This window comes from Hypanus sabinus, chromosome 8 (genome assembly GCF_030144855.1).
Source record: "Hypanus sabinus isolate sHypSab1 chromosome 8, sHypSab1.hap1, whole genome shotgun sequence".
In the NCBI taxonomy this organism is placed as follows: domain Eukaryota; kingdom Metazoa; phylum Chordata; class Chondrichthyes; order Myliobatiformes; family Dasyatidae; genus Hypanus; species Hypanus sabinus.
In genome coordinates this window covers 51,746,357-51,890,535 of record NC_082713.1, presented here as the reverse complement: position 1 = coordinate 51,890,535, position 144,179 = coordinate 51,746,357, and the positions used below count along the sequence as shown (strand labels likewise).

The following is a 144,179-nucleotide window of genomic DNA, read 5'->3' as shown; positions in this document are numbered from 1 at the left end:
GTCATGTGGAGCATTCTTTGTTCCAAGCCCACGCCGGTCATGTGGAGCAATCTTTGTTCCAAGCCCAAACCGTTCATCTGGAGCATTCTTTGTTCCAAGCCCACACCGGCCATGTGGATCCATCTATGTTCCAAGCCCACACTGGTCATGTGGAGCATTCTTTGTTCCAATCCCGCACCGGTCATGTGGAGTAATCTGTGTTCCAAGCCCACACGTGTCAGGTGGAGCATTCTATGTTCCAAGCCTACACAGGACATGTGGAGTAATCTATGCTCCAAGCTCACACCGGTCATGTGGAGCATTCTTTGTTCCAAGCCCACACCGGTCATCTGGATCCATCTATGTTCCAAGCCCACACCGGTCATGTGGAGCAATCTATGTTCCAAGCCCACACCGGTCATGTGGAGCAATCTATGTTCCAAGCCCACACTGGGCATGTGGATCCATCTGTATTAAAAGCCCACAGCGGCCATGTGGATCCATCTATGTTCCAAGCCCACACTGGTCATGTGGAGCATTCTTTGTTCCAAGCCCACACTGGTCATGTGGAGCATTCTTTGTTCCAAGCCCACACCGGTCATGTGGAGCATTCTTTGTTCCAATCCCACACCGGTCAGGTGGAGCAATCTATGTTCCAAGCCCACACCCGTCATGTGGAGCAATCTATGTTCGAAGCCCACACCGGTCATGTGGAGCAATCTATGTTCCAATCCCACACCGGCCATGTGGATCCATCTATGTACCAAGCCCACACCGGTCATGTTGAGTATTCTTTGTTCCAAGCCCACATCGGTCATGTGGAGCAATCTATGTTCCAAGCCCACACTGGGCATGTGGATCCATCTGTATTAAAAGCCCACAGCGGCCATGTGGATCCATCTATGTTCCAAGCCCACACTGGTCATGTGGAGCATTCTTTGTTCCAAGCCCACACTGGTCATGTGGAGCATTCTTTGTTCCAAGCCCACACCGGTCATGTGGAGCATTCTTTGTTCCAATCCCACACCGGTCATGTGGAGCAATCTATGTTCCAAGCCCACACCCGTCATGTGGAGCAATCTATGTTCGAAGCCCACACCGGTCATGTGGAGCAATCTATGTTCCAATCCCACACCGGCCATGTGGATCCATCTATGTACCAAGCCCACACCGGTCATGTTGAGTATTCTTTGTTCCAAGCCCACATCGGTCATGTGGAGCAATCTATGTTCCAAGCCCACACCGGTCATGTTGAGCAATCTATGTTCAACGCCTACACTGGTCATATGGAGCAATCTATGTTTCAAGCCCACACGTGTCATGTGGAGCAATCTATGTTCCAAGCCCACGCCGGTCATGTGGAGCAATCTATGTTCCAGGCCCACATCATTCATGTGGAGCAATCTGTGTTCCAAGCCCACACCGGTCATGTGTAGCAATCTGTGTTCCAAGCCCACACCGGTCTTGTGGAGCAATCTATGTTCCAAGCCCACACCCGTCATGTGGAGCAATCTATATTCCAAGCCCACACTGGTTATGTGGATCCATTTATGTTAAAAGCCCACACAGGTCATGTGGAGCAATCTATGTTCAAAGCCCACAGCGGCCATGTGGATCCATTTATGTTAAAAGCCCACACTGGTCATGTGGAGCATTCTTTGTTCCAAGCCCAAACCGGTCATCTGGAGCCTTCTTTGTTCCAAGCCCACACCGGCCATGTGGATCCATCTATGTTCCAAGCCCACACTGGTCATGTGGAGCATTCTTTGTTCCAAGCCCACACGGGTCATGTGGAGCATTCTTTGTTCCAAGCCCACACCGGTCATGTGGAGCATTCTATGTTCCAATCCCAGACAGGTCATGTGGAGCAATCTGTGTTCCAAGCCCACACCGGTCATGTGGAGCAATCTATGTTCCAAGCCTATATCGGTCATGTGGAGCAATCTGTGTTCCAAGCCCACACCGGTCATGTGGAGCAATCTATGTTCCAAACCCACACCGGTCACGTGGAGCAATCTGTGTTCCAAGCCCACACTGGTCATGTGGAGCAATCTATGTTCGAAGCCCACACCGCTCACGTGGAGCAATCTATGTTCCAAACCCACACCGGTCACGTGGAGCAATCTGTGTTCCAAGCCCACACCGGTCATGTGGTGCAATCTATGTTCCAAGCCCAAACCGGACATGTGGAGCAATCTATGTTCCAAACCCACACCGGTCACGTGGAGCAATCTGTGTTCCAAGCCCACACCGGTCATGTGGAGCAATCTATGTTCCAAGCCCACACCGCTCACGTGGAGCAATCTATGTTCCAAACCCACACCGGTCACGTGGAGCAATCTGTGTTCCAAGCCCACACTGGTCATGTGAAGCAATCTATGTTCCAAGCCCAAACCGGACATGTGGAGCAATCTATGTTCCAATCCCACACCAGTCATGTGGAGCAATCTATGTTCCAAGCCGACACCGGTCATGTGGATCCATCCATGTTCCAAGCCCAAACCCGTCATGTGGATCCATCTATGTTCCAAGCACACACCGCTCATGCGGAGCATCTATGTTCCAATCCCACACCAGTCATGTGGAGCAATCTATGTTCCAAGCCCAAACCCGTCATGTGGAGCAATCTATGTTCCAAGCCCACATGGGCATGTGGAGCAAACTATTTTAGAAGCCCACACTGGTCATGTGGATCCATCTATGTTCCAAACCCACACCGGCAATGTGGAGCAATCTATGCTCCAAGCTCACACCGGTCATGTGGAGCATTCTTTGTTCCAAGCCCACGCCGGTCATGTGGAGCAATCTATGTTCCAAGCCCACACTGGGCATGTGGAGCAATCTATGTTCCAAGCCCACACCAGTCATGTGGATCCATTTATGTTAAAAGCCCACACCGGTCATGCAGAGCAATCTTTGTTCCAAGCCCAAACCGGTCATCTGGAGCATTCTTTGTTCCAAGCCCACACCGGCCATGTGGATCCATCTATGTTCCAAGCCCACACTGGTCATGTGGAGCATTCTTTGTTCCAAGCCCAAACCGGTCATGTGGAGCATTCTTTGTTCCAATCCCGCAACGGTCATGTGGAGTAATCTGTGTTCCAAGCCCACATGGGTCAGGTGGAGCAATCTATGTTCCAAGTCTACACAGGACATGTGGAGTAATCTATGCTCCAAGCTCACACCGGTCATGTGGAGCATTCTTTGTTCCAAGCCCACACCGGTCATCTGGATCCATCTATGTTCCAAGCCCACACCGGTCAGCTGGAGCAATCTATGTTCCAAGACTACTCAGGACATGTGGAGTAATCTATGCTCCAAGCTCACACCGGTCATGTCGAGCATTCTTTGTTCCAAGCCCACACCGGTCAACTGGATCCATCTATGTTCCAAGCCCACACCGGTCATGTGGAGCAATCTATGTTCCAAGCCCACACCGGTCATGTGGAGCAATCTATGTTCCAAGCCTACACAGTACATGTGGAGTAATCTATGTACCAAGCCCACACGGGTCATGTGGATCCATTTATGTTAAAAGCCCACAGCAGCCATGTGGATCCATCTATGTTCCAAGCCCACACTGGTCATGTGGAGCATTCTTTGTTCCAAGCCCACACTGGTCATGTGGAGCATTCTTTGTTCCAATCCCACACCGGTCATGTGGAGCAATCTGTGTTCCAAGCCCACACCGGACATGTGGAGCAATCTATGTTCCAAGCCCAAACCGGTCAAGTGGAGCAATCTATCTTCCATGCCCACACCGGTCATGTGGAGCAAACTATTTTAGAAGCCCACACTGGTCATGTGGATCCATCTATGTTCCAAACCCACACCGGCAATGTGGAGCAATCAATGTTCCAAGCCCGCACCGGTCACGTGGAGCAATCTATGCTCCAAGCTCACACCGGTCATGTGGAGCATTCTTTGTTCCAAGCCCACACTGGTCATCTGGATCCATCTATGTTCCAAGCCCACACTGGTCATGTGGAGCAATCTATGTTCCAAGCCCACACCGGTCATGTGGATCCATCTATGTTAAAAACCCACAGCGGCCATGTGGATCCATCTGTGTTCCAAACCCACACTGGTCATGTGGAGCATTCTTTCTTCCAAGCCCACACTGGTCATGTGGAGCATTCTTTGTTCCAATCCCACACCGGTCATGTGGAGCAATCTGTGTTCCAAGCCCACACCGGACATGTGGAGCAATCTATGTTCCAAGCCCAAACTGGTCATGTGGAGCAATCTATCTTCCATGCCCACACCGGTCATGTGGAGCAATCTTTGTTCCAAGCCCACACCGGTCATATGGATCCATCTATGTTCCAAGCCCACACTGGTCATGTGGAGCATTCTTTGTTCCAAGCCCACACCGGTCATGTGGAGCATTCTTTGTTCCAAGCCCACACCGGTCATATGGATCCATCTATGTTCCAAGCCCACACCGGTCATGTTAAGCAATCTATGTTCCAAGCCCACACCAGTCATGTGGAGCAATTTGTGTTCCATTCCCACACCGGTCATGTGGAGCAATCTGCGTTCCAAGCCCAAACGGGTCATGTGGAGCAATCTGTGTACCAAGCCCACAATGGTCATGTGGAGCAATCTATGTTCCAAGCCCACACCAGTCATGTGGAGCAATCTGTGTTCCAAGCCCACACCGGTCATGTGGAGCAATCTGTGTTCCAAGCCCACACGGGTCATGTGGAGCAATCTGTGTTCAAAGCCCACACTGGTCATGTGGAGCAATCTATGTTCCAAGCCCACAACGGTCATGTGGAGCAATCTATGTTCCAAACCCACACCGGTCATGCGGAGCATCTGTGTTCCAAGCCCACACTGGTCATTTGGAGCAATATAAGTTCCAAGCCCAAACCCGTCATGTGGAGCAATCTATGTTTCAAGCCCACACGGGCATGTGGAGCAAACTATTTTAGAAGCCCACACTGGTCATGTGGATCCGTCTATGTTCCAAACCCACACCGGCAATGTGGAGCAATCTTTGTTCCAAGCCCACACCGGTCATATGGATCCAGCTATGTTCCAAGCCCACACTGGTCATGTGGAGCATTCTTTGTTCCAAGCCCACAACGGTCATGTGGAGCATTCTTTATTCCAAGCCCACAACGGTCATAGGGATCCATCTACGTTCAAAGCCCACACCGGTCATGTTGAGCAATCTAAGTTCCAAGCCCACACCGGTAATGTGGAGCAATCTATGTGCCAAGCCCACACCAGTCATGTGGAGCAATCTGTGTTCCAATCCCACACCGGTCATGTGGAGCAATCTGTGTTCCAAGCCCACACTGGTCATGTGGAGCAATCTATGTTCCAAGCCCACACCGGTCATGTGGAGCAATCTGTGTTCCAAGCCCACACTGGTCATGTGGAGCAATCTATGTTCCAAGCCCACACCAGTCATGTGGAGCAATCTATGTTCCAAGCCCACAGCGGTCATGTGGAGCAATCTATGTTCCAAGCCCACACCGGTCATGTTGAGCAATCTATGTTCCAAGCCCACACCGGTCATGTGGAGCAATCTATGTTCCATGCCCACACCGGTCATGTGGAGTAATCTATGTTCCAAGCCCACACCGGTCATGTTGAGCAAACTATGTTCAATGCCTACACTGGTCATGTGGAGCAATCTATGTTCCAAGCCCACACTGGTCATGTTGAGCAATCTATGTTCAATGCCTACACTGGTCATGTGGAGCAATCTATGTTCCAAGCCCACACGTGTCATGTGGAGCAATCTATGTTCCAGGCCCACATCATTCATGTGGAGCAATCTATGTTCCAAGCCCACACCGTTCATGTGGATCAATCTATGTTCCATTCCCAGGCCAGTCATGTGGAGCAATCTATGTTCCAAGCCCCCACCGGTCATGTGGATCCATCTATGTACCAAGCCCACACCGGTCATGTTGAGTATTCTTTGTTCCAAGCCCACACCGGTCATGTGGAGCAATCTATGTTCCAAGCCCACACCGGTCATGTTGAGCAATCTATGTTCAACGCCTACACTGGTCATGTGGAGCAATCTATGTTCCAAGCCCACGCCGGTCATGTGGAGCAATCTATGTTCCAGGCCCACATCATTCATGTGGAGCAATCTATGTTCCAAGCCCACACCGGTCATGTGGAGCAATCTGTGTTCCAAGCCCACACCGGTCATGTGGAGCAATCTATGTTCCAAGCCCACACCGGTCATGTTGAGCAATCTATGTTCCAAGCCCACACCGGTCATGTGGAGCAATCTATGTTCCAAGCCCACGCCGGTCATGTGGATCAATCTATGTTCCATTCCCACGCCGGTCATGTGGAGCAATCTATGTTCCAAGCCCACACCGGTCATGTGGAGCAATCTATGTTCCATGCCCACACCGGTCATGTGGATCCATCTATGTTCCAAGCCCACACCAATCATGTGGAGCAATCTATGTTCCAAGCCCACACCGGTCATGTGGATCCATCTATGTTCCAAGACGACACCAGTCCTGTGGAGCAATCTATGTTCCAAGCCATCACCGGTCATGTGGAGCAATCTTTGTTCCAAGCCCACACCGGTCATGTGGAGCAATCTATGTTCCAAGCCCACACCGGTCATATGGAGCAATCTATGTTCCACGCCCACACCAGTCATGTGGAGCAATCTATGTTCCAAGCCCACACTGGTCATCTGGATCCATCTATGTTCCAAGCCCACACTGGTCATGTGGAGCAATCTATGTTCCAAGCCCACACCGGTCATGTGGATCCATCTATGTTAAAAACCCACAGCGGCCATGTGGATCCATCTGTGTTCCAAACCCACACTGGTCATGTGGAGCATTCTTTGTTCCAAGCCCACACTGGTCATGTGGAGCATTCTTTGTTCCAATCCCACACCGGTCATGTGGAGCAATCTGTGTTCCAAGCCCACACCGGACATGTGGAGCAATCTATGTTCCAAGCCCAAACCGGTCATGTGGAGCAATCTATGTTCCAAGCCCACACCGGTCATGTGGATCCATCTATGTTCCAAGACGACACCAGTCATGTGGAGCAATCTATGTTCCTAGCCATCACCGGTCATGTGGAGCAATCTTTGTTCCAAGCCCACACCGGTCATGTGGAGCAATCTATGTTCCAAGCCCACACCGGTCATATGGAGCAATCTATGTTCCACGCCCACACCAGTCATGTGGAGCAATCTATGTTCCAAGCCCACACTGGTCATCTGGATCCATCTATGTTCCAAGCCCACACTGGTCATGTGGAGCAATCTATGTTCCAAGCCCACACCGGTCATGTGGATCCATCTATGTTAAAAACCCACTGCGGCCATGTGGATCCATCTGTGTTCCAAACCCACACTGGTCATGTAGAGCATTCTTTGTTCCAAGCCCACACTGGTCATGTGGAGCATTCTTTGTTCCAATCCCACACCGGTCATGTGGAGCAATCTGTGTTCCAAGCCCACACCGGACATGTGGAGCAATCTATGTTCCAAGCCCACACCAGTCATGTGGAGCATTCTTTGTTCCAATCCCACACCGGTCATGTGGAGCAATCTGTGTTCCAAGCCCAAACCGGACATGTGGAGCAATCTATCTTCCATGCCCACACCGGTCATGTGGAGGAATCTTTGTTCCAAGCCCACACCGGTCATATGGATCCATCTATGTTCCAAGCCCACACTGGTCATGTGGAGCATTCTTTGTTCCAAGCTCACAACGGTCATATGGATCCATCTATGTTCCAAGCCCACACCGGTCATGTTGAGCAATCTATGTTCCACGCCCACACCAGTCATGTGGAGCAATCTATGTTCCAAGCCCACACTGGTCATCTGGATCCATCTATGTTCCAAGCCCACACTGGTCATGTGGAGCAATCTATGTTCCAAGCCCACACCGGTCATGTGGATCCATCTATGTTAAAAACCCACAGCGGCCATGTGGATCCATCTGTGTTCCAAACCCACACTGGTCATGTGGAGCATTCTTTGTTCCAAGCCCACACTGGTCATGTGGAGCATTCTTTGTTCCAATCCCACACCGGTCATGTGGAGCAATCTGTGTTCCAAGCCCACACCGGACATGTGGAGCAATCTATGTTCCAAGCCCAAACCTGTCATGTGGAGCAATCTATGTTCCAAGCCCACACCGGTCATGTGGATCCATCTATGTTCCAAGACGACACCAGTCATGTGGAGCAATCTATGTTCCAAGCCATCACCGGTCATGTGGAGCAATCTTTGTTCCAAGCCCACACCGGTCATGTGGAGCAATCTATGTTCCAAGCCCACACCGGTCATATGGAGCAATCTATGTTCCACGCCCACACCAGTCATGTGGAGCAATCTATGTTCCAAGCCCACACTGGTCATCTGGATCCATCTATGTTCCAAGCCCACACTGGTCATGTGGAGCAATCTATGTTCCAAGCCCACACCGGTCATGTGGATCCATCTATGTTAAAAACCCACAGCGGCCATGTGGATCCATCTGTGTTCCAAACCCACACTGGTCATGTGGAGCATTCTTTGTTCCAAGCCCACACTGGTCATGTGGAGCATTCTTTGTTCCAATCCCACACCGGTCATGTGGAGCAATCTGTGTTCCAAGCCCACACCGGACATGTGGAGCAATCTATGTTCCAAGCCCACACCAGTCATGTGGAGCATTCTTTGTTCCAATCCCACACCGGTCATGTGGAGCAATCTGTGTTCCAAGCCCAAACCGGTCATGTGGAGCAATCTATCTTCCATGCCCACACCGGTCATGTGGAGGAATATTTGTTCCAAGCCCACACCGGTCATATGGATCCATCTATGTTCCAAGCCCACACTGGTCATGTGGAGCATTCTTTGTTCCAAGCCCACAACGGTCATATGGATCCATCTATGTTCCAAGCCCACACCGGTCATGTTGAGCAATCTATGTTCCAAGCCCACACCAGTCATGTGGAGCAATTTGTGTTCCATTCCCACACCCGTCATGTGGAGCAATCTATGTTCCAAGCCCACATGGGCATGTGGAGCAAACTATTTTAGAAGCCCACACTGGTCATGTGGATCCATCTATGTTCCAAACCCACACCGGCAATGTGGAGCAATCTATGCTCCAAGCTCACACCGGTCATGTGGAGCATTCTTTGTTCCAAGCCCACGCCGGTCATGTGGAGCAATCTATGTTCCAAGCCCACACTGGGCATGTGGAGCAATCTATGTTCCAAGCCCACACCAGTCATGTGGATCCATTTATGTTAAAAGCCCACACCGGTCATGCAGAGCAATCTTTGTTCCAAGCCCAAACCGGTCATCTGGAGCATTCTTTGTTCCAAGCCCACACCGGCCATGTGGATCCATCTATGTTCCAAGCCCACACTGGTCATGTGGAGCATTCTTTGTTCCAAGCCCAAACCGGTCATGTGGAGCATTCTTTGTTCCAATCCCGCAACGGTCATGTGGAGTAATCTGTGTTCCAAGCCCACATGGGTCAGGTGGAGCAATCTATGTTCCAAGTCTACACAGGACATGTGGAGTAATCTATGCTCCAAGCTCACACCGGTCATGTGGAGCATTCTTTGTTCCAAGCCCACACCGGTCATCTGGATCCATCTATGTTCCAAGCCCACACCGGTCAGCTGGAGCAATCTATGTTCCAAGACTACTCAGGACATGTGGAGTAATCTATGCTCCAAGCTCACACCGGTCATGTCGAGCATTCTTTGTTCCAAGCCCACACCGGTCAACTGGATCCATCTATGTTCCAAGCCCACACCGGTCATGTGGAGCAATCTATGTTCCAAGCCCACACCGGTCATGTGGAGCAATCTATGTTCCAAGCCTACACAGTACATGTGGAGTAATCTATGTACCAAGCCCACACGGGTCATGTGGATCCATTTATGTTAAAAGCCCACAGCAGCCATGTGGATCCATCTATGTTCCAAGCCCACACTGGTCATGTGGAGCATTCTTTGTTCCAAGCCCACACTGGTCATGTGGAGCATTCTTTGTTCCAATCCCACACCGGTCATGTGGAGCAATCTGTGTTCCAAGCCCACACCGGACATGTGGAGCAATCTATGTTCCAAGCCCAAACCGGTCAAGTGGAGCAATCTATCTTCCATGCCCACACCGGTCATGTGGAGCAAACTATTTTAGAAGCCCACACTGGTCATGTGGATCCATCTATGTTCCAAACCCACACCGGCAATGTGGAGCAATCAATGTTCCAAGCCCGCACCGGTCACGTGGAGCAATCTATGCTCCAAGCTCACACCGGTCATGTGGAGCATTCTTTGTTCCAAGCCCACACTGGTCATCTGGATCCATCTATGTTCCAAGCCCACACTGGTCATGTGGAGCAATCTATGTTCCAAGCCCACACCGGTCATGTGGATCCATCTATGTTAAAAACCCACAGCGGCCATGTGGATCCATCTGTGTTCCAAACCCACACTGGTCATGTGGAGCATTCTTTCTTCCAAGCCCACACTGGTCATGTGGAGCATTCTTTGTTCCAATCCCACACCGGTCATGTGGAGCAATCTGTGTTCCAAGCCCACACCGGACATGTGGAGCAATCTATGTTCCAAGCCCAAACTGGTCATGTGGAGCAATCTATCTTCCATGCCCACACCGGTCATGTGGAGCAATCTTTGTTCCAAGCCCACACCGGTCATATGGATCCATCTATGTTCCAAGCCCACACTGGTCATGTGGAGCATTCTTTGTTCCAAGCCCACACCGGTCATGTGGAGCATTCTTTGTTCCAAGCCCACACCGGTCATATGGATCCATCTATGTTCCAAGCCCACACCGGTCATGTTAAGCAATCTATGTTCCAAGCCCACACCAGTCATGTGGAGCAATTTGTGTTCCATTCCCACACCGGTCATGTGGAGCAATCTGCGTTCCAAGCCCAAACGGGTCATGTGGAGCAATCTGTGTACCAAGCCCACAATGGTCATGTGGAGCAATCTATGTTCCAAGCCCACACCAGTCATGTGGAGCAATCTGTGTTCCAAGCCCACACCGGTCATGTGGAGCAATCTGTGTTCCAAGCCCACACGGGTCATGTGGAGCAATCTGTGTTCAAAGCCCACACTGGTCATGTGGAGCAATCTATGTTCCAAGCCCACAACGGTCATGTGGAGCAATCTATGTTCCAAACCCACACCGGTCATGCGGAGCATCTGTGTTCCAAGCCCACACTGGTCATTTGGAGCAATATAAGTTCCAAGCCCAAACCCGTCATGTGGAGCAATCTATGTTTCAAGCCCACACGGGCATGTGGAGCAAACTATTTTAGAAGCCCACACTGGTCATGTGGATCCGTCTATGTTCCAAACCCACACCGGCAATGTGGAGCAATCTTTGTTCCAAGCCCACACCGGTCATATGGATCCAGCTATGTTCCAAGCCCACACTGGTCATGTGGAGCATTCTTTGTTCCAAGCCCACAACGGTCATGTGGAGCATTCTTTATTCCAAGCCCACAACGGTCATAGGGATCCATCTACGTTCAAAGCCCACACCGGTCATGTTGAGCAATCTAAGTTCCAAGCCCACACCGGTAATGTGGAGCAATCTATGTGCCAAGCCCACACCAGTCATGTGGAGCAATCTGTGTTCCAATCCCACACCGGTCATGTGGAGCAATCTGTGTTCCAAGCCCACACTGGTCATGTGGAGCAATCTATGTTCCAAGCCCACACCGGTCATGTGGAGCAATCTGTGTTCCAAGCCCACACTGGTCATGTGGAGCAATCTATGTTCCAAGCCCACACCAGTCATGTGGAGCAATCTATGTTCCAAGCCCACAGCGGTCATGTGGAGCAATCTATGTTCCAAGCCCACACCGGTCATGTTGAGCAATCTATGTTCCAAGCCCACACCGGTCATGTGGAGCAATCTATGTTCCATGCCCACACCGGTCATGTGGAGTAATCTATGTTCCAAGCCCACACCGGTCATGTTGAGCAAACTATGTTCAATGCCTACACTGGTCATGTGGAGCAATCTATGTTCCAAGCCCACACTGGTCATGTTGAGCAATCTATGTTCAATGCCTACACTGGTCATGTGGAGCAATCTATGTTCCAAGCCCACACGTGTCATGTGGAGCAATCTATGTTCCAGGCCCACATCATTCATGTGGAGCAATCTATGTTCCAAGCCCACACCGTTCATGTGGATCAATCTATGTTCCATTCCCAGGCCAGTCATGTGGAGCAATCTATGTTCCAAGCCCCCACCGGTCATGTGGATCCATCTATGTACCAAGCCCACACCGGTCATGTTGAGTATTCTTTGTTCCAAGCCCACACCGGTCATGTGGAGCAATCTATGTTCCAAGCCCACACCGGTCATGTTGAGCAATCTATGTTCAACGCCTACACTGGTCATGTGGAGCAATCTATGTTCCAAGCCCACGCCGGTCATGTGGAGCAATCTATGTTCCAGGCCCACATCATTCATGTGGAGCAATCTATGTTCCAAGCCCACACCGGTCATGTGGAGCAATCTGTGTTCCAAGCCCACACCGGTCATGTGGAGCAATCTATGTTCCAAGCCCACACCGGTCATGTTGAGCAATCTATGTTCCAAGCCCACACCGGTCATGTGGAGCAATCTATGTTCCAAGCCCACGCCGGTCATGTGGATCAATCTATGTTCCATTCCCACGCCGGTCATGTGGAGCAATCTATGTTCCAAGCCCACACCGGTCATGTGGAGCAATCTATGTTCCATGCCCACACCGGTCATGTGGATCCATCTATGTTCCAAGCCCACACCAATCATGTGGAGCAATCTATGTTCCAAGCCCACACCGGTCATGTGGATCCATCTATGTTCCAAGACGACACCAGTCCTGTGGAGCAATCTATGTTCCAAGCCATCACCGGTCATGTGGAGCAATCTTTGTTCCAAGCCCACACCGGTCATGTGGAGCAATCTATGTTCCAAGCCCACACCGGTCATATGGAGCAATCTATGTTCCACGCCCACACCAGTCATGTGGAGCAATCTATGTTCCAAGCCCACACTGGTCATCTGGATCCATCTATGTTCCAAGCCCACACTGGTCATGTGGAGCAATCTATGTTCCAAGCCCACACCGGTCATGTGGATCCATCTATGTTAAAAACCCACAGCGGCCATGTGGATCCATCTGTGTTCCAAACCCACACTGGTCATGTGGAGCATTCTTTGTTCCAAGCCCACACTGGTCATGTGGAGCATTCTTTGTTCCAATCCCACACCGGTCATGTGGAGCAATCTGTGTTCCAAGCCCACACCGGACATGTGGAGCAATCTATGTTCCAAGCCCAAACCGGTCATGTGGAGCAATCTATGTTCCAAGCCCACACCGGTCATGTGGATCCATCTATGTTCCAAGACGACACCAGTCATGTGGAGCAATCTATGTTCCTAGCCATCACCGGTCATGTGGAGCAATCTTTGTTCCAAGCCCACACCGGTCATGTGGAGCAATCTATGTTCCAAGCCCACACCGGTCATATGGAGCAATCTATGTTCCACGCCCACACCAGTCATGTGGAGCAATCTATGTTCCAAGCCCACACTGGTCATCTGGATCCATCTATGTTCCAAGCCCACACTGGTCATGTGGAGCAATCTATGTTCCAAGCCCACACCGGTCATGTGGATCCATCTATGTTAAAAACCCACTGCGGCCATGTGGATCCATCTGTGTTCCAAACCCACACTGGTCATGTAGAGCATTCTTTGTTCCAAGCCCACACTGGTCATGTGGAGCATTCTTTGTTCCAATCCCACACCGGTCATGTGGAGCAATCTGTGTTCCAAGCCCACACCGGACATGTGGAGCAATCTATGTTCCAAGCCCACACCAGTCATGTGGAGCATTCTTTGTTCCAATCCCACACCGGTCATGTGGAGCAATCTGTGTTCCAAGCCCAAACCGGACATGTGGAGCAATCTATCTTCCATGCCCACACCGGTCATGTGGAGGAATCTTTGTTCCAAGCCCACACCGGTCATATGGATCCATCTATGTTCCAAGCCCACACTGGTCATGTGGAGCATTCTTTGTTCCAAGCTCACAACGGTCATATGGATCCATCTATGTTCCAAGCCCACACCGGTCATGTTGAGCAATCTATGTTCCACGCCCACACCAGTCATGTGGAGCAATCTATGTTCCAAGCCCACACTGGTCATCTGGATCCATCTATGTTCCAAGCCCACACTGGTCATGTGGAGCAATCTATGTTCCAAGCCCACACCGGTCATGTGGATCCATCTATGTTAAAAACCCACAGCGGCCATGTGGATCCATCTGTGTTCCAAACCCACACTGGTCATGTGGAGCATTCTTTGTTCCAAGCCCACACTGGTCATGTGGAGCATTCTTTGTTCCAATCCCACACCGGTCATGTGGAGCAATCTGTGTTCCAAGCCCACACCGGACATGTGGAGCAATCTATGTTCCAAGCCCAAACCTGTCATGTGGAGCAATCTATGTTCCAAGCCCACACCGGTCATGTGGATCCATCTATGTTCCAAGACGACACCAGTCATGTGGAGCAATCTATGTTCCAAGCCATCACCGGTCATGTGGAGCAATCTTTGTTCCAAGCCCACACCGGTCATGTGGAGCAATCTATGTTCCAAGCCCACACCGGTCATATGGAGCAATCTATGTTCCACGCCCACACCAGTCATGTGGAGCAATCTATGTTCCAAGCCCACACTGGTCATCTGGATCCATCTATGTTCCAAGCCCACACTGGTCATGTGGAGCAATCTATGTTCCAAGCCCACACCGGTCATGTGGATCCATCTATGTTAAAAACCCACAGCGGCCATGTGGATCCATCTGTGTTCCAAACCCACACTGGTCATGTGGAGCATTCTTTGTTCCAAGCCCACACTGGTCATGTGGAGCATTCTTTGTTCCAATCCCACACCGGTCATGTGGAGCAATCTGTGTTCCAAGCCCACACCGGACATGTGGAGCAATCTATGTTCCAAGCCCACACCAGTCATGTGGAGCATTCTTTGTTCCAATCCCACACCGGTCATGTGGAGCAATCTGTGTTCCAAGCCCAAACCGGTCATGTGGAGCAATCTATCTTCCATGCCCACACCGGTCATGTGGAGGAATATTTGTTCCAAGCCCACACCGGTCATATGGATCCATCTATGTTCCAAGCCCACACTGGTCATGTGGAGCATTCTTTGTTCCAAGCCCACAACGGTCATATGGATCCATCTATGTTCCAAGCCCACACCGGTCATGTTGAGCAATCTATGTTCCAAGCCCACACCAGTCATGTGGAGCAATTTGTGTTCCATTCCCACACCGGTCATGTGGAGCATTCTTTGTTCCAAGCCCACACCGGTCATGTGGATCAATCTATGTTCCAAGCCCACACCGGTCATGTTGAGCAATCTATGTTCCAAGCCCACACCAGTCATGTGGAGCAATCTGTGTTCCAAGCCCACACCGGTCATGTGGAGCAATCTGTGTTCCAAGCCCACACGGGTCATGTGGAGCAATCTATGTTCCAAGCCCACACTGGTCATGTGGAGGAATCTATGTTCCAAGCCCACACTGGTCATGTGGAGTAATCTATGTTTCAAGCCCACACCGATCATGTGGATCCATCTATGTTCCAAGCCCACACCGGTCATGTGGATCAATCTATGTTCCATTCCCACGCCGGTCATGTGGAGCAATCTATGTTCCAAGCCCACACCGGTCATGTGGAGTAATCTATGTTCCAAGCCCACACCGATCATGTGGATCCATCTATGTTCCAAGCCCACACCGGTCATGTGGATCCATCTATGTTCCAAGCCCACACCGATCATGTGGAGCAATCTATGTTCCAAGCCCACACCGGTCATGTGGAGCAATCTATGTTCCAAGCCCACACCGGTCATGTGGATCCATCTGTGTACCAAGCCCACACTGGTCATGTGGAGCAATCTATCTTCCATGCCCACACCGGTCATATGGAGCAATCTTTGTTCCAAGCCCACACTGGTCATGTGGAGCAATCTATCTTCCATGCCCACACCGGTCATGTGGAGCAATCTATGTTCCAAGCCCACACCGGTCATATGGATCCATCTATGTTCCAAGCCCACACTGGTCATGTGGAGCATTCTTTGTTCCAAGCCCACACTGGTCATGTGGAGCAATCTATGTTCCAAGCCCACACCGGTCATGTGGAGCAATCTATCTTCCACGCCCACACCGGTCATATGGTGCAATCTTTGTTCCAAGCCCACACCAGTCATATGGATCCATCTATATTCCAAGCCCAAACTGGTCATGTGGAGCATTCTTTGTTCCAAGCCCACACCGGTCATGTGGAGCAATCTATCTTCCACGCCCACACTGGTCATATGGAGCAATCTTTGTTCCAAGCCCACACTGGTCATGTGGAGCAATCTATGTTCCAAGCCCACACCGGTCCTGTGGATCCATCTATGTTCCAAGCTCACACCGGTCATGTGGAGCAATCTATGTTCCATTCCAACACCAGTCATGTGGAGCAATCTATGTTCCTAGCCCACACCAGTCATTTGGAGCATTCTATGTTTCAAATCACACCGGTCATGTGTAGCAATCTATGTTCCTTTCCCACACCGGTCATGTGGAGCAATCTATGTTCCAAGCCCACACCGGTCATTTGGAGCAATCTATGTTCCAAGCCGACACCAGTCATGTGGGGCAATCTATGTTCCAAGCCCTCACCGGTCATGTGGAGCAATCTTTGTTCCAAGCCCTCACCGGTCATGTGGAGCAATCTATGTTCCAAGCCCACACCGCTCATATGGAGCAATCTATGTTCCAAGCCCACGCCGGTCATGTGGAGCAATCTATGTTCCAAACCCACACAGGTTATGTGGAGTAATCTATGTTCCATGCCCACACCGGTCATGTGGAGCAATCTATGTTCCAGGCCCACACCGGTCATGTGGAGTAATCTATGTTCCATGCCCACACCGGTCATGTGGAGTAATCTATGTTCCATGCCCACACTGGTCATGTGGAGCAATCTATGTTCCAGGCCCACACCGGTCATGTGGAGTAATCTATGTTCCATGCCCACACCGGTCATGTGGAGCAATCTATGTTCCAGGCCCACACCGGACATTTGGAGCAATCTATGTTCCAAGCCGACACCGGTTATGTGGAGCAATCTATGTTCCAAGCCCACACTGGTCATGTGGAGCAATCTATGTTCCAAGCCCACACTGGTCATGTGGAGCAATCTATGTTCCAAGCCCACAACGGTCATGTGGAGCAATCTATGTTCCGAGCCCACGCCGGTCATGTGGATCCACCTATGTTCCAAGCCCACACCGGTCAAGTGGAGCATTCTATGTTCCTAAGCACACCGGTCATGTGGAGCAATCTATGTTCCAAGCCCATACCAGTGATGTGTTGCAATCTATGTTCCAAGCCCACACCGGTCATCGGGAGCAATCTATGTTCCAAGCCCACACCGTTCATGTGGAGCAATCTTTGTTCCAAGCCCATACCAGTCATGTGTTGCAATCTTTGTTCCAAGCCCACACCGGTCATGTGGAGCAATCTATGTTCCAATCCCACACCGTTCATGTGGAGCAATCTATGTTCCAAGCCCACACCGGTCATGGGGAGCAATCTATGTTCCAAGCCCACACCGGTCATGTGGAGCAAATTTCGTTCCAAGTGTACACCATTCATGTGGAGCAAATTTTGTTGCAAGCCTACACCGGTATCTGTCATCTTCTTGCGCTATATCGTCGACTGCATCGGTGCTGCTTCCTGCACGCATGCTGAGCTCTTCGACTTCATTACCTTTGCCTCCAATTTTCACCCCGCCCTCAAATTCACCTGGTCTATTTCCACCACCTCCCTCCCCTTTCTAGATCTTTCAGCTTCTATCTCTGGAGACAGCCTATCCACCGACATCTACTACAAACCTACAGACTTCCACAGCTACCTAGACTATTCCTCCTCCCACCCTGTCTCCTGCAAAAATGCTATCCCTTTCTCTCAATTCCTCTGCCTCCGCCGCATCTGCTCTCAGGATGAGGCCTTTTCTTCTAGGACAAAGGAGATGTCTTCTTTTTTTAAAGAAAGGGGCTTCCCTTCGTGCACTATCAACTCTGCCCTCCATCGCATCTCCCGTATTTCACGCACCTCTGCCCTCACCCCATCCCCCCGCCAGCCCACCAAGGATAGAGTCCCCCTGGTCCTCACCTATCACCCTACCAGCCAACAGATCCAACGCATAATCCTCCGTAACTTCCGCCACCTCCTACATGATCCCACCACCAGCCACATCTTCTCCTCCCGCCCCCCCCACTCTTGACTTTCCGCAGGGAACGCTCCCTACGCGACTCCCTTGTCCATTTATCCTCCCCATCCCTCCCCACCGACCTCCCTCCGGGCAGTTATCCCTGCAAACAGAAGAAGTGCAACACCTGCCCCCACACTTCTTCCCTCAGCACCATCCCAGGCCCCAGACAGTCCTTTCAGGTGAGGCACCACTTCACCTGCGAGTCAACTGGGGTGATATACTGTATCCGGTGCTCCCGATGTGGCCATTTATACATTGGGGAGACCCGCCGCAGACTGGGAGACCGTTTCGCCGAACACCAGCGCTCAGTCCTCCAGCAGTGGCAGGATCTCCCTGTGGCCACACACTTCAATTCCACAGACCACTCCCACTCCGACATTTCTGTCCATGGCCTCCTCTACCGTCAAGATGAGGCCACACACAGGTTGATGGAGCAATACCTTATCTCCCGCCTAAGTAGCCTCCTGCCTGCCGGCATGAACATTCAACTCACAGACCTCCTTTGATACCCCTGCACTCCCTTACCCCCATCCCTAGCTATTATTTTAGTCTGGTTCTCTTTTTCTCTCTTTCCCCCCTCACTATAATCTCCCCCAGCCCTCCCTTTCTTTCTCTTTTATTTCCCATAATTCTCCACCTTCTCCCTAGCCCATTTCCCTCCAGCCTATCACTTCCCAGCTCTCTACTTCATCCCTCCCCCCATTCTTATCCCCCCTCGACCATCCCATGTTACTTCACTCCTGATGAAGGGTTTTGGCCCGAAACATTGTCACTACCTCCTCCCATAGATGCTGTCTGGCCTACTGAGTTCTGCCAGCATTTTGTGTTTTTATTTATTTCCAGCATCTGCAGCTTCACTCGTGTTGCCTTCCCTGTAGCACATTTATAGGCAACTGTTCAGATAACAATCGAATCCATTAAAATTATAATACGCTATCTTTATTTCCCTAATCTACTTTATTTTGCCTCTGAAGTTATGCACTTTAACATTGTTTTATTTTCTCTCTCTCACCCTCTGGTTCTCAGCCACCTAGGAAGCCAAGCACAGAAAGTCGCCTAACCAACCCCAATACAAATCCACTTGCACAGGTCCATGTGTGTGTGTGGGGTGGGGGGGGTGCACTGGAGGTGAATGGGACACTGGTCAATTGTATCTGCAGCCTGGGAGAAATGAGAGCAAATGCATCGCCCACAGTGGCATTCAATTGAGATCAAGTAATTTAGGTTGTTGAGGTTTCATTTTCTCTCTGGATTGTTTATTCCACTGTATCATTGCCAAATATTCCATTAGTCAGTTGCAGGTGTAACTACAGAAGAAGAGGAAATTGCTCTAAGGTGTTTTACAGCTAGTGAGTAAATTTCAAAAGATAATCCTTGGTGCACTTTGTCGCTACAATAATTCTTTATTGCTTTACATGATTATAATAGGAAACTCATCAGCTGGGTCTAAATTAGCATTGATTGCAAGACTTGCCAATTAGTACTTAACATAACTCAACATACTTATTTGTAACTTGCAAGGAAATGTATCTAAGTACAGTGGCATGGGTTGCCAGCATGGCCTATTTATTAGGTAAGTTACAAACACTGCAAATGACTCTAGAAAGGGTGCAGAAAAGAAGCACCTTCTTAACCAGCCTATTAACTTGCACAGCAACTTTGAGGGGTCTATGGAGATGGGCTCTAAGATCCCTCTGTTTCACCACACTGCTAGGAATCCTACCATCCTACTCTGCTTTCAAGTTCGGCTTTCCAAAGTGAATCACTTCGCATTTCTCCAGAGTGAACTCCATCACCACTTCTCAGCCCAGCTCTGCATCATTCATGTTCTTTTCTTAACTGCCTTCCTGACTTGTGAATAGCAACCTGGCACTGCTGGTGAGCTGCCTCTCCATGGGGCTCTGGAAAGTGTCTCTTCACACTTCTCTTGAATCTTCTAACACCCAGTGAAGGGGCCATTAACACCAGTCAAGGTATTGTCTCTGTACTAGGCTTCATTAAGATTTCTGCATCACCTAGTCAGCCACAACTGTATTTGCATTCTGTTGCTGCATAGCTGGTGTAGCCTGGGCCATTTGGTATTGCAGTACCTCTGTTCATGGGTAAAGAGTGGCCAAGTTAAGCTGTATTGACGAGACTGAGAACAGGGAAGAATGCGTCATTTTGGCTCCCTCTTAACTTCACTAGGCAAATGTACTGTGTATTATTCAATTACACAAACAAGCTGATTTCTAATATTTAAGCTGCTAACTGTACTGAATTACTTGCTCTTAGATAAAGCTATTATGATGGAGTTTCTTCAGTCCTCTAACTTAGGAAGAGTAAATGGAGGATTTAGACCATTAAATGTCCTGATATTTGTGAGAGGTAGCCACTTGGATGAGTGTTAGGTGCCAGCATTCACAGTAGTGTCTAGCAGTGCTCGTGTTTTAAGCAGAGGGTCACATTAAAACAGAAAACTGCTTTTTTATTACTTGTTCAAGTAAATATGTAACTGCTGCAAAAATAAAAAGAGGATTTAGATACTTTTTTTCTATCCATTTTCTATTTTTACTCTACTGTTGATCTGTTGACTCCTGTTAGGTGGAGAGGAAGTCACTAAACAAACTGTTATCTATTATGGGCAATCTGGCACATCCTCTCCATGACCGACTAAATAAGCAGCGGAGCACCCTTTCAAACAGACTCGTTCAGCTCCACTGTCACAAGGATCATTACAGAAAATCTTTCCTACCAAATGCAATAAGCATATACAATAATTCATCTCTGTGCGACAGGAGAACACATATCATGGTACAATAGTCTCTGCTTTATCATTTTGTATATTTCACATTATTGTACATTATTATTGTGTATGTTATTATTCTGTAATTTATTATTAGTTTAGTCCACAAACTGCTGTGTGTTTCTAAATGTTGTTGCTGTAATGTAAGAATTTTCCACTCGAGATCAATAAAATACTTAATATTATTTTTATCACTATAACATGCTGCAGTTGCACTGTATTAGGTGCAAAGACACATTTTTGCAATCAAGTAAATTTTAAATGTTTCCGTTTCATTAATTTACTACTGTACTGCAATTTAATTAAAAATTAAAAATGTCAATAAATGTATTTTCAGCTGGGCTAGGCAAATGTAAGAAGGAATATTTAAATAGCATTCCTTTTCGTACTTCCATTTTAAAATGGTTGGTTCATGGAAGATTTGGCATATTTTACAATGTAGTTGTGTTTGAAGATAAACCATTTAAAAAGTGGACTTCAGACATTCTTAAATCCATATGTAATTACCTCTCTGGGTTGTGGCATATGTTTTCAATCCTTAATTCAGAAGCATGAGCACAAAGATGTTGGGTAATGTATCCATTCTGAAGAAGTCAGGGCTGCCATCTTTCAAGTGCAATATTGCACCATCTGCTTGCTTGGGAGGTAATAAACAATTATTATTATTACTGTATTATTATTATTTGGCTATCTAGCAGTGGGGTTATGCGCTGGCCTGGTTTTATCTCCCTGAAACAGAATGTAAATTAGCTGTCATGTCTTCCTCATTGCAATGTCATGACTGTACCCAGTGGAAAAAGGATATTCAGTGTGGTATTAAGAACCTCCATCCCATGAACATGTAAGTACCATAGTAACAGTAGAATGATCTAACTACCTCAGAAGTTCCCCACCCATTTGCCCTATCCATGGATGAGTGTGTGATTTCCATAATGACCTTATCCAGCACCCAAGAACCCACAAAGCTGGAGTGTATGTATTTACATTTCAGGGCTGCCTGAGAAGAAGATTCAGATTCAAGATTCAAGATTGTTTAATGTTACTTCCAGTACACAAGTCTAAAGGAGAATGAAATAATTGTCACTTTGGGTTCGATGCAGCACAAAAAAAAACCACAATAGGATTAACAATTCTATAATCGAAAAGCAAAATAAATGTAAATGCATAAGATAGCTTATAAACATGGGTTGATTGTATGTCCATAACCCAGTTGCTAGGCACAGGAGTGTCTGCACCTAGGGTGACTGGCAGAAAATGATAAAGTAGTGGTGGGGGGTGGTTGTGGAGGGATGTTTGAGTGGGAGGAGATGTTGATCAGCCTTACTGCTTGGAGTAAGTAACTGTTTTTGAGTCTGTAAATCCTGGCGTGGATGTAGTGTAGTCTCCTCCCTGATGAGAGTGGGACAAACAGTCCACAAGCAGGATGGGTGGGATCCTTTATGACGTTACTGGTCCTTTTCCTGGATCTTTCTGTATATCTGCCCTTGGTGGTGGGTAGACACATGACAACGGTGATGCCTTGGGCAGTTTTGACTATCTGTTGTAAAACCTTCCTTTCTGTCACAGTGCAGTTTCCGTACCATGCAGTGCCGCAGATTGTTAGGATCTTCTCTAGTATTGCGGTTATTTCTGGTCACCCCACTATAGGAAAGATATTGAGGCCTTGGAGAGGATGCAGAAGTGGTTCACCGGGATACTGCCCGGTTTAGAGGGCATGTGCTATCACAGGAAGCTGGATAAATTTAGATGGTTTTCTTTGGAGCGTTGGAGGCTGAGGGGAGATCTGACAGAGGATTACAAGATTATGGAGTGGACAGAGAGTATCCGTTCCCCAGGGTCGCAATGTCTAACACCAGAGGGCATGCTTTGAAGGTGAGAGGGGGTAGGTTCAAAGGAGATGTGAGGGGTAAGTTATTTAAGTGGTGGATGCCTGGAATGCACTGCCTGGTATGGTAATAGAGGCGTTTGGATAGGCACATGGATGTAAGGGAGTTGGAGGGATAGGGGCACGGTGTAGGTGGGGGGGGGGGTAGGATAGTGATTAGATCTTTTTGATTTGGTTTTTAGCCGGTTCGGCACAACATTGTGGGCCGAATGGCCTGTTCCTGTGCTGCACTCTTCGGTGCAAATCTAAGTTACTGCGTATCTGTAGAATGGTGTGAATAGGCTGTAGGTGTGCACAGTCCACGTCTCGTCTGCCTGCTCAGAGAGCGGCATCGGTGAGCTTTCCTGACTCTGTGGAATGTGTTCTGAGACGGAGAGGTTGTGCCAGATGAGCACTCCCTGCAGTTTCCCGGGCTGTGCCGCCCATGTCCCCTGCAGTCGATAGCCATCTCCTTTGTCTCGTTGACATTGACAAACGGGTTGTTTACCTGGCACCAGGCCTTGAGCCCTCTCCTCCTTGTTGGTCATGTCATCGGCGAACTTAATGCTTGGCTATTTGACCCTGGGATGTTTGGACGTGCAGTCATGAGCGAGCAGAGTGTACAGCAATGGGCTCGGCGCACAGCACACGTGCATGGAGGGGGTGGGGGCGCCCTTGTTGAGGATGATGGGCAGGGAGGAGCGGTTGTGCATCCTGACCATCTGAAGTCCGTTGGTTAGGAAGTCTAACAGCCAGCTGCAGTGTGTATTTACACCAAAGTTTGTTCACCAAGGTCAGTGGGACAATAGTGTTGAATAGTCCTGAAACGCCATTCTGACAGGTCTAAGACATTTCATTGATCTTAAATGGCATAGAATGTTCCAGAAGGGCGGTGCCAGCTGTTGTATTAATCTAAACGGTCTTTTATACGTTATTTAGAGTCCTTTTCTTAAAATCTCAAGAAACTGCAGATGCTGGAATCTGGAGCAAAACACAATCTGCTGGAAGAGTCAGCGGCCGAGCAGCAGAATTCCGGCCCGAAGCGCCGACAGTTTATTTCCCTCAAAATACTGTTCAACCTGCTGAGTTCTTCCAACAGATTGTGCGTTTCTCCTCTCTTGGAGTGTTGAGTTAAGACCAAGATTAAAGTCGAGTCATATATTTCATGTTGGGAGGCTTCAAAGAAAACACGGCTAGAAAAGAGAGAACAAAATGGGTCTACCTGAAGAGGATATCACAATTTCTAACCTACTTAGAGAGTAATTGAAGTAAGTCGGCTCGATTTTGTTAGGGAAAAATATTAAATGATGGGTCGAATGACCGAAAATAAACTGTAAATGAATTACTTCAGTTTGTGTTTCAACTAGGTCAAAAGGTTTATAACTTGCGGCGGAGAGTGCAGCCTCCCGCCTTGCCGCGTGTGGCTCTGCCCTGCTGCGGTTGAAATGTATTTTGCCTTGCTCGGGTTTCTGGAACGGTTCCGTAAACACGACGCGGCAGTTCAGTGAACATTCAACATCCCGCGCACTTGATACTGTTGGCCTGGTTGGTCTTAATAATTAACGCATTATCCGACAATGCTTATGTATTTCCGAAACTATTTAAATACCAAGTATTTTTGGACCCAGCAACGCCTAGGGTCGCATTATTTCAGTTTGGCTATGTATTTATGAAAACGTTCTTTTCAAAGATTGAAACTGCTTTTTTATGGTTCATTGGACCTTGAGGCTACATACTCGCTCTTAGAGGAAATTAATTTGATCCCACATTGTGTAAATAAAAGGGTAAATTGTTTTTCAGCTGTGTTTTATTCCGCATTGTTGAACGTCGACACCTTATCTAGACTTTGCCAAAGCGTTCTGTAATCATTTGATATCACCCTCCTGTTATTTATTGATGACTATAAGCCAGAGACAGAGAGCGTAGAAATTTAATCAATGTATTTTCGGATAAACTTATCATTGTGCGAATGTGGTGGTTGATCCAATATCTTGAGGGACATTTGCACTGGCATAATGTCCATCCCAATATATAATGGGGATCCTATTAAAGCCTGTAGGAAAGCTGTACTTTCTCCCTAGTTATAACCCCACGGTAGCCTTTCTGCCAGCAAAGTTACATCCTCTTAGTAATGTTGCCGTTTGCGTTTATTGCGATTCTACCAGCCAAAGCGGCTTTAATGAGAAAAGTTATATCCCGCGTGCGAATTACAGGTTATTTCAGATTTTCAATAACCCCAAATGCTGGAGAACACGTTTATTTTTTTGATAAGTATCTAAATAAAGATTGGCAGGTACTGGGAATGCTCACACTTTCATTTCCACGGTTTGTATTCTTTCATTAATCAATCGCTCTTCTTCCGGTGTGTCGGAGTCACCGAACAAGTTAATCGTTGCGGTCCCACCTTTCTCGGTGATTTTACAACCACCGGGTAACTACAGTAGGATCGTTCAACCTATTATCAAGTGACATCATCCCCAGGTGCTTTGCATCGCTAGAATGACAGCTAACCTGAAGTCTTCCGGCGAATTTGCATATCCAATGTCTACGCTGGCTTGCCGCGGGAAGTTAATATAAGAGGGCAGTGAGCGAGTTAATCTGGAATTCGAGAAATTAGCGCACACAGACCAGCCTAAAAATATTTAAAGGCAATTTTAACTTCACGAAGTTCAGTTCAAGAGTTTCCAATATATTGATCGACATGGAACAGGAATACGATAGTGCCGAGCCTCTGCATTATTCCGTGGGGATTCTAGGTATATGTGCAGGTAAGCGCCAAGCAGTCCGTTTTAGTTATCTGATTCAATGATTTTCTCCCAAATTTCTTGCATTCTTTATAAAACAATGACTCCTGTTTGTCCGTGTGTTAGGTGCGCTATTACTGGTTGTGAACTACTACTCCACGCTGCTGCCGATCCCCAGTACGGCTCTGGGCATCTTACTGCTTATCGTAGCGGCTGTCCTGTGCTATACTGGTAGGTAACCGTGTGCTCCCAGTACTGAAGGGAATCAGACACCGTTGGAGGTACCCCCGTTCCAGTGTGCTAAATTTACAATGCAAACTCGCGTTTCCTATTTAGCTTCCGTGAGCAAGAGCAATGGAGATCGATTATGTTTGTTATTTGGGATAATTTCGACCATTGCTGCATCGTCTAGCCAATATCAATCCAGTTTTACTTACTTACACACACAGACACACACACGGACACGCACAAAAACAGACACACACACGGACACGCACAAAAACAGACACACACACGGACACGCACAAAAACAGACACACACACGGACACGCACAAAAACAGACACACACACGGACACGCACAAAAACAGACACACACACGGACACGCACAAAAACAGACACACACACGGACACGCACAAAAACAGACACACACACGGACACGCACAAAAGCGGACACACACACACACACACACACACACAAAAACAGATACACACACACGGACACACACACAAAAACAGACACACACACGGACACACACACACACACACACGAACACACACACACACACACAAACAGACACACACACACAGACAGACACACACAGACACACACACAGACAGACACACTCACACACAAACACACACACAAACACACTCACACACAAACACACACACACACACACAAAAACAGACACACACACACACACACACACAAAAACAGACACACACACACACACACACAAAAACAGACACACACAAAAACAGACACACACAAAAACAGACACACACACACACACAAACAGACACACACACACACACACACACAAAACGCCTGAAGAGCGCCACCTCGTGGTAGGAAGCAGTTGCGTTGTTAGATTTAATTAAGCGGTCAGCGCGGGATTGTAAAGAACAATTTCTCACTCAAAACCTACGCCATACTTTAAAGCAAGAAGTCACAGATTATTTAAAAGAGCCATGTTGTTTACATCCTCATGAATCTCGAGGTTTAATTTGGTGTCCCGGTATGATCGTCTGATTTACAAAGATCAGGTTCAGAGCCTACGTTTTCTCTTGCTCGCAACATTCGCCATCTATCAGTCTTACCGAACTTCACGAATGGCTAATGATGAAACAATTTTCTCCACAAGGCCTTTTCAGTCTCTTTTCGAGCTTCCCACAAAGTTTGAACATGCACTCTGTTAGGCACTCTGGGAATTTATCCGCCAAGTATATCCTCTCTGGTAATATGAGTGCTCTTCAAAACATTTCCGCTTGTTTCCCCTATCCTTTGAACAATCGTGATCTTCTTTCTTGTAAGCACCAAGGAGAAATATTCACTAAAGATCCTATCCTTCTCCCGCGGCTCAAGTCACAGGCAGTTCTGCTGATCTCTAAGGGGTATTTCCTGTCCTCCCTTTTACTCTTAATGTAAATATAAAGCTTCTTGCCATCTTGGTTAATTGTACAGTATGTGCCAGATCAATCTTAAACCCTCTCTCTGCCCCCCCCCCCTATTTCCCTCTTCTTTATACTCATCCAGGGATTCACCCATCCCTAATTTACTAAATCCAATATATGCTTCCTTTTTTTTTTGACCAGAGCCTCAATATTTCTCATCAGTCAGCATTCCCTAAACTTGTTCAGTTCGCCCTTCACCCTGACAGGAATATGCTACCCCTGGACTCTTGATATCTTATTCCCAAAAGCCTCAGCTACTCTCATTCATTCTTTTCACTTCATTTAGGCTCTACCAATTGGCCTCTGCTAGATCCTGCTTAATTCTCTCAAAATTAGCCCTGCTACAGTTTAGGACCCCAACCTGTGGACCAGCCCTGTCCATTTCCGTAACTATTTTAAAACTAGTCATATTATGGTCACTGGATCCAAAAAGCTACCTGCATAACATCTCTGCTACTTGTCATAAAGGACCAGCATTTCACCCTCCTGAGTAGGTTTCTATACATAACATATTAACTGGGGAAACTTTCCTGGATACAATTCTCAAATTCCAACCTGTCCAGCCCCTTAATATTCTGGGTGGTCTAGTCAATACTAGGGAAATTAAAATCTCCCACTAATACAACTCTGTTAATGAAGTAACTGAGTTGTACTAAAACCAACATACCAGCTGTATCTGCAGGGCTTCAAGAAAGTAGCTGATCACTTTCACAAGAAGATTTTCTGTTATAAATGCTTATGTTCAACAATGTATTTACATTATTCTGAAACAAAATGTACATTTAAGGCAGTTAACTTTTTTGTCATTTACGTACATTAATTTCTAATGTCAAGCATAGGTTGAGGATATATATTGTGCAATTCTAAATGATAAAATAAGCTTGCTTTATCTATCAGTTATCTCTGTAGCCTTTTTGGTGAAGTTTATCCTTATATTCTTGAGTGAGATATAATGCCAGTTAATGGCTGGAAATAAAACCCTAACAATCCAAAAAAAAGTATCCCAAGAATCATTTAAGTAAAAGTTAAGTAAATATAAAATGAGATTTTGTGATGATAATGAACCTGAACGCTTTAATGGAACATAGGGAAACGTCTTACAAATTGTGATAATTTATGATAGAATTAGTATTAGATGTTTCAAGTTTAAATGTGGTGAACTTCAAAGGGATAAGAATAAGATTAAATATTTGGTACAATATAAAAACAGTACATGTTCCTTAAAGTCACCATAGAAATTAAAAGCAATATGTTTCAGAAAGAGAAGCATGAAATGTCCAATTTGAAAAGACAAAAGAGATATTTTATGAATTATGAAAGGAATAGAACAAAGGAGAATGCAAACTCATGAAAAGATGTGCATATGTTTATCTGCATGCAGATTATAAAATAGGAAACAGGCTATTCATGAGATAGAGGAAATAAAGCTTAAAAGACTATTCAGGAAAAAACTTGTTTGCCAAAAGTTAACACTGAGAAATCCCATATCACAGGGAGCTTTAGAAGTAAATGACTCAAATATATTCAAGTGGAAGCTGGGTGAAAGGAAAAGAAATAGTTGCTCATAGGATCAGATGAAATGGAATAGGAGGAAAGCAAAACAGTGTGAATATTGACAATCTAAAATTAAGTTTCATATTCTGTTGTAGAATTATCTACAAAAGGTGAAATTTGTTTCACTCATCAGTAATGCTGCCTGGAATGATTTAAGCGGAAGGATACTTAGTAGAAGCAGAAAAATAATTACAGTATAGACTATCTGGAAAGAATGGTTGGTTTTTGTGAACATGTGTAAAGCTAACAGTTTGTGATCTATTGTATTATCTATTTCTGTATGTTTTTCTGCAGCTATAAGGAAGTGGTCAAGTCAAGCTACACTATTTGTGAACCTGTGCCTGACGGTGTCAGCATTATGGTGTGGATCTGGCCTGATCCACATCTTAGTTGGAGAGAAGGTAGTTCAGGCTAATGAAATCAGAAATGCTCTGGTCCCTGGCTATGCAGCTTTTGTCTTGGTGCTCTTCATCATTGGGGTGGTGGGGCTAATCCAAAAGGAATTGATCCCAGCTGTGATTGCTTTTGCTATTTCTCTTGCTACTGCCCATGAGATAGCTGCACTATATAATCAGTCTTTTGGTTATTCTGCAGTGGCTTCAAATTATTTGATAGTGTCCTTTGTAGGAATTTATTTTGGATTGGGGCGTACTTCTTACTACTTAAGTGATGGAAAAATAACTCTCCCAGGGACTGGCCTGTCCAAGAATAATTCCCGTCTGCAACCTTTATCTACGAGCCTCTTTAAAAATGACACAATAGTTCTGGGGTACATTGCTAATATGCTGTCTGCCAGTGTGTTAGGATGCCGTGTTTTGGGTGTAACCTCCACTCTGTTTATTGGTCAGGTTCCCTGGCTGTGGACAGCAGGAGTCTATCAAATTATTGTTAGTATTTTGTCATTCAGAGCTTTTGACACCCTGAATGCCACATTCTTTGGCTTTACCTCCATTTTAAAGTTTGCAGAGGGCTATGCTTTGCTTTATAGTCTCTGGCAAAATAATCAACCCTTCTTCTCAGTTCCAGTCCCTATTGTTCTTGCTGTGCTATTTTTCATTCTGGCTCTATTTATGACTAGTAAAAGCCTCATTGATGGAATGTATTTGTTGTTCTACGTTGCCTTTTGCATAGCCGTGGCAGCCCGGCCCAGTGGATTTTTCAGTGGTGGAGCACAAGGGGTCAGTGTGGCTATATTTGTAGCATCTGCTTGCTTAACCTTCCTTTACCTTTTCAATGCCATGAGCAACTTTCCTATTCCCACTGGAGAAGGAGTTGTGAAGGCTTTATTCAGTAGGATAAATGTTTTATCACTGAAGGCAGACAAAGACTCCCATAGCCCATACTTGGGGTACTCCAGATATTCAGATGCTGAGATCCTAGCCCTTGCCTGCAATGTTGTGGCTTCTTTTGCTATTTCTGTATCAGTCGATCCTTCCGCACCTTTAACCACGATTGTCCTGCCTTGGATAGTTATTCCTGGGGGAGTCCTGCAGATTCTATGTGGCTCAATCTCTTTTTCGCGGGGTAAAACCCTAGAAAGCTCTGCTTTTATCCTGTATGGTTTAATATGGATAATCTGGGGTTTGACTCGATATGCTGGCCTGTATGGTTCCACGAGAGGGTTTAGCGTTGCTATAGGGATTATTTGCTTCATGCTCTTTAATGGCTTTGTGGTGATAGGGACTTGCTTTCTTAATGCAGCCTGGTTTGCCTTCTCACTCAGCTTTCAGTTAATCCTAATCAGCTTCCTTTTGGATGCTGTTAATGCAATTCCTTTTGGATATGATATTGGAGTCACCATCATTTTTGGTTTAGTTAGTTTTTACTGTTTTCTGGCCACCCTCTTTAACCAAAGCTTCAAGAGCCCCCAGTTACCCTTGGGACGGGCTTGGGCAAGCCTGTGTGGATTTGGGCAGAGCAAATCCGTATGCCCTCATTTGCCTTCAAGAAAAACTACCTCAGTCAGAAAAATTGCAGGTAAGTTTCAGCAAGATGATGCTGAATTCAACATTGTTTTACTCATATCTTTGCTCATACCCTCAGTGGCCACTTTATTAGGTACACCTGTCCTTCAGCTTGTCAGTACAAATATCTGATCCGCTAAACATGTGGCAACAACTCGATGCATAAAAGCATGCAGACATGGTCAAGAGGTTAACTTGTTGTTCAGAGCAAACATCAGAATGGGGAAGAAATATGATCTAAGTGGTTTTGGCCGAAGAATGATTGTTGCTGCAGACAGGGTAGGTTTGAATATCCCAGAAACTGCCAGTCTCCTGGGTTTTCACACACAACGGTGTCTGCAGTTTACAGTGAATGGTGTGAAAAACTAAAATCATCCAATGAGCGTCAGTCCTGTGGCAGGAAAACACCTTGTTAATGAGAGAGGTCAGAGGAGAATGGTCAGACTGGTTCAAGCTGACAGGAAAGTGACAGTAACTCAGATAACCTCGCGTTACAACAGTGGTCCACAGAGAGCAGCTCTGAATGCACTACACGCCATGCCTTGAAGTGGATGGGTTGCAGCAGCAGAAAACCACATGGCCTAATAAAGTGGCCCCCGAGTGTATGTTATAAGGTTAAGAGGTACTGTAGATGTTAGACTCAGATCAGTTCAACTGTATGGTCTGTTCTTGTTTCTAATTTGTATATTGGTATGTTATAGGTTTATCATGCAAACAATAATAACATAAATATAATTACTGGGCTTTTATATTTTAAACTACTTTATTATTTATTTATTTGGAAATGCATTTGTGATGACCATGAAATGATGCAATAGCATAAAATTATTGGGGAGATCAATGATGTAATTGATGTTTATTGTGAATTCGAATAATGTGTCCTGATTTATTTTATTCCACGGGCCTAAACAACATTTTTAATGACTTAGCTGAAAGTTTAGCGCATCAAATTTATGTTTGCCAATGATACAAAATAACTATGCAAAAAATTAGTAGGAAGAAATTCAGACAAGTTATGTGTCAAGATGGGTGGTAGGCGTTTGAATGCATACTGAAAGCGAAATGGAAAATTTTGAAACCGAGAAGTGACAGGAAAATGCCCCAAAGGGCAGATTGAAGAAAAGATTTGTAACAGTAGTGGTGAGGGTACAAAGTCTATACAGTAGTGATTAAAGGGCTAGGCTTTTAATACAACTGTATTATCCAGGAACTGATGTTGTATTTAGAAGAGAAATGTTAAGCCACCATTGAAGTAATATATCCAGTATATCTGTTACAGAAAGAACATTAAAAACAATGGGAACATACTGAACAGTTTAACTAGAATTATGTTCGCAAATGCTTGAAATTCAGGGACATTTTTTACTGCAAAAGAAATTGATTAGATAGCATTAAATAGGCAAAAATGATTTTCAAAATTAAGAGTGTACAGTGCAAAAGGTTGTGAAAAATTCATACAGTGCCTTGTAAAAGTATTCAGCCCCCAACCATTTGTTCACATAAATGAGTATTACAGCCAGGAATTTTTGATCAATTTAACTGAGAATTTTTATTTGTGAATTACATACTCCTTTTCCACATTAAAGCCCCAAACACAGGGAAATTTGTAAAGCATGATAAACTAAAAATTCAAAATCTGAAATTTCAGCAGTTCAAAAGTATTCATCCCCCTTTTTTTCAGTACTCAGTTGAACAACCCTCGTGGCTATTACAAACAGCAGTCTTTTTGGATAAATCTCTATTAGCTTTACATAACGTGATGGAGCAAGATTTTCCCATTCCTCCTTGCAAAATTGCTCGAGCTGTGCCCAGGTTAGTTGGGGCAGCTGCGGTGAACCACATTATTGAGGTCTTGCCAGAGGCGTTCGATCGGGTTAAGATCAGGTCTCTGACTGGGCATCAGTTTTCTTCATTTGAAGCCTCTCCATGGTTGCTCTGACAGTGTGTTTTGGGTTGTGTACTGCTGAAAGACAAACTTCCTCCCCAGTTCAGGCTTTCTGGCTGAATCTAGCAGGTTTTTATCCAGGATCTCTCTGTATTTAGCAGCATTCATCTTCCCATCAATCCTGACCAGATTTCCAGTCTCTACTGCTGAAAAGCATCACCATTAGCATTACAACACACACAAAATGCTGGTGGAACACAGCAGGCCAGGCAGCATCTATTGGAGAAGCACTGTCGACGTTTCGGGCCGAGACCCTTCGTCAGGACTGATGAATTACCATAGCATTATGCTATCTCCACTATACTTTACAGAAGAATGGTGTTATCCGGATGATGTGCAGTATTAGATTTATGCTGCAATGTTCCACTTCAGTCTCATCTGACCACAAAACCTTCTTCCCCATCTTTACAGTATTTTATAAATATTGCTTTGCGAAGACATTACAGGCAAGGATATGCTTTTTTTAAGCCAGCGCTTCTTCCTTGCCACTCTTCCATAAATATCCTTTTTGTCAAAGAGAACCATGAACTTCATCTCCTGTTGCAGCCACTGACTTCTGCATCTCATTCAGAATGGCTGTTGGCATCTCTTACAAAAGACATCATTCTCTGGTGACGAAGTTTAGAGGGGTGGCTGACGTAGTTAGTGTAGCTGTGGTTTCATAATTTTTCCACTTTTCCACAATGGACTGCACTGAAGTCTGAGGTATTTTCAGTGATGTTTTTGAGACGGTCTTGTGTCCTCCCCCAGATTAGTGCTTTTTTATTATCATTTCCCTGGCTTGTCTTGAATGTTCTTTTGTCTTAATTTTGGTTTGGTCTGTTGAAAATCCAGACATTACAGAGTGAGTGGATATTTACAGCATTCTTATGAATTCATTGGAAACAGGCAATCCTCCAATTTTCTACATCAACAAATTGGGTGAATTGGTAAGGTGCCACTGTATATTCCATCTGAGGAAAGTTAGCACAGTAATTACAAAGGCGATGAATACTTTTACAGCCCTCCCTATTTTGGTCTTTAAATTTTAGTAAATTGTTGACAGGGTTTGGAATTTTTCTTTTGAATTTACATGACACGTAGTGTTTTGTAGTTCAGCTCAAAAATCCTACTTCAATGTATTTTAAATTTGGAAAATGAGACAGTAAAATGTGAACATGGTTGTGTGGGCTGAATGCATTTTCAAAGCACTGTAACCAAGGATGCATTTAACTTAAAATTGTCATCAGAAGCACAGAAAGAAGTTGGAATTTTCTTTGCTGCAAAGGCTCAAAATGAATGCTTGTACCCTACTGTGGCCATTATGTTTAAATGTAATTGAATGACTACTTGAAAAGAAAGAATATGAAAAGCTGTGATTAACAGATAAGTAGGTGGATCTGGAATATCTGATTCAGTACAGTCATTTACAGATGCTTCGGTAGTGAAATTCCTGATCTTTCTTATCATTATTTTGACTGATTCCCATTTTCTCCTAAATTCTTTGTTTAACTTGTGCCACTTAGTAGATTCAACTAGAGGAGTGTTTACTAGGCAGTTCCTTTGTATCCTTCCCTCCGATGTCCTCATTGTCTTCTGTTTCTACTTACTGCATCATAATAGTGAAATTATTTTGGGGGAAAATATATGGTGCTTGGAGTTTTCCGTTTGTTTTATGACTTCTTTTCTGCAGAAATTATGAAGGATGGAGGAATATGTGGTATTCCAACAGACACTGTGTATGTGTTGGTGGCAGCCTGCAATCGTCCTGATGCTGTTGAGAAAGCTTACAAGTAGGAATTGTTTTACACTGTGTATTATTTACTTGGGGGGAATACCACAGTCTTCAGTTCTATGGGGAGAGGGGGTTAATCTCACTAACACTCCATCAAGGCACTTTTATTGTACTTGAATACAAAAATTAACAGTTGCATAGTGGGAATTGTTTGGTGATGGATTTGCTAAATGCTCCAATTTACAAACATGAAAGCAGAACTACAGCAAAAATACATCTACTTCCAGAAAATACTGCAAGTATTCAACAGGCCTACAGACTAAAGAAAGGTCATAAACCAGAAACATTAACCCTGTTCCTCTTTCCACAGATGATGCCTGATTTCTGAGTGCTTCCAGCATTTTCTGTTTCTGTAGTTTTAATTTTAATATAACTAATTTGTCTGTCACCTTATTATGAAGCAGTCAACCTGATTTTATTTTTATTAGATCATTATTTACTCTAATGTATCTCAAAATTTAAATATTAACTGTTCAAAGTTGAGTGGATCGTATTTAGAACCTTCAACATATATATATCATATATATAATGTAACAATGTCTATTGTGTGTAAAAATAATGAACAAATACTTATGATGGTACCATATCCATTTACTGCACTATTTTTATTGAAAAACTAATATTAGTAGTGATTCATGTACTCATACAAATAACATGTATTTTAATGTTTTATAATTTCTTCATGTAAGAAGCCTCTGCTTTTTACTCGTTTGCACAGCACCAAGAAACAGGCCAAAGAAAGACCCATGTCTCTGTGGATCTCCAGCTTATCGCAATTGGAACCTGTTAAACACCTGTTAAACCCTCTCTTGTGGGATTTCATGCAGACAGTTTGGCCGTCATCTATCAGTCTTGTCATCCCTAGGGGTAATATGTCTTTAATATTTTCCATATTCTTCTTCCCCCTGTCCTTTCACTCAAAAATGCATTTTTTTTCTCCTCTTCAGTTATATTGTTTCATTTTCCAGTTCAAATGACAGACTGACAATCTGTTCTTGGGTCTCTTTTTCTTGGTGGTATAAAAATGCATTTGGGGAAAAGAAATCACTGAGTGCTTTCTATCTCTTGGTGGAATATCTCATCTGTTTTCCAAAATCAGAACAGAGACATTCCATGAATCCATAGAACTACCTGGTGTATTAACATGCAATTCATTTCTCAAATCTAAGATAAATGAATATTGAGTAATAATGAATAAGTGTTATTTTCATTGGAAGGTGAATGGTTGAAACCATTTGGATTGAAACATGCGGATAAATACATCGGGACTCCTCAGAGCATTGCCATTAGGATTCCAGATTGTACTGTTACAACACATCTCATTGATCAGGTGAGATATTCTGTGGAGCTTTGACATTAATGTGCATGTTTTGCATGTTCTGGTATATTTCCTTGATATTTAGTTGCCCTTGTTTACTTCCAGATTCAGTGGAAGCTGTCATAGTATATCTGAAATAACATTTCTCTCGGGAGAGAAATTGAGTTAAAGGCTTATAAGATCTAGCTGTTTGTTCCATTTGTATTTTTGCTTAATCTCATGTGGCTAAATTGCAAGTGTTTCATAACTACCATTATTATAATGCTGTTTAGCTGCATGTAGAAGTGGTGAAATGCTAGGTAAACTTACTATCCCTCTGGATCTTTCCTGGTCTGAAATATGTATAAAAGGAAATACAAGACACACCTTGGTGAAATACGTGATTTTTAAATTGTGAGAAGAGGGGTAAGGGCGCGTGTGCGCGTGTTTCTGTGTGTGTATGTGCTTGGTTAAACGGTATGCTGAAATAGGGAAGTGCAGAGACTCAATTTTGACTTTAATGTTCTTGGTGGAGGTTTTAAGATTTTGAGCAGAATGCAAGCTTGGTTAAACTCATCTATATCCAAATGAGCATAAAGTGAGGAAAATATCAGCATGCCAATATGCCACTGGAAGTGATTTAGAAAAGGTGGCAATTTCAAAAAAACAAATTCTTGGAAAAGCATGAGTTTCATCTTGAGAAAGCCCTCTCTAACTTCAAGACCTTCAAGAAGTCGATGTGTAACAATCACAAGCAAAAACATTTGCTACTGGCTAGATTGCTAAGATTCATCATGGAACTCTTACTTCCTCCTCAGCAGAAATTTAACCAGCGAAGGAATGCCTTTGTCTACCTAATAACTCATTTTTCTCTGCATGTGCAGGTGGGTCCTGTAGCAGTGACATCAGCAAATCCAACAGGAGAAGCTGATACCACTGACCACAATCAGGTCTATGCCAAACTTGGCAAGAAGGTAATGTTTTACGACAACTTATTCTTTGACTTTTAAATATAATTTGTAAATGTAATACCGCAAGTCATTATTTTTAAAATTTTGTTGTTCCTGGTACAGGTTGATGGTGTATTGTGTGATGGGCCTTCACCTGAGAATATTGCCTCTACTGTTGTGGACTGTACCAATTTAGAGAAGGGTACACTTGGTTTCTTTAGAATTGGCATTGTGCCCAAATCCAAGGTAAGACTAGCTTGATATATTGCTGTGATATTTGCTTTTCTAAAATTATTTTCAAGTTTCCCAATTGGGGATGATTTCATAACAGAAGCAAAAATTATGAAAGTAATTTGAATTAATAAATTCCAGGCTTTCACAGTGAAAGGCAAGCTAATGTGCTGGTCTACTTTTTTCACCTTTGCAGCTCATAATTTGAAATAATTTTTCAGATTCACTGGTTCCATTTAGTGTTCCAAAAAGCTCACTACCCAGATATGTCTTTTTGCATTTGGAGTTTCCTCCAGTAGCTCCAACTAGCTCACTTCATCAATATTCGGATCAATTTTCTACTTTTCAGTTGTCCGTCTTTCTACTTTAGACTGGTTTCCTTTGTTTTAGTGTGCCTTGTCTGAGCACAGCCCATAAACCATGGTTTTCCCACAACATGCCCAAGTACTATCTCAGCTTCTGTTAACTTTCAACCTGCTGATGTCTCTTATGTGTTAACATAATACTTTCTTTATTACTGGTTTTCTTCAGTTGGCCATTATTTAACTAAGTATCTACTTAGAATCTACTTCATTCTTTATTACTATTTATGGGTATTTGTGTTGCTTAGGTTTTGTCTTTTACTTTAATCCTATCTGTATAATCTTTCAAACTCCATGTAACAATAGCCTTGAAACAACCAGATTATTACAAAATAAAGGTTCCTGAATGTCCGTCAAGATATATCTCATCCTTACAAGACTTAGTTGAAATGTTACTCCAGGCCCATCAATATGGTTGACTCCTAACTTAAGAGGAAATCAAGGATGAATAGTAAATGCAGACATTCTCAGTGATATCCGCATTCTTTGAATGAATAAAGATTTGGGAGTAATTGCTTGTTCTGTCCATTTTATTTAATGCACTGTACATTTCATGGCCATGGTATTTCTTTTAATTGAAAGCAATTGTCGTTGTGGAAGATCTCATCCAATTGAGGAGGTACCTTCATTAAAGAGTGACTTAAAGAGCAAAGCTACTTATTCCCTCCTCAAAACTAAATAATAATCATTCTAAACATTTACGATTCTTTCACAGTCTGTGTGTTCTTGAAAGTACAATTATTATCATTATAATAATGAAGGGTCTTGATGAAGAGCCTTGCCCTGAAATGTTGATTATTCCCCTTCATTGATGCTGCCTGACCTGCTGAGTTTCTCCAGCATTTTTGTGTGTGTGTTGCTCTAATTATTTTCAGTGTTCAATTCCTTCTTCTGAAGTTACTTTCTGTTGTTGCAGTGTAGTCCAATGGCCACTGAAAGTCCAACCAATACTGGACTACACAAGCCATTCACAATCAGAGGGAACTTTGCAGAATCAGCCAATCATACCCACATCTACACTGAATAGTAAAAGAAATTGAGAAACTTGGTTATATCATTTTTATTTTTTCAAAATAGACTAAGGATAGCTGTAGACTCAATTGCCCACAACTCCCCATTAAAAAATTTGGTGACTGAGCAATTTATCTTAAGTTACTTAACTACTGTAAATACACATCTATGTGGCAAACTCTTCTACTGAAATCTCCTCCTTTGAAATCATTTTGTAAGTATATATTTGCATTTAATAAATATATTGATGGTGAATACCTAAAAGAAAAAACACAAGCACCTGGTATGTATTGTATCATATTCACACATAAAATTATTTTAAGAGTAATTTAAAAAGTATAAAATTCACTCTAAGTACTGTTTATTATTTGCATGCTAATGACGTATTTATTTTGTGACTGAAGATCCTGCAGCTGTTTGAAGAAGTGCAGAAGAAACATCTAAAAGGCCGCTCTAATAATGGATTCATTGAGGATTTTTCAGTTCAACAGCCACAGGACCCAAATACCTATGACAACGTAGCCTTTACAAATGAGACAGAAGAAGCTGGGAGATTGTAATGTACAAGTATCACTGAAATAACCTGCAAACTAATCAGTATACTTTTGTAAAACAACTACAAGCACGGGATATGATGCCTCAGAGACACAAGAGATTCTGCAGATGCTGGAAATCTTGAACAACACACACAAAATGCTGGAGGAGTTCGGCAAGCCAGGCAGCATCTCTGGAAGGGTTGATGGTTTGGGCTAAGACCCTTCATCAGTTCCCTCAACATTTTGTGTGCTTTGCTCATGATATGTCAGGGAATGGACAGCCCTGTAGATAGTCCCAAGCATCTTCTGAATTATGTCAAATTTCCATGATCTGCACATTTCTCCAATATTTTGCTGTGGTAATTCAAGGATAATCATAACTACGTTGGCAAATTTGCAGCAAGAACAGATTTAACCAACCTTAAAGGGATCAATTGGTTATTTTGTAAGGACATTGTGCAGCCTTCACAAAGAAGAGAAAATGATCAAAGCTACATTTGAACAAACTACCATAAACCAAATGGTTTGTAAATGAACCTTGGTAAATTGAGAGGAAGGAAATGGATAGAATCACAGAAAGGTTACAGCAAAGGAGGAGGCCATTTAACCCATTCTGGTCATGCTGCTGCTTCACCAGCCAGCCACTTCTCTGTCGATTTGCAAACTTTCCCTCGCCAGTTCTTTTTGAGACCACAGTGGAACTTGCCTCCACCACATCCACAGCGGTGCATTTCAGATTTTAACTGTTTAAAAGAAAAATCCTGATGTTATTAATTCTCTTCCCATTCATTTTATATCTGCACCCTCCAATCTTTGATTCCTTCATCATTAAGAGTAGCTTCCATTCTGTGCTGGCCTTCTATCATTTCGTGTACTTCCAGCAGGATTCTCTCAACCTTCACTTAAAAGAAAACTATCCTGACCTTTCACATCTCTCCTCCTAACTGAAGTCTCTCATCACAAAAGCCGTTACCCCTTAAATCTTTTTTGGACCTTATGTAATCCCTTTACATCTTTCCTATAGTGACTTGATGAGAATTGAACAGAATATTCCAGTTCAGGTTATTCCAATCAAGGTTTAGCATAAACTTTTTTATACTCTTGACTTCATTCATAAAGCCCAGAATTGCTGATGCCTTATTAACTATTTATCAGTCTACCTGTCACTTTCAATGATTTGTGCACCAGTAGTCCCAGGTTCCCTGTTCCCACACTCCTTCAGAAGCAGTATACTTCTTTAAATATGGTCAGTCTTTATTATTCCTACCAAAATGCATCACCTCACTTTCCTCTCCTGTGTCTACCCATTCTTCTAGCCAGTTTGCATCTTGCCGCAATTTATCACTATCTATTTGTTACAATTTTAATGTCATATCAAATATTACAAATTAGGGATTGCCCTCCCCCCAACTCCAGGTCTAGCTCTATATCAAAAAAAAAGCAAAGGAGCCAGCATTTGTTCCATGGAGGATACCTCCATTTACCTATACCTTCCTGCACGTTGAGATTACGAACACCATGGCCCTGTTTGGAACTTAGCCAACATCATATCCAAGGTACCAGTGACCCTTTAGGGCCAAATCAAGATTCCTGCCTCCCCCCCCCCTCCCCACCATTTATCCTGTATTGTTGGTCTTGTCAGTCCTGTACTTACTCCTTTTGAATAGGGGAGTAATACTTGCCACTTGTCAATCCTCTGGTAGCATCTCATATCCAAAGTGCATTATGGTCATAATGTCTTTACAATATGGTTATTATGGTCTTTATAATCATAATATAGTTATAATGATTATAGTCATTGCTCCTGATATTTTGATCGCTGTCTCCAAGGTGAACTGAAACTTGGTGCACTTAAACTATGACATTCCCAAGAAGCAGATCTAGCAATGCCTCCTATGAAAGCATAAGAATAATTATAACCCAAAACCAGATAGAGGCTAATGATTTCAATAGAAAGGGGCCTGTTTCAAACAGAGAAGATTATATCAGTGATGGTACAAACAAAATTGTGTGTGTGTCTGTCTGCTTCTGCATGTGTTTGTGGTGAGGGAGGGTATGGGGAATAGGATCTTGTATCACTCAAATTGTCATGAGTGTGATTTTCAAATTGGGAAAAAGGTTTGAAGTCAAAATTCTGTGATTTGCAAAGCACTGATAACAGGATTGAACACCTGCACACTTCACCTGGGAACCGAAACCTCCAATTGATCTGAGTCTAAATCATCATGAATCATTGTATAAAATTAGGTGTAATGGTCACTGTTTTTCCACTTACAGGTAAAGTTTTCAAAATATGTTATTTGTCAATGGAATCATGTATTTTCTATTTCAGATGGGAGTAGATGAGCTGAATGAAAAATCCATTATCATTCTGAATCCACTGATATGTGTACATAATCAAATTGACTTTTGAAGAAAAAAAAGTAGTTGCACTTTATATTGTATGAGCATTTTGTAATAAAGTATCTGTTTCTAATTGTGAGTTGTAACATATTTTCTGACCATTAGCTGAACTATTTTATCTGAAGCAGCTTTTGTTCTCAGTTAAGATTTTGCTGCAAAGCTAAGCCTTTATGCCATAATGTCCTCTAAACCTTAGAATAGTAAGTTAGTGTCAATTATCACTAAGGTCCTCCATTATTTTGTGAGATAGTTTCTTCAGGCTTCTCAAGTTGTTCCACTTTATCCACAGGAGAAGTGGTGTGTTACATCTGACAACGCAGTTGCAACAACCTGTGTGATTTATCTGACGAACGGCAAGATAATTCAAACATCCTTCACTTCACATAACACCCTCCACTTCTGATCTTCTTATGAAGGTCAAATCTTTGACAAGATGGCTGAAAATGACCGAGCCAAAGAGATTGCCCTGCAGAATTCTGCAGTGTTGTTCTTGACTGTGACAATTGATCCCTAAACCTTCAGTACATAAAATGAAGGTGTTAATATAGAATTATATGAAGAAAAATGCAGGTTGGATGGTTATAGGAAGATTCAGCATGGTAAATAACTCGGTTAGCTGCTTACAATTAGTTGTGTGATTTTGATCAGTATTTGAAGAAATTATTTCATGTCATAGTTTCAACATGAAAGGGTGCCATAATAATGCTGTGCTCACAACTGTCACAACTATCACTGAGGAACCTGCGGTGAGATAAAGGCTTGGAAAAATGATTTGGCCTAGACCATGGTTAAAAAGGCTTGCTGGATCATCTCTATACTGAAGTTGAATTGAATTTATTTAAATTTTACATCCATCCTACAATGTGAGGGAGTAAAAATCCTTGTGTAGTGACTGTCGCAATGTACAGACACGTGATTTATAAGTGTAATGGTTTGTAGAAAGAAGCTGTCCCATAACCTGTTGGTCCTGGCTTTCATGCTGTGATACCATTTGCCTGATGGAAACAGCTGAAACATTTTATGGTTGGGGTGACTGGTGTGTACAGTTCAGGTGAGATCTTTGGTGATGTGTATACTGAGGAACTTGAAAGTAATTTGTGGACAAATTTCACATTTTTTCATATAGTGGTGGTGTGGCAGAAAGCAGAAATAAGCAGGGAATGCAGCTCCTCGTCCTGTTTTCATTTTCATGCAGTATATATGCGGATGATGACAGCATTTGTCATGACAAGGTAAATGGAAGGAAAAAAAATACCAGTGCAAGGAAGCCACAACAGTTCTAACTTACAATCTGTAAAATCAGAGTTAAAAGTAGGGGTTACAGATTAGTGTAGGAGAAATTACTTTCAATTCACATGGCACTTGCCAACCTTACTGGGGAATGAGGGAGTTTTGCTTGAGTAGAGCTGGGCATTGGCCGGACAAATTGAATAAATCAGGCTGCAGATAAGGCTGAAAATGAATTAATGGGGAGGGCTGTGAATAGGCCCAGAGGAGGAGGATTAAATTTCAAACATTACAGGGAATGGGCAAAGCAATAATGATAACTTAAATTTCTCATAAAATTCAAATATAACAGCATTCCTTTAATTAAAAACAAAGCAGGAAAAATTACATGTGAAGAAACCAAATACTCTCCATCTGAATACACATTCAAACTGCAGCAAAAGACACAAATAGAAATAATAGGGTGAAATCCAATAGTCATTCCAGAAAGGTGGTTGGAAGATGATCAGCGCTGTGAGTAAAATACTCCAGGATAATTCTGCAAAATGAGAAAGCAGATGGGTCAACCCTTATTTAAGAGTAAGGTAAAGGCTGTAGGAGAGATGGGTCCTAGCTCAGGAGACAAGACGTAGAATCAGTATGATTGGAATTAACGAATAGCAAGGAGTAGAGAACATGGGTATGTAAATGCTGAGATGAGCTTGAAAGGTGTTAGTGTACAGAGAGACCAGGGTGGGCATGTATATATTACTGATAACTAATATGCAGTTTCATCAAGCAAGTAAAAGAGAACAAATGCCATGTTGGTCCTTTTTCAAGATTTGAGCTCAGAAGTAAAGAGGTCTTTGTGCAGTAATGGTCTGAAACTGGGATATTGTGTGCAGGAAGGATACATGTGTTACAGTGAAATGTTCACCCAATTCACTCCTTATGCGATGATTATTGGGAAAGTTTGTACTAAAGTGAAATATCACCTGGTCACCCCACTACAGGAAAGATGTGGAAGCCATAGAAAGGGTCCAGAGGAGATTTACAAGGATGTTGTCTGGATTGGGGAGCATGCCTTATGAGAATAGGTTGAGTGAACTCGGCCTTTTCTCCTTAGAGTCAAGGAGGATGAGAGGTGACCTGACAGAGGTGTACAAGATGATGAGAGGCATTGATCGTGTGGATAGTCAGAGGCTTTTTCCCAGGGTTGAAATGGTTGCCACAAGAGGACACGGGTTTAATGTGCTGGGGAGTAGGAAAAGAGGAGATGTCAGGGGTAAGTTTTTTACTCAGAGTGGTGAGTGTGTGGAATGGTCTGATGGCAACAGTGGTGGAGGCAGATATGATAGGATCTTTTAAGAGGCTTTTAGATAGGTACATGGAGCTTAGAAAAATAGTGGACTATAAGTAAGCCTAGTAATTTCTAAGGTAGGGACATGTTCAGCACAACTTTGTGGGCTGAAGGGCCTGTATTGTGCTGTAGGTTTTCTATGTTTCTATTTCATACAAATTAGAAAGGGATAACAGGAAAATAGGTCAACAGTGAAGACAGCTTAGAGTTCCTGTAGAAGAAGCAGGCCACTACTAAAAGTGGGGAAGTGTTTGTATTACAAGGCATAGCTAGCTGGAGCTGAGATAAATGATATTACAACCTCCATTTGGTTAAATGCAGAACAACTGGTCATGAGGTAAGATGAGTCATGACAAGACACAGTTGTATGGGAATGGGGGAAATAGCCGACTGGCAGTGGAAGCAAAGTCCATTTGTCAGGTAGTTCGAGGCAGCCCTTGCAGAGGTCAACAAAGATCAAACACAGCAAAGAAAATTGGGTTACTGATAAAATTGTGAAATCCACATGCAACTCTTGTAATGAAAATACTATAAATAGCAGGAACATTCTTGGTTAGTGGAGCAACTTTGAGCTCTCACTCAAGCACACCATAACAAGCCTGAATAAACAACTTGTTAGAAGCTCACCATGCTGTACAAGGGATGTTCTTTGTGCGCTGTCCTAAACCGATCTGTAAACCAGAGTAAGGGTACAGATTAAAACAGAAATCCTTCAAATAAACGGGTTTGTCCCATGAGGAATGATTAAAAATAAACTGCACCATACCCTCCAGAGATGAGAAAAATAGAAGATAACCTATGTGAAATTATCTGAAGAAGTCTGCCAGATGTTGATGTTTTCCTAGCCAAGTGTCCAGAATAAAGTTACACAATATCTAAATAATGGTTAAGCTATGCAGGGCAAAGGTGAGAAGAAATGCCTTCGCCCAAAGGGAAGGTAAACCACCAGAATTCTCTAACCAATAATACAGCGAAGGGCCACTCATGGATTATATTGAAGAGAGAAATCAATAAGTTTTTATAATAATTTAAGTGGAAAATTGCACTTCAGTAGAAGATATTGAACATAGGGGCAGGTGTAAGAAGTTGATTGACCCTATACTGCCTGGTTTTTAAATGTCTAAGTGAAGAATAAGTTTACTTTCCCAATTATGTGACTTGATTTGGGAAAATCTTGCCTCCAACATTCAAGATAGAAGGTTATTTTTTCTTCTAATACAGGAACCTTTCATTTTTTTGCAAGATTAATTTTAGGAAGTTTATAGTCTCTAATGTGACTAACTGAAATGTATCTCTAGCCTCTAAGATTTTACATTGTAGTTGTAAAATGTAACTTCCAAAATTATCTTGTATTGTTTTTCTCCATTCTGTTGTGATGGATATTTGCCTTCCAGGGCATAGAAGGCTTATTAATAAAGTCAGAGCATGACCTTTCCAAAGGGTCAAAGGTGTTTTTCAGAAAATTAAACTTCTAACCAATATTCTTTGCTCAGCTTCTTGTTGTAAACAAGTAAACAGTAAAGTCTTTTAGGCTCTTGTTTAATCATTGCAAGACAAAAGTTATGTTAATTAGCCTGTATCAAATCTAACTGCAACGGTTAAGCTATTTTCACCATTGTGATGGAATTCAAAGCTTGCAGAACAGACTGATTTTGTCATCGAGCACATCAAACATAGTCACAGGTATAGTTGATCAAACAATATTTGGAATTTTTGTGTACTCAGAGAGTCACTCCTCACAGGAATAATTTTGGATGTCTGAGATCTCCGTCCCCAGAAGCTTTTAGAACATGTGTGTGAATTATTTTGTCCCAGGAAAGGGTTAGTAAATTGTTGATGACACAAAGATTGGGGGTGTTGTGGATAGTGTGGAGGGCTGTCAGAGATTACAGCAGGACATTGATAGGATGCAAAACTGGGCTGAGAAATGCAGATGGAGTTCAACCCAGATAAGTGTGAAGTGGTTCATTTTGTTAGGTCAAGTATGATGGCAGAATATAGTATTAATGGCAAGACTCTTGGCAGTGTGGAGGATCAGAGGGTCCGAATCCATAGGACACTCAAAGCTGCTACGCAGGTTGACTCTGTGGTTAAGAAGGCATACGGTGCATTGGCCGTCATCAATCATGGGATTGAGTTTAGGAGCCGAGAGGTAATGTTGCAGCTATATAGGACCCTGGTCAGACCCCTTGTGGTACTGTGCTCAGTTCTGGTTGCCTCACTATAGGAAAGATGTGGAAACCATAGAAAGGGTGCAGAGGAGATTTACAAGGATGTTGCCTGGATTGGGGAGCATGCCCTATGAGGATAGGTTTAGTGAACTTAGTCTTTTCTCCTTGGAGTCAAGGAGGATGAGAGGTGACCTAATAAAGATGTATAAGATAATGAGAGGCATTGATCGTGCGGATAGTCAGAGGCTTTTCCCCAGGGCTGAAATGTCTAGCATGAGAGGGCATAGTTTTAAGGTGCTTGGAAGTATGTACAGAGGAGATGGCAGGGGTAAGTTCTTTATGCAAAGAGTGGTGAGTGCATGGAATGGGCTGCTGGCAACGGCGGTAAAGGTGGAAATGATAGAGTCCTTTAAAAGACTCCTGGATGGCTATATGGAGCTTAGAAAAATAGAGGGCTATGGGTAGCACCCAGTTCTAAGGTACGGACATGTTCAGTACAGCTTTGTGGGCCGAAGGGCCTGTATTGTGCTGTAGGTTTTCTGTTTCTATGTGTCTGAAAAAACATCACATGCAGATAGTGTTGACTCATAGCAAAACAGTACAAATGTTAAAAAGTATTGGGGATTGTTAGTAAGAAAATGAGAAATTCAGAAAATGGGGTGACAGAAAGAAGAACTCATTCTGCAACATTCAGTTCCTGCAACAGATGACTCATTTGTCTGCAACTTGTTGATATGTTCATTCACTTCATAAGAATTGTACCTGTGTTTGGACATCATTTGAAGTTTATAAATCTTTTGCAATTCGGAAATCTTTCACAAATCATAAATCCCCTGTGAGTGCCAAATATGTGTTAAGAGTTATTTGTCTAAAATGAAACATGTACTGTATCGTTAAAAGTAAAATAAACTCTGTTTAAATGAACTTCTAGCTGTAAGTATCTCCTTGTTTAAGGTGGGATCCACCAATTTAGTAGTGGGTATTGACAGCTAAACTTTGCTAGAGAGACCAGACAGGGAAGTAAGCTAATCCTTCAAGTTATCTTTCAATAACCTTCCCTTTAGTGAAGGTACCAATAGATACCTATAGGGCTTAAATTCTCCTTTTGAGTTTAGGGCTTTGCAGACAGTGAACCCAATATCATCATGTTATAATTAAATTGTAAAACAAAGGAACACCTAGATATAAAAGATCTTTAGGATAAATTAATTAAATTGTAGTACTTATATTTTCAATATTAATGCTTAACCCTAGCTTTTTAACAAGCGCCAAAGGAGTGAAGAATGACCACCGTGGTTACCATTTCTGAAAAGGAAAGACTGAGTGAATTATGATAAACATTAAGACACATTTGGATGAGAAGTATGGAACACGTGAATTTTAGTGAAGACATGAAAAAGGTGACACGTGAAGTTTCTGTAGAAGATTGGGTAGCATAGAATATAAATGTTATAAAGAGGAACTAAAGTTTGTTAATGAGAAAATTGAGAGTAGCAGTCAGGTATAGTTTTCAAAGATACTGGAAGTGTTATCCACCATAGCTCTTTATGTCTTTATGTCAATGTATTGAACACAGACCTGGACAAGTGGGGGGGGGGACTAATATTAACAGATTATATCAAGGTAATTGAAATGTGAGTAATAGATCATAAAACCATAAGACATAAGGGCAGAATGAGGCTAGTCAACCTATTGGGTCTGCTCAGCCATTCCACGATAGCTGATATTTTATCCTTCTCAACCCCATTTGCCTGCCTTCTCCCCATAACCATTACTGCCCTGACTAATCAATAAATTATCAATCTCCACTTTATATATTGTCAGGAGAAAGCCTAGTTTGAAATGGGGTCCAGAACAGACCCTATGAACTGTGCTGCTATTAAGAGAGAGAGAGAGGGAGGCATCCAGTGCAATGAGAGAGAGACAGAAACTGCTTGAAAGATTGATGTTATGGTTTCTCTGCCAGCTTGTTTACCTTTTCCCTGAGATCACTTGCCTGCTTGTTGAAGTTCCTGAAGAGAGAGCAGGGCAGAGCAGGTTTATGTTCAGTTGGTGTCCAACATGGAGAGATAAAAACCAGGTCCACTGTTACACAGACAGATGCACCATGAGACACACAGTTCAGATGCTGAACGAGCTTTGTTGCACCCACAGGAAGGTGGGTGCTTTGGAGGATCGATTCGGGGAAATTGATCAGTGGCTCACAGTGTGATAAGGTGTGACCGGTGGGGAATTATTTGTGTGCCCATCTTTGCCTGGGTGATAACTCCACCACTGAAGAACGGTCGTACGTATTATGGTCATAGTCGGTGACCACAACAGGATTTCGGAAGACAACGGGAAGGTCGACAGCATCACCTCTCACCTCTCTCTCTCTCGCTCCCCAACGTTATTCAACTAACTACCTCGAACTGAACTGAACTCTCTTCATCATATCGTAAGACGGTACCCATTTACCCCTAGGTTTGAAAGAGCCGAGTTTTATTCCTATTTCTATATATATCATTGCTAACCTGTTCAATGTACTTGCATTTATATTGCTGTATTGCTTAGTTACTAATAAACACTATTAGTTCATAGTAATACCAGACTCCAAAGTGTTTTCCATTTCTGCTGGTTCTTTAACCTGGTCATGGGGTACGTGACAATATACTCAGTGACTTGGCCTCTATAATAGTTCATGACAATGAATTCTACAGATTCACTACCTTCTGGCTAAAGAAATTCTCCTCATCCCTGTTCTAAATGGATGTCCCTATAGTTTATGGCTATGCCCTTTGGTATTAGACCTACGCACTGTAGGAAATACCCTTTCCACAACCACTCTCTAATAGTTCAAATCGTCATTTAATCATACAGGAATACAGCTAAACGAAACAGTGTTCCTCAGGGACCAAGGTGCAAAACACATTACCAACAGTCACACGCAGCACAAGGCACACACACATGGTGCAAATAAGACAGCAGTAAGGTATAGTCAAAAAATATGATAGAATATTACAACAAAAAACTAAAGGAGAATAATACAATAAAAGACCAAAGGTTACTGGAAAAAAATATTGTTGAGTCAAGAAATAGAAAATGCAACTTAAAGATGAAAAGCATCAGGACGTGCATTTTAGTTAACATCTAAAGATTGATGCTGAGGCCCAATCTATGCTTTACTAGGTATTTCAGATTTCCCTATGTTATTCTATTTGATAAGTTACTAATTACCTTACCAAGTTAGACTTCGGTACAAAATCTAGAAAATGAAGCATAGAAATTAACTGGAAGATCATTTGAGGTTTACAGGAATGATAAATCTGTATCAGATTTATCGTATCTCTGTGAGGCAGTTGCAGTGTCACTCATTCAGACTGAAAGCTAGACCAAAACTGGAAAGCAACTTATTTAATATAGAACACAGCAATGAATAATATTCAGTAAAATAATTCTGATACAGTACTTTACAAATATGCTGTTCTTATCATAATATAAGAAAAATAAAGACTTAAAATGCCTTGCAAATTAAAATTGAAAGCAGTTTTTCCATTTATTGTGGAAAACAATATTACCCTCTGATATTGTGCACTTTGCTAGTCTGACAGAAAAGGTTGAATGCTGACCGACTGAGATTAAGTCACACGAATACTGTTCCAAATGCAGAGATGTCCATCAAAACTTTCAGTGAACCATGAGTCCTCCCCTTGTTATAGAACCCATACCTCCAGCCATGACAACTGTAAATAGAAAACCACAATTCCCAGGACATCAGTGACTAGGCTCGTCTTATTTAACCTGACATTCAAAAACAGCGTTCCACAACTTTATAACAATTACTCATTTTAATTGTACAACTATTTCCTTTTGAACACCAATAATCAATGTAATGTGCACATTAATGCCTGTGGATTTGCAGCCTGTAAAGTATATTTATGTACTTGGTAGAGTATGTTTACATCTAAACTAAATCAAACTTAATCTGAACATAGTATAAATTCTAATTGAACATACATAGTATGAAGCTTCTTCATGGAATTAATATCTGTCAGTCAGGTATATCTGGTTAGGTTTGACAATCTTTTCTCATCCTATAAAAATGTATTTGCATTGTAAGAAATTTCACCAGTTCCTTTAAGTGAAAGCTGAGAAATGAAGGATTACTGATCCAAAATTGCTGCAGTATCAGCAAGATAATCTTATCCTTGAAAAGAAGGGAGTGTAATGAAGCATAATTCAAATTATAACTGTAGATGAAGACCCCAAAAACTGTTGGTCATACCCCTTGGGAACTGGACAATATCACCTCTGGAGCAATGAATAACACAAATTGCAATATTAAATTGATATCCTGATATTTATCCTTGAGAGCTGCTGTAAAAAAAATGATAGATTGGATAAACCTCCAGTTTGAGGCAAATTGGAAGAAAAGCCGACACATCTGAGCTCTAGGTGCAGGAATCTTCCTTTTGTTGTTGAGCAGCCCTCTCATCCACCTTCAGGAGGTACTCGTCTATGAACGAAAACAGTTCACTGGGTGTAACGGGCTGAATATAACGTTCCCTGTCTGTGCCATATTTGTCAACTAGGACAACATCAAAATGTCTATCAGTTAAATAATAGACTTGTCTGTAAATGGAACAGAAAAGAAGCTCAGGTTAAATAGGTTGCAAAACATCTTTCATAATTTGCAAATGCAACATTTATTTACAATGCTATTGCAAAAATGATGATGAATAATTTGAAAACTAACACATTTCTTAAAATGCAAACAGAGAGAGGAATATTTTTCCTATTAGTATGCACTCAAAACCTCCAGGAAAATACCTATCTTTTCATTGGGCCTTCCATCTAAATCCCAATTGCCATGGCAAGGACAAGTATACCTGCATATTAAGCTCCAAACATCCTGGTTTACTTAGAAATGGTGGTTTAAATTCAGCAGATTTATTGTGCACACAAGAGCCAGGCTGGAGAAAGCAAGCCTCAGCAAAAGATGTCTTTGGGTGCCCTTGCAATGAGACACAAAACAAGCAGTTTCTGGAAATATGTGATCAGACTTGGGAGTTCCTTTTGTGCTGCATTTGCATCTTTCAAACAAACCTGCACTATGATAAAGATTGATGTTCACTATTACTTCCACTACCTGCCCTTGTACCCCACCACCATCTCCTGCCCACCTACCTATAACCAGAATCTTCAGGAATACATGGAGTTAAAACCAAGGAAATCTGTTGATGAATGTATTTAACTGGGAAAACCACAGTGAGTTCATTGGCTGATGGGCTTTAACATATTGCAGTAAGGGTGATCACTGTAAGCACAAGTGTCTGAATGTAATTGACAGCCAATCCTTCCTTTAGCCATACTTCCGGTTGGCAGCATGCTCAGTCACAGCAGCCTCTCCGGGGCCAAAGAAAAGTGTTTTTGTCTTTAAGTGTCTTTTTTATGTCCGCAAGACACTACTAGACATTAAGAACTTTAAGTACTGCAGGTGTACCCATCAGCAAACTGCTTGCTGGTGGAGGAGTGGGACTTGGTGCAGACCATGTGCAGTCTAACAGAGAGTGATTATCTTGGATGTTTTTGTTGTGATTCCAAGACTCTTTAGGACTACAGCTCAGCCTTTAACATAATCGTTCCTACAGTTCTGATTGAAAAACTCCAAAACTTGTGCCTCTGTGCCTCCCCCTGCAACTGGATCCTGGACTTCCTAACCAGAAGACAACAATCTGTGTGAATCGGAAATAACATCTCCACCTCGCTGACAATCAACACTGTTACACTTCAGGGATGTGTGCTTACTTCCATGACTGTGTAGCTAGGGGCAGCTCAAAAGCCATCTACAACACAATTATTTTTGGTAGAATTTCAGATGGTGATGAGAAGGCGTACAGGAGCGGGATATATCAGCTAGTTGAGTGGTGTCACAGCAACAACCTTGCACTCAACGTCAGTAAGACCAAAGAACTGACTGTGAACTTTAGAACAGGTAAGACAAGAGAACTCACATCAGTTCTCATTGAGGGATCAGAAGTAAAAAAAGTGAGCAATTTCAAGTTTCTGGATGTCAACATCTCTGAGGATCTAACCTGGTCTCAACATGTTGTGCCTTTTTTGTAGTGACATCAACAAAGGCTATATTTCATTAGGAGCTTGTGGAGATTTGGTATAGCATCAAAGACACTGGTAAATTTCTACAGATGTGCAGTGGAGAACATTCTAACTGGCTGCATCACCACCTGTTATGGGGGGCAGGGGCGTAGCTACTGTACAGGATCAAAATAAGTTGCAGGGAATTATAAATTTAGTCATTTCTATCATGGACACTAGCCTCAGTAGTATACCAGACATCGTCGAGGAGTGATACCTCAAAAAAGGCTGCATTCAGCTTAAAGACCCCATTATGCAGGACATACTCTGTTCTCATTGCTACCATCAGGAAGAAGGTACAGGAGCCTGAAGGTACACACTCAATCATTCAGGAACAGCTTCTTCTCCTCTGTCATCTGATTTCTGGCCAGGACATTGAACCCATGAGCACTACTTCACTACCTTATTAAATTTTTTTGCACCACTAATTTAATTATTTTATTGATTACTTACTGTAATTCACAGTTTTTCTCTATTATTATCTATTGCATTGTACTGCTGCTGGAAAGAACAAATTTCACGACGTATGCGGATGATATCAAACTTGATTCTGATTCTGACATTTGTAACATAGAACGCTGAAAGCCTGGTTCATTGGTTTAACAGTGGGAGAGCTTTGTAGTGAGGGTTTGGCCTCATGTCACAGTGTCGCCTGTTGCAGCCGCCACAAACGGAGATGCCAAAGTGTCCATGCTGGATTGGGGACAGGACCCTCCCATCGGTGCTGCTCTCCGGAGTTCACTCGGTGGAAGACAAGCTGGATTGCATGAGATTGTCTGCGGACTGCTGAGAGTTTGTTCTTGCCGACAACATACAGGAGACGTCACGTAGGGACCTGGGCTATATATTTTTTTAAGTGACTGCCTGTTTACCAGTATCTTACATGTGCAATGTGTGCCTTGAGCTGTATATGACTTGGCCCTGCGTTTTGCCCTTTGACCCCAGAGGAACGCGGTTTCATTTGGGTGTATCCATGGGTATTTGTGTGTGGCTGAACAACAATTAAACTTGAATTTGAACTTAGGTTGGATGAAGAATCCTACGAGAAAGGCTTTGTTTAATGGTGCTGTTGGGGATTATTCTGGTATTATGAAATCATGGATAGCATAATTATTGATTATGAACTTGTCTTTGGGAAATTAAACTTGCATACAATTTAATTTACAACTAATAGCCAGTAGCTAGTGCAACCAATCATTGGGTGTGGAACATTCTGATTCAGTCACATTGAAACTACGTAAGAGAAGACAATAGGTGAATGCTCCTGCTATAAGCATATTTTTAAGTTGTATTCCTGTCAACTAATGCACAGTTCAGGACAGATGTGTTTTGTCTCTTAATATACAGTATAATATACAGATTAGTTGTACTGTATATTCCTGCAGCCATCCTTCAACACTGCACAAAAGATGTATATTTTGGGTATCTGTCTTTTGGAACAGTCATCAGTATTGAATATTCAAAGGAGTTCTGCTGGCTGGGATGTGCTGCTAATGTAAATATATAATTCTGTAAATTTACCCAACTATATTCAAAATGTTAAGTTGTGATTAAGTTGTAGTAGTTAAGTAGGCGATTGAAGCAACTGAAACTGTCGTTGATCATTTATCGTTATTTTTATGTCGAGGAAGTATAAGACATGTCAGGAGTATGAGATATTCTTGGATTCTTCTAGACTCTCTCTCTCACGGAGATTTGATGTGTGGATGAAAACTTTTAGATTTCTAGTTGCAGCATCCTTGTTTTAGTCAATCACAACATTCTGGAATTATGAAATTATGGATAACATAATTATGGATTCACTAAAATAAGAACCAGCCATCAGGAAATAGAACCTGTACATAATTTAACTTCCAACTGATACTTTGTGGTACATTTTGATTCTGCCCCATTGCTGTCTAAATAGATTTCTAGATTTCCTAGTTACAGTTTCCACGTGGCAGTTTTAGTCAGTCATCAAAGATGCCAACTGACCATTAGCAGTTTCTGCCTATAGTATCTACACATTTTAATTCTACTTCCAGGAACGCATCTGTCTAGCCAGTTGCATATTTCTATACTAAAATCTAATGCCTGGTAACAAATTGCATCAAATATGTTATTATAAACCATGGAATACAAGATGAGAAGTGACCAGGAGACAAGTATTCCTTTGTATTTAGGAATATGTGAAAATCCTGTAGTTATTCTATTTAAATAATAATGTTCCCTATCAATCTCCCTTCTTCCTTATTAATTAAATTCAACGCATTTAGAAAGGGTACTGATTTTAATTAAGTAGAGCTTTCATTCAGAAAAGCACTTAAGTTACCAAAGTTAACTTCAAATTTTATATAAAAATCAATGTAATGGCACTGACCATCTTACCTGAGTTCATCAGCAATTTCTAAAGAAAGTTGCTGCTCCCTTATACGTCCTACTAGTTTTGGTTGAATTCCAATCAATTCAATTATTGTTATCTGCCTCAATTCAAGTCCACAGGAAGCTTCCTGATTGAGAACAAGAACAATATGCTTAGTTAGGGAGACTAATTAATAATAATTAGTATAACAATGCTAACCTTCGGGTTAATTCAACATTGAATCCCCATTCTCTATGCATGTAATATTTCCTTAGTAGTTTCTGTCTTTGGAGACACTCAGTACAGCAATTATTACTTTATTATGATTGTATAAAATATAAGTATGAAGGTGCTTAAAGATGGCTGTTTTATCTATAAAGTCATTACAGTATATGATAGTTTCTAAAGTTATCTCTGCACTTTCCTCTTAAACAGATGGTTGTGATTGGGAATGATTTACTTTCATTCCATTCCTAAGAAATGGTGAAGGCAAACTGCAGCTCACACATGGTGCCATAAGTGGAACAGGAGGTGATTGACAGGGCAGGTGGATAGCAACCCACAAGGCCATCACCATCAGACACTCTTTATCTCCATTGCTCTGTGATGGCACATGACAGGGAAGGCAGTTAAGATGAGAGAGTGAAAGGCAGTGTGAAGCAGATGCAGTAGGGGGAAAGAGAAGGTGCACAGGGGATCAGAGGAGTGTAACGAAGGATGAACAGCTCTGATGGGCAGAAGGGTGCAGGGTTGTCCATGTCCCCCACCCCTGGGAGAATTACAAACCGTTACTGTTGCCATGCTACTAATGAGAGAGAAAGAGATGGAACAAAAACATACTGGGACTGGAATATCTGCTTCAGACAAGGGAGAGATAACACCGGGAAAGAGAGACTTGTTGTTCCACCATATTATGACTCCTGTAAGACTTATGGCTTCTGAGAAGGGTTGTTTATTTGGTACTATTCTGTTCATTAAAATTCCTCAGTGGACAGCCGGAGTGGACTGGTTTGATGGGCTAAGCCATTCAAAACTGATTGACACCTGAGACCCCGTGAGTAGGGATAAAAGTGAGGTCTGGGGAGACACCCCTCAGACACATCAAGAGATGTACCAGGAGACATACTAGTGAGCACTGCTTAAGTGTTGGAACCCACGAGAAAGTGTGGGGCATCAGAGACCGAACGAAGGATCGGTCAATTTTAACTCACAGTGTTTATAGTGAGGCCGGCGGGGGCTTGTGTGTGTGCCCACCCTTGCCTGGGTGACGAATCCACCATAGAAGAACGGTCTAGCTAAAGGACAGAGGGGTCATACCTGAATGGCCACAACAACACATCGACTGATCAAGAACATAAAGGAAGGTTTGACTGGCTGTCACTGTTTGATCTCTCCCTCTCCCCCTTCCCCCCTCCCCAACAATTACAACACATCGACCAACAACTACCTCAGCCTGTATGAACTGAACTGAACTTTATATACACATATGACAATTCATTATTTCCTAGACATTGATAGAGCTTGTTTATTATTGATTATTATTATACCTACACTTTTAGGTTTAGTATTGCTAATGTGTATTATCTGTATATTTGCATTGTTGATATTGATTTGTATATTTTACTAATAAACACTGTTTTGATAACGGATACTTCTATCTTTGCTGGTAAGACACCCAGTTACGGGGTAGGCACCAAATTGGGGGCTTGTCCGGGATTTGATACCAAATTGAGGGGCCAGTGAATCGGGCTATAAGTCCATTATTTGTTTTGGTTGAATGGGTAACCAGACGGGAAACCGGCAAAGATGGATATAGATGAATTTATAGAAAACGCGACTTTGAAGGCACTAGAGAGTGCCAAAAAGACGGACTTGGTGAATATTGCGAAAGGTTTAAATCTCCCAGAGGTGAAGTCATCAATGAAAAAGTGGGAGATACATAGGGCCATAGCCCAGCATTATATATCCGAGGGTGTGTTCACGCCGGGGGTATTGGAACTTATCCCTGAGAGGAAATCAGTTGTTGGGGTGGTTCAATTAGAGTTGGAAAAATTAAGGTTGGACGCAGAACAGAAGAAAACTGAGTATGAGCTCCAGCTAAAGGAGTTGGAGGTGAAAAGGGAGAAGGAAAGAGCTGAAAGGGAGATGGAGGAAAGGGAAAAGGAGAAACAGAGGCAGCATGCACTGGACATGGAGAGGCTAAAGCAACAGGGAAAAGACCAAGGGGAAGGCTCAAGAGAGGAGAAGTTTAATGTTAGTACGGAGTTTAGGTTAGTACCTCCATTCGAGGAGACAGATGTTGATAGTTACTTCTCGCATTTTGAAAAGGTGGCAGTGAATCAGAAGTGGCCCAGAGATCAGTGGGCGTTGTTACAAAGTGTATTAAAAGGGAAGGCTCAACGGACATATACGGCGTTGTCTGAGGGGGAGTCTGAGGATTATGAGGAAGTAAAGCAGGCTATCCTTTGGGCCTATGAGTTGGTACCTGAGGTGTATAGACAAAAGTTCAGAGATTTAAAGAAACTGTGGAATCAGACGTATGCAGAGTTTGCCTATGAGAAGGCTGTGCTCTTGGATCATTGGTGTGCTGCAAAAAAGGTGGAGGAGGACTTCCATCGTTTCAGAGAATTAATTCTGATTGAGGAATTTAAAGGTTGTATTTTGGATAATATCAGGATGTATCTGAATGAGAAGCCAAATAAGTCTATATCGAAATTTGCTAGGTTCGCAGATGAATATGCCCTAACCCACAAGACAAAGTTTTCCTCAAATAAGAGTTACCAGAAAGGCAGTAGGGATGGTAAAGAAAGCCCACTGGCTAAGGTCGAGAATAAGCCGGGAGCTAGTGGAAAAGATGAGGAGGAGGACAAGCAGGCTGGCAGGAAGGTTCCTGGCTTGACCTGTTATAATTGTGGAAAGGTTGGTCATATTGCACCTAAGTGCTTTGCTCCAAAGAAGGAGACAGGAAAAGGGAAAATGGCAGTCCCTACAGGGTATATTGAGTAGATCAGCAAATTGACGAGGAAGGCAAAGGTAAATAGAGTACGAGAGGGGCGTGAGAAATTTATTTCAGAAGGGACAGAAGCTGTGCCTTTGCATGGGATCATTATAAAATGTGACCTGGTATCTGGACCAGTCGAAGTAGGGGTGCAGTCAGAATTACCGAGAGACGGCGTGGACGTCCTTCTTGGTAATGATTTAACAGGTGGTGACGTGTGTGCAGCAGTGAAATTGACGAGCAAGTCTGTGAGTGCTGAGGACCCGCCCCTGGATTGTAAGATCTATCCCGCATGCACAATCACTCGCAGCATGTCGAGAAAGGCGGCTGAGAAAGAGGACAGTTTAAATGAGTCCAGTGTTGATTTGGCTGAGATGTTTTTACCGACCCTGTACCAAGAGGGGTTAGGGGATGGTAAAGTGGAGAATAGGGAGGTGAAAGAGAGTAAAGGAGAGGAGGTAGACTTACCCTTAGCCAGGAAGGAATTTATAGAGGCACAGAGTAAAGATGAGAAACAGATAAGGCAGTTAGAAGGTCCAGGGTTGGAGATGGATTACCTGTCTGGCTTGACAGAGCAGTTTGAAGTTGAAAATTTAAATGTGTTCCCGATAATGATATAAGGGCAGTCCTAGATGAAAAGGATGCCATTACCTTGATGAAGTCTGCTGGGTTAGCAGATGAAGTTGTTTTAACCCACAGGTTTGAGTTTGCTATGGATGGGAGTTGCCCAGAGAGTAACTGGAAGGAACAGGGGAACTTAGAATTTGGAAAAGGGACTGGTATGGAAAACCTGGAAGAAGTAGATGTCCCGTTTGAGTGTGTTCAGGATGTGAAGGATGTGGAGTCACAGGGTACTGAACCTAGTATTGAAACTCAGGAAAAGTCTGAGGTATCTGATTTAGTTGAAAAGGAATGTAGTCCTTTTGGGTCAGATGGACTTGGTTCAGTGAAGGAAGGGTTAACCTTGGTACCAGTGGAGAGTGAGAATTCTCAGTTGTTTGTGTTAGAAGGTGTGTTAAAAGTCAGTGAGGAGATGAAAGCTGGTGATGTGAATATTATTGAAGGAGAAGGGAAAAGTGATGTTCCTAAATTTAATAAAGAAAATTTAAAGTCTGAATTGGTTTTAGAAGCAGTAACCAGGCTGAAGGAACAATGGCTTGTTAACAAGGTGCCTGTGAATCAATTACCGTTTGTATTGGAATTTAAAGGTAAACAACTTGCAGATGTTAAACTGAAAACTAATAGAATGAAGGGTCCTGAAGATAAAATTAATGACTTGCTCAAAAATAAAGAATTGTGTTGAAGTTCAGAAAATAGGCTAAGTTTGGAAAACATTGGTGATAAGAAAACTCCTATGAAAGGAGTATGTGAAAGCCTATTCCACACTGGTGAGCAAGCTAACCATGTGAGAGTTAAGTGGAAAAGAGGAAAAGGTTGACAAATGCCACAGGATCTGGTTTTGAGGGATTTTGACAAAGCATGTGAAAGATAAAAACATCATGGAAGGTTGACTGTTAAGTTTAAAAGTAATATAGAGATTAGTATTTGCACAAACTTCTGTCATGTACCACAGTATAATCACACCTGTATTAGTTCACATGTTGTAATATACACTTAAGCTAAGATCACAACCCTTTAGTTTTTTTTTGCTGACGAAAGAGGGAAAAATAGGTGGTGATTAAATTGGAGTCTGATGCTACAGGAATTTATTAAAATGCAAGATATTCAGACACAACATATTAAAGGAAGTGACAATGTATTCGCTGACTGTTTATCTAGATGCTAAGTTGAATGTATATCTGTATTGCTTTGTAGTTAAAAACACATCTGTATTTTTGCTAAACTCTGTAATCCTGTAAAACGCTGTACTAGTTAATTTTCCCCTTTGGTGAAAATTCCTAGAAGGATGGGGGTGTTACGAAGGATGAACAGCTCTGATGGGCAGAAGGGTGCAGGGTTGCCCATGTCCCCCTCCCCTGGGAGAATTACAAACCATTACTGTTGCCATGCTGCTAATGAGAGAGAAAGAGGTGGAACAAAAACATATTGGAGTTGGAACATTTGCTTCAGACAAGGGAGAGATAACACCGGGAAAGAGAGACTTGTTGTTCCACCATATTATGACTCCTGTAAGACTTATGGCTTCTGAGAAGGATTGTTTACTTGGTACTATTCTGTTCATTAAAATTCCTCAGTGGACAGCCGGAGTGGGCTGGTTTGATGGGCTAAGCCATTCAAAACTGATTGACACCAGAGACCCCGTGAGTAGGGATAAAAGTGAGGTCTGGGGAGACACCCCTCAGACACACCAAGAGGTGTACCAGGAGACATACTAGTGAGCACTGCTTAAGTGTTGGAACCCACAAGAAAGTGTGGGGAATCGGAGACCGAATGAAGGATCGGTCAATTTTAACTCACAGTGTTTATAGCAAGGCCGGCGGGGGCTTGTGTGTGTGTCCACCCTTGCCTGGGTGACGAGTCCACCATAGAAGAACGGTCTAGCTAAAGGACAGAGGGGTCATACCTGAATGGCCACAACAACACATCGACGGATCAAGAACATAAAGGAAGGTTTGATTGGCTGTCACTATTTGATCGCTGTCTCTCTTTCCAACAATTACAACACATCGACCAACAACTACCTCAGCCTGTATGAACTGAACTGAACTTTATATTCACATATGACAATTCATTATCCCCTAGACATCAATAGAGCTTGTTTATTATTGATTATAATTATACCCACACTTTTAGGTTTAGTACTGCTAATGTGTATTATCTGTATATTTGCATTGTTGATATTGATTTGTATATTTTAACTAATAAACACTGTTTTGATAATAGTACCAGACTCCAACAGATACTTCTATCTTTGCTGGTAAGACACCCAGTTACAGGGTACGTAACAGGAGAAAGAGGGGAAGGGTGCCCAGCATAGGGAAGGAAGGAGGAAGGATTGTGCAAGGGTAGTGGAGGTAAGTGGGTCTGATGGAGAGTCAGGTAATGGGAATCGGTGAAAGAGAGGAAGTTAAGGTGGAATCATGGTGAGAAAAGTAAGAAAGTTGGTGAGAGATTGTGGGGGGAGTAGGAAGGGGGAGGTAGGCAAGATCTTCTGTGCTTGAGACCATCTTGTATGAATGCAAGTGTGTATGTACTGAATAAACTTGAATTTTGTGCTGTTATGTATAGTATATGTCCAGCAGTATGTGCATTAACTTCCAATCTAGAGTCCACTTGGGTCTCCCTTACCACCGTGCTCTGTCATATCTATACTGCAGCTTGGGTACAACAACTATCCTACAGTGCAACAGATCATACAAAAAAAAATCGGAAATTTACTGTCAATTGTCCCAAGACTTCAATAAGAAGATGGGGACCCAGAATATCAGAAGTGTTGCAGGCTGGACATCACCCTGTTATGATGGCTCAGGAAGCCATGGCTTTTCTACTCAGAGTGAGGCGGGCAGAAACTGGGCAGCTCTAAAGAACAAGCTGGTGGCTACACCTTCTTCTGGAAAGTTAACCTAAAGGTGGAACATTGTCCTTGTGGGTGTGCTTTTCCATCAGTGCTGAGTCAGTCTGAGGTCATGTCCCCATGTGGGATAAACGCATTGCTCTGAATCATCTAAGCACTGAACTATCACACCACTATCATCAGGGCGTGTACCTCAACCTTGAAAGCTACAGGTATTGCTGAAAGGGACATTACTCTGGACTTGGAAAACATTTGTCTATATCCTCTTGCAAGACAAACTGATCGTCCCAAGTGATCTTAAAGTAAGAGACACAAGCCTCTAGCAAATCAAGATTGGCAAGAAAGCAATAGAGTCGTCATCTCCAATAGTGTTATTCTCCTGTCAAAATAAATAGAGCACAGTCCTACATAACCAATAACCTGCTTTACTAGAAAAATAACTCTCTGTGGAAACATAATTCCATCCAGATATTGGCATTAGATATTCAAAAGGGATTTTTTAACCATGGAAAGTTAGTTGGCAAACTGCTACTTTGAGATGACACAAATGGTATTTCACTCATAGTCAAAAGATTTTGAATTCTAAAGTGACAAAAATTTATGTGAATTCAACATACAGTTATTATCAGGGAGGGTTCCTTCCTCCTGAAAAAAGACAGAAATATTTGTGGCAATGTTGATTTCAGCCATCCCTGAGCTCACCTGCAGCAAGTTTATCTGCATTCTGTAGTGAGTGTCAGATGCACTCGGAGAGGAAATGATGAGGAGGTGCTGCATTTCATAAAACTGGTCCACGAGAGCAGCTGCTGAGTTCACATCAACGTTAATCTGAATTCCTTAAAGAAAAAAATTGTTACCATGTGATCTCATTCATGGTGTGTTTCATTAGTTGTAGGAAGCTTGTTACAGAAATTGCATGGAGTAAGAGTGGATAGGTGTGTAAGTGCATGGCCATACCTATCTAACCGTTACACATGAGCTATGTCTGAATATCCTTGGTTTATGCAGTTGTGAAGATCTAGCTAAAGTGGAACAATTGCACACATATCTTCCAGTTCAGGGCACATTCAGTTTGGACAGTTCAATGCAATGCAATAAAACACAGAACATTACCCATCCTTAATGACTACAGACCTGCTTTTGCACTGTGGTTATTTAATGATATATTTCCTGAACTGATTAATGGTAAAAGAGAGCAAATCTTACACATGGCTAAAATCAAAATCTCTATTTAAGTGCTGCTCAGGGAAGCCATGTGAGATTAGAGACTGGAGGTGACATTAAAATGACAAGAATTGCCGTCTAATACAACTTGACCAAAATGAAGTGAATCGATAAAACAAGAGTGGGGGCCATCTGATACAATGAAGATGGTCCAAAATACACTTTAGCATGACAAGTGGGAGTCACCTGGGATCTGAAGCAGAGAAAAAAGTAATAGGACTATTTATTGACTATTATAGCACCTGACAGAGATTTTCTCCACCAGTCAATTTGAATCTGATCACAGGCTTCCTACTCCACTGCAGTTGACATTTAAAATAGCAGAAATATGACTGCAGAGAGAGAAAAAAAAGTTTCATTTGGGAAGGAGTAGCAAAAATACTTTGTAAAATATTTCAGCTGCCTAAGGGAAAACTGGATAATCAACTGGGAAAAGTATAGTAGTGACATGGGACACTATTTACTTCAAGTTTCAATATTTAGGTACCTTTGAAGCAAATCACTAGCTGTCATTGCCTCTAAAGATGCTGTTTGTTTTGTATGCATCACTTTTGTATGAATCACTTCCTGTACATAAGCTGTTTTTTTTAAACAAAATATACTTTATTCAAAAATAAAATTATGTACAATAAACTATTCAATGACTCTCAATCCTTTACAAATGCTTCCATTACGGTCTTTACATTTCCACACTTTTGCCACCCAGGTGGCACTCTGTTATTCCATATTTACATACCCTTGTTGAGGGGTATACACCCCACCCCCCTACTAGGGGGAGAAGAACCCTAAACCGTTTTTTACATAATTTCCCATGCAGTTTAATTTGGATTTTGACTTGAAACGCATGGTAAAAAGACATCCATATCCATCCATTTTTTATTTACCCTTGAAAAGCAGTATCTTTTCAGAAGTAGAATCTCTTTAAAAATATTGAAGAAAGCTTCTGACTCAGGTGATTTTTCCAAAGATGTTTAACTCATTGCATGGTTTTATATAGGCCAGTAGATCAACACTTCTGACTAAATTCAAATAAAGACTATTTAAATAATGGCATCAACCTCTCTCTTCAGCACTGCCACCTGCTGGTTATTTTCAGAGATGTTTAAATGCTCTTTTGTCCAAGGCACTCCTAAACTAATTCTTCAAAAACAATTACGTCTTCATTTAGCTTCCTGGTGTGGTGTGCAATATCCAGTCCATTACAAATTTTGTGGAATATTATCCAAAGGATTTTAAAAGAATAGGGTTTGGTTGTTGTCTCTCGTCAATTTCGTCTGAATTATTTAAGACTGGATTAGGGAGGAATATGTTCATAGGATGCACAGATCTGACATAACCATCTTTCAATTCAACTTTGATAAGCAAATAGCCAGAGTTATACACATGGGTATAAACAATCCATCTGGCTTTAGCTAAACCTGCATTGCACTGATGAAATTAATCTATAAAACCCCTAATAGCCAATGAGGGGTGGGGGAACAGGTACATAGACAGACTATGGAAAGGTGCAGAAACAGGGGTTGGTCATCAGGGGGACTTCAACATTTTTTGATGTGTATTGACTTCTAAACTGGGATTTTGCAGATAAATGTCTACACTTCCAAGCAGACCTGTTGGAATTTACTTATTAAATGGAACATGCAAGGTACTTGACACGCATATGTCGACTTTGGAAGATCCAATCTGTAACTTCACTTTGCTACTCAATTCCTCATAGAATCCATTAATGAAGCTCCACCTTGCTTAGACAGATCTACAGAGGAGTTGCTGATACTAAAGTAGGAGAAGGTACATTTCTGTTTGAACTACTTCTGTTTAGTTTAATGTTTTAAATTACATGCTTTTAACTCATTTTAATTATTATTTTTCAAACTATTAAAATGAAACAAACAGTCACAAAATACTGTAGCCATTTCAAAGTGATTGAAAATCCCTCTACTTGGGCAGCTGCTATAGCTGGAAGTAGAGCCCTTTTGGCTTTCATAGCTTTCAAGCACATAGCTTCAATATGAACATCAAGGCATAGCCCTGCTCAGGCAATGTTGCCAGAGTTTAGACTGCTTCAGAATCGAGATCAAATAAGTCTGGGATTGGTGAGATCATAGGTGTTAATTCTGTATAGAAGGCCTGGCTCAGTAAGTTTTGACCATCAGACAGCAACACATATTTAGACCAAAAGACTTAGCTGCAGAATTAGGCCATTTGGCCCATCACGTCTGTTCCATCATTCCATCGTGGATGATTTATTATCCCTCTCCACCCTGTTCTCCTACCTTCTCTCTGCAACCTTTGACACCAGAGCTAATCAAGAACCTATCAACCTCCAATTTAAATATACTCAATAACTTGGCGTCCACAGCCGTCTAGGGCAGGGGGTCAAACCTGGGTTCCATGGACACCTCGTTTGATGGTATTGGTCCATGGCATAAAAAAAAGGTTGGGAACCTCTGGTCTATGGCAATAAACTGCACAGGATCACTGCCCTCTGGCTAAAGAAATTTCTCATCATCTCTGTTCAATATGGATGTCTCTTTATTCTGCAGTGAGTCTACTCTAGACTCACCCACTATAGAAAATATCCTCCCAACATCCACTCTTTTTGGATCTTTCCATATTCTATAGGTTTCAATGAGGTACTCCTCTCATTCTTCTAAACTCCAGTAAATACAGACCCAGAGCCATCAAATGCTCCTATATGTTAACCCTTTCATTCCCAATCATTTTTGTGAACCTCCCTGGAACCTATCCAAAGCCAGCATATTTTTCTTAGATAAAGGGCCCAAAACAGCTCACCATACTCCAAGTGCAGTCTGCCCAGTACCTTATAAAGCCTCAGCATTACATCCTTGCTCTTACAGTATATGCTAGCCCTCTAGAAGTGAATGCTAACATTGCATTTGCCTTCCTCACCACCAAATCAACCTGCAAGTTAACCTTCAGGAAACCCTACAGAAGGAATTTCAAGTCCTTTTGCTCTCACTGTTATAAAAAAAAGTCTATATCTTTATTCTACTAAAGTGCATAACCATACCCTTCACTGTACTATATTCTATCCGACATTTCTCTGTCCATTTGCCCAATCTATCTAAGTCCTTCTGCAGACTCCCTGTTTCCTCAACACTACCTGCTCCTCCACCCATCGTTATTTGAAAACCTGGCCACAAATCCACCATTAAAATCATTGGCAAATAATGTAAAAAGAAGCAATCCTATCACAGACCCCTGAGGAACACCACTAGTCACCAACAGCCAACCACTAAAAGCCCTTTTTATTCTCACTCTTTGTCTCCTACCAATTAGCCAACGCTCTATCCATGCTAGTATCTTTCCTGTAATATCATGGGCTCATAATTTGTCAAGCAGCCTCATGTGTGGCACCTTGTCAAAGGCCTTCTGAAAATCCAAGTACACAACATCAACCAATTCTCCTTTGTCTATCCTGCTTGTTATTTCTTCAAAGAATTCCAACAGATTTGTCAGGCAAGATATTCTCTTAAGAAAACCGTGCTGACTACAGCCTATTTTATCATATGCCTCCAAGTACCCTGAATCCACATCCTTAACAATCAACTCCAACATCTTCCCAACCACTGAGATCAGACTAACTAGCCTGTAATCTCCCTTCTTCTGCCTCTCTCCCTTCTTGACGAGTGACATTTGCAATTTTCCAGTCCTGCGGAACCATGCCAGGATTGATTAATTCTTGAAAGATCATTACTAATGCCTCCACTATCTCTTCAGCCACCTCTTTTAGCACCCTGGGTTTTGTGCCATCTGGTCCAGGTGATATATCTACATTCAGACCTTTTGGTTTCCAAAGAACTTTCTCCCTAGTATGAACAATTTCATGCACTTCTGCCCCTGACACTCTGGACATTCCAGCATACTGTTAGTGTCTTCCACAGTGAAGATTGTTGCAAAATATTTATTCAGTGTGTCTGCCATTTCCTTGTCCCCCATTACTACCTCTCCAGCATCATTTTCTAGTGGTCCTGCAGTCTAGATGTAATGTTGGAAAGTGCCATAAATTTCAAGACCTATCTCCCCTTGTGCAATTAGATCCTCGATTTCCTCAGTTGCAGACACTAGTCAGTTCAGATTGGCGAAAACATCTTCACCATCTCAATCAGCACAAGTACACCACCAGGCTGTGTACTTAGCCCTTGCTCAACTCGCTTTACATTTATGATTGTGTGGCTAAGTACAGTTCCAGTGCCATATTTAAGTTTGCTGATGACACCACTGTCCTAGGCCAAATCAAAGGTGATGTATCAACAGGAGTTAGATTGTAAATTTGACTGAGTGGCGCCATAACAACAACCTCTCACTCAATGTCAACAAGACTAAGGAGCAGATTATTGACTTCATGAGGAGGAAACTGGAGATCCATGAACCACTCCTCATTGAGGGATGAAAGATAGAGTGGTCAGCAGCATTAAATTCCTCGGTGATATTATTTCAGAGGACCTGCCCTGGGCCCAGCATGTAAGTGCAATTACGTAGAAAACACTGCAGTGTCTGTACTTCCTTAAAAGTTTGCAAAGATTTGGCATGACATCTAATATTTTGGCGAACCTCTACAGACGTGTGGTGGAGAGTATATTGACTGATTGCATCAAAGCTTGGTACAGAAATGGAAAATCCTACAAAAAGCAGTGAATACACCCAAGTCCATCACAGTAAAGCCTTCCCCTTCTATAGAGCACATCTTCACAGAGTGTTGTCACAGGATAACAGCACCTATCATCAGAGATCCCACCACCCAGGTCATATTCTCTTCTCACTGCTGTCATCAGGAGGAAGGTACAGGAGCCTCAGGACTCACTCCACCAGGCTCAGGAGCTGTTATTGCCCCCCAACCATCAGGCACTTGAACCAGTGGAGATAACTTTATTCAACTTCACTAGCCCCATTACTGAATCGTTCCACAACCTATGGACTCACTTTCAAGGACCCTTCATCTCATGTTCTTGACATTTATTGCTTAATTATTTATTATTATTATTCACTTTTGTATTTGTACATTTTGTTGTCTTTGGCACATTGGTTGTTTGTCCCCCCTCATTCATTGATTCTATTATGCTCTTGAACTTACGGAGTATGCCCACAAGGAAATGAATCTCAGGATTGTATATGGAGACATACCGTACATATACTTGGATAATAGATTATGCTGAACTTTTCTCCAATGTCTTATTAAATTAAAACTAAATGTTCAGAATTTGTATATATCTTCCTTTGTCATGTATCTGAATAACAGCAATATAATGGACATTGAACTGAAATTTAGTGTGAGTATAACTATGCTTAACTCAAAAAATATTTGATATGTGTAAATGTAATACGTTATATAGTCAAAAATCTGTGAGCGATATAGTCATCACTTTATTTTTGTTTACAATTCATGAAGCTGTAGTTCTATTATAAAATCAATTGTTTATTTGCTGTGGCTGGATACAAAGTCGCATATTCCCAATATCTAATTAAATCCACTTACGTACACAAGATGGGGGTATTCCTGACCAACTTCGACTGAAGAGACACACTCGTTTGAAGATCCCCCGAAGTTCGTAGCCTCCTTCACATGTGTAAGTACAGGTTGCCCCGTAATTATTGCCACCAGATGTACAAGTGATGTAAGCATTGGCAGGGGGCCTCAGAGGAGGGCATCTTCTAACTGTCATAGAAATAAATACTCAAACAATAAAGTGTTTAAAAACAACAGATAGATAACAAACAATTAACAGAACTAAAAGGACTAATTTGGAAACATAGGATTAGAACAATCCACATGCTTAAAGAGTAGCATACCTGACTCTCCATCATATACAGTCTCTACATTATTCCTAGGCAGATGTTCTGGTAAATGGTCTAATCTAAAATTATTATTTAAATAAGTGTGAGTGATGTCCCTTTGTTGCTGGCTTTGGTCTCACTCATCAGCTTAGCTGTGATATTCTGACAATAAAAGATCCTTTCTATGGCTAGCTCATTTAATGAATAGCCTTTTGATGAAATACTGGTTGATTGTATAATCATTATCCAGCATGAGTCAGTCATCAGGTAAATAAGAGGACAAAATGTAGACAAAGTTGACAGGGAAAAGATAATGCTTTGACATTTTTTTTAACATCCCTGATTTCTCTGAAATGTCTCCAAACTTTTAAGCATCTTTCATGCTTTGGAGCCCAACGTAGAGTTCTATATCTCACAAAGGCTGAAAGGCACCTGTCTGTAACCCTAAAATTGCCAATTTCTTAACTAGTCAATGAAAAATATTTGTTCCACCCCATGAATACAAAATGCAGTAAAAGGGCCAAAGGGTGAATCTTGCATCCACTATACTCCATAGCTTCATCTTGGGAAATTCTGGAGATACCTTTGGAATTCTGCTCATTATACCAACTAATAATGACAATGGAACCCAAGCCTTAGCACTGGACATTCCCACGTCAAATCCAGATAACCACATGGGAGTAACTGCTTCCTGGTACATGCAAACCAGATAGCTACAGAGTGCCCTCAGGTGCTTGGAGCTTACAGTGTCTGCAAGAAGACCTGCTTTGTGAGCCGGACACTGTTGACCCTCTAGCCACACCACCACATACGTGACTCCATCCTCAACATTTGGGATAGGAGACTGTGAACTTTGCTTTGAACAGCCAGTGAGTTAGACCTTCCAGAATTTTGGTCCTGACAATCTCCAATCTGCCTTTATCATAATTAATTTTATGGCATCATGTCATGTCTGTTCCACACCTATCTGTTTTTCACTGCCCACGCACAATCTCAGTTCATTGCAACTGAATTTCCAACTTTCTCTAACCTTTCATTTCCTGAATATCTCTTATTTTCAGATACTTCTGATTGATTGCTCCATCATATAATAGAGTCATAAATGTCTTAAAATGAAGACAGCTTGTGCTATTAGTAGATGACTTACCATAAACTGTCACAGTGAATTTACAAGTGGCTTTGTTCCTTTCTCTGTCATAGGCCACATAACGAATAACGTGTTCACCTTTTTCAAACTCAGACCCTGGGGATGGTCCTTTGAGAATTATTCTGCAGAAGGATTAAAGAGAAAAGAGATCAGTTAGTACTCAATAATTGACACCTCCTTCCTGAAACTAACTGTTGGGCTCTATGCTCATACTTAGCAAATCCTAAGATGTGATTCAAAGATTTGTTTTCTTGAAAAGTTGCAGCTTACTCTCAGAAATATATGTATAGAGGATTCTTTTTTAGCAGCCTCTTCCATTGGATACAAAAGAACTTAAATGTTGTAATTGCAATATATAAAGTAATGTAGTAAGTATTTAGAAATATGACCTTTCAATGTTTAGTTTTCCACTTGAATTGTCTTAATTGATACCAAGAGGTAAGTTGGGATGAGATGGGTGTCAGGGAGAGACGGGGGAATGTATAGCATGCATCTACAATTGAGTGCTGTGATCCTGGTGAAGAGAGATTTACACTGCCTAGGGTTCCCAGAAACTCACTCAAATATGGATGGAATATGATACAGACCAGTATGAGACCAACAATAATGATCCGATGGTCTGGCCACCTTCCAATAATTAAATAATTTTAATCAATTACACTGGTCAACAAAGATTTTGCTTCCTGAATACTTTCCAGCGTATCATATGGATTTTGGGGTGCTGAGCATGAAAATCCATGAAATTTCCATATTGTGCACCATTTTTTTTTAAATTGCCTACAGTTGCCCACAAATGTAAACTGAAAAGTTCTCTATCTTGTCCAGGCATGCCTGGGCATGCTTAGGCAGAGCAGATGCTGCATGGCAGGACAGGCTTTAGAAAGGCTATAAAAACATCACTCACATACCGTTCTATGCATTGCATTTACATGTATATCAGTCTGCAATCACATTGATGCACATGGTCTATGCATATAGCATATTGTATGTACACATTTGGATAAAGTAATTGTATTTTCAGGAGTATTTGTGATAGCAAAATGCCTCACCAATGTTGCAACAGCCACGATACTCTGTTATATTTGTGGCGAGTGTACATTTAGATCTCAGACAGAGCATGACTCCTCTTACTAAGAAAGCCCTGGAGCCCTACTTTGGGTGTAAAATTGGCGACGAAGTCAAAGCCTGGGCTCCTCACATTTGTTGCACAACATGCACTGGCGATCTTAGAGCTTGGCTCAGAGGTACTCGGAAGTCAATGCCAGTTGCTGTCACAGTGATATGGCGAGAGCAGAAGGATCATACAACAGACTGCTATTTCGTTTAACAGTGTCTGTTAAAAACAAGAAATCCACTGAATCCGCCAATCTCCCTTCAGTCATGAGACCCTTGTCACATGACGATAGTCTTCCAGTACTGAAGCTACCAGAAACATGAAGGCAGACAAAAATACCAAGACACACGAGCCAGAAATGGAAAATGACTCTGATACTGATCAAGATTCTGAACCCTTTATGTCAAGTGAGCCTCATCTGATAACTCAATCTATGTCAAATGACTGGTCAGTCTCAGGTTTGCCAAAGCCAAAAGCAGAATCACTGGGTTCAAGACTGAATGAATAGAATCTGCTGTCACCATGCTAAAGAATCCCATAACATTACAAAGGATTAGCCACTCCATACGCAGTTGGTTACAGGGCAAAAAAGTGTGGCACATAAGCCAGTTGTAGACCCAACCAAGATGTATTTGCCTCCTCTTCATATAAAACTGGGGCTCATGAAAAATTTGTAAAAGCGATGAACAAGGAAGGTGAAGGATTTTGGTATTTGAGATAGATGTTTCCCAGAATAAGTGATGCCAAGATTAAGGAAAGCATTTTTGTTGGTCCACAAATCTAACAGGTCATCAATGACAGACAATATGAAGAACTTCAAGTGAGACCAGAGAATATCACATGGAAGGCATGCAAGGATGATGTTGAAAATTTTCTTGGCAACTACAGAACACCAAACTCCATGAAGCTGGTTGGCAAACTAAAAGTGTATTTCTGCATTCCCATTTAGACTTCTTCCCTGCAAATCTTGGCCATAATAAGCATGCTGAAAGATTTCACCAGGACATTGCAGTCCTGGAGAAATGGTTTCAGGGTAACTAGAATCCATCAATGTCAGCACATTGTTGGTGGACATTCAAATGAGAAGCTTCAGACACTGAGTAAAAACAAACATCATCAACAAAGCATTGTTAGCTTAATTGAACTATTGCTAAGCATTAGCACCGTTATGCAATTAAATGCATTATATTAAATAAAAAGTTAATTTGTTGTTTCTCCAAATTCCTATGTTATATAAGTAGTCTGAAATTATATTTGTGTTCAGCTTCAAGCAGTCTATCATAACTGTAGAAAATTTCTGAGGAAGCAACATTTCTGAAAAAATGAAAGATGACAAGACCAGAGGATCATTGTTTTTGATTCCATCCTGGTCTGTATAACTACCCACCCATGCTTGTACTAAGATCGGTTACATCTTTAGACACATATACATCTACAAATTACCAATTTATTCAGAAGCACTAGAAACAACTAGACAAAATTGGATCTAAGTCAACAAAAACTCACCCAATGATTGAACAGGATAGAGGAAAGGACAAAATGGAGAACCATTAAAGGGTAAGAATGGGTTGAGAATCAGGAAAGAATGAAGGGGAATAGAGAAGAATAATAATGTATCATTTCTTTTAAACATTAAAACTTGTTAGTGGGTCACAATATTTGATTGCAAAATATATTGCAAGCAGAGATTAATGGGGAAGCTAATTGTCATTTGAATGCAAAACTGATGAGTTATTTAGAGGTGCCAAATGAATGCCCTGCTGTGATACATTGCCATTGTTTGGTGCCCCCCTTGTGAAAAGGTCAGGAGAGAAACTTTAACAGCTGGTTAGGCCATGTCCCCAAGCTGAGTTGGCTGTCAAAGCTATCAAGGACAATCTTTTGAGTATCTTTTAAATAAAAATCATTAAAAACCAATCAACAATCAAAATGTTAAAATGATTAGAAATTAAAAACAGTGAACATACTTAAATTATTTTAGTCAATCTACTTAAAATATGCAAATAACTCTTCTCTGTCTTAGCTGCTTCTCCCAGTTTAAAATAATGACCATGCTATTCCAGTGAGCAGATTCATCATTGTAACAGCTGGGGAAATGGTCTCCAAACGGAATCCAATTGGAACCCAACATTAAAGCACAGCTGCTAATTGTGAGGGAGTAAATACTGGCATTTGGGTACAGAATTTCAGCATTTTCTTGGAATTTCTGTTCTATGAAGACTGAGATGTAGATTGGGTGTGCCTGCCTTTGCAGATTCTAGCCATGGGGTGTCACTGTGAAACAACTTCACGAAGAAAGTAGGTTCAGAAACTATAGTTAAGATTTCTACACAGTGGTGTCTTGAGTGCAGCAGTCTTCAGAGTGTAGGCTTTGGTAATTAGGATCTTTAAGAGAATTTGGTATTGGCGTTTGGTTCAATGTGTAACGTTGATACAAATCAGGTATACAGGTGGTGAATCTCCTCTGAAACTCTAATAGTTTGTATTATTAGTAAAGGTGAGGGAGGCAGAACATTTCAGATGGGTGCAATGCTCATCCTGCACTACATGAGAAGAGATTGATGCTTCCAGGGTTCAAGACAATGACACGTACAGAAAGTTTCTGGCTGCAGCACCTTGAGTTCCCTGTTTTGGCAGCTGGAGTCACTGAATTTTGAGGACAGCATGTTTAGAGAGGTGGTCAACTGCAGATTCAGCATGAACGGGCAGAGAGGATGACTGATGGCCAGGCAGATTAGGGTCAGTTGGCCATGCAGGCCTCCTCTACACCGAACACATTCTAACAGTTTTGGACATTGTTAGAAATGATGATTCTACAGAGGAGTTGGAGCCAGGAACGCAACACGCAGATGGTTCACCTGAGAAAGATGGGAAGGAGAAGAGTGAGAGAGCAAAAGAGATGGGAATTCAATCATTAGGGAAACTGCCAGGTATTTGTGTGACCTTGGACATGACTACAGGATGCATTCGCCCCATGGTGCTAGGGCCAAGGGTGTAACCGAGTGGCTGCAAAGCCTGAAAGGGAAAGGTGAACAGCTTGAAGGTGTCCGCTATTTCAGTGCCAATGACGCAGGTAGAAAATTGATTCAGATCCTGCATGTTACATTTCGGGAAAAGCTAGAAAGCAGGATCTGAAAAGTAATAACTCAGGTATATTCCCTATGTCAGTGCTAATCAGTATAGGATGATAGACACTGCCATTCCCTCCTTTAGCCCCTTCCCACATTGACCACTGTTGTGTCTACCACAGTTGTTCCTGCCTCTGCCTCCCCCATCCCAAGCCATTATTCAGACAAGTACTCTTTTTCAGTCTGCTGCTGTGAGTTCTGTCATCAGCTGTCCCTCTTATTGGTCTCTTCAATCTATTAACTGTCCTTTCTGCAACGGACTCAAAGCTGCGTTTAGCCAAACCCTCTTCTTGCCAACACCATCTCTGCCCCAACCAACCCCATTCTCAGCATATTAGAGATTGTAGACCAATACTGTCATGCAGTCATTCAGCTATGCATCAAGAACAAACCATTACAGGCTGAACTATTGTAGCCAAACTGGTGAGCAGCCAACCCTATTCCATTAGCTCTATTTACCCCATAAAGAGCCTTGGAGCAAATACTGAGAATATCCACTATAGCTATTTTGCATCCTCTATAATATGTTGGTTTCTTATTTCCCATGATATAGATATCATTTGTCCAAATGCAAAAATATCTAATCTAACTCCACTCTTTTCTGGCTCCCTGAACCCTCTAACATGCCACACAGCCTAATCCCAATGTCCTCCCACATCCTCCAAACATTATTAAACTATTAGAAACAGCCCCTCTAGCCTAATACTGGCTAGAGAGGCTATTCCTAATATTGCCTCTAGGCTACCACTGCTGCAACTATTGTGGAAATATAATTAGTCATAACAGTATAATATCAGACACTAAAAACTGGGTCAACGTCTCACACTAACTTTGTGCTGTATTTATCAACCACATCCTTTATTCGTGGAGGGTCCCAGTATACTCGAGCTGTTACCTTCCCTGGTTCGGCCACCTTCTCACGGGACCCTGGGCACTTTATCCTTGGGGGTTCGTAATCTGTTAAAACAAACAGTCGTCATTTGTGTTTGCAAATCCAACACATCCTGAAAGCCATGACCAATGTGTGTTATTTTGCAGTTGCTGTCAGTTCTGTGTAGAAAAATATGATTTCCCATATGTGTGAAAATATTGATGAGGTGAATCCCAAATGCAATTTAAGACAGTGTCTAACTGGACATTGATTAGCAATATCAACCCCATCTGACTTCTCGCCTTGCCACCCAAAGGACTAATACCAATTATAAAAATCTTGATCATTTCTTGGCTAAGACTATCTGAATCAGAATGATCAAACGTAAGATCGATTGGGTTTGTATTGCTCAATACTGACAGAGAAGATCAAGACAATTTTATATGGCTAAATTATAGGTTATGTGATGAGATGATTCTGGAAACTTAATAAAATGTCACTGATTCTCTATTCTATGACACAGGGGAATGTGAAATTGATTTGTGAAGCTCTGACAGTGCCAGCATTTCACAGCGAGATCACTATTTAGTTAAATTGAAGTGAATGGAAACTCCTCTCCCTGATGTCAAACTAGCTTAGCCAACTTGAACTCAGGCATTGAATCACAAGTAAATTGCTCCAAAAAATGTATTAAATTAACAATATTAACCGAAGCTGGGAGAAGGTGGGTACTGGAACAGCTGGAATTAAAAATTAGACGGCTCACACCAGTGTTTATGGGATTTTATGTTGATTTTATTCTGCCTCAGGCCATCTTATATTTAATTTGGAATTATTTGATGATACCCAATTGAGAAGGTATCCTTCTTCTTAACAAACACAAAGATGATGATATACAGATCATTAGTACTGCTAAAAGTTACTCCCATTTACAAATTGGATGATTTTATTTTGATTTAATTTATATAACTTAGTGTTTTGATAGAGTTGCTAACTTAATTCACATGGGATAATAATTGATCTTAATATACAAAAGGAATGGCATACAAATAAGAATCATTTAGTTGATAAATTACAAATCAATAATTATTAATAAAGTGATACCAGGGAATCACTGAGGTGCCTAAGGGGAATATAACAATGACTCCAGGTAGTTTCTTGATGACAGAAAGGTATCAACTTTTGTAAGTACCACTGAATCATAACTTTCTTGGCAATATATTTTGTTTTGATTGTTTGTAATTAAAATGTGTTAACAGTAAAAATAAGGTTTATCAAAGAGAATTGTGATTGAATCATAGAGTGCATCATAAAGATATTCAACCTCCACCTCTTTGTTCACATAAATGAGGATTTTGATCCATTGAAATATGAATTCTAATTTGTGAATCACATATTCCCTTTTCACAGTAAAGCCCAAAAAAAGGGAAAATTATGAAGCATGAAGAACTGAAATGTCAGCAATTCAAAAGTATTTATCACCTTTGGTCATCACTCAGTTGAACCACCTCTCGCAGCTATTACAGCCAGCAGTCTTTTTGTACAAGTCTCTATTAGCTTTGCACAATGTGATGGAGCAAGATTTGCCCATTCCTCCTTGCAAAATTGCTCAAGCTGTGCCAGGTGGAGCACACTGGATGTCTTGCCTGAGATAGTTAATCAAGTTAAGGTCAGCACCCTGACTGGGCCACTCAAGGACATCAATTTTATAACTTGAAGTCACTCCATAATTGTTCTGGCCATGTGCTTTGGGCTGTGTGCTGCTGAAAGACGAACCTCTTCCCCAGTTTAAGTTTTCTGGCAGAGGCTAGCAGGTTTTTTTTTCAGGATCTCTCTGTATTTAGCAGTATTCATCTTCCCATCAATCCTGACCAGATTTCCAGTCCTTGCTGCTGAAAAGCATCTCCATAACATGATGCTACCTCCACTATACTTTACAGAAGGAATGGTGTTACCTGGCTGATGTGCAGTATTAGATTTATACCTTAATGTTCCACTTTATCTCATCTGACCACAAGACCTTCTTCCACATCTTTACAGTATTTTATAAGTGGTGCTCAGCAAAGACTTTATGGACAAGGATTGGCTTTTTTTTGCCAGGGCTTCTTCCTTGCCACTCTTCTGTAAATACCCTTTTTTTGTGCAAGGCCTTAGAGATTGTGGAGCCATGAACTTCATTCCTAGTTGTAGTCACTGACTTCTGCAGCTCCCTCAGAGTGACTGTTGGTGTCACAGTAGACTCTCTTGCAAGTGCCAATCTTCTCCACTGACCTACGTGGTGTAGTTGTGGCTTCATAATTTTCCAACATGGTCATTCAAGATGAGGTAGTAAATGGCACTAAGCATTGGCTTTGTAAGAGAAGCCAGAGATTGGTGGTAGATGGTTGCATCTCTGACTGGAGGCCTGGGCCTAGTGGAGTGCCACAGGGATCAGTGCTAGGTCCATTGTTGTTTGTCATCTATATTAATGATCTGGATGATAATGTGGTTAACTGGATCAGCAAATTTGTGTTTGACACCAAGATTGGGGGTGTAGTGGACAGTGAGTAAGGCTATTGTGGCTTGCAGAGGGATCTACATCAGCTAGAAAAGTGGATTGAAAAATGGCAGATAGAATTTAATGCAGACAAGTGCAAGGTGCTGCACTTCGGTAGGACATCCAGATTGTCTTCCACTTGTGCTCAACCTGGCACAGCTTAAGCAATTTTGTAAGGAGGAATGGGAAAATCTTGCTCCCTCACATTGTACAAAAAGACTACTGGCTGTAATAGCTGTGAGAGGTGGTTCAACTGAGTGACAACACAGTGAATGGGAGGGCACTGAGAGTGTGGTAGAACAAAAGGATCTGGGAGTATAGGTCCATAATTTGTTGAAAGCAGCATCACAGGTAGATAGGATTGTTAAGAAAACTTTTGGCACATCGTCTTTCATAAACCAATGTATTGAATACAGGAGATGGGATGTTATGTTGAATTTGTATAGGATGTTGTTGATGCCTAGTTTGGAGTACTGTGTGCAGTTTTGGTCACCTGCCTACAGGAAAGATGTAAATAAGGTTGGAGGAGTACAGAGAAAGTTTGCAATGATGTTGGCAGGTCTAGAGGACCTGAGTTATAAGGAAAGATTAAATAGGTTAGGACTTTATTCCTTAGAATATATGCGAGGACATTCGCTTGAAGTACACATAATTATTGAGGGGTATAGATAGGGAAAATGAAAGCAGACTTTTTCCACTAAGGCTGAGTGAGACTACAATCAGAGGTCATGGGTTTAAGGGTGAAATATGAAAAGCTTAAGGGAAACATGAGGGGTAAGTTCTTCATTCAGAGGGAATGAGCTATGAGTACAAGTGGTCCATGCAAGCTCGATTTCAACATTTAAGCGAAGTTTAGATAGGTACCTGGATGGTAAGGGTATGGAGGGCAATAGTTCTTGTGCAGGCTGAATAGGAATAGGCAGTTTAAATGGCCTCAGCATTGACTAGATAGGGCAAAGGGCCTGGTTCTGTGCTGTACTTTCCTATAACTCTATGTATGTTCAATGCCTTTGAGATGATCTTGTATCCTTCCCCAGATTTGTGCTTCTCTTTGATCATTCTCCTGACTTGTCATGAATGCTCTTTTGCCTTCATTTTGGTTTGGTCTGTTGAAAATCTATCATACTGTTGAATCTTACAGAGTGAATAGGTATTTGCAGTATTCTTATGAATTCTTACAATTTCATTGAAGTTCAAAGGTTCAAAGGTCCAATTTAATGTCAGAGAAATGTATGCAATATACATCCTGAAAACAGGTGATTCTTCATTTTTCTACATCAACCAATTGGGTGAGTTGGTCGGCAATATATTGCTAATGAAAAAATTTAGCATACTAACTACAAAGGGAAAAGATACTTTTTCAGCCTTACAATTTTGGTTTCTAATTTTAAGTAAATTATTGGCAAGTTTTGGAATTTTTCTTTAGATTTGACATGATGCACAATGTTTTGTAGATTAGCTAAAAATCCCTACTTCAATATATTATAAATTTAGAAAATGAGGCAGTTAAATGTGAAAATAGTTGTGGGGGCTGAATAATTTTTCAAGACACTGTAGATTATTGTATCAGATAACAGATAAATTTATTTCTTCACTACAGTTTCTAAAAAGCACTGAGAACAAAACTAAGTAGGTTCCAGTCCAATTTACCTACACATAAAGGTTCAGTCCCACTCCAATGGCCATTCTGCAGGCATATTCTCATCCTGTCACCTTCCAGTTGGTATCCTTGTTCACAGTTGTACTCACACTGAGAATCCATATGTATCCCCTTAGAACATACATATGATCCATACGGAAACACTGGAAGGGGATAACAATGCACCTCTAGAAAAGAAACAAGTCATTAAAAAATTAACTTGGATTACCAAAACCATTGCTTTAAAAAAATTGTTGTATTGAAGGTGTCCAGTTGTATTGAACATGATGCTTACCCGGTGTCATGCCAGCTTTAAGATACTGAGGAATTTATGATTAAGTTTATTATGCCTATAGAACCAGCAAAAAAATAGAACCAGTCTATATAAGTATTATATAGTAATTCCTGATCAATCAGGTTGTAAATCAAGGTCATATACAACACAGAAAAACAATATCATATTATTGATTCTTTATCAATAATGCTGTCATTGGGGCTAAACAGGATCTCATTACAGAAAACTGTTGAAGTGCAGATTATTATGTGATTGTGCACATCTTGTTCTAAAAGTCCTTTTCACAAGAGATCCTGCAGACGCTGGAAATCAAGACCAATGCACACGAAATACTGGACAAAGTCAGAAGGTCAGGCAGCATCTATAGAAATGAATAAAGAGTCCATGTTTTGTGATGGGACCATTCATCAGGACAGGATAGGAAAGAGGAAGAAGCCAGAATGAGAAGGTGGTGGGAGGTGGACAAGCTAGAAGGTGGGTGATGGAGGGGGGTGGGGTGGTGAAGTAAGAAGCTGTGAGGTGATAAGTGGAAAGGGCAAAAGGTTTAAAGAAGGGGGATCTGATAGGAGAGGAGAGTAGATCATGAGAAAAAGGGAAGGAGGAAGGGATGATAAGGAGGTGAGGATAAGAGGAAAGAAGCCTGAGTGGGGAAATGAAGAGGGAATGGGGGGTGGGGAAAGAGTACCAGAGGTTGGAGAAATTGATTGGAGGCTACCTAAATGGAATATGAGGTGTTGCTCCTCCAACATGAGAGTGACCTCATCGTGGCAGAAGAGGATGCAATTGGCCAAGATGTCAGAAGAGGAATGGGGATAGGAATTGAAATGATTGACCACCAGGAATTTCCACATTTTGTGGATGGAGCTGAGGTACTCAACAAAGTGGACCCTAGTCTATGTTGGGCCTCACCAGTGTAGAGCAGGCCTCACTGGGAGCAATGGACACATGAATCTGTTGGGGATGTCTACTGCATCTGGTGCTCACAGATTGGAGATTGTGTCTGATGTCAACTGGAGATGACAGATCGATCAGTTAAGGAAAGCAGTCAATTGTTAGAGTAGAAGGTGTCCAGAGCTGTCAGAACCACTTCCTACAGTCCCAGAGTCAAGACTACAACCACCGTGGAGGAGGCCCCAGAACCTGAGATTGTTTCACAGCCACAAGTCTCACCTGTGAAACAGTGAACACTTGTCCAGAAAGATGTTATCTCACAAAAGTAAGGAATCCTCCATAGTAATAGTAATTAAATCATTATGCCTGAATGGGGCCATTTAAAATTTACAATGCCTATATAGTATCATATTATATAGTATTATATATCCTAGAGCAACACATTAGGTATTTGAGTTGAGATGCATTCTATATCGAGTTGGAGTTTATAGACAAACAGTGAGGAGTGTAGTATATTTAATATTTCAGTAACATTGTAAATATATTGTTTGATTAAGCATTCTTTGTTTCTTTAAATAATTCATTATGGGTGATATACAAGATGTACATGAATGGAATATGTCATTACCCCACCACTTCATATGTGAACACCTCACAAAACAAAGGGAAGAAAAGCTAAGTAGGCAAACCATATCCTGGCTCTTGAGTTTTCTTTCTATTAGTTCTTGGAGTTTCAAACCACTACAGGAAGGTAGGTTTTCAAAAAGCTGCAGAAGGCAACTAAAAATGCCATAAGGAGAGAAAAGGTAAGAAGGTAAGCTAATTAATATAAAAGGGGATGCAAAAGATGTTTTTCAGATACATAAAGAGTAAAAGAGAGGAAAATGATGCTAGAAAGGTAATAATTGGGAACAAAAAATGGTGGATGAATTTAATAAGTATTTTGCATCAGTCTTTAATGTGGAAGACACTAGCAGAATGACAGAAATGCACGTGTCAGGGGGCAGGAGTTAGTGGCATTGCTATTAGGAAGGAGAAAGTGCTTGGGACAGTGAGAAGTATGAAGGTAGATAAACTACCCAAACTAGATGGGTGATAGCCCAGGGTTCTGAAAGAGGTAGATGAAGAGATTATGGAGGCGTTAGTAATGATCTTTCAAAGAATCACTAGATTTGGGAATGGTTCTGGAGAACTGTATAGATGTTGGGGTCTGTTATCAAGGATGAGATTTCAGGGTACTTGGAGGCACTTGGCAAAACAGGCCAAAGTCAACATACTCTTTATGTATCTTTAGGGGAAATCTTGCCTGACAAATCTGTTGGAATTCTTTGAGGAAATAACAGGCAGAATAAACAAAGGAGTCGGTGAATGTTGTGCACCTGGACTTTCAGTGGCCTTTGGCAAGGTGCCACAAATGAGGCTGCTCAACAAGATAAAAGCCCCTGGTATTACGTGAAAGATATGAGCATGGAAAGAAGATTGGCTGACTGGCAGGAGGAAAAGAATGGAAATAAAGGGGGCCTTTTCTGGTTGGCTGCCAGTGACTAGCGGTGTACCACAAGGGCTGGGGTTGAGACCACTACTTTTCACATTATATGTCAAGGATTTGAATAAGAGAGTGGTTGGCTTTGTGGCCAAGTTTGCAGATGATACAGAGATAGGTTAAGAGGCAGGTAGTGCTGAAGAAGCAGGGTATCAGCAGAAGTATTTAGTCAGATTGAGAGATTGGGCAAAGTTCCCTTACAGTGTAAGGAAGTGTATGGTGATGCACTTTGGTAGAAGGAATAAAGGCATGCACTATTTTCTAAATTGAGAGAAACTTCAAAACTCAGGTGCAATGGACTTGGGAGTCCTCATTCAGGATTCTCTAATATCTTGCAGGTTGAGTCAGTGGTAAGGAAGGCAAAAATCAATGTTAACATTCACGTCAAAAACTGGAATATAAAAGCAAGGATACGATGCTGAGGCTTTATAAGGTGGCTTTATTAGATGGCATTTGGAATATTGTGAGCAGCGTTGTGCCTCTTATCCAAAAAAAAGATGTTCTGGCATTGGTTAGGGCCTCAGAGGTTGTTCATGAGAATAAACCTGGGAATGAAAAGTTTCATGCTTTTGATGGCTCTGTGCCTGTACTCACGGGAGTTTAGAAGAATGAGAGAGCACCTCACAGAATCCCATCAAATATTGAAAGGTCTGGATGCAGTAGATGTGGAGAAGAGGTTTCCCATATAGTGGGGAGACTAGGACCAGAGGGCACAGCCTCAGAAAAGAGGGACATCCATTTAGAGTAGAGATGAATTTTCTTTAGCCAGAGGGTGCTGAATCTGTGCAATTCACTGCCACAGTCAACTATGCAAGCCACCGGGTATATTAAGGTGGAAGTTGATAAGATCTTGATTAATCTGAGTGCCAAAGGTTAAGAAGAGAAGGCAGGAGAATGGAGTTGAAATCAGCTATGATGGACTGGTGGAACAGACCTGATAGGCCAAGTAGTCCAATTCTGATCCTGTGTCTTGTGGAATATATTGAAGGTTAGGTGCCAATACATCTGGCCTCCTATTTGGCTACTAAACTTAGCAGAAATGCTTCTGGTTCCTACTGAATTGCAAGACCAGGTATACTTCAAACTTGGATTCAAAAGGGAAGTATTTTTAACATAATACTTTCCAGTTTTAAAAAATATTTAAAGATTATCAGCAACATCCAGAAAAGGTGGGAAATGACACTGAAAGCATAAATAACACAAATATCAAGGTAGTCCACTCATGGACTCCACCTTACAAGTTAAACATGGCAGAAAGGTCTCAAGTTTGATGAGAATTTCAGGGTTGGTACAGCTACAGATATTCTGTGGGGAATACAGCTGGAATCAAGCAAAATCCACCCCAGCATTCCACTTCATTTATTTTAACCTGTTGTCACATTTATCATTCTTATTTTCTTATTCTGTCATTTTAATAGAAAATGGAAAAAGAATAGGTCAGTTGTTCTGAGAATAAAGAGCAACTCCGGTGCAGTAGTAAAAGAAGATCTTGATTTAGGAGATTGAAAAATAGAAGGCGTTTGGCTGAACAGACGAAATAGATGAAACACTAGATTCATAAGCTCTATGACAACACCATATTGCTGACTCAATTATCAATCGGGAAATAATACCAGCAATAATTACAAAGGACTTTCATCTCCAGATAAATAAACAAATCAAACTGGGAAATATTGAAGTGAGGACAATTTAATGGAACACATTTAAGACAGTTTGCTAGAATAATATTTTGAGGATCCACCAAGGTAACATGCTATTTTCATTAGGACATACGGAAAAGACCACAGTTTATAATTCGTAACTGCTAAGGATGGATCTTTGGGGGGAAAAGTAATCAAAGTTCACGTTCATTTTAAGAGTGATAAGCTTGTTGGAAAGTGTAGTTCAATAGGTATGAGAAGCAAATTTATTTAAGTTTGTTTAAAGCTTTGACAGCAGATAAGAAGTGGAAAATATTTAGTAATGCTCATTAAGTAAGTATTCCGTTGAAGAAGCAAATATTTAAAGGAAAAACGATCTGTCTGTGGCTAACCTAAGATATTAAGCCACTTTGAGGGCGTATAAAATTGTGAAGTATTAAGTCTGTTGGTCGAAAGGAGAAAAGAAGTCCTTCAACAGTCACTTCAATTGGAAAATATAACATTCCAGAAGTCTTTTTGCTATTCAAATATTCCACTTTATTGTTCGCATTTTCTTTTTAAACCCCATCTCCTCTGCTTTTGTAATCATCATCTTTTTTTAGTCATTTAATTCCATCAAGGGACAAAAATTGGACTGATGATTCATGAGACTCGCCAGACACAATCCCATAGGCTTAAAACCAGAAGAGGCACCAGTGACTGAATGAAAGAGGTTACAACTGCTAAGAGGCACAATCAGCACAAGTTGTATTGGAGAAGCCTCAGACCTACCTCCTGAAAATCTAAGACATGAAAAATCATTTCAAGTCTAGTTGAGAGTGGGGATAAATCTGGAAAAAGATTCTTCTAAGCTTCCCCTGCTTTCTGTTCCCCATTATCAGGCTCATGCATAATTATGTCCTGAGTGAAGTGGCTCAAGGCAACAACTTGATCTATTATCAATAATGAATTTCAATTTGATGTAATGCTTGATGAAGAAGGAAGTATGTATTATCTGTTTTTATTGAAGTATAATCATATTGGTGAAAAAAATTAAAGCTGATAAAACAAATTTCTCTACTATTGTTTCATTCAAAACACTTCCTTTGATCAGAGGTGTAAGTGATTTGATTCAAGAGGCTTTTTTCTTTAAAATGAAACTCTTAGTGTGTGACCCATGAGAGTAGGTTTTGGCTGAGTCTTCATACATTGAAGACATGACATCAATACATTGGAAGCTCAAAAGGAATCAATCAGGAGCCATCAGGAATAATAAAGCAGAATGATTTCCTCTCTCTGGTTCTTGCTTGGCAGAACCATAGCATTCTCCAAATAGATTGTTCTTCTGTTGCTCTTTTAAATAAATGATTTGAGGCAGAGTAAATATCTGATCTAATATGATTATAGCAAAGCAATAAGGAGAATAAACTAAAAATTAGGGAGCTAAATTACTATCAAGTAATTATCTTAAAATTTATCTTAATTGACCCTAGTAACACTATCTGATGAACTTATCTTCACTAATTGATTCAAATAACCCTACCTGATAAATGTGATTTGAGCACGTCATACAATTATTCTGATACTCCCAATTATATCGAAGGAGTAGAGCTAAACTTCAAAGTGAGGTATGACATTAGGCACCATTTTTACATTAGCTGACCTTTCCAACCTTGTTGGTATTCCAAACCATTGGATTTAGTATCCCAGCAATGGATATTTTTTAAAGTTATTACATGTTTGAAACTAATACAGTTGACGTAAAACATTTTGTCTCCAGTACAGTGCTGATCCAAATGTCAACACAAGGCCAAGACTCATACATAACGCAAATATTAAGGTATGCAAATAAGGAAGAGTTTTCAGTGGAACATTAGCTTGCATTTTAGATACTGCCAGCTCGAGATTACCAATGTTATTTTGCAGATTTATAACATATGTTTCTTTTTTTTTTAACTTCAAGGGCACATTCCAATTGCTAATACAATTCATTCATAGATGCCATAAATTGTGGTAGTTATGCATGTACATAAAAATTTAATTCAAAGTTTCTTAAGAAATTAAACCACAAGAATTATTCTCTCCTCATATACCTTACCACACTTAATTTAACATTTATTTTTTCTACAGCATAGAATTGGCACTGATATATCTTCAGTTTGGCTGCATAGAATAGATGTTATTGTTTTGCTGGAGCATCAAATTCTAATTTCTGTTAGAGAATTATCCAGAAGTTATGTTACAGAAGCACAGTTGTCTCATTTTAAAGGCAAAAACAACAGCAAAACAAAATAATGGGCCAAATCATTCTTGATCTGGACTGCTGCAACACTACGCCCACTATTATACTTTTTGCAACTTGGCAGATCTAATCACACAGGAAGCCCATTGGTGCAGTTCTTCCACAAAGCACAGCAACCAGTGAGTGGTGACTTGACCTCAGGCAGAGGATTCTGAGGCCTTAGTTACAAACCACCCTAATGGCCCGACAATTCACAGATGTTAAAGGTTTTTCCAAATGTTTCTGTGGATAAAAAGGGCTCTAAAAAGATTCAAAAAGATTTACTTGTAAATACTGCTTTAAGCTTCTTCAAAACACCTTTGCATGCTATAAATTGATTAAGAAGTCATTAAGAAGTAAAATAAAAAGAGAAAAAAAAGCATTCACATGCTCAACTTTTCAGTCAAGGTTGACTACCCCACTCTAATGAAGCAGTCATGCAGTATATGGGAGTTCTTCCACTGAGGGACTGATGTGAAGGTGAGGTGCAAGCACTCTTTAAGGCCAATCTGACATAATTAGTTTATGGTCCTCTATGGAAGTGATGGCTAAAAAAAATAGCATATTCTCACCCCCTATTGTTCATACTATTGATTCCAATTAATGCAAGGTAGACATGAAGCAGATTGTCATCGTTCTCTTAATCAAAAGGAAATATACTTATAAAATCTGCAGAAATAAACCCAATATGAAAGTTTACTAACTTGCAATATTTTGGCAAAATTGTTCTGTTGTATAAAACGACACACATTGTTTTTCCATCATAGCAACTGAAACCACAAATGTTTCACAGAGAAGGATATCATTTCTATTCTATCCTTTTTTTTGCTAGTGCAACCTAAAACTATTCCTACTATGTTACATCCTCCACAAATTTGCCATCTTCTTATGTTTGAAGTATTGATGCAATATTCCATGTCCTATCTGGTACCTCTCTACAATACACAATGAACAGATTCTGCCTCTGCTCTTCACTTCGTCTCTGTGTGCTCATGGAAATAGTAAATGTAAGAGATACTGCAGATGCTGGAAATACAGAGCAACATGCACACAATTGCTGGAGGAACTCAGCAGGTCAGGCAGCATCCATGGAAGGGAATTAGTACTTGCTCGAAAAGATTTTTTAATCTTTTGATATCTCCTCCCTTGCTCGTGTAATTAGCTCCTATCAGGTATCTGTCGAACATCTCAGCTGTCCAATAACAGTAATTTCATTGAGAAGCCTGAGAAGCCAACTGAGTTGAAGAACTTCACAACAAGGAAAGAAAGAACTATTTTTAATTTTCTTCAAAACAATCAATGCCACCGATTGCAAAATGTTGATAATTTAGAGAATGCACATTGGTAATTCCTTTCATAATGGGAGCCACAGGTAATAAAATAAAGACCTAACTTTGGCATCTTCAAAAAATGAAATTAAGATAGCCATATGAACATAAAAAAGTTAGAAGCTGAAGTTATATACTGTAAACACTTTTTTCAAAAGTATTATCAGACAAAATTTACATAAAATAAAATCCTTAGTATACACCATTTATGGGGAAAGGTGGGGAAGTTGCCAGTTAACTAGAGCATATTCAGGAAGGTGGCTACCTATAAGCATCGCATCAAAATTGATTAATATACAGGATCAGTGACTGGCTACACAGGAAAATGCACTAAGGATGTTACCGTGATAAACACTGCACTGTCAGGGTAAACCAGAAACCATGGCTGATGCAGAGCTTTGTTCACCGCATAGAGATTGGGACACTGCCATCAGCTCTGGTAATAGGGCAACTCTAAGGTCAGCAAGAGGTCTCCCCGGCCATCAGGAAGGCAAAGTGAGAGTACTCACGGAAAATTCACAGACACCTTTGTGACACCAGGGACACATGGTGCATATGGAAATTTATACAAACCATAACTGATTACAAGTTCACCCTGTGCATCAACAAAAGTGATGCCTCTCCTCTTGATAGGCTGAGTGTCTTCTATGCAAGATTTGATGCAATGAATGTTCTGTTATTAAGAAGGAGCCTCTCTCCCTGAGGAACAGGCACCCTGTCTGACTGCAGCCAAGGTGAGACAGATCCCAGCAAAGTTAAATCCACTCAAAGCTGTGGATAACACACCTGATTAGGTGCAGAGGGACTGTGCAGCCTAACTAACAGAGCTCTTAATTGACTTCTTGAATTAAATTGAATTTCGGTTTATTGTCATTTAGAATCCACAACTGCAATGCAGTGTGCCTTAAAAAAATGAGTCAACGTTCCTCCAGAATGATATCACAAAAGCACACGACAAACAGACGGCACCAGAAAATCCACATAACTTTTGGCAATCCCCAAATCCAGAGTCCAGAGAGGCTGCTACATATTAATATTGTGCTACCACCTCAGTGTGTTCCCCAGAAAGAAACTCCAAACCCACCAGACAAAACAAGACTACCTGGACACACCAAGTCAGGAGACCAACTCTACCACCCAACAAACCAAAAACTAAAGCTACAAGACCTATACAAAACCACATAGTTAAAACATATAGTTATAACAGTGCAAACAATACCATAATTGATTAAAAAAAAACAGACCATGGGCACAGTAAAAATAGTCCAAAGATGTTAAAAGACTGTAAGTTCAAAAGAAAACACCACACAGTTTCCACAAGTCCTCAGGGTGCCGATAGACTCGTCATCCCACACAGGTAGCATACCCCCGCTATGGACTTCCATGGCACCACCACACTCAGCCTTGCAGACGCAGCACACAGTGAAAGCGCCCCGACCGCAGCAGACTCCGAGTCCGTCGAACCTCCGAGTCTTCGACCATCCCCTCTGACACAGCCTCTCTGAGCACCATCCTCTGCAGAGTGCACTATGGTGCCCCCGCCAACGGTCACCGGCAATGCGACCCTGAGGACTGGGGGTCTGTTCTTCCCAGCAGAGACCCGGACCTCACAACAGCAGCAGCAGCAACGAAGAAGGCCTTCCTGGAGATTTCCAGATGTTCCTCCGTACTCACACATCCATTTTCTATCAGATTAGGATTGTGCACAGCACCCCGCTTAACAAATAACAGACATCAACTCCGGAGAGGCCGCTGCAAACTGCGTCGCACCGCCATCTTTAATATCTCTTTGCAACAGTCCACTGTCACTGCAGGGTTCAAGGCAGTGACCATCATTCCGGTGACCAAGAGAGCAATAGTAACTGACCTAAATGATTACCATCCACTGGCACTGCCTTCAGCAGTCTTTGAGCAGCTGGTTATGGGTGGTATACTTTCAGCTACATCAGACCCTTTCCAGTTCACCTACCACTCCATCCTGTCCTACATAGAAAACAATGCCTCATACAACAGGATGTTGGTCATTGACTTAAGCTCGGCGTTTAATACAAAGATACGTCAGAGGTTGATGGGCAAACTGTCCTAGTTGGGACTCAACACCCCTCTCGGAAACTGGATATTGGAAAGATCACAGTCAGCCTGAGTTGGCAGCAGCATCTCATACTCCATCACACTGAGCATTAGTGTCCCCCAGGGCTGTGTGTTCAGTCCGCTGTTGTTCACAATACTGACTCACAACTGCACTGCCAGATAATGCTCAAACCACATTGTATATTGCAGATGACAACAAACTTGAACATGAGTTAGCTGAAGGTGCCAGTTATGGATATGGACTGTGATACATACTCGTGACACATGACAGTGGTACCCTTGTCATGTGACTGGGGTTGAAGCTATACTGGACTTGAGGTAATGGTCTTGTGATGGTGGAGTGACATCATTTTCCCACCAGTAGAGATCATGTGACAGGTTTTTTTTTAAACAGGGTATAAAAGGAAGACCCCACCCTGTGAGGGGGGGGCAGTTCGTGGCAGGATTTGCCATGCTGACTTCATGCCGCTTAGTGATTTAATGTGATGATGCAGTTTAGTTGAAAGATGAAGTTTTATCTAATGCCTAAAGTTTAAAAGGTCATTGCCAGCAGTTTCTTTACAATACTGCTAGTTGAGAATTAGTGGAGAGTGAAGATCGGAGTTCGGGAGTTAAAGATCGAGGAGAAACGATTTTCGACGGTGAAATGGATTCGACCTTGTTTAATCCTTATTCGGAAGGAATTCGTTGACTGTTCTCAAGTTAATCTCTGCGGGATAGCAGAAAAGATTGAGGACAGTGATAAAGGAAAGGTCAGTGCCTTTAAGCCATTATGTTTCGTAAATTCTTCGTGGGAAAAAGTTCAACTTCGGGGACTGAAGCAAAGTGACGTGAAAGAGAATTTAAATCATCTTAAAAAGTCTCTCCCTTAAATGGACTGTGAGCATTTCGAACTTTTGGCAATACTACTTTAAAGAACTGTTTTTGCAACATCGCTTTAAGAACTGTTTGAGCTGCCGCACAGCAGCTGATTTCTGGTTACATTAGTGTTTGTTTACTTTTGGGGGGTTTGTTTTCAGTGTTTAATAAACATGTTATTTGTTATATAAACCCTTGCCTAACTCATATTTATTGTTGCCTGAATACGTAACAACTGAACGTGCCTATTAGCTGTATATGCCAGTAAATGCCATGTATATGAAGTTATGATGTTGTTGCCATTACAGAGACCTAGTTGTGTGAGAGACAGGACTGTTCTTGAGTTTTGTTGTTTAAGATATGATAGGGAGGGTGTAAAAGAGGTGGAAGTGTTGCACTAGTGCAACGGGAAAACATCACAACAGTACAGGTCTCATCCACAAATGAAATTGGGGTGGAGCTCTAAAGGTCAAACTACATTGATGGAATTATCCTATAGCCCCCCCCCCCCCCATAGCCACTGAGAGGTGGAAGAGCAGGTAGAAAATAGGTTGTATGAGGGTGCAGGAATAACAGGGCTGTCATAATGGAAGGTCTTAACTTCCCCAGTATTGCTCAAAATTTTCTTAATACAGAGGCCGAGATGGGGTGCAATTTCTTCAAAATGTCCAAGAGGAGGTAGTATGCAAAGAACCCAACAAGAGGAGAAAACATACTGGACCAGGTTTTGGTAAATGAAACCGGCCGAGTTACAGACCTGACAGTGAGTAAACATTTCAGGGATAGTGACCACAATTCATTATATTTTTAGTTATGAGTAAAGATAAAATCTGATTCTATGAAAAGTTTATGTTTAGTGATCACAAAACATATATCACATATTCTACTAAATTTGGGGAGGGCAAATTAGGACAGGATAAGAGAGGAGTTAAGGGCCATTGATTGGGATCATTTGCCGTCAGACAGGTCCATATCTGACATGTGGAAGTTGTTTAAAGAGCAGCAAGGTTGGCATGTTTCTGGAAGGAGTAAGGACAAGGATAGGAAGGTAGGAGAACTTTGGATGATCCAAGAGGTCCTCGATTTAGTCAGGAAGAAAAAGGAAGCATGCATAAGGTTTAGAAAGCTAAAATCAGACTGGATCCGTGTGGAATATAAAGATAGAAGGAAGTGCTCAAGCAGGTGATTGCAAAGGTCAGAACAGGCCATGAAATGTCCTTGGCAAGCAGGATCAAGTAGAATCCCAAGGTATTTTACACTTTAACATTTTTTTTAAAACAATAACTAAGGAGATAGCAAGCCCAATTAAGGAGGAAAAAAGTTGAATTTTGAATTTGGATTCAGAGCTTGGGGCTGAGGTATTAAATGTGTAAATGATTATCAAAGAACACAGCGTGATATCGATCAGTTACAGATATGAATAGCAAAGTGGCAGATGGAGTTTAATCTGGGCAAGTGTGATATATCACACTTTTGGAGGTCAAATGAAAGGAGAAAGTATGCAGTTAATGGTAAACCCCCCCCCCCCCAATAGCATTGAGCTCCAGAGGGATCGTGGCTTCAGGTCCATTAATTCCTTGAAAGTGGCTCTTCAAACAAATAAGGTGGTAAAGAAGGCATATACCATGTTTGCCTTCATTGGTGAGTATAAGAGTAAGGAATTTATGCTCATGCTACAAAACTTTCAGTCAGACCACATTTGGAATATTGTGTAAAGTTCTGGTCACCCTGTTATATGGGGGTGATTGATAAGTTTGTGGCCTAAGTTAGAAGGAGACAATTTTAGAAAACCTAGCACATTTATTTTTCAACATAGTCCCCTTCTACATGTACACACTTGGTCCAGTGGTTATGGCACATATGGATCCTTTCATTGTAGAAGTGGTCCACAGCAGGAACTATTGATATGTTCATGGTCTAAGGTAGAAGGAGATGAGTTATACAGCTCTCGTTACATGCACGTACAGTTCAACTCTTTGAGTGAAAATGCAGAAAGTTTGAAGTTAATAACTCATCTCCTTCTACCTTAGGCCACGAACTTATCAATCACCCCTACTGTAGACCACTTCTGCAGGTCTAAGACGCCGATTTCTACAAAGAAGGGGTCCGTATGCTCCACAACCGCTGGACTAAATGTGTAAATATAGGAAAAATAAATATGGTAGGTTTTCTAAAATTGACTCCTTCTACCCTGGGCCACGAACTTATCAATCACCCCTTGTAAGAAGGATATGGAAAAGTAGAGAGGGTGCAGAAGTGGTTTACCAAGACGCTGTCTGGATTAGAGTGTGTGAGCTATAAGGGAAGGCTGGGCAAACTTGTGTTGTTCTCCTTCGAACATCAGAAGCTGAAGGACGACCTGACGAAGGATTTTTAAACTATGAGAGGCATAGATCAGGTAGACCCCCAGGGGTTCCTAACCAGGGTAAACACACCCCTTGCTTAATGGTAATGGTCCATGGTTTAAAAAAAAGTTGGGAACTCAACCTTTCATGTAGACAGTAAGAATCTTTTCCCCAGTGCAGAAATGTTAAACATCAGAGGACATTTTTTTTTAAATTTAGAGGGGGAAGTTTAAAGGTGACATGAGAGAAAGTTTTTTTAAATTTTTATGCAGTGAGGGGTAGGTGCCCAGAATACCTTTCTAGGGGTATACATGGAAGTGGAACCAGGCAGGTTGTTGGAGTTTAAAAGGCTTTTAGATACTATAGATACACAAATATGAAGGGAATGGAGTGATATGGGTGATACACAGAGGAAAGACATTTAGAATAAGTTGGCAACAAGATCTGTACAACATCATGGACTGAATGCCCTGTCCAGAGCTATACTGATCCATGTTTATGTTATAGAAGACTATGTATATTTACTGTGTCTATGTACATTTTTACACAGTCAATAAAACTGAAGGTTATAGAGTTAAAGAAATGAAGCGCTGTGTTCTGCATTATTCACCATATTATTCAATGTGGCTTCAATGATGTCCCACTCTTCAGCAGTGCCTGATTTTGACCAGGTATTCCTTCTGAAGTGCCAGTTACCGGAGAATACCAGTTAGTGAAGAACCAGACAATTGGGCTTTGCTTCACACAAGCCCATTTCTGCTGATTGCAATCCACAGTTGCACATTCTCACAGGTATGTGCTGAGGAACCAATCATTCATTGCTAGTTTAAACTCAGCAACCAGTTTTCCAGAACTTAATTATCAAATGGCTCCATGCACACTGTTTGATAGAACACTTAAAATAACTAATTCAACATAGACTGAAGACTCAGCTTCCAAGCTTTGAATAGCCCTGTTTCTTCCTTTTTTTATCCTCTGAACCAAACACAAGAGTCATAAAAACACATTACCACAAGCTTACCTCTGCATCTGCTGATTCCTGACCAGCGCCTGGTCACTCGACATTCAACCTGTCTTCGTCCAAAGAGTTTGAATCCTCTGTCACAAGATATATGACATCGCGTTCCAAGTGTACTCCTATAGTTTGGACCTCTTGGTGAATAGCACTCTGCAACCCCATTTTCTATGCTCAATGGATAACACCATCTTGGTTCTGTAAAAATCATGATTAACTGCAAGTAAGTTCGATGTTTAGATTTGCTTATCTTTCCTGTAAAAAAGGGCAGTAATCATGGAATAGTTCCAAGTACAAGATCTTCAACTCCAAGATGGTGCCAGTGAAATACAGCGATGTTTTGTAGGCAGCTAGCAAACTTCCCAATGTACTAGTTCTGAACTATTCTCATTACAATCTGCAACCTGTAATTTCCTTAAAGAAAGGAAATTATAGACCAGTTATCCTGAACTCAGTAGTTGGGAAGATGTTGGAGTCAATTGTTAAGGATGAGGTTACTTGATGACATAGAACAAGATAGGACAAAGTCATGGTTACGTTAAAGGAATATCTTGCCTGACAAAGCTGTTGGAACTCTTTGAGGAGATTACAAGTAGGATAGATAAATAGAATGCAGTGGATGTTGTATATTTGGATTTTCAGAAGGCCTTTGACAAGGTGCCACACACAAGGCTGCTTACCAAGTTAAGAGCCCATGGTATAACAAGAAAGTTACTAACATAGTTAGAGCATTGGCTGATTGTATTCGACAGGAGTTGGTGTTTGGACCACTTGTTTTTGCGCTGTATATCAATGATTTAGGTGTTGGAATAGATGGCTTTATTGCTATGTTTGCAGATGATATGAAGATTGGTGGAGGAGCAGGTAGTGTTGAGGAAACAAGTAGGCTGCAGAAGGACTTAGACAGATTAACAGAATGGGCAAGAAAGTGGCAAATGAAATACAATGTTGGAAAATGCATGGGCATGCATTTTGGTAGAAGAAATAAATATGCAGACTATTTTCTAAATGAGGAGAAAATGCAAGAATCTGAGATGCAAAGGGGTTGGGAGTCCTTGTGCAGAACACCCTGAAGGTTAACTTGCAGATTGAGTCAGTGGTGAGGATATCAAATGCAATGTTACCATTCATTTCAAGAGGTCTAGAATACAAGAGCAGAGATGTGATGCTGAAGCATTATAAGTTACTGTTCAGGCCTCACCATGACAATTGTGGACAGTTTGGGCTCCTCATTTTAGAAAGGATGTGCTGGTATTGGAGAGGGTCTAGAGGAGGTTAACAAGGTTGATTCCAGGAATGAAAGTTTTATTGTATGATGAATGTTTGATAGCTCTGGCTCTGTACTCACCGAAATTTAGGATCAGCAGGGATCTCATTGAATGTTGAAAGGCCTAGACAAAGTAGATGTGGAAAGAATGTTTCCCATGGTGGGGAAGTCTAGGACAAGAGGGCACAGTCTCAGGATAGAGCGGTGTCCATTTAAAGCAGAGATACTGAGAAATTTCTTTAGCCAGGAGGTAGTGAATTTGTGGAACTTATTACTATAGACTGCTATGGAGGCGAGGTCATTGGGTGTATTTAAGGCAGAGCTTGATAGGTTCTCAATTCGACATGGCATCAAAGGCTACTGAGTGAAGGCTGGGAAGTGAGGCCAAGGAGGGGAAGAAAGGATCAGCCATGATTGGATGGTGGAGCAGACTTGATGGGTCAAATAGCCTAATTATACTTCTATGTTTTATGGTTGTGGTCTTATAAGTAACGCACATTTGAACATCTTAATAAATTAGTGATTTCATGATCTTCTGAAGGACTCGGTGGACTTCCAGGATTGCAGGCACAGCACCTTTGATCAGATGAAGGTACAGTACATTGTAGATTGTACCTCATCATGGCCAGAGAGAGAAAGGAGAGGAGGATGCCAAGCCAGATTAAAACCTCAGGGTGTAAAAGTTCCTCTATCATGTTAGCAAGTAGACAAACATTGGATACCAAGATGGAGGACATAAGGACAAGATTGCTGTATTGGAGGGGAATGAAGAATTGCTGTATTCTGAGTTTCACAGAGACATGGCTCACCTTAGATACACTAGATTCATTGGTAAGACCTGAGGACTTCTCGATACACTGGATGAACTGTACTGCTGATTTGAAGAGGGCAAAAGGTGGGGTTCTGTCTTTCATGTTAAGTGTTTCATGATGCTCAGATCTTGTCGCACTTCTGTTTTCCCCTGACTTTGAGCATCTAATGATTCAGTACCAACAGCTCTACTTACCAAGACAGTTCTTCTCTGTGACCCTGACCACAGTTTACATACCTCCGAAGGTCAATGTTAAGCAAGCAGTAATTAGCAAATAAGAAACAACCTAAAATGCTGCCCTTCAGGTCATTGTTGGGGATTTCAATCAGATTTATTTGAAGAAATTTCCACCCAATTATGATCAACATATCTCCTGCAACACGAGTGGTCCCAATACACTCAACCACTGTTATACTATGTCTAGGAATCCCTACCATTCCATCCCTAGACCGGGTTTCAGGGAATCTGATCATTTCGCTGTCCTCCTCCTACCCGCATACAGGTAGACGCTAAAGAGCAAAGCTCCTGAAGTAAGGGCATCAAAGAGGTGGTCACGGGAGGCAGAGGAGAATCAATGTGATTACTTTGAGTCAGTGGACTAGGCTGTGTTCAAGGACTCAAAGTTGACATGGACTTTATATGAACAGTTGTAGATGATTTTGTGGGGACACACTCATTCAGAGACTTCCCCAAACAGAAACACTGGATGAACCAAGAGATCCACAATCTGCTAAGGGCCAAATGAGTGACACTTAGGTCTGTCCTCGAAGGTCCAGATATGACCTCCGGAAAGCCTTCCCACAGGCAAAGTGGCAATAGCAGACCAAACATGAATCACTGAAGGATGCTTGACTGCTGTGGCAGTGCTTTGAGAAACTGGTGATAAAGCATATCAACTCCTACTTGAGGAGCAACTTTGATCTGCTAGCATCACAACAGATGCCACTTCACTGACTCTTTACTCAACCCTGGAACCTCTTTCAGTGAATTTGCATACATCAGGTTGCTCTTCCTTGACTGCAGCTCAGCACTCAATACTCTCAGCCCCTCAAAACCAATCAAAAAGCTCCAAGGCAAGACCGCAATACCTTATTATGCAGTTGGATCATTGATTTCTTCACTTGCAGATCTTTGTCAGCTTGAATTGGCAACAACATCACCACAATCACTACCAGCACAGTTGCACCACAAGGCTGTGTGCTTAGCCTCCTGCTTTGCTCATTTTATTCTTATGACTGTAAGGCTATGCACAGCTCCATGCCATATTTAAGTTTGCTGAGGACAGTACTGGTGTTGGCCAAATCAAAGGAGGTGATGAATCAGCATACAAGAAGGGGATTGAAATCTGGTTGAGTGGTGCCACAACAATAACCTCTCACTCAATGTTAACAAGACAATGAGCAAATTATTGACTACTGGAGAGGAAACCAGAAATCCATGAGCCAGTCTTCATTGGGTGATCAAAGGTGGAGAGGGTCAGCAGCTTAAAATCCTCAGTGTTATCAGAGGATAAGTCCTAGGTCCAGCACTCAAGTGCTATTAGAAAGAAAGTACGGCAGTGCCTCTACACTTTTAGAAGTATGCAAAAATTTGGCATGTCATCTAAAACTCTGACAAACTTCAATAGATGTGCAGTGGAGAGTGTATTGTCTGGTTGCATCATGACCTGTTAAGGAAACACTTAAGCCCTTGAATGAAAATGCTTATAAAAAGTAGTGGATTCAGGCCAGTCTATCTTGGGAGAACTGACCACATCTACATGGAACACTGTCACAGAAAAACAGCATCCATCAACAAGGATCCCCACCATCCAGGGCATGCCCCCTTCTCCCTGCTGCCATCAGGAAGGAGGTATAGGAGCCGGAAGACCCACATCACCAGGTTCAGGCACAGTTATTACCTCTCAGACATCTGGCTCATCAACCAGAAGGGATAACTTCATTCATCATTGAATTGTTCCCACAACCTGCCGACTCACTCTCAGAGACTCTTCATCTCATGTTGTCGATATTTGTTGCTTATTTATTTATTTTGTATTTGCAGTTTGTTGTCTTTTGCCCGACTTGTTTCAGACAATCTTTCATTGATTCTACTGCGTTTCATTGTATTTACTGTAATTGCCCACAAGAAAATAAATCTCAGAGTTGTTCAGGGTGATGTGCTACTTTGATAATAAATTTAGTGCGAACTTTGAACTTCAATAAGTGCCCTTCATAAGTGAGCATGGTTCATGTCTAAGCTGAGACAGCAGAATTTGATGGATGTATTGCATCCAAAATTGAACCTGATCTTACGAGACCTCAAAGGTTGGCAATCACGATGGTTTTGCCCACTGAACATAACTTTCCTTCTCAGGAGAAATTCAGGGAAATTATATCGTATCTCTATCCCTTGCTCTGCTGTTATCAACTCTATAAAAAATATTCAGTACTGCACGATGCATCCATGAAGACACCAAATAATTTTATGCTTTGTAATAAAACAAAGGATAAAGAAAAAGAGTATGTAATAATTATTTGGAAGATAATCTGATTATGAGTATGATCACAAACCCCAAATCATTTTTCATTTCTCCTTCATTACCTTCCACTTCATTTGCCCCTTGGTTAACGCATGGCAACTGGGTATATTGGTCCCAAACAAGTTGAAAATGAAAAGTAATCGATAATAAGAATCATTCATTGATAGTATGTGGTAATTGAAAAAAAAATGTACACAAACCATGAGATAAAATTCACAAATGCCGCAGGCCCTCTCATAGCTTATCTACAGTACATGGCCGTTTATCATGTATGTTTAATCGGTATTCTTAATGTAATTAGTTCTCCTATTACAGGACAATGCATCCTGATTCTGCCTTTGCTAAACATCAAGAGATATTCACTTTTGACCAAACCTTGAGATCCCCTTCTGTCTCTCTCTCTGCCCAGTGTCAGAGAGATATTTATCTCTTAGTCACATTAACCCACCCAGATCCTACATAACCTCTCAACTCTCATTTGTTCAACCCTGACCTATCTGTTCATAAGTTTAAACACTTCAGTCATTCCCTGGTTAGTGTAGAGCCTGAAATCCTGCACACATTAGTTTTATAAAGAGTTTACATAGTCTACCAATTATTTTTCCACTTTATATTTCATTCTTCTTGTAGTTGAACCTTAAATTGCCATAGTGCTGAGGTGTGGCGTGACAAGAGCTCCAAATCATTTGACTGCAGGTTCCTTTAAATTTAGGGTTCGCAGCCTGGGGTCAAAAGACCCCTCAGTTAATGGTAGGGGTCCATGGCAGACAAAAGGTTGAAAACCCTTACTTTATATTATTTTCAACTGTATACAGTATTGCTTTAGGCAATTTATTGCTGAAATTGCCTGAACACATAGGTCTTCAATTTCTTACTTTGCTGTTTTCATTCCAATCACTACACGTGTCCTTATCTTATAACTTCTGAACTGTTTTCTTCAATTTGGCATTATCATTAAATTTGATGACTTGACACTGTTGTTAAGAGGTACACTCTGTAAATAGTTTCAACACCAGGTCATAACAGCACCATGTAATTCCCTCATCTTGAAGTAATATGGTATCCTTTGTAACTTCAAAACATTAAACTAATTCAAAAGGAAGACACAGGAGACTGAAATGTGAATCTAACATCATGTTTTACTTTATACAAAACAAGTGCATATCATGTGGTAGCGTGATGACATACGCAATTCACATATTTTTATGTTAAACTTATAATGAATTATTTAAAGAGCAAGAATCGCCACAATAGGTCAATGGCAGATGGATTCTCAATGGCTCTCCACGTGGCTTTAGACCACCTGGACAACACAAGCACCTATGTCAGGATGCTGTTCATCAACTATAGCTCAGCATTTAGTACCATCGTTCCCACAATCCTGATTGAGAAGTTATAGAACCTGAGCCACTGTACCTCCCTCTGCAATTGGATCCTTGACTTCCTAACTGGAAGACCACAATCTGTGCAGATTGGTGATAACATCTCCTCATCACTGATGATCCAACAGAGGTGTGTGCTTAGCCCATTGCTCTACTCTCTATATACACATGACTATGTGGCTAAGCATAGCTCAAATACCATCTATAAGTTTGCTGACAGTACAACCATTGTTGGTAGAATCTCAGGTGGTAACGAGAGGGCGTACGGGAGTGAGATATGTCAACTAGTGGCATGCCCTTTCCTCACTGTTAGGAGGTACAGAAGCCTGAAGGCACACACTCAGTGATTCAGGAACAGGTCCTCCCCCTCTGCCATCTGATTCCTAGATGGACACTGAAACCATGAACACTACCGCACCTTTTTTAAAAAATAATAATTATTTCTGTTTTTTGCATGATTTTTAATCCATTTAATGTACTGTATGAAGTATATTGAATAAGATTCTTATTATTATTTTATTTTTTCTTCTATTATGTATTGCACTGAACTGTGGTTGCTAAGTTAACAAATTTCAAGTGACATGCCGGTGATAACAAACCTGATTCTGATTCCTGAACCTGAATGCTTGTTCAAACAATATAGAAATGTTTGTATTTACAAGATTACTCAAATATTACTGAAATATATTATACACAACATAATACAACTAATAGTTTTAAACCATATTTTTATCTCAGCCTTTTATTCCGAATCCTCACTACACTGACATTTGCTGAAAGACTTCCATGAATATTATTTCCAAATAAGTTTTGGAAATCCAGGTGTACTGTCTCGTGGGGTTTCCATTATCTATCAAAATTCTGAGTTCACCATTGCAGCTGTGTTGGTTAAAATCACATAATATGATAACTTTATTTGCATTATCTTTTCTGATATTCTTATAGTACTGCTTGTGGTCAGTGACTAAATTTTGAGGCAATAGAAAGTTCATTGGATGCCAAATGACACATTACGTGGAAGTAATTAGGGAATTTATTTGCTCATCAACTCTTCCATTGGATCAGAAATCTTTCTTAATCCTTTCAAATATGGATGCCTGGTCTCCATCAATTAAAAATAATGACAATATTTCCTGAATATTGTCAAGGTTGTTAATTTTTAGTCAACATATACCAACTATACAAGCATTCTGTCCTGATCTCTACTGAAAACTCTGATTAATACCTTCCTTAATCTTTTCATGTGAAGCTGGTTTTTGGTGACTGGTTATCAGTATTATGCCAATACTGTCTGAATGGGGCCATTTCTGGTTGGCTGTCAGTGACTCATGGTGTTCTGCAGGGATCAGTTTTGGGACTGCTTTGTTTCACATTATATGTCAATGATTTGGATGATGGAATTGATGGCTTTGTGGCCATGTTTGTGAATGATAAGATGATAAGTGGAAGGGCAGGTAGTATTGAGGAAGCAGGATGTCTGCATAAGACACATTAGAAGGTGTTATATTTGAATGCACACTATATAGAACAAGGTAGGTGAACTTATAGCACAGTCAGAGACTGGCAGGTGTGACGATGAGGACACCACTAAGTCTTGGCTCAGGGACGATTATAGATAGGAGTTCAACATCCAAAGAAACACATTGTGTCAAAAGGCCAGGCAGGTAGACAGAGGGGGTGGGTGGCTCTGTTGGTGAAAAATGAAATCAAATCCTTTGAAAGAGGTGACATAGGATCAGAAGGTATAGAATCCTTGTGGGTAGAGTTAAGAAACTGCAAAGGTAAAAAGACCCTGATGGGAGTTATACACAGGCCTCTGAACCATAGCCAGGATGTCATCTACAAATTACAATGGGAGATATAAAAAAAAGACCTGTGAAAAGGAAAATGTTACAACAGTAATGGGGAATTTCAATATGCAGGTAGATTGGGAAAATTAGGTTGGTGCTGGATCCCAAGAGGGGGAATTTGTAGAATGCCTACAAGATAGCTTTTTAAAGCAGCTCATGGTTGGGGCCAATAGGGGATCAGCTATTCAGGATTGGGTGTTCTGCAATGAACTGGAATTGATTAGAGAGCTTAAGGTAAAGGAACCCTTAGGAGACAGTGATCATAATAGGATAGAATTCACCCTGCAGCTTGAGAGGGAGAAGCTAAAGTCAAATGTATCAGATTTACAGTTGATGAGACAGGAATTACATGAAGTAGGAGGAGCAGGCCAAAGTTGATTGGAAGGTGACACTAGCAAGGATGTCAGCAGAGCAGCAATGACCAGAACTTCTAGGAGCAATTTGGAAGGCACAGGATAAATACATCCCAATGAAGAAGTATCCTGAGGGCAGGATGATATAACCATGTCTGAAAAGGGAAGTCAAAGCTAACATAAAAGCCAAAGAGGGCTTGTAATAGAACAAAAACTAGTGGGAAGTTAGAGAATTGGGAAGCTTTTAAAAACCAACAGAAGGCAACTAAAGAGTCATCAAGAGGGAAAAGATGGAATACAAAGGTAAGCTCTCCAATAATATTAAAGAGGATACCAAAGGTTTCTTCAGATACATCAGGGGTAAAAGAGAGGCAAGAGTAGATATTGGACCACTAGGAAATTATGGTGGGAGTTAGTAATGGGGGAAATCAGGAAATGGAGGATGAACTGAATAAGCAGTTTTGCATCACATTTCACTGTAGAAGACACTAGCAGTATGCCAGAAGTTCAAGACTGTCAGGGGGCAAAAGTTAGCTTTTGCTATTACTAGGGAAAAGGTACTTGGTAAACTGAAAGGTCTGTAGGTCGACAAGTCACTTGGACCAGATGGTCTACACCCCTGGTTATGAAAGAGGAGGCTGAAGAAATTGTGGAAGCATTAGTAATGATCTTTCAAGAATCAAGATTTCGGCATGGTTCTGGGGGAATGGAAAATTGCAAAGCTCATTCCACTCTTCAAGAATGGAGAGAGGCAGAAAAAAAGGAAATTATAGGCCAGTGAGTCTGACTTCAGTCGTTGGGAAGATGTTTGAGCTAATTGTTAGGTTGATTGGAAGAGGACACTAGCAGGGATGTCGGCAAAGCAGCAATGTTAGCATTCATTTCAAGAGGACACAACAGAAAAGTAAGGATGTAATGCTGAGGCTTAATAAGGCAATATTCAGACTACATGGAGTATTCCATGTTGTCCAGTTTTGAGCCCCTCATCAAAGAAAGGATGTGCTGGCATTGAAGAATGTCCAGTGGAGGTTCACAAAAATAACCCTGGGAATGAAGATGTTAACATGTGAGGAGCACTTGATGGCTCTGGGCCTACTCACTTAAGTTTAAAAAATTAGGGGAATCTCATTAAAACTTATCAAATATAGTAGCACCTAGATATGTGGTGAGGATGTGAAGAGGATGTTTCTTATAATGGGGGGGGGGGGAGTCTTGGACCAGAGGGCATACCTTCAAAATACAAGGATGTCCCTTTTGAACAGAGATGAGGAATTTAGCTATAGGATGGTGAACTTGTGGAATTCATTGCCACAGACAGGTGTGAAGGCCCAGTCATTGTGTACCTTTAAAGCAGGAGTTGATAGGATCTTGATTAGTAAAGGTGTCAAAGGTTACAGGGAGAAGGCAAGAGAATGGGGTTGAGACGGATAATAAATCAGCTATGATGGAATGGTGGAGCAGACTCAATAGACTGAATCTTCTAATTCTGCTCCTTTCTTATGGTCTTATAAGGTAAGCAGAATACCTCATTGTTATGCATAAGACCATAAGACATAGGAACTCTGGATCTGTACTGGTTCAAATGAACTAGAAAATGGAAAATACACATTCCTCAATCCAACATGGCCTGAAATGTTTCTTAGTGCTATTTATCATCTCATATCACAGAAAGTTGTAAAAGTTAGTTATCTATATGGATTTAAATATTCCTCCTAAATTCTCAGCATTCTCATGAGAAAATAGCACATCACAACAATTTTGTTTTCATTGATGTTAATAACATAATGACTAGAATTAAAATAATTAAGTCAGAGGAGATATTACAGACCTATTTTGCTATAAATGAACAGCTTACCTTTATACCTCAAGTGATAACTGCTTTCAGTATTCTGAACACTGTAATCAACATCATGGGTTCCAGCATGAGAATATCCAGATCCTAGGGAAAAAATCAATATGATTGATACACTTTTATATTTCATTCAGTATGCAGCTCTCATTTGTATAGACTAGCAACATTTCAGCAATATTTTATGATGGTAGTACTCGTTATCTTGGGTAAATGATAAACTGCTTCTCTCCTACTGAACTTCACCACAACTGGAGAAGTTTGAAGGGAATCAATTCTCTGTGCCAGGCTCTACAAAATGATTTATGATAAACATGGATTTGTAGCACATAGTTGAATCATGTCAGACAACATGGCATATTGGCGAACCAAAGAAAGAAGAACCAATCACTTGTCACTTTGCGTTGACATTGTACGATATCTGGCATCCATGAATCATGTCAGCATATTAAATGCAGCTTCATTCTACTTAACTCCAAATAATTCAAAGTTCTTTTGAATGAGATAGTCTTGCTAGGTCAAGCAATAAGAAGATACTCAATGTCTTGTTGTGTTAACAAAAATATGTAGCTACTTAGCAATTATATGCAACTGGGCTTTGGGGGGGGGGGGGGAATTAGATTCACATGTTCAAGAGAAAATTATGACCTGGCTTCAAAGTGAACAGGTTGAATACTCCTTATCCAAGGGTAAGCATGAATAAGTAGAAAATACTACCTGAACCCCAAGTGTTAAATTACAAAGGAAGACTGCATAGTCAAAGGTTGTAGTTGCTGAAATTAACAAAGTTGATAGGGTAATATTAAAAGAAAATGATCAGGATGAAAAAAAAAGGCTCATTTTCCCCACTAGCTGTGAAGTCTAGGTCTTTCAAGTGAGTTAGGAAACATTTCTACAAACAGAGGATTTTAGAAATTTGGAACTCTTTTCTGTGGATGGAAACAATGGCTAATTTATATTTTGAAACTGATTGATCTTTGTTACTAAGACACATTCAGAGATTATAGGGAAAAGATTGGTATATGGAATTAGGAAACAACACCATGAACTCATTTTAAAGCAGAATAGTGCAAACTGCACCATGTTTCATTGGGTCTTATAAGTAATCTCAGAAATATGAATTATAATGAGGAAATAACTTATTGTTTATATCCTGGTGTGTATATTGTTTTCTATCAGAGTAGAAGATCTCACATTTTTTCTATATTACATACTATCTATCATTGCCCATTGACTTAGAATGTCAATAGCTCTTTGAGCCTCACAACTCATAAACCCACTCAACTTTGTGTCCTCAATAAAATTAAACATATTAGACTTGGTTTCCTTTTTCATATCATTAATATAAATTTAAGAAAAACAGGAATCCAATACCAATTCCTTTGGTATCCCACTAGACACAGCATCTCAACCTGAATTTAATCCATTCATTCTTACTCTGCTTTACTTACCCTGAAAAGTCCAAATACATCACTTCAAATGTACTGTTTTCACTTATTGTGCTAGACACAGCCCTAAAATTTTTTAGCAGATTTATCAAAGATAGTTTCCCTTTCATAAATCCAAGTTGATTCTAGCCTGATCATCTTATTTTTTCCCCAACGGCTGTGATACTACCTCCTTAGCACTTCTGAGGATCTGATGTCAAGTTAACTGATTTGCAGTTCTTCTGTTCTCCATCCTCACCCAATACCATGATTACATTTACTACCATGTAATCTGTGGGAATTGTTGCAGAATCTATGGATTTCTGGAAAATGACTACCATCTCAACTGCTATCCTTCTGTTAACCTCAGAATATAAAGCAACAGGTCCTGTGGAATTAATTAGCTGCCAGTCATACTGTTCCCTTCAGCAATTTTATTAAAGTAATGCTCATTTATTTCAACACTGTAATCTCTCTGAATCTGTTGTTCACTATTGCAGGAAACTTTTAGATGTCCTCTTCCATAAAAGGTAAAAAAAATGTTTAGTTTCTCTGTTATTTCCTTGTCCCAATATTATTTATCCTGCCTCAGTCAGCAAGATATCCACATTATCTCTTTTGTCCTTTTCAGATTTTTGTAGAAACTTCTACAGTCTGTTTTAAGTGTTCCCTGTTCTCAAACCAAACCCCTCAGGGGCTAGAAGAACAATAAGTGGTCAATCAAATTTGAAATAAGTGATTATAGGGTTAGAAATCTGAGGAAAAATAAAATTACTTGGAATACACAACAAAATAGACAGCATCTGTGCAGACAGAAACAAATCTGCTGCCATTTTTAATGAAAGAAAATTTACCTGTTCATCCCATCCTCACAAAGTCCTTGAATTAACTTTTTTAGTTCTTCATTCTTCCTGATAGTTGCCAATCTGCTTACCTGATTATTGTTTCAGCTCATATTGATGCACCCTATCTATCCCCGATCTGCCAAGGTATTTATATGGTTGGTCCAGTTGAGTTTTTGGCCAATATTGATCCACAGGATATTTGACTGAGGTATGACTCTGACCACAGAAGCATTTTCCCTTTGATCCCCAGCAGCTTCAGTTCTTCAATTACTACATGATGCCACACCTAGTCAAATGCATATCAAGGACAGTCATCCTCTTCTCTGGTCTTAACATAGACTTAAAATATGGAACTGGGAAGCAGATTATTAGCTAGTAAGAGTCACATGATGCCACTACTAATGACAGCTTTTATCAATTTACCATAGACTGATTGTGCAATAATTAGCTGGAATGTATTTATTCTACTTTTCGTAAACAGCAATATACCTGGGCAGTTTTCTACCTTGTCAAGTAGATACATCTGTTGTAACAATATTGGAATGGCTTTGCTAAAGAAGCAGCTAGCTTGGAACACTACTTTTCACTACTACAAGTAGGATGTTGTCTGTTTCCATCACCTTTACTGCACCTAGTGCACTCAGCTGTTTCTTGATATCAGATTGAGTTAATTGAACTGGTGAAGATATTTGTACAATAGTGAAGTTGTCAGGAACTGAAATGCACCAGCAATTTGAGCAAATATGATTAGAAATACTACAGACTTGTCCTTAGTGTCTCAGGCATCCCACCTCTCCCAGAAGTTCTGGGAGTCTCCTGCAAATTGATGGTGCTACCTCCCTGAAATGAATTTTTGCAGGGTGGGATGTCTGGCATCTCCACCCACCATCCATTCCATTTAGATGTCCCCCACCACTCATGTTCCAAAATTGTAGACCTTCCATACAATTCATTGATCATTTATCCCAGCTGCAGTTTTCCTGTTTTGGATGTATTCAGTGCTATAGTGCTCCATTTCAGGGATGGCATCTTATTGAAGATATGTACAAGCCTGAATGGGTAACTACGGCAAATTTCCTTAGCACAGTACAATCAATTTCAGATGCGCTTTTACTATAATCAGTAGTTTCATAGTCAATATTGCTAAAACCAGCTTTCTTACAATTTTACCTGAATTTAAATTCCACTGCAGCCATGGTGGAACTTGAATATGACATAGCCAACCATCCTCATCCATGTTATCTTTGTGTGTGCCTGCATTAGGCTGTTCTTGGAACTAACGTACGTGACGCTACATGACTCTGCTTTTGCAAAAGATAGGCGTGATGCCACGCTGCACAATGTCCCAGTCAGCTGGACATTGCCACACTGTCTATTCTTCATGAAGAAGTTATTTCTGTAAAGTACTTTGGACCAGAAATTCATCAGGCATTGAACATCCTGCAGGCACTGTGAGACAAAGACACCATTAATCATGTGAGGTTGTTCCCTGAGCTGACTGCCAAAGTCATCTGGCAGAATCTCTCATCATCAGAGCTCACCATCAGGCACCAAACATTCATTCCTCTGGCAGTGAGAGGGACAACCCCCCACCCCCATCCCAGTCAGATCCTTCAGGTATGGCTGGAATCTCCCAACACACTCTGCCTCCTTGCAAAGAAGGTCTGGAGAAGGTTTCAAGGTACCTTGTTACAGTTCATACCAAGCAGCTGTATAATAGAGCCTGGTCTACAGCTATTCCCAAGGATGCCTACCAAGACATGAATCAAAATCATCAACTCAGTGAAAGATGCTCATTGGTTTGTTGGAACTCCACTACAGTGAGGTGAACACAAGAAAATGCTGCAGACTGGAACATTCAAGGGTGCAGAAGAACTTGATGAGGGATACACTGAAGCCCAGTCCAGACAGTGCGAATGTGGCGTGGGGAAGGATAGCAGTCTAGGGATCTTCAGTCAAGAGATGTTAAAGGTCTAAGTCTGATGTAGAAGCCTGTCAAAAACCTGATGTTTGAATAATCTCAGAAGGTCACGGGTGACAATGGAGCTCATAGCTATTTTTTTAACAAGCAGTGTACTGCTCCCGCAAAAAAAATCATGATAATACGTCAGTGATAATATACCTGATTCAGGTACACAAATTGTGAACACTACAAACATACAGAGCCAATAACGATGCATAGATTAAACAACACTACAAGTATAGTGCAAAATATAAACACAAGAGGTTCTGCAGATGCTGGAAATCTTGAGCCACACGCACAAAATGCTGGAGGAACTCAGAAAGTCAGGCGGCATCTATGGATGGGAATACACCATCAACATTTTGGGACGGGACCCCGTATCAGAACTGGAAAGGAAGGGTGAAGATGCTAGAATAAGGAGGTGGGGGGAGGGGAAGTAGTACAAGGTGACAGGTGAGACCAGGTAGAGTGGGGGAAGGTGGATGAAATAAGAAGCTGGGAGTGGATTGATAAAAGTGATAAAGGGCTGAAGAAGGAATCTAATAGGAGAGGATGGTGGACTGTCGATTAAAATGAAGCAGGAGAAAAACCACAGCAAGGTGGTGAGCAAGTGAGAAGAGAAGGGGTGAGAGGGTAACCAGAATATAGGATGGAAAAAAGAGAGAGGGGTAAGAAATTACTGAATGTTAGAGAAATTGATGGTAATGCATTCAGATTGGAGGCAACCCAGACAAATTATAAGGCGTGGCTCCTCCAAACTGAGTTTGACATCATCATGGTAGTAAGGGAGGTCATAGGCTGACATGCCAGAGTGGGAATGGCAAGTCAAATTGAAATGGGAGATCCTGATTTTCTTGGTGGGCAGGGCAAAGGTGCTTGGCAAAGCAGTCCACAGTCTGTCAGGTCTCACCAATATAGAGGAGATTAAACTAGGAGCAACAGATACAATTGATGACCTGACAGACTTATAGGTGAATTATTGCTCACCTGAAAGGACCGTTTGGTGTCCTGAATGGTGGTAAGGAAGGAGATGTAGAGTCCAGTGCAGCACCTTTCCTGCTTGGAGGGATGGTGCATAGTTCCCCGAAGGTGGAATCTCATGTGGATAGAGTGGTGAAGAAAGCCTTTGGTATGCTGGCCTTTATAAAATCACAGCATTGAGTATAGGAGTTGGGATGTAATGTTAAAATTGTACAAGGCATTGGTGAGGCCAAATTTGGAGTACTGTGTACAGTTCTGGCCACCGAATTATAGAAAAGATGTTAACACAATAGAGAGAGTACAGAGAAGATTTACTAGAATGTTACCTGGGTTTCAGCACCTAAGTTACAGGGAAAGGTTGAACAAGTTAGGTCTTTATTCCTTGGAGCATAGAGGGTTGAGGGGGGACTTGATAGAGGTATTTAAAATTATGAGGGGGATAGATAGAGTTGACGTGGATAGGCTTTTTCCATTGAGAGCAGGGGAGATTCAAACAAGAGGACATGATTTGAGAGTTAGGGGGCAAAAGTTTAAGGGTAACACGAGGGGGAATTTCTTTACTCAGAGAGTGGTAGCTGTGTGGAACGAGCTTCCAGTAGAAGTGGTAGAGGCAGGTTTGGTATTGTCATTTAAAGTAAAATTGGATAGGTACATGGACAGGAAAGGAATGGAGGGTTATTGGCTGAGTGCGGGTCAGTGGGACTAGGTGAGAGTAAGCGTTCGGCATGGACTAGAAGGACCAAGATGGCCTGTTTCCGTGCTGTAATTGTTATATGGTTATATGGATGAGTGCCAGGAGGGAGATCAGTAGGGATGGACAAGAGAACAAGGGAATCGTGTAGAAAGTGATCTTCATAGAAAGAGGAATGGGGAGGGAAAGATGCTTAATGGTAAAATATGACTTTGATATAGTTGTATTTATTTTTTTAATTTATTTCTGTAATTGAAAATGCAGTGTGCTAGCATCTCTGCTGCACCAACACTACCATAACCATTTTGCCTGTCCAGCGGATTCTGACAGGCAAGACAGAGCAAATATTGATCCTGTTGGAAATCACAGCAAAATACTCCACACTGGTAAGAAAAATATTAATGTCTCTGAAGCAATACTTGGACAAAATTGGCCTAATTCATGGGTTATTTTATATTCCAAACTGTAACAAAAATGATGTGTTCTCTAGTTTTTCTTAAATTACAGAGGTACTGGTTTTATTGTATCATTGGGTCCACTTCAACCACTGTAGGTGATGGAATGTTGCAGATGTACAAGGTCATTCACTCTCAAAGTGAAATACGTCATTATTAGCAATAATGAAAGAACGATGTCTGAATTCCTATTTAATGAGTCTGCTTTTAACGTTTCTTTACTAAGCATTTTTACAGTCAGACAGCCAGCCACCCTTCTCCTTTGGGCAAAATCATTGGAAAACTTTACCTCAAGTAACTTTCCAGCAGTAATGAGTGACACTATGTTATGGAAGTTGCACTTTCATGGAAAACTATAAAATAATTTGGGGCACTGATTTAATCACCATGAATTTTAATTCTATTTGGAATGAAATAAACAAAATGTAATAAAATTTATAAATGACAGAATAAAATTCTTCATATAAATGACAGAAATTGCCACCCCAACCTCTGCTGTGCTGAGAATACAGCCAGTATCAATCAATATCTATTATATTGCATGCACACATTAATTTTTGACTGTCTTTGAATTCAATGAAATTAACATACAATTAAATTGATCAATTCAGATATGATTAAAAGAAATGTTTTGATGCACCATTTTAACTTGAAAATAAAACAATCTGAGAAATCTTTGCTAAAAATCATCAACAAATCTGCCAAAATTGCTAAATAGTCATTAAAATATGTTCCTAGACTCTGTCAAAATGTACTCAGAGCACATGGCTACAATGGCTGAGCTATTAAATAGATTTGTTTTGCTGGTTATAGATTTTCCAGTTCAGACCAGATGTAGGAATCAAGTTTTATTTCTCATTAAACCCGGAAAGCTAAACATCTTAACTGCAGTAACTACAGGCTTCCATTAGAAGTGACTGAATGTATGCCAAGTATGATTACTTAGACTACACAAAATCATTATTAATGCCACAATCTGTAGTCTGCAACAAATTACCAGATCATTACTTAAAATAATGTTTGGAATACTACAGTAGACCTAAGTGTCTGATTCAAATGTTAAAAAAAGTTAATGTAAGGAACATCCCGCCACCACCCTGCCCTACCCAAAAATTCAATTATCATCAGGAACCCTGCTAAAAAGTATAGCTGTATAGATAGACATCACTTCAAGGTAGGTCGAAACATATTTGATGCTCTTGTTCAAAGGAAATGCCAACATTTTTGATGGAAGAAGTAGAAGTTACTGCATTCAAAATGAATTGTATTTCAGGACTTAGAGGATTGTAGGAGAGCGAGATTAGAGCTGGAAAGTGATATTGAAGTAGGAGATCAGCCATATTGAATGATAGAGCAAACTCAAGGGGACAAGTGGTCTCCCCTTGCACACTTTTCTTATGTTCTGATGTTTCTATGAAGATTAAAGTGATCTAGAAAAATTGTGAGTTTTCCCCCCAAGGCCTGCAACCTTGAAAAGTGTGAATGGAAGTCATATAAATGAAATGTTGCCTCTATCTCTCTCCACAGATAGTCCTTGACTTGCTGAGTATCTCTAGAGATATCTGATTTTACTAAGAGAGTGTTCATGTTTGAACTTGCTTTTAATTCAACAGTTAAACATTCTATAAATACCCACTGTTTACTCATATGGGTTTAGATTAACCTTTTCTTACAAGTCATTCTAAAATAATGTAATTGAAACTAATCAGCTTGGAATCTCTATGGGAAATGAGGCAGGGGCTTCCAATACATTCCACAAAACAGTAAAATAATCAAAGTCTCATAGCAGAGGCAAAGCTTATCACAAAAAGTACTGTAGTCTCTCACTTCGGGAACTAATTTCACAGAGGGATGGAAACTGGAGTGATAGTGCTGAAGATGAGTTGGTTGACAAACTGAAGCAATGTGTAGTGAGACTCCTAGCAAAGAGAGAAAAAGGTGAAAACAGGACTGAAGGTGTTATATTTGAATGCCCACAGTATATGGAATAAGGTTGATGAACTTGTAGCAGAGTTACAGATTTGCAGATACGATGTTGTACACATCACTGAATCATGGCTGAAAGAAGGTTATAGCTGAGAGCATAAATCCAAAGATACACATTGTAATGAAAGGATAGACAGAAAATCAGAGGGGTGGTAATGGCTTTATTGGTAAAAAAAAAGAAATTAAATCATTAGAAAGAGGTGACTTAGGGTCGGAAGGTACTGAGTCATTGTAGATAGGGCAAAGGAACTGCAAGGGTAAAAAGACGCTGATGGGAGTTATATAGAGACCCCCAAACAGTAGTGAGGATGTGGTCTACAAGTTATAATGGGATATAGAAAATGCATGACATAAGGGCAATGTTACAATAGTCATGGGGGATTTCAATATGCTAACAGATTGAGAAAACCAGGTTGATGTGGGATGCCAGGAGGGGGATTTTCTAGAATGATTATGAAATGGTTTTTTAGAGCAGCTCGTTGTTGAGTTCACTGAGGATCAGTGAGGAAGGCAAATGCAATGTTAGCATTATTTTCAAGAGGACTAGAAAATAAAAGCAAGGATGTAATGTTGAGACTTTATAAAACACTGATGAGGCCTCATTTGGAGTATTGTGAGCAGTTTTTGGCCCCTTAGGTTAGAAAGGATGTGCTGAAACTGGAGTGGGTTCAAAGGAGATTCACAGAAATTATTCCAGGATTAAACAGCTTGTCATATGAAGAGCGTTTGATAGCTCTGGATTTGTGTTCACTGAAATTTAGAAGAATGAGGGGTGAACTAATTGAAACCTATTGAATGGTGAAAGGCCTTGATAGAGTGGATGTGGAGAGGATGTTTCCTGTGGTGGGAGTATTAAAACCACTGGACACAGCCTCAAAATAGAGGGCATCCTTTTAGAATGGCGATGAAGAGGAATTTCTTTAGCCAGAGTGGTGAGTCCGTAGAATTCATTGCCACAGACTGTATGGAGGCCAAGTCTTTATATATATTTAAGGCAGAGGTTGATGGGTTCTTGACTAGTCAGGGCATGAAGGGATACAGGGGGAGGGCAATGGGGGGGGAGCAAGGGATTGGGGCTGAGAGGAAAAATGGATCAGCCATGATGAAATGGTGAAATGATGGGCCATATGGCCTACATCTGCTCCTCTACCTTATGGTCTTAAGGAACTTAGCCAAGGAGCGTCCAGCCACTTCAACAGAATTTTAATATCCTTAAAAAAGTAAAAGCAATATTTCTGGTTATTGTGCATCCTGAAAGGAACATTCAAAATAGAAAGTAAAAATGGAGTGATAAAGTGAAAATGCAATTTATCATGTTTCCATAACATCTTAAAGTGATTCACTTGCAGTGAATTACTCTGAAATGAACAGTGTTCATTGTGCTTTAAACAACCACAGCAGATCAAATCGATCCTATAAACTTAAAGGAATTAAACAACAAATTAGCGGCAGCTTAGTATTCACTTCAGAGTTCATTACACAAAGATTTTTTTGTGGACAACTCAGTGGTGAAAAGGTCCACCGGTCCTGTGCTATTTTTAGCATGGTATTCTCTGCAGGGAATCTGTGGAATTCACAAACTTGAAAACTACAGCCAAATGTATTCATCAATAGCATAGGGTAAAATCACAAGGAGAAGCCTTTCTGACTCAACCTTGAGTCCTACAGTAATCATTTTCTCTATGCATATCAAAACTGGCCTGTTCCCAAGTGTTTGCTCACTTTGCTCACTTATTGAATTTGGGTTCTTTTATCAAAATAGACCTGGCAAGTTGCTGCAATGCATTTTGGAGATGGTATACAATGCAGTCTTTGTGGACTGGTTCTAAAGGAAATTAATATTTAAGTTGCAAGACCGAATGCCAGTTAAGTAGGTTATTTTGTCCTGGATGGTTTCAAGCTTTTTAAATGTTGAGAGAAACAACATTTAACAACAAATGGAAATTATTCCATCATTCTTCTCACACATCTGTAGATAGTGGGATCACTTTGAAGCAGAAAGTGAATCATTATTCACACATAACCAGCCTCCGTTCTGTTCTTGTACTCTTATATTTCCGCTCAGTCATTTAAATTTCTGATCAATAGTGATCACCCCCCACCCCCACCCCAACAGAACATGTTGATGCTAGGGGATTCATCCGGTCACGGCATTTACTATCAAGCAGAAGTGGTTCAATTTTCTTATGTGTTTTGATTGAGAAGCAGATGGTACTGATAGAGAAATTAGGAAAAGGAAATAAAATTAGGGGCTGATCACATAGAATCATAGAACATTACAGCACAGAAACAGGCCTTTTGGTCCTTCTTGTCTGTGCCGAACCATTTTTCTGCCTAGTCCCACTGACCTGCACCTGGGCCATATCCCCCAAACACCTCTCATTCATATACCTGTCCAAATTTTTCTTAAATGTCAAAAGTGAGCCCGTATTCACCACTTCATCTGGCAGCTCATTCCACACTCCCACCACTCTCTGCATGAAGAAGCCCCCCACCCCCCCCCCCCAATGTTCCCTTTAAAATTTTCCCCTTCATCCTTAACTCATGACTTCTGGTTTTTTTCTCCCCTGGCCTCAGTGGAAAAAGCCTGCTTGCATTCATTCTATCTACACCCATCATAATTTTATACACCTCTATCAAATCACCCTTCATTCTCCTATGCTCCAGGGAATAAAGTCCTAACCTATTCAACCTTTCTCTGTAACTAAGTTTCTCAAGTCCTGGCAACATCCTTGTAAACCTTCTCTGCACTCTTTCAACCTTATTAATATACTTCCTGTAATAAGGTGGCCAAAACTGCACACAATATTCCAAATTTGGTCTCACCAATGTCTTATACAACCTCACCATTACATTCCAACTCTTATACTCAATACTTTGATTTATAAAGGCCAATGTACCAAAAGCTCTCTTTATAACCCTATCTACTTGTGAAGCCCCTTTTAGGGAATTATGTACCTATACTCCCAGATCCTTATGTTCTGCTGCACTCCTCAGTGTCCTACCATTTACCTTGTATGTTCTACCCTGGTTTGACCTTCCAAAGTGCAATACCTCACACTTGTCCGCATTAAACTCCATCTGCCATTTTTCAGCCCATTCCTCCAACTGGTCCAAATCCCTTTGTAAGCTTTGAAAACCTTCCTCATTGTCCACTACACCTTCAATCTTTATATCATCAGCAAATTTGCTGATCCAATTTGCCACATTATCATCCAGATCATTGATATAGATGACAAATAACAATGGACCCAGCACTGATCCCTGTGGCACACCACTAGTCACAGGCCTCCACTCAGAGAAGCAATCCTCCACTACCATTCTCTGACTTCTTCCATTGAGCCAATGTCTAATCCAATTTACTACCTCTCCATGTATACCTAGCGACTGAATCTTCCTAACTAACCTCCCATGCGGGACTTTGTCAAAGGCCTTACTGAAGTCCATGTATACAACATCCACCGCCTTCCCTTCATCCACTTTCCTGGTAACTTCCTCGAAAAACTCTAACAGATTGGTTAAATATGACCTACCACACACAAAGCCATGCTGACTTTTTCTAATAAGTCCCTGTCTATCCAAATACTTGTAAATCCTATCTCTTAGTATTCCTTCCAATAATTTACCTACCTGATGTCAAACTTAACAGCCTATAATTTCCCGGCTTACTTTTTGAGCCTTTTTTAAAACTACGGAACTACATGAGCTATCCTCAATCCTCCGGCACCTGACCCGTGGATACCGACATTTTAAATATTTCTGCCAGGGCCCCTGCAATTTCAACACTAGCCTCCTTCAAGGTCCGAGGGAATACCCTGTCAAGTCCCAGGGATTTATCTACTCTGATTTGCCTCAAGACATCAAGCACCTCCTCCTCTTTAATCTGTATAAGTTCCATGACCTCCCTATCTGTTTGCCTTGTTTCCATAGACTCCATTCCAGTTTCCCTAGTAAATACAGATGCAAAAAACCCATTTAATATCTCTCCCATTTCTTTTGGTTCCATACATAGCTGACCACTCTGATCTTTAAGAGGACCAATTTTATCCCTTACTATCCTTTTGCTCTTAACATACCTGTAGAAGCTCTTAGGATTATCCTTCACCCTGACTGCCAAAGCAACCTCATGTCTTCTTTTAGCCCTCCTGATTTCTTTCTTAAGTATTTTCTTATCTTTTTATACTCCTCAAGCATCTTATTTCCTCCCTGTTGCCTATACATGTTATACATCTCTCTCTTCTTCTTTATCAGAGTTCCAATATCCCTCGAGAACCAAGGTTCCTTATTCTTATTCATTTTTCCTTTAACCCTAACAGGAACATACAAACTCTGCACACTCAAAATTTCTCCTTTGAAAGCCTCCCACTTACCAACGACATCCTTGCCAGAGAAAAACCTGTCCCAATCCATGCTTTTTAGATCCTTTCTCATTTCTTCAAATTTGGCCTTTGATAACTAGCATAACATGATAACATGATAACTAGCAAGCAATTCAATAAGGTATGTTTTGGAACTGGTCTATTGGCTATTTGCCAACTATAACTGGTATCTGTCTCATTCATTAGGATAAGTCTGTTGATCTTCATTAAAAAGATAGAGGTAAGTGAAGGCAAATTATTATTTAGATATTCATTTAGATTAGATACATTCTTTAAATGAATTTATTATTTTAATTAAGGCATCACTAATTTACTTTTAATTATTAAAATCACTATCAAACCTTTATAAAAATATCCATTCTGGGATAGTTGGAAGTAGCAGGAAACCCCTATGTCACCATGGGCAGTGAGAGGCCATCAGAGCCACATCTGTGTTCATTCAGAGTTCCCACCGCATCTGACCTGGTCCCTGCACTGTGACAATGGCGCTGTACAACAAGTGTAGCAATGTTGTGGAAGCTACAGAAATGGAAAGAGTAATTGAAACCAAAGGGTTGGTGCAGAAGGCTGTCACAATCTTCAACACCTGCTCCATATCATGGAAAACCAGGGCCTCATCAAGGAGAGTCAGCATGGCTTTCTGCAGGCATGTCATGCTTTATTAAACTGAGTGAGATTTTGACGATGTGACAAGGGCAATTGATGAAGATCCAACTGTGGATGTTGTCTACATGCATTTTAATAAGGTGTATGACAAGGTCCCACATAGGATCCACAGTTAATTGGCTGTTTGGATTCAGAACTGACTTGCTCATAGAAGACAGAAGGTGGTCGAAGGGAATTATTCCAGCTTGATCTCCTCAACAACTTTCAATTCCCTGGACCTGACCACCTCATTTACAAGTGGATGTTCAGCCCCTATGCACTTAAATCACCCATTAAGAAGGCCTTAAAACTCTCCACTTCTTTCTCAACGACAGACCCGACTGTTCCACTCCACCACCACCACCACCCTCTGTCTGGCAGAAACTGGTCCTTGCCCTCGACAATTTCTACTTCAGCTCTTCCCACTGTCTCCAAATTCACCCGCCTGAGCCACATATGGCTACGTGGAACTCTCCATGCTCCAAGCCTTCCCTGGTAATGCTCCCCAACTCTTTTTCCACTGCATTGGTGCTGCTTCATGCACCCAAGCTGAGCTTGTAAGTTCCATCAAATTTTCTTCTAACTTAAGTTCACTTGGTCCACTTTTGATACTTCTCTCCCTCTTAATGGGAGATTTAAATGTACAGGGGCTGAACATCCACTTGTAAATGAGGTGGTCAGGTCCAGGGAATTGAACGTTGTTGAGGAGATCAAGCTAGAGTAATTCCCTTCGACCACCTTCTGTCTTCACCTCTGAAGACAAACTGTCTACCAATATCTTTGACAAACCGCCAATTCCACACCTAGCTTGACTATATGTCTTTCCCACCTGTCTCTTCTCTCTATTCCCTTTTCTCAGTTTCTTTGTCTCCACTACATCTGTTCCCAGGGTTAGGCTTTCCTTTCCAGGACAGAGATGTCCTCCTTCTTCAAAGAACAGTTTCCCTTTCTCCATCATTGATGCTGTCCTCACCTGCATCTCCTCCATTTCCCGGACATCCGCACTGATCCCATCTTCCCACCATCTTAATACAGATGGAAGTCTTTTTGTCCTCTCTTACCACCTCCATGAACTTCTGCATCCACCTCATCATTCACCACAACATTTGCCATCTTCAATGGGATCCTACCACCCCCTCACTGCAGAGGTTGCTCACTCCATGATGAAGTTGTCGATTTGTCCCTCCCCACTAACCTCCTCCTGGCATGTATCCCTGCAAGTGATAGATAGGCTACACCTGCCCATTCACCTCTTCCCTCGTCTCCATTCAGGGCCTTCCAGGTGAGACAACACCTAACCTTCAAATTTGTTGGGGTTGTCTATTGTATGCAGCCTCCTCTACATTGGCGAAACCATACACAAGTTGGGGGAATACTCTGTCAAGCACCTCAGCTCCCTCCATAAAAAAGTGGAATTTCTTGGTGGCCAACCATTAAAATTCCTATCCTCATTCCTGTTCTGACATATTGATCAGTCTCCTCTTTTGCCACAATGAGGCCACTCTCAGGGTGGAGAAGCAATACCTCATATTCCATCTGGGTAACTTCCAACCTGATGGCATGAACATCAATTTCTCATTCTGATAATTTTTCCCCTCACCCTTCACTTTTTTCCTACTCTGCACTCGGGTCTCTTACCTCTTCTTCTCATCAGCTTGTAACCTCCCCCAGGTGCCTCTCCTCCTTCCTTTCTTCCATGGTCCACTCTCCTCTCCTATCAGATTTCTTCTTCTCCAATCCTTTGCCTTTTCCACCTATCACCACACAGTTTCTTACTTCATAATCCCCTCCCTGTCACCTGGCTTCACCTATCATCTTCAAATTTGTCTTCCTCCTCCTCCCCTCAGCTTTTTATTCTGGCATCTTACTCCTTCCTTTTCAGTCCTGATGAAGGGCCTCGGCCCAAAACGGTGATTGTTTATTCATTTTCATAGATACTGCCTGTCCTGCTGAGATCCTCCAGCATTTTGTGTGTGTTGCTCTGGGTTTCCAGCATCTGCAGAATCTCTTGTTTCCATAAAACTCTAGTTAGTATTACTCTAGTCTGGAGTATTACATACAGTTCCCTCCACCCCATTGTAGGAAGGATGTTAAGGATTTGGACAGGATGCAGAAGAAGTTTGCCAGGATGTTGCCTGGATTAGAGGGCATGTGCTATAATGAGAGGTTGGACAAACTTGGGTCCTTTTCTCTGGAGAGCTGGAGGCTAGGGAAATCTGATAGAGGTTTATAAGATTATGAGAGGCATAGATACGGAACACAGACAATATCTTTGTCCAGGGGTTGAAACGTCTAATACTAGAGGGCATGCATTTCAGGTGAGGGGGCAATTTCAAAGAACATGGAAGGAAGAGGGGCAAGTTTCTTTTTAAACACAGAGAGTGTTGGGTGCTGGAATGTGCTGCCCGGGGTATTGGTACAGCCCTATTTTTCATTGGAGACTTCTGAGAGACGTTTAGATAGGCACATCAATATGAGGACGTTGATTACTACTTTAAATGGTTCGGCACAACCAATTTTGGGACAAGAAGCCTGTTCCTGTGCGGTACTGTTCTGTAAAAGCACCTTTCCCCTTACATCATTCAATTTCTCTTCATCTCCATCCTGTCATCAGCATCCCATTGACTCACTCCCCTCCTCACCACCTTGTCTACAACATGAAACATGTACAGTTTCTCAGTCTCCCCAAGTTTGATGGAAAAGTCAACTAGAATTGTGAATAGAGTTAATCTCACCACATATGCTCCCTAGCCTGCTGAGTATTTCCAGAAATTTCTGTTTTTAATCTGGGGATTAGTAATCATTATTTTGTCTATTGAAATGTCTGCAGGGTGAAATAGAACTCAAGTGTGTCTTTGTTTGAGGGCTCAGAACCATAAAAATAATCAAAAATAGTTAATAACACCCAATGCACCTACACTCAATGGCCATTCTGATGTTAGGTATCTCCTATACCTAATAAAGTGGCTACTGAGTGTATGTTCGTGGTCTTCTGCTGTTGCAGCCCATCCACTTCAAGGTTCAATATGATGTGCATTCAGAGATGCTCTCCTGCACACCATTGTTGTAATGTCTGCTTATCTGAGTTACTGTCACCTTTCTGTCGGCTTGAACCAGTCTGACCATTCTGCTCTGACCCCTCTCATTAACACAGAACCACTGCCCACTGGATGTTTTTGCGTGTTTTGTGCCATTCTCTATAAACTCTAGAGACTGCTTTGCATGAAAATCCCAGGAGATCAGAAGTTTCTGAGATACTCAAATCGCCCTGTCTAGCATCAACAAACATTCCACAGTCAAAGTCAATTAGATCATATTTCCTCCGCATTCTGAATAACAACTGAACCTCTTAACCATGCTTTTATGCATTGGGTTGCTGCCACATGATTGGCTGATTAGATATTTGCATTATCGAGCAGGTGTACAGATGTACGTAATATAGTGGTCACTGAGTGTATGCAGCCCACTGTGACAATGACAAAAATGCATTAACCATACAAGAGTATTCAAAGATTGATCAAGATTTATTTATTTCTTGTCATACAGTGTGGATTTGGTGTTTCTGGCCCTTCGAGCCACACCGCCCAGCAAACCCCCAGTTTAATCCTAGCCTAAACAGGGCACAATTTACATTGACCAATTAACCTACCAACCAGTACATCTATGGACTATGGGAGGAAACCAGAGCACCTGGAGGAAACCAACGTGATCATGGGCAGAACGTACAAACTCCTTACAAGCAGTGGTGGGAAATGAACCCTGGCCACCTATGCTGTAAAGCATTGTGCCAACCTAAGATGCTAAGGTCGACACAGAATTTTAAGGCAGGCTATGAAGGAATTTTTGCTGACCTGAGTCTTCTGCAAAACCAGTTGCTTCCAGTCCTGGATGCATTCCTGTCAATTCACGTTAACTGAATGAACAGAACATACACAGTAGGAAATATTGTTGTGGGAAGGAGAATGGGTGGAGGGAAGAAGAGCACCCAGTGCAAAATCAGATCGCTTCAGGGTGCTAAGAGTGCAACTTTCCTAAATCTCAATAAGGAATAAATTGTGAGATATCCATGCTTTTATAAGGAGAATCTGCCAGTGGCACTACCATAACTTCAGGACCATGTTCCAAGTAGCTGGCAAGAAAATGAAAACAATGTACTTCTGTATCTCTGCTTTTTTCAAATGGAGATGGAAATCTTTCCAACATTTAACAGTGTGCCATTGTCTCATGCATAAAAGAAATCTATTCAAAGTGAGCCAACCATACTAATTCACTCTTAGCAAAGATCAGCATTGAGAACGTGCACATGACTGCCTGTGAGCCCACAATAGTTCATAAAATTATTTTCAACCAAGTCCTCTACAAGTCAGTTTCCTTTGCCCTGCTCTGATCCGATTATTGTGTTGTAGGCCTTTCAGGTTATTTCTTTCCAACTTCCAGTCAAGATGGTGCTGAACTAAGTCATGGCTCAGACTTAGTTGTTTTGGGGGAGTTAGCAGTAAGACCAAAATCAAAGCCTCTGCTCCATGCTCTGCATTCAAAGGCCAGTGAGGTGGATGGGAGATTAAGGACAATCAGAGTTGGATGTCGGGCCAGAAGTCCAGTGAGGGCAAAGACTGGTGGTACCTCAGAGCCGCAAGTCATCTCAGAGTTCCAGGATCACAATCCTGTACAGGCCGAAGCAAAATGGCTGATGAACCCTTACGTACATGAGTCAGTGAGACTGGAGTTACGAGGCTTAGTATCGGGGTCCTGGTCATCAGAGTCCACAGCACAAGGCCTGGAGATTGGAGTTCCCATTCAGAATTCTCATTCAGCATCATTGGTGAACTCTGGAATTGATACTGAAGATCAAAGCCCAGCGGTCGATTTGTGAAAGTCGAGGCCCCATGGCTGAAGCACTGGGTGTGAAAGTCTGCAAGTTCACTGGAGAAGTCGAAGGCACAATGTCTATGGATCTGTAAATCCACGAGTCCACTTGAGACAGCAGCTTTAATCATTCACCATAATCAAAGCGACACTTTGCTAAGTAATGTTCTGCAACTCCTGGGGTGGGAGGATGGTGTGTGCGCGCACTTGGGAAGGTGGGTGGGAGGGAGGAACAGAGCTTATTTGTTTGTTGTGTTGCTGTAGTTCTGTTGTTTGTGTTGTTCCGCGGACATGGTGGGCATGCTATGTTGGCGCCAGACTGTCTGGCGACACTTGCGGGCTGCCCCCAGGTTCATTAGGTTTTGCTGGTTGAGAATGCAAATAACACATTTCACTGTATCGCCTGTACACTGACGATTACATTGTTACCATCGGGAGGGAGGTACAGAAGCCTAAAGGTACACTCTCAGCGATTCAGGAGCACTACTTCCCCTCTGCCATATGATTGCTAAATGGACATTGAACCCATGAACACTACCTCACTACCTTTTTATTCACTTCTGTTATTTGCACTATTTATTTTAACTTAACTATTTAATAGAGATATATCTATTTCTATTGTTTATATTCCATTGTTGTTTATATCTTTATTTATTTCTCATGTATTTCTTTGTCCTGCTGCCATAAAGTTAACAAATTTCACAACATACACTCATGATATTAAATCTGATTCCCTATGTTTCAATGTACATAACTAAATAAATGAATCTGAATCACAACAAATTTGTTTTAAAGGTAAATTGAAAGGAATTCAGCTCACTCACTGTTTAACTGATGCATGACTACAGGCAGAAAATCATGCAGACTGATGCCTGATAAACTGGTGACAGTCCCATTACTTTCATTTTGTGATGGTGCAGCTTGGCACAACCAAACTAGGCAGCAAATTCTACATGAAGACTCTGTTGTACAACTCCTAGACAACATAGACAATATGCAGACAATTGATCGTTATAACCATGCAAATAGAATAGACAGGTTATAGGTGTGCCAAATAATTCTGCTGCCTAGATCATTTTAGCAGAATCCTACATACATGAGCAGAGTAAATATCACAGCATATGATGGTCTTGCTGCCTGCTGCGCCTTCCCATCTTCAGGACACTGATTTATGGCTAGAAATAAATGCACATCAGGGAAAAGAGGGGAAAGAGGCAACCTAAAATCTCCTTTCTACCTGTGAACTTATCATAATTCAATTCCAGCAACCTCAAACACATCCATTCACCTTATCTTGCCCCTATCATTAAGCTGCTACAATATGCCAACATAAAAATAAACATTCAAACACAAATTTATAAGGAGTGCCGTGTTCCACATCAAAACCCTCACATTTAAAACACCAATTTTAATCATTCAGCATAATCAAAAATACACTTTGCTAAGTAATGTTCTGTAACTCATAATAGAGTAAGATAGCTTGCAATAGGGATTAAGACTATTTAGTTATACAACTAAAAGAAATATAACTTAATGAATTATAAATATTTCTCAACCTGCCCAAGTTTTACTAGGCAAACATGAGGAAATCTGCAGATGCTGGAAATTCAAGCAACACACACAAAATGCTGGTGGAGTGCAGCAGCATTTTGTGTGTGTTGCCAATTTCTGCTAGCAAAGCTGGAGTTATAGAAAGACTGTTGTTGGCATATGTGAAGTGATAGATGGGGATTTTTGGTGTTGATTGGATAGTTGTGAAGCAATTCCATATTGGCAGTGGTAAATATTTTTCTTACATTATTAGACAATAGAAATAAGAATGTCTGTAGCACACACTTCCAGCATTACAAATAATTGTGTTAGATAAGAAAGCAAAAGGTGCATGAGAACCATTCTACTCAGCCAATTCACTTATTTCTTAATCACTTGCATTTCTGTCATTGTAGTCGAGGGATTAAATGCATTTGGTAAAGGTATCCTTTAGTTTCATTCCACAATCCATTAAAAAAAACATCCTCAAATATTTATTTTTCCTAAAATTTTCTGCATATAGTCTGTGCCTGTTGCTCTTTACAGGTAATATTTCCATGCTGTCGACATTACAAAATGAACACTACTAAAAAAAGATTATCACGTCCTATGAATGTTGGCCTTATTCCCAAATGATCACATTTAGGAAAGATAAGCAATCCAGCCTAACCTACCTTTACTAAGTCTTTGGGGTAACTATGTGCACATCTGAGTTTATGGCAAAAAAACTCTCCTAAACGGTTGTTCCTATCAAGAAAGCCAAATGCAAATTTAGGGAATTCAAGCTGGCACAAGTTGTCAATAGAACTTTTACCTGCTGGAGAAAGTCTAGAGGGATAGACTTCACTGGCACTCATAATAAAAACTATAAATCTCATTCAAAATAACAGCTCTTGAATTATTGCAGAGACAAGATGAGGCTCGAGCAGACGGAAATGTTTCAGAGTTACCTATCCCATTGTAAGGTGGCTCACGTTCAGATGCTCTGACATAGATTCCTTCTGGGCATTCCAGGATGGAGGACATATGATTTGATTTTAAAGACGATTGAAATTGATTGCTAAAATGTGCTCACAGGATACAGCCTTCTTGGAACTCAACTGAACTAAGGCATAGAAAGATTCTTTGGATATCTAGGATGAAACTAAAACTTGCCAATCAAATTTATAGTCCAGGCTTCATCAACCATAATTTTAAGATTCACTCTCCTTCCTCTTCTACAGAATGTCAAATGATTTACCTTGTTCTCCTGGCACTTTTTATTGCCAAATCTTTTCCAACCTTCTCCTCAGAATGTCAGGTTAAGCTACTTCTTTCGAGGCTAAAGTTGAGACTAATGCCACAGTGCACAAGTGTTCCAATGTCTTGTGATGCATTTCTTACTATGAAGAGGAAACAAGGTGAAATTTTGGAATACTTGTGTCCTTCTGGAATACTGGACATGTCATATATTTGTTCAGTCCTCAGTTTTCAAAGGTGGTTAAATTTCATGTACTCAGTTTGAAGAAAATGAACATCAGCACAATATCCAAGTATTTGATCAAAAATGTCAGTCACATGTATGTAAACAAAACAGAATATTTTAATTTAAAAGCAATAAAAAAGAAATGGAGATCCTGGACATCTGAAATAAAACCTGAACACAGGACAGTATGGACCAGGAACAGACCCTTGGCCCACTGTGCTATGCCAAGCTAATTAAATGAGTCATCAAATGGCTAACTAAACTAATCTCTTCTGTTAAAAACAATGTCCATAACCTTCCATCCATGTGCCTGTCTAAAAGTCTCTAATGTTTCGGCCTGCACACCACCCCAGGCAGCGCATTCCAGGCACCCATAACTCATTTTTAAAAAAACTTGCCCCTCACATCTCCTCTGAAATTACTCCCTCTCACCTTAAATGTATGCCCTCTGGTATTGGACATTTCAACCCTTGGAAAAAGATATTGTCTGTCTGCTCTTTTTATGCCTCTCATAATCTTATAAACCTCTGTTAGATCTACCCTCAACCTCTGTCGCTGCAGAGAAAACAACCTGTTTGTCCAATCTCTTAGTATAGCACATGCCCTCTAATCCAGGCAAAATCCTGGTAAACCTCTTCTGCATCCTGTCCAAAGCTATAAGGAAACAACTATTACTGTATGCAATACACCTGATGTGGCCTAACTAGAGTTTTATAAAGCTGCAACATAACTTCATGACTGTTGAGTTCAATGCCTAGACTAATAAAAGCAAGTATGCCATATACCTTCTTAACCACCCTATCAACCTGTGCAGCCACTTTCAGAGAGCTATGAACTTGGACCCCAAGACGCCTCTGCTCATCAACACTTAAGGATCTTGCCCTTAACAGTGTACTGCCTCTTTCTATTTGGCTGACTAAGATGCAACACTTCACATTTTGCCAAGTTAAACTCCACCTGCCATTTCTCCGCCCATATCTGCAACTGATCCATATCCCACTGTATTCTTTGCTTGTCTTCTACACTATCTACAGCACCACCAATCTTCATATCATCTGCAAACTTTCTAACCCACCCATTTAGGTTTTCATCCAGGTCATTTATATACATCACAAACAGCAGAAGTTCCAGTACAGATCTGTATAGAACACTACTAATGACAGTCCTCCAGCTAGATTAAGTCCCTTTGACCAGATCAGACCCATTACTGAAATCCACGTAGACAACATCCACAGCTCAATCTTCATCAATCGCCCTTGTCATCTTGTCAAAAAACTCAATCAAGTTAGTAAGACATGACATGCCCTGCATAAAGCCATGCTCATATATCCTATCCCTAAGAATTCTGTCCAGTAACTTCCCTACCACTGCCAAGAGACTCGCCACGCTATAGTTTCCAGGTTATCCCTTGTTCGCTTCTTGAATAATGGAACATTAGCTACTTGTCAGTCCTCCGGGACCTTGTCTCTGGCTAGACAGGACGAAGATATTGGTCAAGGCCCAAGCCAATTCTTCTCTTGCCTCTCTCTCAATAACATAAGGTATATCCAATTAGGCCCAGGGGACTTATACACCTTAAAGATCTTTAAAAGACCTATCAATGCTTCCTCCTTTACCTTGAAATACCCTGGCATATCAATGCACTCAGCACTGATCTCCCTATCTGCCACATCCTTCTCCTTGGTCAATATTGCTGTGAAGTACACATTAAGGTTCTCATCCATATCTGCCACATCCAAATGACTGTTCCTCCCGTTACCCTCTCTCTAGCTATCCTCTTGCTTTTGATGTATGTATACAATTATTTGGGGTTCTCTTTAATCCTACTTGCCAAGGACTTTGCATGGCCACTCCTGGCTTTACTAATTCTCTTCTTCAGCTCTTTTCTGGCTTCTTTATAATCCTCAAAGTTCTGTTTGATTCTAGAATCATAAGCTTTGCATACTTCTCCATCTTTACTAAATTCATCACCTCTCTCAACATCCAAGCTTCTCTTAATCATGCCATCCTTGTCCTTCCTTCTTACTGGACCATACCTGTCCTGTACAGTTGGTCTTTAAACACCCTCCACATGTCAGATGTAGACTTGCCCAAAAACAGCTGATCCCTATTAATTCTCCCTAGTTCCTGCCTAATGCTCTCATAATTTGCCCTGCTCCAATTTTATACTCTCCCACAAAGTTCATACTTATTCTTATCTATAGCAGTTTTAAAAGTTAGTGAGTTGTACAAATGGGTGACCTTGCATCAGAATTCGGCAATTCTGAGATAAATTCATTATCTGCATCTGTTGGAAAAGGAATTAGAGTTTCTGGGACAATTTTAAAGACACAGGGTAGAAATATCCCAAAGGTGCAGAATTATTCTACAAGGAGATTGAGGCAACTGTGGTTGACAAGGGAAGTCAAAGACAGCATAAAAGGAAAAGGAGAGCATATAATATAGAAAAAAAGTGAGAAGTTAGAGGATTGGGAAGCTTTTAAAAGGCAACAGAAGGCAGTTTAAAAAACACAATAAGGAGAGAACAAATGAAACAGATAGCCAATAACATAAAAGAGGATAGCAAAAGTTTTCAGAGATACTTTATATGAAGAGTAAAAGAGATGTGAGAGTGGATATTGGACTGCTGGAAAATAATGCTGGAGAGATAGTAATAGCAGACAAAGAAATGGCAGATGAATTTATTAAGTATTTTGCATCAGTCTTCACTGTGGAAGACACCAGCAATATGCCAGAAATTTGAGAGTCAGGGGCAGAAATGAGAGTAGTTGCTATTACAAAATAGAAGGAGGTTTGGGAAGCTGAAAGGTCTGAGGCTAGATAAGTCACCTTGTCCCCATGGTTCTGAAAGAGGTGGCTGAAGAGATTTTGGAGGCATTATTAATGATCTTTCAAGAATCACTAGATTCTGTCATGGTTCTGGAGGACTGGAAAACTGTAAATGTTACACTACTCTTTAAGAACAGAGGGAGGCAAAAGACAGAAATAATAAACCAGTCAGCTTGACCAGTGATTGGGACGATGTTGGACTCTATTATTAAGGATAAGGATTCGAGATAATTGGAAGCACATGAAAAAAATACGTTGAAGTCATCTTGGTTTCCTTAAGGGGAATCTTGCCCAACAAATCTGCTGGAATTCTTTGAAGAAATAACAAGCAGAGTGAGGTGAGTCAGTGGATGTTGTTTACTTGGATTTTCAGAAGGCCTTTGACAAGGTGCCACATGAGGCTGATTGACCAGATAAGAGCCCATGGTATTACAGGTAATATACTAGCATGGATAGAGCATTAGCTGATTGGCTGGAGCCAGAGTGGGAATAAAGGGGGCCTTTTCTGGTGGGCTGCCAGTGACTAGTGGTGTTCCACAGAGCCTTGACGTTTTGGACTGCTTATTTTCACATTACATGTCAATGATTTGGATGATGGAATTGATGCTTCTCCGTCCAAGTTTGTGGATGATACGAAGACATGGAGGGGAAGGTGGTATAGAGGAAGCAGGGAGTCTGCAGAAGGACTTCGACAGATTGGGTGAATGGGCAGAGATGTGGCAAATCAAATATAGTGTAGGGAAGTGTATGGTTAAGCACTTTAGTAGAAGGAATAAGGGCATAGAATTAATTGCCACAAAGAGCTGCAGACACCAAGTAATTGAGTATATTTAAATCGCAGGTCGATAGTTTCTTGATTAGTCATGGTGCCAAAGGTTACGGGAAGAAGGCAGGAGAATGGGGTTGGGAGGGATAATAAATAAACCATAGCAGACTCGATGGGCTGAATGGTCTAATTCTGCTCCTGTTTCTTATGGTCTAATCCAGTATTGAGTATCAAGTAACTGTACCTCACAAATACACTGAGGCTAATCAGATTCGTAGTAGGAAGCCGAGATTGGGAATGGGATGGAAAATTAGAGTGACTTAATTTTTCCTCTAGCTGAGTTCAAAAAATGAACCCTTATCAAATCAGCTGCCAATCCAAAGCAGGTAGAATAACACTGGCAATTTCAGATTCTTACTTATCAGTCTCTACCACTGGGGTTAAAGCTATGAAAGCCAAACTCCAGGAACAGAGCACCATTGTTTTGTTGGTTTAAGTTACAGCAGCTTCCACAAGCATTTTGTGATGCAATTCCTGATTTCTACTACATTGTAAGTCATTTAATTTTGGAATTTTAGGATATTGGTACTGTGCAATTACAATTCCACAATAACAATTGCTCTCTTGGAACTTGCAGTTCTTCACTCATTTGTTTTTTTCTTGCCTAGTATACTTAAATGACACAATTTCTTAAAAATGTGCTAAATAGTGTATTTTAGTTAAAAGGGCTGTATTCCTGATGAGAAAATATGACAAATTGATTAATAGCTTCCATGCACTTAAAGGTGACCATCTGATATTTTCATCATGGTAACTTCACAAACTTGAAAATGATAGTTTTAACATGCTTTGTTTTTCTACAAGGTGTTCCCACAGAAAAATTAAACAAATGTTTTCTGAAAAGACTGCTTTTCATTCAGCAAGTTTATAAACCTATACGAGAATCATTGACATTTGTGACTTTGCTAATTAGTGAAAAAGCTAGTCTCAGCAACTGTAACAAGTTTTGATGGATAGCTTCTCCTTGGATGTTGCAAACTTGGCTGAGAATAACTACCCAACAACATCGATAAATAAATTGTGATTGGTTATGAAGAATACTTAGGAAGTTCATAAATGTATAATAGTTACCTTGAAATTAACCTTGAATCCTGAATGTTACTTTCAATGACTGTGGAATTTGGAAAATAAGGGGATAATTAACTTTCATTTTCAAAAATGTATTATTTTCATTTAAATTTACAGTTCAATTCTCTTAACCTGACAGTGTTAATTTGCAGTGATAAATTAGCAGTAAACATGAGAAAATTTAATTTTGGTCTCCCTGGTACTTGAGTAGCTGGCCGGTGGTGTAGTGGCATCAGAAGCGAATTTCGAAGCAAATGGTCCTGAGTTCAAATCCGACCAACCCCTTGCACACTTTCTATCCATGTTGTGTTAAGTGTCGAGCTACCAACTTGGCCTCATACAAAAGTCAAAAATACTACAGAAGTAGCAAAAATGCCACCAGATGCATCATAAGGCGTGGAAAGGGACAACAACAGGTATATGGGTAGCTAGTAAGAACTGGTACTTTAGGTTCAATCGGCATAATTAAACAGTAATATGGGAAGATAAAATGTGAAGGCCCCAGTTAAAATTATGGAATCCATGGAATGAATTTTATTGAGAAAATGACTTCGGTGAGGCAGTTGTTAAATAAATTCAATGCATTTAAATAAAAAATCTAAGACTGGCAAGGCAGGGCATGTGATATGTAACATCTGTACTATATGCAAGATAATAGAAATTATTGGGATCCATGACGTGATGTATTTACTTTCATCTAAAAAAAAATCAGAACAGAGTTGATGAAATTCAGACACTGTGTTATACTGGGGAAGAGAAAATTTACTTGCCATTCTGCTTCAGGTGGTTGATACATCCCACTGATACTGTCAGTTAAACAAGTCAAGATGGTTGACCTTGCATGATGTAGGCTTGTAACATGAAAGGTAGCAATACAGGCACCTCAGCCCTTCCACTTAAACAGCTTTGTTGCAGCCTCTGTGGGTGCCAGCAGAAACTGCTGGGTGGATGAGTAAACTATTCAGTAAAGCATTGCATTATGGAGGTCTTTCAAGTTGCAGATATGAAGGGGTATGTAGTGATAATAGGTGACAGCACAATTACTGCCTTCTTCCTGTTGATTGTTCAAGTTAAGGACACCTCAACAGGATTAGAAAGGAACAGAGCCAAAGAGGAAAGATTCATTTGCCATTTTCCTCCTGGAGAACAGTGTCATAGAGAGGACAAAAGCAGGTTCTGCTGAAGGAATATGAGCAAGTAGGGCCCAAATTAAAAAGCAGTAACATGAAGTTGTTAGATTCTGAATTTCTACCTAAGACATGCTGATTGGCATTGAGTAATTAAATAAGGTCAAAACAATTAAATGCAAGTTCCAAATATTGGCGTGGAAAAAACTAAATTCAGTTCATGGGACACTGGTATCAATACTGAGAAAAAAGGTTCACGTGATTAGTGTCACATGAATTAAGCTCAGAGGAGCCGTGTTGAGTCCATTAACAAGCAATGTCAATAAGGCATTGAAGTAAACAGTCGTGATGGGAAAGAGAAATATTTGATTGTTACATATGAAGAAAAAGTGATAGTGCACAGTAGCAACATGTGTAATCATAACCAGTTAGTTTCAGGATGAAAGTGAATGCAAACACAAAAGTATACATCCTATTACAGTAAAGACTTGATGACCTACAGTATATCCTAGGGTTTTGAAGGCTGCAGCTGTGGAGGTATTGGTTGTCATCTCCATACCAAACAAAGGACCAGTAAGCTTCATACTAGTGGTTGTGAAAATGCTGGAACTTTCCAAGTTATATGGCAGCATAGTAGTGTAGTGGTTAGCACAATGCTTTACAGTACATGTGACACGGGTTCAATTCCTGCCGCTGCCTGTAAGGGATTTGTACATTCTCCCCACAACTGTGTAGGTTTCCTCTCTGGGCTCTGATTTCCTCCCACAGAACAAAGACATACCAGTTGGTAGGTTAATTGGTGATTGTAAATAATCCCATGATCAGGCTAGGATTAAATTGGGGACTGGGCAGTGTGGCTCAAAGGGCCAGAAGGGCCTATTCTGCACTGTATCTTGTTACCTGTCCCATGAGTTTCTCGTGAGCATGAGGTAATTGTCTCCTGATAGTGGGGTGATTTGATGTTGCGTGATGGCATGTTCCAGCTGGTATAAAAGGGGAGACCGTAGTTTGTTGGTAGTTGTTTTGTTGAGTCACAGTTGGTAGTTACATAATTGCACAAGGAGAGAGAGAGAGTGAAGAATTACCAGCTTCATGCGAACCCAAAGAATTGGGTAGAAATCAATGGCATTCTGTGTGTCTCAAAGTGATTGATGTGGATTGTGGCACACACTTTTGGTTAACCCATTCATGGTCTTGGGTGTGTGGTGACCACCTCCAGTGAAAGGTCAGTTACTTTGAGAAATCTTATTCTTCGTGATCTCTTCAGAAAAGGAATTTCTCGGCTGGGGATCTGCGTCGACAGTTTTGTCTTTTATTCGAGAATCGCTCATCGCTGGTTCGGGAAGTCTCACCTCTCACTTACTTTATGAATCATATGGACTTAATAAACTACCATTTTAAGATTGTGCTTGAATAAGCTCTGTTAAGAATTATCTCTAAGTTTGACTGTTTGATAACTATAGACACATAACACTGTTAACTTCTGTTTAAGTTAGTCATTTGTTTACTTTGATGGTTTTGAGCAGAGGTTAATACATTTTGTTGTTTATTTATAAAAACCTGACTCAATTTCATATATATCGCAGCTGGTGCATAACAATCTCAATAAGTAAGTAAATAAATAAATAACAAAGTGGTAGCATGGTTATATGTGTAATTTGGACTAAGAAATTAAGTGTAGGGTATTTAAGTTTCTTGATGAAACAAAGCTAGTTGGCAGTATTGATCCTGAGGATAACACAGCAAACCTTGAGTACATAGAAATGGGCTAAATGAATGGGGAAGGAGATGATAGATGATTTAGAATCTGAAACAGTGTGGGGTCTGTTAGAAAAGGACAGAAAGGTGGATTTTATTTTAAATGGCAAGACAGAGATTGATTTTCAGGGGAACCTGGGTGTCCTTGGACATGAATCACTAGACATCAGAAAGCTGACTCATCAAGCAGACAGCATGCTGGACTTCATTGCAAAGAATTGGAGTACAAGAGTAGAAACATCTTATTCCAATTATATAGAAACCTGCTGAGATCACATCTGGAATATTCTGAACAGATCTGGTTTCACTAGCTATGAACAAATGTACTTGCGATATTGAGAGTGTGGCAGTGGTTCACCAGATTGATAGCCTTGCTATAGAAGGTGAAATTAAATCAACCAAGCTCATACGCCCTTAAGTTGAAGGAATAAACGGCTGTTTCACAGGAAGACACAAAATACTTAACCAGGCTTGGCAGAGTAGATGTGGATTTATTGTTTCCCCTGGATGAGGAGATTTAGAATTAGGGGCCATTCATCTTAAAATAAGACATTTAGAGAGGCGCATGAACAGGAAAGGTTAAAAGGGATATGGAACAAATACAGGCAAATGGGACAACTTGAAAAGACACATTGGTCAACACAGACATTTTGGGCTGAAGGGCCTATATCCATCGTTTCCATACTCAATGACTCCGTGTATAACTAAATGCTTCTAAGTGAATAACCCAATGTTTCTAAGAGTATAACTCAATGATTCTAAGTGCATGTCTCAATAATTCTGAGTGTATGACTCAGCGTGGAAGTTCAGTCCCTGACAATATTCAAAGTAAAGATTGATAAATTTTTAGATGTTAAGGGAAGCAAGGTAAATGGGATTGTTACAGAGAAATGAGATTGAGGTAATAAATAACTGCTATGATCTGGTCGCGTGGTGAAACAAGCAAGAGGAGCTGGATGTCCTATTCTGGCACTGATTCCTGTTCTTATGTTTTAAAGGAACATGAAAACATTATTGAGTTAACCATTTCAGAATCTGAGAAGAAAATGCACAAATCATTGCCACAATCTGTGCCATATTTCGTATTGTAGCATTTTATAGCATTGTTAGTTAATAAGAAATATTATGAGTTTTGGATGTTTAGTTTTTATTCTCTTTTTCAAAATAATTTACAGATTCAGCCTTTAAATTATGAGCTAAATTGTCACTTTTCTTTCTTTTGGTAAAGATCAAATTACTTGTTTAAAATGTTCTGGATAAACTTAGTTACAGTTTACCCAAACTGCCTGGGTTGTGTTAATCAATGAAAAAAGACACTGAATTGTTCTCAAAACAATTAAGATCTAAAACTCTTTTTTTTCCCCAATTTTCCAGTATTTCCTTTGGCACAATGCTTACTTTAATTATTAGACTGGTGCAGTTTTATAACCTCAATAAATTTCAGCTGAGTTAAATCTAAACAACTTCACAGCTACTTTTTAGTTAATCACCCTGTGGCAACATGAAGCTGAAGTTCAAGGGAAAAGCATAAAATACAAAGGAACTGTACAAAAAAGGCCAAGTACTGGCATTTCCATTAGCACATTAACTTTTTCTTATATAATTCTGTTAATAAGCATAAACTTTTCTTTAGAGAGAAAGAGAGAGATAGTGAAAGAGTAAAGTGGAAAGAGAGGGAACTTTTCCCTTGGTACTGAGACTATGATTTGTCACAGAAACTTCTACACTTCTGTAGTGGAATCCAACACTTTAAATGAAAGATCCAAACCATATCAACATTTCACTCCATCTCATCTACACTCCCCGCACGCTTGTGCTCCCAGGATCCACAAAGAAACTTCAGGTCTTTACTCAATCTCCCCTCCCCACCAGCCAGAAGATCCCTTCTACGTTCTGCTCCTTCCTCTCCATACTTCCCTTTTTGCCAGCTGCATTCTTCAGATCCTGGCAAATAACACTTCCTGATCTTTCTTCCAAGGGCATGCTTTCTGACATAAACATACAAGCAACTGATAGTGCAAATGGGGCCCAGCATGTAGCATTTGCTGGGGTTCTGCCCACCCTCCACTGGGTGTTTAAAAAGGCATTTTTACATTGTTTGTCCCATTGAGGACATGGATGAAAGCAAAAAAAATCTTTCTTCCATGTGGGCAATTGCAGGACAATAACAAACAGTAAAAACAAACTTACTTCCACAGTAAACAGTTGTCACTGATAAAATCTTTCACTTTACATTGAGTTCCTGTCCAAATGATCTGACATTTTGATCCTTCTCTGAAAAGCAATTTTAATTTTCCTCTATAAAGTTCTGCATAAAGTATTGCATGACAATGCAGGTTTGATTCCCAGTCTGCACTGAGTTAATTAAACTCAGTAAGAGTGGAGTGTGTTGTGTATGGAGTTGCAAGTGGAGGGGGAAGGAATGACTCATTTATTGTGGATTTATCTATAAGTTGAGGAAAATTAGAATGATGAAACATTCTGACATATATTGATTCAATACAAGGGAAATAAAATGGCAAAATACACATTTACCTTCAGATCCATATCCAAATCCAAATCCAGTAGCAGATCTCACAGTTAGAGTGAACAAGAAAAACAGTCCTCTCATGTCTAGTTGCAAAGGAGCTGCGTTGATTCAAATTTGAAGCTTCTGGAAATTTCTCTAGCATATTATATCTACGAACATGATCAAGAAAAGAATTCAGCTGCATTTTGGCCACAAATATTATCTACAGCATCAAAGAGAATTATACTGCACAAATTGTCAATAGAACTTAAGAAACTCAGAACAGTCACAGCTGTTGAAGTTGTTCACAAGCTTCGTTCACTCTGCTGGAGAAAAGGTGTTTAAACTTTAAAAGGGGACTAATAAAAAAATTGAAAATCTTCTTTAAACCATAACAATGTGAAAGCATCTTATTTATTTAAAGTTCAGTAAAGATATTAATTACCTTTAGTATATGTTTCCATGGTATCCGACCATATAAATTCCAAGTCGGGGTTTATAGCATGTAAAAGCGAGGAAGCTTTTGAGAGGAACTAATGACATCATTCTGTTGAACTGAGTAAGTAGCTTGTTGCAGCCTCTTAAAGCTACACTGGCCATTCACAAAAAAATCCGGCAGTGGTTTGCACTACACTGAAGAGTTTCTTTAAGTGATCAGAAGAAAAGTAAGTATCTTATGCTGGATGTGACACTCCATGAATTTAAATGCATTCACAGGAAGCAGCTTAAAAAAGTAGCAGAGTTTAATAGTGCAGTACTCTGTTTTGAGGCAAATATGAGATTATTTACATATTCTTTGTTTGATTCTGCATCAGTTGGTGGGATAAAACTGTTCACAGATGTAATTCTTTCACAACAGTAAAATTGTGAGTTTTTTACAGACACAGCAATCTGCATAATCGGAATTGTTACTGATTTTTTTTCTATGACTTGTCCTATGGGTTTGTCACTATGAAACAGTTGGTATGGTTTCAAAGTACCTAACAGCGAAAAAAAAAACTGAACCTAACTCGGCCACTGTTTAACTCAGTGGCATTTATGGCTCAGAATCAGGGGATCAATGATTCAAAACCCATTCATGAATGCATGAACATCATACTTCGAGACTGTCCTGTGAGTAAGACATCAAACCAATGATTTCCATTCTGGTGGTTAACGTAGATTTTTGGAATTTAAAGCATAATTTGAAAAAACAGGATATCATTCACTGTCAAAAATCATCCTTTAGCATAAGCCATCAAAGAAAGCTTAACTATTTAAGAGCAAGGCTATTGGTGAGATTGCCCAAAATCTAGCAGATTTTGCTGCCTGGATATTGTGTACTTTGTTAAGATTTTATAAAAAATGTAATAGTAATATATGTCATTTTTACTTGCTTCACTATAGCTTCACTAAACTATAGGTTTATGGAGCTTCTGGGAATTGCCCTTTCCATTTGGAAATTGCATTAATTTTGACACCATACTATTTAATATCTTCTGGAAGCAAACTGTTTTATTTCAGGCTGTTCAGCCTCAGCACTATGACTGCCTAGAGTCTGTTGCAATTTTCTCAGTTCTTTCGTGCAGTGTAATTGCTTTCAATTTAGTCACATAACTGCAAATAAACCATGGGCTCAGCCTTGTTACTAGTCTTGCTGTGATGTGCTTTCTTTTAACTTACAGTATCCAGATAATCAATACGTATGACTCACTTTAACATTTAGCTGCCTGCAATCACTTCATTGGATCTAATTGCTCACATATGTTTAGTTTACCCTTGAGTATTGGACAATAAACAAATTCTTAAGTCTGACCTGAAACATTTTCCCACTAAAAGATGTTAGCTCCTTAATTCAAGCTGAAAATGCTTCTTGGTTTTGAGCTCATTTACAACATCATAATATTCCCCAAAATCTGAACTTCGGACTACTAGTATTAGGCTTTACTTTTTATTTGTTATCTAAGATGGCAGATTCTTGATTGGTCAGGGCATGAAGGAATAAACGGAGAAGGCAGGAGATTGGGGCTGAGAGGAAAATTGTATCGGCCATGATGAAATGGCAGAGTAGACTCAATGGGCCAAATGGCATAATTCTGCTCCTATATCTTATAGTCTAAATTGGTCCTTCAAAGTTACATTTCTCCTCATTGGCAACACTAATCAATTATCATTCCTAAATTGAGTTTGATTTCAGCAATTAATGAAATATTTTGCCACAAAGTTGGAAGCAATCCCCTGGATATTTTAAAAGCATTTAGCAAAATCAGCAACGTTTTTAAAAAGGAGATGTTGTTATAACTGTTTTCCATCAAGATTAAAAGAAGATCAAAAATAAAAATAATTTTTAAATTTTCAACAAAAATTAATGTGAAATTCCTTTGCATTCACTATAATCTACCCAGAAATAGGTTTTGGCTTTAGTTCACTAACAGTCATTCATTATGACTGTCAGTGGAAAAGTGACAAAAATACCACTTAGTGAGTCATCAATTGATTTATTGTACTATTCCAGCTTTAATCAGTTTAATATTTTCAGCTAGTACTACTGACTCATTCCTGTTTAAAAGATTTGAGGTCCCTGCTTCCCACCCTAGAATGTAGTGGGGGTAGGATTAAATGTTCTTGCCAGGCTGTCAAGGATAACTCCTATACCTACTTATTCTAGACCCTAGAGACTTTTTTGGGCCTCTTCTAGCATGAATCCATTTCCATATTAGGTTGCCCTTGCAGAAAACTCACTACTGCTACTTCTGGTCTTTGCCTAACAACATTTGCAGTTGGATTCTGGTGATGAGAAGCTAGCAGATAATTTGTTGTGTTAGTATTGATAGATAAGTAGATTTTGGTCAAGACACAATGCAAGCTCTACCTTTATTTGAATAGTGGAAAGAGTCTTATATATCAAGTTAATCAGGCAGGGCATCTGATCCACTGAAACAGTTATAAGAACATAAGAAATAGGAGCAGGAGTAGGCCATCCAGCCCATCGAGCCTGCACCGCCATTCAGTAAGATAATGGCTGATCTGTTTGTAAACTCAGCTCCATCTACCTGCCTTTTCCCCATAACCCTTAATTCCCTCATGAAGTAAATACCTATCTAACTGTATCTTAAATATATTTAGTGAAGAAGCCTCAACTGCTTCCCTGGGCAGAGAATTCAACAGATTCACCACTCCCTGGGAAAAACAGTTTCTCCTCATCTCCATTCTAAATCTTCTCCCCTGAATCTTGAGGCAATGTCCCCTAGTTCTGGTCTAAGCTACCAATGGGACCAACTTTCCTACTATCTTATCTACCTCTTTCAAAATTTTTGTATGCTTCTGTAATCCCCTCTCACTCTTCTGAACTCCAGAGAGTATAGTCCCAGGCGACTCAATCTCTCCTCATAGGTTAACCCTTCATCCTTGGAATCAACCTGGTGAACCTCCTCTGTACTGCCTCCAAAGCCAGTATATCCTTCCTCAAATATGGAGACCAGAACTGCACATAGTCCTCCAAATGCGGCCTCACCAGTACCCTGTATAGTTGCATCATGACCTCCCTGCTCTTGAATTCAATCCCCCTAGCAATGAAGGCCAACATTCTGTTTGCCTTCTTAATAACCTGTTGTACCTGCAAGCCAACTTTTCGCAATTTATGCTCCCAAGTTCCTCTGCACAATCACACGCTGCAATCTTTCAACATTTAAATAATAATCTGCTCTTCTATTATTTCTTCCAAAGTGGATGATCTCGCATTTACCAACACTGTATTCCATCTGCCAGACCTTGGCTCACTCACTTAACCTATCTATATCCCTCTGCAGACTCTCTACATCCTCTGTACAATTTGCTTTTCCACTGTTTAGTGTCATCAGCAAATTTTGCTACGCTACACTCTTCCAAATCATCAATGTAAATGGTAAACAGCTGTGGGCCCAGCACCGACTCCTGTGGCACCCCACTCACCACTGACTGCCAAACAGAGAAACACCCATTTATACCAATTCTCTGCCTTCTATCAGTTAACCAATCCACTATCTATGCCAATACACTTCCTCCAACTCCATGCATCCGTATCTTATTTATAAGTCTCTTGTGCAGCACCTTATCGAAAGCCTTCTGGAAATCCAAGTATACGACATCCACCTGTTCCCCTCTATCACTGCACTCATTGTGTCCTCAAAGAACTCCAGTAAGTTTGTCAAACAGTTCCTGCCCTTTCTGAAACCATGCTGTGTCTGTCTAATGGAACCACTCCTTACTAAATGTTTCGCTATTTCTTCCTTAATGACAGTTTCAAACATATTCCCGGCTACAAATGTTTAGCTAACTGGCCTATAGTTGAAACAACAACACACACAAAATGCTGGTGGAACACAACAGGCCAGGCAGCATCTATAGGGAGAAGTGCTGTCGACGTTTCAGGCCAAGACCCTTCGTCAGGACTAACTGAAAGGAAAGATAGTAAGAGATTTGAAAGTAGTGGGGGGGAGGGGGAAATGCGAATTGATAGAAGACCGGAGGGGGTGGGATGAAGCTCAGAGCTGGAAAGGTGATTGGCAAAAGTGATACAGAGCTGGAGAAGGGAAAGGATCATGGGACGGGAGGCCTCAGGAGAAAGAAAGTGGGGGGGAGCACCAGAGGGAGATGGAGAACAGGCAAACAACTAAATATGTCAGGGATGGGGTAAGAAGGGGAGGAGGGGCATTAACGGAAGTTAGAGAAGTCAATGTTCATGCCATCAGGTTGGAGGCTACCCAGCCAGTATATAAGGTGTTGTTCCTCCAACCTGAGTTTGGATTCATTTTGACAATAGAGGAAGCTGTGGATAGACATATCAGAATGGGACCACTGGAGATCCTGCTTTTTCTGGCGGACCGAGCGTAGGTGATCCACGAAACGGTCTCCCAGTCTGCGTTGGGTCTCACCAATATATAAAAGGCCACACTGGGAGCACCGGACACAGTATACCACACCAGCCGACTCACAGGTGAAGTGTCGCCTCACCTGGAAGGACTGTCTGGGGTCCTGAATGGTGGTGAGGGAGGACGTGTAAGGGCAGGTGTAGCACTTGTTCCGTTTACAAGGATAAGTGCCAGGAGGGAGATCGGTAGGAAGGGATGTGGGGGACGAGTGGACAAGGGAGTCGCGTAGGGTGTAGCAAAAGAAAAGAGGGGAATGGTAAGCCTTGGAACATGGACTGTTCCACAAAGCCAACAAAAAGGCAGGCATAACTGGGACCCATACAGGTGCCCATGGCTACACCCTTGGTTTGGAGGAAGTGGGAGGAGCCAAAGGAGAAATTATTGAGAGTAAGAACTAATTCCATTAGACGGGGAAGTTATGGGGAGAAGGCTGGGGAGTGGGGCTGAGGAGAGGAAAGAATAATCAGCCATAATTGAATGGCGGAGAAGACACAATGGGCCAAATGGCCTAATACTGCTCCTATGTTTTATGTCTGATGCACCATCAATAACTCTCGGAGACGTGAGGCGAGATATAGGCTTTTATTGGCTGGAAGAAAGAACAAGCAGCAAGTGACCACCACACAACATCCTGGAGACTGAGGCCGGGGGTGTGCCTCCAATCGCCTTTATACCGGGGTCCGTGGGAGGAGCCACGGTCTGTGGGAGGAGCCACAGAAGCAGTCAGCGGGGGGGCGTGTGCAGACAGGTATATGTAGTTCACCACAATGTCTAAAAAAAGTATCGGTCTCAACACAGACCCCTGTGGAATACCACTAGTCACCAGCAGCTAACCAGAAAAGGTTCCCTTTATTCCCACTCTTTGCACCTGCCAATCAGTCACTACTTTATCCATGGAAGATTCTTTCCTGTAATACCATGGGCTCATAGTTTGTTAAACAGCCTCATGTGTGGTAACTTGTCAAAGGCCTTCTGAAAATTCAAGTACACAATATCAACCAATTTTCCTTTGTCTATCCTGCTTGTTATTTTTTCAAAAAATTCCAAAAGATTTGTCCAGCAAGACTTTCCCTTGAGGAAACTATGCTGACTGCAGCCTATTTTATCATGTCCCTCCAAGTACAGTGACACCTCATCCTTAATAATCAACTCCAACATCTTCCCAACCACTGAGGTCAGACTAAGTGGCCTATAATTTCCTTTGTTTTGCCTCTCTCCCTTCTTGAAGAGTGTAGTAACATTTGCAATTTTCCAGTCTTACAGAACCATTCCAGAATCTAGTGATTCTTGAAAGATCATTACTAATGCCTTCACAATCTCTTCAGTTGTCTCTTTCGGAACCCTGTGGTGTACACCATCTGGTCCTGTTGACTTCAGACCTTACAGTTTCCCAGGACCCTTCTCTATACTCACTTCATGACCCCTGACACCTGGAACTTCCACCATATTGCTAGTGTCTTCCACAGTGAAGAATGACACAAAATACTTACTCAGTTCATCCGCCATTTCAGCATCCTCCATAACTACCTCTCCAGCAATGTTTTCCAGTGGTCCAATATCCACCCTTGCTTCTCTTTTACACTTTATGTATCTGAAGAAATTTTTGGTACCCTCTATTGACTAACTTAATTTCCTATTCCATCTTTACCTTCCTAATGACTTTATTAGTTGCCTGCCATTGGTTTTTAAACGCTTCCCAGTCCTCTAACTTGCCACTAATTTTTGTTTTATTATATGCCCTCTCTTTGGCTTTTATGTTGACTTTGCCTTCTCTTGTTAGCCACAGTTATGTCATCTTTCCTTAAGAATATTTCTACCTCTTTGGGATGTATATACTGTATCCTGTGCATTTCAAATTGCTTCCAGAAGTTCCAGCCATTGCTGCTCTGATGTCATCCCTGTCAGTGTTCTTTACCAATCAATTCTGGCCAACTCCTCTCTCATGCCTCTGTAATTCCCTTTACTCCACCATAATACTGATACATCTGACTTTAGCTTCTCCTTCTCATATTTCAGGATGAATTCAATCATATTATTATCACTTGTCCCAAAAGGTTTTTTTCTTACCTTAAGCTCTCTAATCAATTCTGGTTCATTGCAGAACCCAATTCAGAATGGCTGGTTCCCCAATGATGGCTCTAAAAAGCCATCTCATAGGCATACTAGAAGTTCCTCTTCTTGGAATCCTGCATCAGCCTGATTTTCTCAATCTACCTGCATATTTAAGTTCCCTATAACTATTATAACGTTGTCTTTTTGGCATGCATTTTCTATCTCTCATTGTAATTTGTAGGCCACATTCTTACTATTGGTTGGGGGTTCTGTATACAACTCACATCAGGGTCTTTTTACCTTTGCAGTTCCTTAGCTCTATCCACAATGATTCAACACCTTTCGACCCTCTGTCACCTCCTTCCAATGATTTGATTTAATTTTTAAACACCAAAGAATCACTACCCCTTTGCCTTCCTGCCTATCCTTTTGATACATTGTGTATCCTTGGACATTTAGCTCCCAGCTATAATCTTTCAGCCATGATTCAGTGACGCCTACAGTATCATACCTGCCAATCTGTAACTGCACTACAAGTTCATCTACCTTATTCCATATAAGGTGTGCATTCAAATTTAACACCTTCAGTCCTGTATTCACCCTTTTCGATTTTGTCCGCCTTTTATGTTGTAACTCATCCTGTTGACTGCAGTTTTGCCCTATCAACAGCTTCTCTATCCACCTTTCCTATGATACTTCTTGCATTTAAATATAGGCAGCTCAGGACACTAGTTGCACCATGGTCAACCTTTTGATTCCTAACTTTGTGTAATTTTACCAATATCTGTCTCCACAACCTCTCCACTAACTGTTCTGGATCTTTGATTCCCATCCCTCTGAAACTCTGGTTTAAACCCCACCATGCGGCGTTAACAAACCTTTCCCACCAGGATATTAGTCCCCTTCCAGTTCAGGTGCAAACATTCCCTTCTATACAGGTCCCACCTTCCCTGAAGAGAGCTCAATGATTCAAAAATCTTATGTCCTCCCTCCTACACCACAACTTAGTCACGTATGGAACTGTATAATCTTCCTAGTTCTGGCCTTACTAGCATGTGACGTGGATAGCAATTCTGAGATCACCACCCTGGAGGTCCTGTCCTTTAACTTAGTACCTAACTCTCTGAACAAACCTCATTATTTGTCCTACCCATGTCATTGGTACTTACATATACCATGACTTCTGGCTGTTCACCCTCCCTCTAAAGAATGCTGAGGACTCAGTCTGAAATATTCTGGAACCTGGCACCCAGGAGACAACATACCATCCAGGAATCCCGTTCTCACCCAACGCGTTTCCTGTCCATTCCTCTAACTAATGAATCCCCTATCACCACAGCTTGCCATTTCTCTCCCCTTCCTGTGTGCATCATAGAGGCAGGCTCAGTGCCAGAGACCTGACCACAGTGACTTTCCTTTGGTAGGTCATTTCACACCCACCCCACCCTCTGACAGTATCCGAAGTGATATACTGTTGTTGAGGGGGATGGCCACAGGGCTATTCTGCACTGGCTCCTGGTCCTTTTTCCTCTTCTTGACTGTTAGAGACATATCCTCATGCCCCACCCACTTTCTGATACCTGGACATAAATAGCAAAGCAAGATTTTGATGCCTATGGCTATTTGTCCTTAAGAAAATGGTCTTCCTTAAGTTGCTGGTGGTGATGATACTCCTACTGTGATAATGGGAAGTGAGGTTCAAGATTTAAATCCAGCAAAAATCAAGAAACGAATATATTTCCAAGTTAAGATGATGTGCAATTTGGAGAGAGCCTGCAGGTAGTATTGTTCCCAAGCACCTGAACTTGGCCACCTTGGTTGCAGAGGTTGAAAGTTTGTAAACTGCTGTTCAGTAGAATTTCTGGTTAAGAGAGATCCCAAGATGCTGGTGGTGGAGCACACACTACTGTATGTCAAGGGTAGATGATTATACTCTCTCTTGTTGATGATGTCTATTACTTGGTGCTTTGGTGACAAGAATGGCATTTGCCACACTTTCTCATCCCCTAGTGTTATCTGGGCTTTGTTGCATGTAATCATGGAATTGATAATTTGCTGAGGCATTACACAATGTTTAACAATGTACAATCATTAGCAAACATCCCTATTTGTGACATTATGATGGAAGTAAATTCACAGATGCAGTATCTGAAAAAAAATGGCCAGGAACACTAACCTGACACGCTGCTGTTGTGATATCCTGGTGCTGCATTGACTGATCTCCAACACCTACAACCACTTTCCAAACTTGGTACTCATTAAATTTAATTTTATCTGGGATCTTTGATACTGCAGTCAATCAATTACTCTACATCCTTGATGTCAAGGGGAAACGGTCTCAACTTACCTTTGAAGTTCAGCTCTTTGATCCATGCATTGAATTAGGTTGTGAAGGGAACTAGAGCTGGTAGTTCTGGAAACATGGAGCAGCTTATTGGTGAGTAACTGCTTTTTGGTAGCATTGTTAATAATACTTTCAGTCACTTTCCTGTTGCTTGGTAATTGTTTGGATGTTAATTGTCAGAAATTTTTATGAATGTCTCGAACTCTAACTGGAAGTCATACGTTGATAATGACAAGATCTACGTTACACTTATTGGGTTTGTAGCTCAAACTTAGTCTTGAGGTTGTTTTTTGAGACAGCATGGGAAGTTAGGGGTCATGTTTGGGGTAGGGACAAGGATGAGGGGAATGAGAAATCAGGGGGAGTAAATTAAGAGTTAACGGAAAGAGACAGAGGTTGGAGTTCTCCAGATTGGAGGCCTTCAAACCCCAAGAATGAAAGTTTGAGGTCTGAGGTCTGTGGGTCCCTGAGAACTTGGGCCAGTGATCCTCAAGGTCACTGAGTGCTGGGGTCAGAGGTTCAAGATCAGTGAGTCCCAGATGGGAAGCCCAAGTTCAGTTGGCATGTCCTGAGGTTGGAGGCCCATGATTGACAAGTACAGGGATCGACAAGTCTAGAGGTTGAAGGCCATAGGTCGAAGCACATGGGTTGGCAAGCCCAGGCCACAGTCCCGAGGTCA

The 144,179-nt window shown here is 41.2% G+C and overlaps 2 protein-coding genes and 1 long non-coding RNA gene across 3 annotated transcripts; 1 reads left to right on the top strand and 2 right to left on the bottom strand.

The window, feature by feature from the left end:
* Nucleotides 1–25,594: 25,594 nt before the first annotated feature.
* si:ch211-153b23.4 (uncharacterized protein LOC335392 homolog) lies at nucleotides 25,595–41,504 on the top strand. The gene is made up of 9 exons (XM_059977167.1): nucleotides 25,595–25,744; nucleotides 25,847–25,951; nucleotides 29,247–30,929; nucleotides 34,534–34,633; nucleotides 35,354–35,502; nucleotides 35,853–35,965; nucleotides 36,817–36,906; nucleotides 37,006–37,128; nucleotides 38,891–41,504. The coding sequence occupies exons 1-9, from the start codon at nucleotides 25,678–25,680 to the stop codon at nucleotides 39,044–39,046; spliced, it is 2,586 nt and encodes an 861-aa protein (XP_059833150.1). The 5' UTR covers nucleotides 25,595–25,677; the 3' UTR covers nucleotides 39,047–41,504.
* LOC132398139 (uncharacterized) lies at nucleotides 39,654–44,972 on the bottom strand. The gene is made up of 3 exons (XR_009513558.1): nucleotides 44,758–44,972; nucleotides 44,619–44,662; nucleotides 39,654–39,765 (listed from the first exon to the last, which is right to left on the bottom strand). It is a non-coding gene; the product is annotated as an uncharacterized LOC132398139 (long non-coding RNA).
* Nucleotides 44,973–49,574: 4,602 nt separating this feature from the next.
* Nucleotides 49,575–134,840, bottom strand: LOC132397737 (sushi repeat-containing protein SRPX2-like). The gene is made up of 11 exons (XM_059976498.1): nucleotides 134,661–134,840; nucleotides 134,242–134,385; nucleotides 102,872–102,955; nucleotides 92,839–93,030; nucleotides 78,578–78,754; nucleotides 74,351–74,477; nucleotides 69,279–69,400; nucleotides 67,833–68,012; nucleotides 61,814–61,947; nucleotides 54,665–54,786; nucleotides 49,575–50,773 (listed from the first exon to the last, which is right to left on the bottom strand). Exons 2-11 carry the CDS (start codon nucleotides 134,315–134,317, stop codon nucleotides 50,593–50,595), a joined length of 1,395 nt encoding a protein of 464 aa, XP_059832481.1. The 5' UTR covers nucleotides 134,318–134,385; nucleotides 134,661–134,840; the 3' UTR covers nucleotides 49,575–50,592.
* Between the last annotated feature and the right edge of the window lie 9,339 nt (nucleotides 134,841–144,179).

Excerpts from the sequence above, each read along its gene's own strand:
- si:ch211-153b23.4 (XM_059977167.1), top strand. The coding sequence starts at position 25,678 with ATGGAACAGGAATACGATAGTGCCGAGCCTCTGCATTATTCCGTGGGG. Across the intron at positions 30,930-34,533 it reads CTCAGTCAGAAAAATTGCAG|AAATTATGAAGGATGGAGGA; the intron begins GTAAGTTTCAGC and ends TCTTTTCTGCAG. Across the intron at positions 37,129-38,890 it reads GCATTGTGCCCAAATCCAAG|ATCCTGCAGCTGTTTGAAGA; the intron begins GTAAGACTAGCT and ends TTGTGACTGAAG.
- LOC132397737 (XM_059976498.1), bottom strand. The coding sequence starts at position 134,317 with ATGAGAGGACTGTTTTTCTTGTTCACTCTAACTGTGAGATCTGCTACT. Across the intron at positions 74,478-78,577 it reads GACTGAACCTTTATGTGTAG|ATTACGAACCCCCAAGGATA; the intron begins GTAAATTGGACT and ends TTGTTTTAACAG. Across the intron at positions 50,774-54,664 it reads GAAATTGCTGATGAACTCAG|ACAAGTCTATTATTTAACTG; the intron begins GTAAGATGGTCA and ends TTCCATTTACAG.